The sequence below is a fragment of the Barbus barbus genome, assembly GCF_936440315.1.
Source record: "Barbus barbus genome assembly, chromosome: 7".
NCBI classification, from domain to species: Eukaryota; Metazoa; Chordata; class Actinopteri; order Cypriniformes; family Cyprinidae; genus Barbus; species Barbus barbus.
The window spans coordinates 37,096,094-37,210,390 of record NC_136735.1 but is presented as its reverse complement, the minus strand read 5'-3'; the positions used below and the strand labels follow the sequence as shown (position 1 = coordinate 37,210,390).

The window sequence follows — 114,297 nt, the reverse complement described above, 5'->3', positions numbered from 1 at the left end:
TCACTAATATAATATAATATAATATAATATAATATAATATAATATAATATAATATATGAGTGTGTACTGTGTTTATTTATTATGTATATATAATTACAAACACAATCATGTATTTATTTAAGAAAAATGTTATGTTTATATATTAAATATATTTAGAATGTAAAATACAATAATATAAATGTACATACATGTAAATATTTTCTAAATATATACTGAATGTGTGTGTATTTATATATAATAAATAAACACAGTACACATAAATATATTATATAAACAAAAACTTTTATTTTGGATATAATTAATGGTTTGACAGCACTAAATATAATATAATATAACATAATATACAGAGGTGGACAGTATTGAAGTACATTTACTTGGGTTTCTTTACATCTTTCACTTGTAATGGAGTAATATTTGACCTGCAGTATCTGTACTTTCACTCAAGTTCTGGAGTTGTGTGCTTTGTCCGCCTCTGATAATATAATATAATATAATATAATATGTTTATTTATTTAATCAGTAGGTTTGAAGTATTTTCCAGTGTTGTTTTTGTTTTTAATGCAAGCCAGCAAAACTTCCTCTGTCACCCTTGTCTTTCAATATATCAGCATCTAGATTAATGAGAGGATGTCAGGATTAATTGGCTGCTATTCATCATCTGCATCAGTGATTAATGAGGATGTGAGGTGTCAGAGCTGAATATGGTGGGTATGGATGATTGTTGCAGGTTCTGGCTCTTCAGATCGATCCTGATGACACGCGTGATGGATGACCGCCTGACCCTGACATCTTTATAATAATATAGAGATTAGACTTGGTTTTTGAAGAATATATTTACATGGAAACACAAAATTAGCTTTGCTCAAGAAGCCAAAACCTGTGATCAAAAGTCAGTAAGAACGCGATCATTTCTGATATAATAATCTGGATTCATTTTAAAGCTCTATATGTAAATAAATATGTATTTCAAAACAAAAATGTAACTTTTTTTGACGATTATTTCAACTGTTGCAAAGTAAAGGGACAGTCGGTGAAATTTTTCAACTGACAATAGTTTATTATTATATTTATAAGTTATTACTTCATTTTAAATACCTAAAATTGCTCTTAGATGCCCTTTCTTCATTTTTTGTACTTTTTATAGCTGTTTTATATTGTTTCCCAAAACGTACATTTGGAAATTAATTAATTAAATAAATATTGTTAAATGATTGTCAAAAAATATAAAATTAATCAACTAATTAATTACCCCCCCCCCCCCCCCCCCCAAAAAAAAATGCATAAATGTTTTTGTAATTATTTTAATGTATAAGGCCTATAGCATTACTCGTTTGCAAAGTTATTTTGTTTCTGTCGGCTACCTGAATGGAATAATAAACAGAAATGAACTGATATTGTTTTCTGATTGTTTTAAGCATCTGATAACTGAAGCAACATTCATATAAATATTTTTTTAATTATTAAAATATACCACATGTAACCATAATCATTAGAGTACAATAACTATGGATATTATGAATATTTGTTATTAATTTATTGAATTATAGTGTGTTTGCAAAGTCGTTTTGTGATCTAGAGGGTTGTTTTTGTTCGTTGGACTTTCTTTCCAAAGTAATCGAGTAGAAGCCAAGCAAAGAAAGCATCAGGCAGACTCTGATTACTAGAAATAGGCCCACTTTCCAGCATTCAGCCCAGTATTTCTCTCTCTGTCAGACAGACGGCCGGCGGTGTGTGTTTCTGTCATGTTGCTCTCTCACCCTCAGCTCTTTTTAAGACGGCGATTTGATTTTATAGGCCTTGGCCCGACTCCTAGACCACAATTATAGCTGAGGGCCAGCCGGCAGTGTCCTGGGACAGGTCTGCCTTTATTTAGCCCCTGCGTCTCCTGCAGGTCTGTGTGTGTTTAATTCTGGACAGAAAGAGGGAAGTACAAATAGAGGTTGTAAACGAGAGCAGTTTATCAGTCGTATCTGCAGGCCGCGGGCAGGTCGAGGCTCGTCTCTGTGTAAATTCTTCCTGGGTTGAGAATAGTACACAGATGCATGAGTATTAAACACGGGCACATGCTCACTAGACCAACAGATCCTGTCAGATCAGCACCGGACGACACCGTTGGAAAAAACACATGCTCAAGTCAACATCAAAAGCCACTTTACTGTCAATCAAACCAAAAATTGTTCAGACACCAGATATCATTTTTGATATATTATTTTACAAGTGGGTGCAGGACACTATAGTTCATTTATGTGTGGGTACAGTAAACTGTGACATATTAAATCCAAAAATTCTTCACACAGTGGACTACCAGTAAAATTTGGGATCAAATAATATTCATACACTTTGATCTGAGCATGTTTTGCTGAAGAGTTTTTTCTTTAATTGCTAATGTGACCTTTTTCCACCACAGACTGAACAAAATGAAGCATTGCTTGGTGAGTTCTTCTCATATTTTATTACCATTTTCTGAACTCTAGTGAATAAACTGTGATAATTTGAGAAATGTTGAAGGTGTCGGAATAAATTTTGGTTTGACTGTATTTCTAGTGAAAGTGGATGTTAAATGAGAATTAATGTAGTAAAGGGCTTGATTTCATCCATCAGGAACTAACGTTCTCTGAATGTTCTGGCAAGGTTCTCTTAAAGTTATAAACAAACAATGTTAACAGAACTTTAATTTGAAGTGATCTGGTTGAATGTTCTTAAAACATTATTTATTGTTCATGGAATGCTCGTCTAAATGTTTTTTACTTAATGTTACTTCTTGTTTCAGGGAACATTCTAAAACAGTAACTTTCACATAATGTTTGCAAAGTGATACAATGGAATGTTCCCTTAACGTTGTAACGGTTGCAAACTGCATGTTTTGAAAGGTCAGAGAATATTCAGAAATAACGTTTTGGTAACTTAATCGGTGCAAAATATTCTTAAAAAATATTTTAAAAAAATGTGTACCTTTTAAAATGTTCTCAAAATGTTAGCACAAAAACATTTCTACATCTTTCATTATATGTTTTTCCCCTGAAACACTTCAGTTGGACGTTCATCTAGCATCTTTTGAATGTTACATGTTTTAAAATGTTCAGAAAACATTCAAAAGTAACATTCCACGTTTGCAAAATTAATGTTCTTTAAATCAAGAAAAAAAAAAAAAAGATTTTAATTTTTTTTTTTTTAAAGAATGTTCAGAAATAATGTTTTCATAACATAATGGAAATGTTAGTTAAACATGTTTTGAACATATTTTTGTTTGTTGGTTACAATTCTCTGTACGTTTAACTGCTTGTTACTCATTAACAATATATAGTAATATTCAATAATATTACTGATTTAACTGCACTGTTGCCACCAGATGAGACTCACGGGGTTATTATAATTAACTACAACTACAACTAAATATAAAACCACAAAATAGTTTTTGTTAAAACTACTAAAATAAAATATAAAACATTTAAAATTTCTCAAACATTTCTAATTTTCATTTATTTTAGTTTAGTTATCTTGTCCCCGGTTTCACAGGCAAGGCTTAAGCCTAGTCCTAGACTAAAGTGTAAGTCTGAGCTGTTTCAACTGAAAGAAACTTGCACTAACTGATATTAAAACATGTCAGTGCCTTTGTTTTGTCTTAAGATGCACACCTGTAATGTTTTTTCTAAGGCATGTTAATAAAAAATTACTTCAATGTCCTAATTGAACTATGGCTGTGAAACCGGGCCTTGATGTAATAAAACTACAAAAAAAATTAAACATTAAAAAAGCTACTAAAAATGAAACACAATTTCTAAAATTGTATTTAAAATATAATATAACAATTAAAACAAAATCAAAAAATCAATCTCATTGATACTAAAATAACAGTTGGTTTATTACCATATTACGGCTGTATTTTGCCATTATTATTACTTTTCATTATGTTTCTTATGTCCATCTTATTTTAACATTTTTACCTATTTATACTTGATGCACAGTCGAAGCCGCTGACCAGGTTTTACTGTGTATGTGCCGAATAAAAATCTGGACTCTTGATGCGTGGTCAAAACTCCAAAGGATAATGTGCATCGATCAGTCGTTCACAGTAAGGTGTATACAATTTGAGCCAGTTTTGATTTCATGTTGGCCTTAAAACAATAGTTTTGAGTGCTTCAGAGTGTTGCTCGCCTGTGCAAAAAACTGTCTGCAATTGCAATGGTCTCTTTAAGATGAAAAAAGTACTATTGTATTACATTTTTTGGACCAGGTGCTATGGTAACTAGTACATGCACTTTGGAGCGTGTATTTGAGGTCCATGTTATGTGAATGTAATAATGATACCATCAGGGTAGATTACTGCAAACGCTGAACACACCACTAATAAGAAAGAAACACAGCACACATGATATAGAAATAAGCAGTTTCTTCACAACAAAGTGTTATATTCTCCAAAGAAATGTCGAAAAGGGACAAAAGGAAAAAATGAAGCTGCATTTTAAAAGGTTTTGCTCGTTTCACAATTGTGGAAGTTGAGAATCGTGTCGAGTCTTTTACAATCTATTTACACAAAAATCAGGTCCATGATTCTCCCATCTCCCATGCATCCAGCAAACCGTGAGTCGGAAAGCTTGAATTCACTGAACGAGCATGAAAGGCAGTGACCGGGCGAAGTCTCGTAAACCTGGAAATATAAAGAGTCTGAAGTCTGCTGAAGCTCTTAAGAGCGAGGCTTCGCTTTCTTCACTTCCAACGCAAGGAACCACAATGAAACTTACTGAGCATCTGTCGACCCATTCACACCATTCAATCGTGAACGGATCGCATTTGGATTCTTCATTGCAGATCAGTTTAAAAGTATTAGACCTGAAACAGACTCTACACAAGTTCAACACAAACAAGATCCATTTCATGCATCGTTACACTCAGAAATGTGTCTGAATGCAATGCACGATATTGTAGACGGACATTATAGTAAATCATCTTCTTATATGGTCAGAAGAGGACTGAGCAACTTAAAGTTAGCCGACTTTTGTTTATATCATATTCTGAATGGAATACTAACTCTGCCAATATTTGAATTATTTTTTTATATTTTATTTAATAATGTTTGAATATTTATTTCTTATTATCAAAAAGCAGCAAAAAGAACGAGTAATCACTAGACTACAAAATGCATTGTGATATTTTTTTTTTTTTTTGCATATAGCATTATATTTTGCATATAAGGTATTTTGCATGTTCATATCAGTTACCTGAATGTAATACTACATAGATTTCAACTGATATTTATTATTTTTATTAACTGACAACTAAATCAATATTTATTATTTAAATATTATACTATTATTGTCAAAAAGCAGTAATAAAACAACCAGACTACAATAAAAATAAAACAATAAAATACTGATAATGCATTTTATTTACAGCATATAGCATTGAATTTATGTAAAGCTGTTTTGCATGTTTATATCAGTCATCAGAATTAAATACTAAGTAGAAATCAACTGATATTGTTTTCTGATATTAATTATTTTTAAGTACCTGAAAACTGAAGCAATATTTTATTATTCAAATATGAAAACTGTCTTAAGCAATCCTTAAACTACGACAAACAAAACAAAACATAAAATGCATTATTTTAATTTATGGCATTATATTTATGCAATGAGAATTTGCAACTGTTGCCTTTTTTTATATTAATTATTTTATGAAATAATTTAAATATTAAATTATTGTCAGAATAACAAAAGCAGAAATATATCATAGTAATCATTACAGTACAATAAAAAAACATAAAATGCATTATTAATATTTTATTTTATTATACCATATTTATGCAAAGTCTAGATAGTTGCAAATATATGTTAATTTTCTTGCATCATGTCGGCTAGGCGTTTGAGTACTTGCATAGAATCTGTTTCCGGCCTTGAGGTTTTGTTTGACATTAAACATATCTGGCACTGATGAACAAAGTTGTACAGCGACGACGAGACAAACAACATAATAATAATAATAACAATAACAATAATATTAATAATAACAATACAAACTATCCACAACTTTAAAAAACAAACGAGTCTCATGCTGCGCTGTGAAAAACAAAAGTCCGTCTGTCAAGTCCAATCAGAATCCACCTCGTTCAGCTGCCCTCCTCCCAGGGCCGGATTTACCTCTTATCGGGACATAGGCAATACAGATTTTTGGGCCCTTCCCTATTAATATAATATTATCACCCCAGCGAACCAAAAAAAATATTTATGATCAGTAGAAACCGTTACAGGGTTTTTTATTGCAATAAGCGCTTGCATTGAGTCAATAAAGATCGAATGTAGTTCTTAATTTGTTTGAGAACGGAGAAAAGCCATTCCATTAGGCTCCAGCGTCGTGGCTACATTACCACTTAGGAAGTGCATTATTTCTCTAATTTCTCTTTTAATGGCCTAGAGTCACAACCACACCTCAAGACATTGTTCAGATGATTTGTTCAAGACATTTGTCATGTTTCCGTCCTGAACTAATTTCTTACGCACTTCATCCCAAACCTTCCATTGCAAATTCCAAAATGTAATTTTAGAGCTAATAACAGAGGCTTGAGCCATTGATAAGCAGTCCAATGCCATTATTAGAGAGAGAGAGAGAATAAGCACGTGTGAATACCTGCATCTATGCATCTCTCAGCAATGTTCAGCAGCAACGTTTACTAACAGCGAATCTGTAAGTTTAACTGCTTCAAGAACTTTGCTACTGAGAAATGTCATGTAGCTTTTCAGCTGCTGAACTATTCAGAAATTCACGGGGCATCGCTGACAACAAGTTTCTGTTCATGTATCTGCGTGTGAGTGCGAGTGTGTGTCTGTACTGTGACAGTGTGATTTCCGTACAATAAAAAAGGTGGAAAACATGGAAATAGTTAGTCATTTTTACCCTATTGTTTGTTATTTATTTGCTCAGTGTCTTCTGGGGTTTTGGCTCTTTTACTGTTGTAGATAGCCCATAGTATAACAAAAATATTACATGTGACCCAAAACTGAGCACAAAACCAGTCATGAGTAGTACGAGTATATTTGTAGCAATAGCCAACAATACATTGTATGGGTCAAAATGACAGATTTTTCTTTTATGCCAAAAATCATTAGGATATTAAGTAAAGATCATGTTCCTTGAAGATATTTTGTAAATTTCCTACCATAAATATATCAAAACTTAATTTTTGATTAGTACTTAATTTGGACAACTTTAAAGGTGATTTTCTCAATATTTAGATTTTTTTGCACCCTCAGATTCCAGATTTTGTAATAGTTGTATCTCAGCCAAATATTGTCCTATCATAACAAACCATACATCAATGAAAAGCTTTTATTTCAGCTTTCGAATAGACCTTTATGACTGGTTTTGTGGTCCAGGGTCACATTCGTCTTCTGGGGTTTTGGTTCTATTACTGTTGTTGATAGCCCATCGTATAACAAAAATATTATATATCTCTTCATTGTGTTTTGGCCCCCCTGGACAAGTGAGCATAGGCCCATGCCTAGACTGCCTATGTGTAAATCCGGCCCTGCCTCCTCCTATTGGTCAAGCGAGCATCAATACGGCCTCCAGACGGCTTCCACCGACAGGCTGGTTGGCGAACTGCTGTGGCTTCCCTCGGCCTCCACCAGCACCTCGCTCTGATTGGGCAGCGAGGGGTGCAGGAGGGCGGAGCCTGTGGAGGCGTTGGTGCAGGGTGGTAAGATGCGGGGGGGGCGAGCGCTCTCCTCCTCCTCCTCCTCCTGCCGGCATCATGGAGAACTGGTAGGATCCGGCGGCGCTGCTGTAGTACAGGTGATACGGGGACGAGCCGGGCTGGAAGGGGCCGGCCTGAGCCTGCGAGGAGCCCGCGGGGTACGCCGGGGGTAAGTACGTGTGATAGCGGCCCGCCGGGCTGCTCATGGCCGACATGCCGATCCCGATGGCGCTGGTGACGGGCGTGTGTGTGTACGTGAATGCTCCGGAGGGGTACGGCACACGCGGGTCTGAGAAACGGCCGTCTGGGAGCGAGGGCAGCGACGGGAAGGAACGCTCCAGACCCACGCGAGGGTCAGTGAACGCCGTCAGATCTGGACCTGCAGGAACACAAAACACTTGCTTGCTTATATAGTTAAAAAAAAACTCCTTTAGACAATTAAAGCATTAGTTCAAAAATAAAAATTTAGTCATTAATTACTCACCCTCACGTCTTTCCAAACCTGGAAGACCTTCGTTCATCTTCAGAACACAAATTAAGATATTTTTGATGAAATCCGAGAGCTATCTGACCCTGTATAGACAGCAACGCAACTGAAATGTTCCCAGGTCCAGAAACGTAGCAAGGACATCGGTAAAATAGACCATGTGACATCAGCGGTTCAACCGTTATGAACTACGAGATGACTTTTTCTGAGCAAAGAAAACAAAAATAATGACTTTGATCAACAATTCTTCTCCTCCTCAGGGCTGGATTATCCAATGGACATGATGGGCACGGGCCCAGGGGCCCATGTGCAATTGGGGTCCAAAAAAAAAAAGTTTGGAGTGTCTTTATATTAAGTGCAAATAGCGAGCGTGTTGGCAAACGCTTACAGAAGCTCCGCCCACCAAGCTCGGGTTGACACTCAATATTTAAAAAAGCCGCATTCAACTTCAAGGCTTCAGTGGTGCAGGTAGCAGAGCATCAGGCTCACAGAATGATCTTTTGACGCGATCGACCCGGGTTCGAGTCCGCCACTCTAGGGGCCTCATTCATGAAACACGAGAAGAACTAATTTTTGTGCAAATCACTCATAAAGCCATTCTGACATAAACTTTCAAATTCACGAAAACGTGTGTATTTTTAAAATGTTAGTTGGTATGAAAGAAATGCTCATGTGTTAATGGTACATAAAACGTTCTTTTTGAAAAACTGATGACACTGCGTTTTGATGCACTGCCATCATAATATTTTATAAGTTCATTTGCTCTGGGTTTTTTTTTTTTCTTTTGGAGCTGAGACAAAAACTATAGAAATAGTTGATAGCTGTTCAACTTTGGGTAAAACTCAGCACTCGTCACTTAAGCCGTCCAATCAATGGAGGAGGGGCAGGACAAATGCTGCACTGACCAACCATCCTGTGCAACAACTGAACAACAATCGAGAAGTCAATATTACTGGTTACTGCATTTTTATATTCAGCAATAGTCCTATTCTTAAAAATGAGATACTAGTAATACGTTACTGCCGTGGATATTCCATATCATAGCAACCAAATCGTCAGCTGGAAAAACGCTGTGCCACCAAAGCGTTCACAAGCGCCACCAGCTGGACTTTTTCAGAAGAGCACCTGGCAAAAATGCTTTGATGGATATGTTCAGTTGAATGTTTATTGTTAGGCATATGGCCTATTAGTCTTTTTTTTGTGTGTGCATTTATTTCTGAAATATACTGGAGCCAAACCTGAGAAAGTAGTGCAGAATATTCCACAGCGTTCCTGGACACGTGACTTACGTAGTTGTCATTCATAGACGGGGATTGTGTTTTTAGTGAATGAGCGTGCACGCTCGCCCTATTTACGAATGATTGATATTCATTCACATACACGTTTAACTATCAAATCTGATGTTTACGAAGCGTTTGTGAATCTGGAGGAGAGTTTTCGGGAAGGTCTGTTTTACGGGCCAATTGCTTTGAATTTACTCACATATTTACGCAAGTTTCATGAATGAGTCCCTATGTTATTGCTGCATCCTGTTAATGTACAAAAATACTGAGGTGCAAATAGTATCTGCCAATATAAAGTACAGAGAAAGATTGCTGCTGGTCCAGTCTAGGAAAGCATTGTTGCAATCATGTATGTAAATCTTGTATGATACAGGATGCGCTCATAGGCTGTAACCTGTCTGTGTAAATCCTGTATAAGCTAGAGGTGTTTCCAACAAATAGTAACCCATCATTTAAAACCTTGATGCACGTGGGTGTGGGGGGAGACCAACAAGACATTGTGCCCAGGGGCCTCTGAATTCCTAATCCGGGCCTGCTCCTCCTCATCCCTTATGCTTGCTTCCTCTTCATGTGAGTGACATGTTAATAGCAGTCGTGATACTCTCTCCACAATGGTGGCGCGCCACAGCATAAAGGATGAGAAGAATTGTTGAACAAAGTCATTATTTTTGTTTTCGTTGCTCACAAAAAGTATTCGTAGCTTCATAACATTACGGTTGAACCCCTGATGTCACATGGACTATTTCATCGATGTCCTTGCTACGTTTCTGGACCTGGGAACCATATGCAGGGTCAGAGAGCTCTCGGATTTCACCAAAAATATTGTCATTTGTGTTCCGAAGACGAACGAAGGTCTTAAAGGTTTGGAACAACATGAGGGTGATTAATTAATGACTAAATTTTCATTTTTAGCTGAACTATCCCTTTAAAGACAGGCCCAAATGAGTCGTCATTTAGTAAGAGTTCAGAGCTGAAAATTATATAGCATATCATTTGATGAGAAATGTTCATATTGAGATCTCTGAGTTTGGTTTGAGACATCGTTGAGATCTGAAACTTTAGAGGAGATGCGTGTGAGATTACTGGGGTCTTTTTGTCAGCAGAAACATCTCAAAAAGACATCTCCATTAAAATCTAAATCTTTTTGTGCAAAACGGCTATATTTTATTTCTAATTTTAATTTAGTTTACGGTTTTACATATAATATTTCCATCTATATATATGTATAAAGTTGTGCTTGTTTGAACTTACTGAAATAAGTTTAAGTTGAAGCATAGAAATCAACACTAAAATTGAACATAAAATAATAAATAATTAAACTTAATAATATAAAAATTACAAAAGCACAAAATTACTAGTATTTAAAGTAAAAAAAAAAAAAAATGATATATATATATATATATACACACACACACACACACACAAAACTATTATAGCCTATAAACAATAGTAAAATAACACGGTTGCAAATTTTGGTCTCGAATGGAAATTTAATCTAATGGTGAACCTTTGATTTAGTTATATGTAATTATTAATTATGTTCATTTATGGCATATACTGTTCTTTTGCATGTTTATATCAGCTACCTGAATAGAATACTAATTAGAGATCAACTAATGTTGTTTTCTAATATTAATAATTTCATAATTTATTAATCAGACACTTAATTTTATTAAGAGTTTGATAATTGAAGCAATATTTAATTATTTAAATCTTATTGTCAAAAAAGAAGAAATAAAACACAATCATTGGAGTACGAGAAAAAAAACAATACATTATTATTTTTAAGTATTATTTTGATTTAACAAACCCCTCACAAAAAGTACTGAGTAAGTGTCCCTGCAGCACGGTTTAACTCACAGTGAATAGCGCTGCGGCTGGGGGAGATGGGTGTGGTGGGGTGAACCGCTGGGGTGGAGATGGGACCCAGGTAAGGGTACGACTGCTCATACGACCAGGACGGAGACGTCTGCATCTGCCTTGAATCTGAAACCAAACATTCATATTCAATAAATGACTTTATGACCGTTCCATTTCACTAGCAAATCCAAGAAATACACTCTCAAAAATACAGAAATATTATTAATGGCTACTGAGAACACACACACACACACACACACACACACACGTTTTATGCATTACAGTTTTTCCGTCCAGTAAACTCACGTTCACATCTCTTAAAAACAGTGCAGTGATGGTATCAGATGATAATATAATAAATGATTGCCATATTAATGCACTATGGCATTTCTGCTATTGTTCAAAAGTCCCTTCTGCTCACCAAGGCTGCATTTATTTCTTTATTTATCAAAAATACAGTAAAATTTAGAAATATTATTACTATTTAAAATAGCTGTTTTCTACGAGAATATATGTTACAAAATAATTTATTTCTGTGATCAAATCTGTATTTTCAGCATCATTACTCCAGTCTTCAGTGTCACATGATCTTCAGAAATCATAATAATATACTGATTTACTGCTCCAGAAACATTTCTGCTTATTATCAATGTTGGAAACAGTTGTGCTGCACAATATTTTTGTGGAAACCGTGATGCATTTTATTTTTCAGGATTCACAGATGAATAGAAAGTTCAAAAGAACAGTGTTTATTTGATATAGAAATCTTTTGTAGCATAATTAATGCCTTTACTGTCACTTTAATGCATCCTTGCATAATAAAAGTATTCATTTTTTAAAAAGCTTTTGAATGGCAGGGTACAGACCAATCAAAATCCGTAGAATATTAAAAAAAGGATCTCTAATAATGACATACACGAGGACACTGAATAATGGAGTGAGAGGAGCAGGAGGAGGAGAAGACATTCTCTCAGAATGAGTCTCGCTCTCTCTCCCCGTGGTCTAATAAACGCTCGCCGCTCGCCTGCAGACTTCCAGACAGAAGGGGAGGGAGAGCCATCAGAGAGGAAGCAAATTATGCACAGCGGCCAAAGAGTGTGCGGCCCGTTTCAAGTGCAGCCAGAGCGCGGCCCACTGCCAGGCCCCCCAGAAACCCCCTCTTTTCCTGCCTCCCTCCCCAGGTTCGGGGCTTGTGATCTGGAGCAGGAGTCACACATGGCTGGGTGGGTGGCTGGAGGCGGATTCGGCATCCGGTGCAAGCGGGACTCATTTTTTACTGGGCGCACACACACACACACACACGCACACACATGGCTACTAAAAATGGAGACGGGGAAATACACACCAAATATAAGCTACATACAGATCAGTGCTGTTATTGTTAACTAATACTAAAACTACTCAAATTAAAAGAATTGAAATTAAGCTTAAACAAAGCATAAATAAAGCTTTAAAAATGAAATAAAATAAAACTTTTTTTAAAAACAAATAAAAATTGGAAATATTGTCTTGGCACCTGAAATAAAATAGGTTTAAGTTGAAGTACTAAAATGACTAAAACTAAATAAATATAAAGTTATAAAAACAAATATATATTAGTGCTGGGCAGCAATTAATCGCGATTAATCTCATCCAAAATAAGTTTTTGTGTACATAATATATTTGTGTGTATTTTGTATATTTATTATGTATATATAAATAAACACTCATGCATTTATATACATTTAAGAAAATATGTTATGTTTATATATTAAATATGTTTATATATAATATAAATTATATGAATATAAATATATACATGTAAATATTTTCAAAATATATACTATATGTATGTCTTTATATATACATAATAAATATACACAGTACACACACACACACACACACACACACTTCATTTTGGATGTGATTAATCATTGCCCAGCAGTAATACATATAAATATATATAAAACATTAAAATGCTAAAACTTAAAATAAAATGAAAACTAAAAATATAAAAATTAAATCTCATCAAAACATTAATGAAGCTAAAACAATTAAATAATAAAATAAAAATATTACATATTAAAAATATTTACATTTTGAAAAAAAAAAAAAATTGAAAAATGACAAAAGCCCATTAAAATAAGAACAAACTAAAATTAAAATTAAAATTCATGAGAATATAAATAAATAATATAAAAGGCATGTAAATAGTACTAAAATAAAAGGAACCTGTCCGTATGAATACGCTATATTCCAGTTTTACAATAGGTTTGTGTGAAAAACAGGCTGATATTTAAATCTCCCTAACCTCTTTATTATATATTTAAATTTGTTACTTTAAAGATGTATTAAGCAGATTTGATCATTAAACTGATCATTGCCAATCGGAACAGCTCTACTAAATGCTTTCTGTCATCCATGGAAATATGAACAGCATATGGGTTAAGAAAATAATAATATCTAGGTGGGAAGTGAGAAGAGTTGACTTGGGAATGTGTTCCTGTAATGCCTGGAAACATCTTTTAGAAGTGGCTTTGAAATCATTTTCCTGAGAAGAATTCATTGCGATCCTCAGAGATTGTGGGAACGATCAAAGTCGTGAATGTTGTAACTAAAGTCTGAGTTATCAGACAGCATACTTTCCAGTTTCCAAAAACCCCTTCAGCCAGTTCCATTCGCTCCGATCCATCTACTTTCGGAAAACTACTGGGAAAAATCAAAGCATCTGAAGGCATTCAAGAAGTTTGGCTGTGAGTTTGTTAATGTCACACTGTTTTAGAAATCTGAGACCAAAAAAAATACAGCAGTGGCCATTACACCAAAAGTTTCCCTGGAGCACAAAAGCAGTCATAAGTAGCACAGGTACAGTATAAATACTAAAACCAGAAAAAGAAACAAAAATAAAAGAAACAAATACAACAAAAGCACATAAAAATACTAAAAATTAAACAAAAATGTCCAACTTTCCTAATCTAAGCACACTAAGTCGACCCTGAAACCTCCACCAACAAGAGCTACAAAAGCAGATGCACATTTAAATAAATGCACATCCTCAAATCTGTAGATCTCGTCCGAACACACCGGCACACTAACAAACACGGACACATCGGGCCCATGCGAGCAGCTGCTTCTGATTTTCATGGCATGAAAAGAGAAGTAGCAAAGAAGGAGAGAGAAAGAGAGCTCTTGAATGACTTAATAACGGTTTCCGCTGGCCGTAATCCCACTGCTATTTCTGGCCGGCGGATCAGAGGGAAGCACGAGGCAGGAAACATGCAGTCCGGCCCGGTTCAGGCCTTTCATCACTCCATCATCAGTTCGTCTGACGTTTCTTAGAAAATTCCTTTGCAGAAATCAAAACGGTCTCCAATGAGTCACTAGTTGTTATGCAGAACTGTAAAATTATTTTTTAAACGACTTCTAAATGCAGACTTTGGTGCTTTAGGAAGACTGATAAACAGCCCACCATCTAGACCAGCACTAACATCAGTTTGTTTCATTTAATGCCCTTATTTCCATGAAAAAAAATCAAACAGCGCTAGATTTGGTTGCGCTTTGAATGAGGGATTTTCACACAAGCCTGCTTCCTGTCAAACACGTCTCACTTCCTCTTTTCTGCGTTCTGCTTCCTCCTCGTTACGCATTTGCAAGGTGCTCGTCTTTCTGTCTTTCTCTCTCACACACACACCTTTCTCCCATCTGCACCCATGAAGGGGAAGAGAAACTGAGAGGATCCGAGTGTTTCAGAGCGGGAGGTCTGTGTTTACAGATTGGGAAATGTTTTAAACAACGCATGAAAAGCAGAAGTGCTGCTGAGGCCAAACTTAGAGCTGTAATCAGTCGATTTCTCAGAAGATGGCCTGAATATATACACTACTGTTCTGAAGACTGAAAGGAATTCTTGCTTTTATTTAACGAGGATGCATTAAACTGATTAAAAGTGACAGTAAAGACATTTACTGCCGTACATTCTATTCATCTGTGAATCCTGAGAAATACATTGTATCATGCTTTCCACAAAAATATTGTGCAGCACAACTGTTTTCAACATTGATAATAATCAGAAATGTTTCTTGAGCAGTAAATCAGTATATTATAATGATTTCTGAAGATCATGTGACACTGAAGACTGGAGTAATGATGCTGAAAATACAGCTGCAGATCACAGAAATAAATTACATTTTAACACATATTCACATAGAAAACAGCTGTTTGAAATCACAATAATATTTACTATTTATCCTGTGTTTTTGATCAAATAAAATGCAGCCTTAGTGAGCCGAAGTAACTTCTTTCAAAAACGCTGCACTCCATCTAGCTGTTTTCAATGCAAAATACTCATTCTGTGTGAATGCCGCTTATTCATAACTGAAAGCATAATCAAATTACCCCAAATATTTAATAAATGAATATGCTTCACACAAGGCATCACAGATGTGAATGGTATAAATCTGCAGGAATAATGCATATGCTGTAATGCTCCAGTGTTCAGACTGTGTGAAATATCACTGCACTGCTTTAATGGAAGCAAATGTGTCATTCAAACAAATGCACAAATGTTTAAGTCTGGCTTCTCTGTAGGATGAAACAAAAGAAACGATGAAAGAGCAAAAACACATTTGTGGCCCCCACGAGGCTTTTGCTGATTGTAAACTTTCCCTTCCACTGCATGTGTGTGTGTGTGTGTGTGTGTGGTGGCATGCTCTGGCATGCTTGTCTAAGCTCCAATCAAAGGAGGCCTTGTTCACTGTATTTGTTATGTCTGAACGTCCGATGATGTGTGATGTGTCCCCACTTCCCCCCGTCACCTGCCAGGAACAAGCAGAACCAAAAACAACGTGCCGCACACACACACACACACATATGCGCACACGCACACACGCGCACACACACTTCCTTTCACTAACCCTGAACTATTATACACTAATGCAAAAGCACAACACGAGCATTTGCAAGTAATTCTAATTGATTTTCTGATTGATAGAATAGAACAGAATAGAACAGAATAGAATAGAATAGAATAGAATAGAATAGAATAGAATAGAATAGAATAGTTTTGTTTCCAAAACTGGGGTTTGTGAGGGAACTATAGAAAGTTTTCTATTTTCTATTCGTTTTCTTTTTCTATTTTTGATTTATGTTCATTTCTAATTTATATTCTCACTGTTTAGATTTGAGTAAATAAAGTAAATAAAATAAATAAATTAAGAAATAAAACTTACCCAGAAAAAAATAAAAAAATGGAATCCATGGAATAGAAATAAATAGAACTGAAGATGATAATTAAACAGAAAATAATGGACTGTATCTTTAATAATGATTCTAATGGGTCTTTAGTAAAATCCTCTACAATAGAATAGAATATAATAGAATATAATAGAGTAGCCTGCCCTCAGTAGAACAGTAGAACACAGAATAGAGTAAGCAAAAAAAAAAAAAAAACCCAACAGCAATAACTGAATAGGAACTGAATAGAACTAACAAACAGGTCTGCCCACAGGGGAAGAGTAGAATATAGAACAGAATAAGAAAAAACTGAAGGGAATAGGATGGAATTGAATAGAACTGAATAGAATTGACAAACATGTCTGCCCTCATTAGAAGAGTAGAACAGAACAGAGTAGAAGACAGACAGAACAGCAGAACAGAATTGAATAGAATGGAATGGAACTAACAAACGGCTCAGCCCACAGCAGAAGAGTAGAATATAGAATAGAACAGAACTACAAAACAGAATGGAATAGAATGGAACTGAATACAATTAACAATCAGCTCTGCCCTCAGTAGAAAAGTAGAATATAGAATAGAATAGGACAGAACAGAAGGGAACTGAATAGAATAGAATAGAACTGAACAGAATCGAGTTGCTCTATGATGTAAATGTGCGTGAGGTACAGAGTTTTTGCCGTCTAACTCACCGGAAATCTGGCTGTGGGCGGGGCTGCTGAAGGGGTGTGTGTTGAGGGCGGGGCGGGGGTTGGGGGCGGGGCCATGGTGTGGACTGCACCGCATGGCACTTCGCCGCAACTGTTCAGAGAAAGCTAACGCGCCTGGCTTTACTGCTTCATCCGGCTTCTGTCGGTGGCCTGGACACACACACACACACACACACACACACACACAGAGAACGGAGATGAGAGAGAACGATTTAGTTACTGACTGTCCATCAACACAATCAAAGCCACTTAAACACACACGCACACACACAACATATACACCATGATCTGACCACACACACACTTCTGTACATCTCACATGCTACTAATGATGCTGATTGAGCGCGTCATTGCTCCAGTAAGGGGCTCTGTGGTGTCTGATGTGTGTGTGTGTGTGTGTCGCTCTGACCTCACACATAGAGCACGGTGGGATTAATGATCACAGGCGATGAGAGAAAATAGCAAACGGAAAAGACACGGCCACAGCTGTGTGAAACCATCAGCCGCACTCATCCGTGCAGTCGTCTGCGCACGCGAGGAGAGGAAGTCCTGCTGAAATCAGAGAGCGCGTCTGAGCGCTTTGAAGATGAGGCCAGAGCAGACAGACCCAGAATATGTGGGGTGGCGCCGTCCGACGGATTCCCGACCGGAATAACGGACCAACGGGGAATAGAGCCACCACGGCCACCAACACGAGAGCACAGCGTGATACGCACTCATATAAAGACATGCTATTAAAACACACACACACACACACACACACACACACACACACACAGACACACAGTACACTAATCTGACCAATATGATTCAGAGACATTCCGATATAAATAGTGTGGTATACCAATACAAATAATCTGTGGAAAGATTCTGGTACTTTAATAAAAATACACTTAATAATGATAATAATAATAATAATGCACAATTTTATGCATATCTATTTTTTTATTAAAGTAATTGTTATAATTATTAAATTATTATTATTAAAAATTATATTACTAATAAAACCACTGAAAAATTAAGTACTACTACTTCTACTAATAATGTAATATACTAAAGTAGTTAAAATAAATTATAAATAATAATAATAAAAATTATTATAACAATGAAAATCTTAAGACACAATACATATTATAAATTATTATCAAAACTTAAAAATAATATAATTAAAAATTATGCAAAAACATTTTTCACTGTTTTCACTGTCAATATTAAAATCATTCATGTCTTTTTTCCTTTTTCATTTGTCATTTATTTGAAATAAAAACATTCCACTAACAAAAATTAACACGAGTTTTCTTTACCATACCTAGAATAACATCTAATACATATGGTAAAAACATTTAGTACCGTAGTATTTACATCAGATACCATCACTATACTATGTACTGGCTTACTAATCATACTCAAATCTCAGCCGTTACTTGTCAAACTGACTGAAATCACAGAAGAGACAAAACGAAACCCATCCGGCCACCAACAGCCAAACCACATCAAACTCAAACACGTCCACAGCTTTAATTCACTGTTTTACACTGATCATATGACGCTGATAACGAACATAACAATAAAAACACAAGTTGGCAGTACATATATTACATGTACCACCTCAAAAAGAGTGTGTGTATGTATGTGTGTGTGTGTGTGTGTGTGTGTGTATGTATGCATGTATGTATGCATGCATGTGTATATATATATATATATATATATATATATATATATATATATATGATATACCATTTTTTAAATTAGATTTCATATGTTTGTGGTCACTCACGTCGTGGTTCTCGGGGTCCGTCCACAGTGATCTTTATGGCTCTCTGATACGTGGCCACCTGAGGAGGGTTTGTGAAGACGGTGATGGTGAGAGTGAAACTCTTGCCTGAAAAACACAGACAAACTGATCAGAAATTTGGCATTTGCAGAATATATTTAGCATGTATTCACAGGATATATTTTTTAGTAGCTACATGCGAGATGTACATATTTAAAGGAGTGTGACACTGTAAAACACAGTAAGCGAGACGAGACTGAGTGGATAAAGACCATCCATCTGCCCAAGACCAAGATCCATCTGATGGACAGCTGTCATCATAAGTGCTCGTGTCACAATAAAAATCCCACGATCAGACACAGAAGGGAATTTAAAGTCGCCTTTGTTGTGTCCTTAAACAGAGACAGAGTTCAGACAGTAAAGCAGAGACACGGGCCAAACAGCGCGTCATGTGACCGTGTCCCCAAATAAACAGAGGACACATGGACGATCTCGAAGAGAGAGAGAGTCAGAAATAATACAGTGAGATATCGAGAGGAGCTGCGGCACAAAGATGGACCGATTTCACATGCACTGAGACAACAATATACATGCTTACAAATAAAAACAACCACAAAAAAGGTGAAAGTCATCAAATCAGCCAAGATTGCATTTCACCCCAAAGTCATTTTTAGGACATCCTGGATTGTTTGCAATTGACTTTATTTTCAGGACAGTTAAACACATTTCACAGCAAAATTCTCAAAAGTCTTAAACTGTATAGTGTAATACTAAAAAAAACATGCCAAACAAATTCAAAATAAAATATAAAATAACCAAGCATACACATTATTGGGTGTAATTATTAAGTACCACTTTGATTTAGAATAATTGTATTTAAATCATTGTATTTGAGTAATGACATTACAAGCATAATGAAAATTACATATATTGTAATATGCGGATTTGCTGCTCAAGAAATATTTCTGTTTATTATAAATGTTGAAAACAGTTGTGCTGCACAATATTTTTGTGGAAACCGTGATGCATTTTATTTTTTCAGGATTCTTTGATGAATAGAAAGTTATTTTGTAACATTATAAATGTCTTTACTGTCACTTTTTGATCAATTGAATGCGTCTTTGTGGAATAAAGGTCTTAATTTCCTATAAAAACAAGGCTGAAAAAGGGTGTGTATCACAAACACATTTGAGTTGAGATTTTAACGTTTCTGGGTAATTATCATTTAGTTGTCACTGTTGCCAAATTTTGTGAAACAAATCCTCAACATTCTGCTACAAAAGCATTCTTGAAAAATAAAATTGCTTTAAAAACACTGACTCCCTAAATGTCAGTGTTTGTATTAATTCACTCTGGCTGCTCTTGCTATGACTCAAACTCATTCAAACGGTAATGAGAAGCATGATTTTAGTTTCATAATGAGCTTTTTTCTCATATTTTGACTGACATTATGAGGCGAGACGTGCACATGTGCCAAACGACACAAACCGGATTTGACTATGAGGATTATGGGAGCTGGGGTCTGTACCCACAATTCCTGATGCCTTCACCTGTCACTCATCGCTATGACGATGAGATGGACCCCAGGGAGGCGAACGCTTGCGTGCCAACAGCAGGTTTGAGTTACACGGCGCTAAACGGGCCCAAGCTCGCCAGCCAAAGTAAGGTACGGTTACACGCACACGCGCTGCTCGCTATTCAGCCAGAAAAATAGAGCTGGGAAAAACTCCAAGCTGTTCCCCAAAATCTGACAGACTACAAGGCCTGACCACACACATATGCACAGATGTGCGGTACACACACAAACAAGGGCCGCGCCAAGGATCAGCGCTCGAGTGCGAAGCCAGGTGCTATTCTGAGCGCAGTCGCTGTGACAACACTGATTCACTTCTGTCTGCCATGATCTCACACACAAACATCACATCACATCCAGGAAAACACACTTATAATGCTGTAATATGGAGCTAACACTCTGCCTTTTACAACTAAACATTTGGAATAATCAGTTTATAGAAAAGTACCATGATATTTTGCATGTAAAAACTATGTGGTCATTCAGTACCATGTTATGTGTCAAATTATGGCATAACTATGCATTTGGACACAGTAATATGATAATTACAGCAATATGTTTTTGGACATACTGTATGGTATTCTTTGAGGTACCTTCGAGAATCGCATAAATACCATAGTAAACAGCCACTGCTGTAGGTGTACTATGGTAGGTGGTAATATTATTTACACAGTACTTAATGGTACTTTACCATGGCATTTCTATGGAACTCCAAAGTACTAACATGGACACATCCAAAAAAATCATGGCAGTACCATGGCACTTTTTTGTAAGTGTAAGAGTATAGCCTAATATATCATCAGTACCATGATATGTGTAGTAAAGTACCATGGTTTTACCTTGATTTTAAAAACATGGCACCACATTAATAACTCACTTACTGCACAAAAAAGAAAAGAAAAGCACCATGATAATACCATGCTTTTGTATATGGTAAATATCACATCATGATTTATGAATACGGTAATCATTTAGTACCATGGTATGTGTTAAATAACAGCTATACTGTTTTTTAAGTATGAAATATAGTGATTTATACTAAAATTCATGAACTTTTGCAAGTGAACATGGAAACACAGTAATACATCACGTGCAAAACATACTAACATGTTTTTTTGGACATGGTATTTACCAACAAAGTACCAACTATCTGATACCATGGTACTGCCACAAAATCATTTAAATACCATAGTAATCGCATTAAAAATAACTTGTGTTTTTGGAAATGGTGCCATGGTACTTCTTTGAAGTTTATTTGAGTCCCATGATAATACCATGGTATTTGGACCCAGTACCATGATAATACCATGTTTTTGGACATGCAGCATGGTATTAGCATGGTGTTATTTTGAGTACCATGTCAATATCATCTGATACCATGGTACTGCCACATGTATATGACTGGTTAATAATTTGATAGTACTATTTTGTAGATGAATTCTCAAGAAATATAAATGCAAAACACTGACTCATCTGTTCCTGTCTAACACACTCATTACAAAACCTTCTGCACTAACACACACACACACACACACGGACTGTGGTTCAGTGGTTTAGTGTCTGGATGGGAGACGTTCTGTCTGAGGCTCAATGCCCAAACAGGGAGGAAGTGCAGAGTGTTTCTCAAGGGGATATCCATACATAGTGTGTGTGGGCATGTGTGATGTGGGGAAATTTGTTTATCATTTGTTTACATGTGTCTATTTTGTAGAGCACTGTACGGTGTGTTAGTGTGCATGGGCAAGTCAAACTCACAAAGCAAGACACTTTATAAATGTGTGCATATAAATGTGCCTGAAGACATCAAGTGACTCACGATGCTGCGAAAAAAAAGATGGATGGACAAAAAGCCACACAGATACAGTCTTTGTTGTCTTATCTACTCGTCTGCATAAAACAGAGTAGCAAGAGTGTGTGTAGATATGCATAGTTTACATTTCTTCTTTACTTAACATGCTCTTGCAGTTTTTTCTCGACCCGCACTCTTTTCCGGCACTAAACCTAATCACTTCCATCGCAGCAGAGAGCAGCTGCTCTTGGTGCTCTCAAACATTGCGTTGTTCAGATAAACAACAGTCTGTGAGGATGTGCATGTCTGAAATGCACTGAAAAACAAGACTTTCATGCAGTAAAATGGACAAATATGTTTTGTTTAACAATCCCGACAAAACATTTATCCTTTTCTTTGTACACAAACTCAGTTTCCATTTTCAATGCATGCATTTTGTGCTCAAACCATGCAAGCACACCTGCTGCAAACATCGACTTTGTTGCCTCTATTATGCTGTGTTCAAATGATGACGCAGACAAAAGAGAGCAGGACAAAGGAGTGTGTATGCATCCGTATATGTATCGCAGGCCTGGACATGTAGGTTAAAAGCAGTGGTGTTAGCGTTGAGGGCTATATCAGCAAAATCACATCGGGCCTTGAATAGAGCCCTGCGGGACCCCTCGTTTTCCCAGAAGCCAGTCATTCTGTTGACTAACTACTCTGTCATTACGGAAGCTGGACGATTCATACATCACAAATACAGTAAGAAGTCACTGCTCATTTTTACACAAGTCACATTTTGGCTGCTTTAAATATCTAAAATAAAAGCCACAAAAATTGCTCTGCCACCACAGCAGCTCAACAATCAGAAGGTGGTACAAAGGGCTGGATGACTAGCAAGTGTACATAAAGCATTGTGATTTAAATAGATAAGATCTGCAGTATTTGACTGCACTAGCCACGTGCCACAGGAAGTGAAAGCGACAGGTAACGGTCTTTGCAGACGTGTGTGAGTTATATATCAAAACACACAGGAACACACACATTTAACCAAACATGTACACACTGCCATTAAAATATCTCCGTCACGGCTCAGTGGTGAGTCTACATCAACTGTTTCCTTCTAAAAACATGTGTATGTCTAGGTGAGGAGCAAATATGTTATTTTTTTAAACGTTATATGCATTTTACCTCGTCCGCTACGGCCAACGAAACGCAGGTCATTAAAACGAGCCACTTGATTCTTGATGGCGGCTGTGGCATTGCGGAGTTCGGCAGAGTAATTCTCATCATTGCCGGCCATCACGGTGACCAAAGTGCCATCAGGGATGTCACCAAGGGCAACCACCTGTCAACCAATGAATAAAGATGATATGTTAGATACATTTAAACCGTTGTCAAAAATGCATTTTAAAAACAGATCAATTATCACACTATGCCACAATGATAAAAGTTGGATGAATAATGAAGAAGACAAAAACAAAAAACCATAATATTAAGAATATGATAAAAACCATTGATTTAATATATATTCAAGATTTATTTTTATTTTTTTTTAAGAAGTTTTATACTCACCAACACTACATTTATTTGCTCAGTTATACAAAGGTTTAAAAACAATTACTGTTTCTATGTAACTATATTGTAAAATGTACACTGCCCTCCAAAAGTTTGGAAACACCCCAAACTTCCTATAACTTCCAACAAGACAATGACCCCAAGCACACTTCCAAGCTGTGCAAATCCTATTTGGAGAGGAAACAGTCAGCTGGCATCATGTCTGACATGGAATGGCCTCCCCAATCACCCGACCTCAACCCAATTGAGCTACTATGGGAGGAACTGGACCGTGATGTCTGTAATAAGTGTCCAACCAGTGTGAATCATCTTTGGGCAATCCTTCAGGAGGCTTGGAGTAATATACAGTATCAAGTTAATGTTTGAATAAACAACATTATGCAGAGCTGTAGTAGCTGCTAATACTGGATATTTTGCTGAATCGAAAATGTAAGTTTTTTCTATGTATAAACTGTTTATGTAATAAAATATGTTTTTGTAGTTTGTGTTGTCCCTTATCAGTGCAAAATTATCTCAAATTAAAAAGGATTCATTCCAATATTGTCCAAAACCCCACTTTTCTACGGCGTTTCCAAACTTTTAGAGGGCAGTGTAATTTATTGCTCTGATCAAAGCTAAATTTTCAGCATCATTACTTCAACTACTCTTTTTATTTATGTATCTATGTGTTTATTTGTTTATTTTGACTAGTGTGCATATACTATTATTAGGCTTAACAAAAGATCTTATTTAATTACTTTATTACTAAGGAAAAACATTGGGCAGAGGGAGAAAACGAAAACCAAACAACATTCAAATCCTCTTTACTGTCCTGTGTCACGTCTACTTGTGCAATATCTCCACATCTAAACTAAATGAGCAGGTTATTTGCATATTAACTGTAAATGTCAGCACATTCTTCAGCTCTTTGTTATAGAGCACACACACATGCCTCACAGCACTACGTTCTGGTTTTGGCAAGACTGGGTGGTTTGCATTTTTACCGTCATTTGCCAAATGCGGAAGATGATGATGATGAAAGTTGTTGCGGTCACCCGTGACAACAGGAGATTAACAACAATTACTGACGCTTCCCTCCAAATCATTAGCTTAATTAAGGATGTGCATTACAAAAAGGGCAATGTGAGATTGTAAGATTTTAAAACATCCTCGAGTCTGAGAAAAAAAAATGTATGCATAGTTCTTCCTATTGCACAATATTATTAAACCATAAGATGTCATTCACAGATACCAGCGGTCTGCGGTTAGGTACCTTGAAGGCGATGGGCAGCGTCTTGTTGCAGCGCCAGTGTGTTGGCAGGACAGAGCAGAGGAAGTTGGGGCTGTCGGTGCGCACCAGCTCTCCTGGGTGGTCGGAAAGCACCTCCACCATGCTCCGGTCAGCCATGCGCAGTTTGCCCACCAGGGCGGCACCGCTGCTCTCCTGTGCCCCCAGGGGCAACCCCTCATTCATCTTCCCCGAGCTCAGAGTGGTCGAGGGAGGCGTGAAGCGTCGCCCAGGCGCAGGTTCTGAAACACAAACGTGCATTAGGCCTTTCACTCAACTCAACAGAATATGTAAAAAGTTTACAATTTTGCAAAAAGTAAATCTGAGATGTTTCAAAAAGGTGTAAAATGAGATTAAATAAGCAACATTTGACACTATTGATCATAGAGCCTACCTAGGGCCCACACTTGTGACCAAACATCTATATTAAGTGTTGCTTTGCTTAACACTGTATTACTATGCAAAATAATTTATAGTAAAATGAATCATTATTTATTAAATATCACTACTTTACTGTACAATATGTCATCTTCTGCAGCTGTGCTCAGTGTACTGTAAGCTTCTGTCTTTTAGTTTTTGTCATGCACAAAGTACTACATTTTTAAAAACGCTTTTCCAAGCAACTTCTGGTGCCGCTACCCCGGTTGACTTCTGTGCCGGAGCCCGAGCAGCAGCAGCAGTGCCTTACAGGCGTATGAAAGCATTAAAACCATCAGACAGCGTCACGGCCTGCGGTCATTCGGCCAACCACAATCGTTGCCACATGAGTGCAGTTACACACGTTACAGCACTGCGCACAGAGAGCCACAGCACTCTCTCCAAACCCACCGCCCAATATAAACACAGACTCAGCCGCTACATCAGGCTAAAACTGGAGTTTGATGATGGGTGTTTGGGGTGAGTGAGATGAGGTGTAGAAAACACAGATATGCATTTGCAGACAGAATGGACAAAACAGCACACATTCCGGAAGCCATACACATAGTCCAGACATGGGAGAATTAAAAAACAATGACAATGCAAAGACTTATTCTTAAGGAACAGTACGAAAACTAGACTTTTAAATAATCTCTTCTTTTGTTCTAAAAACACATCAAGCTCTTAAAAATATAAACTTTATATTCAAATTGGTTTCATACATTTTCTATTTTCATACATTGGACAATGAGGGTCTATGCAGGTCATCTCTATTTGTTGTTTTTTTTTTTGCCTCACATTTGACAACATAATGATTTCCGTCTGATTCACTTGGCATTTAAAAAAAAAACATTGATAACATATTTTCATTTTTGGGACAGTTAACACTACTTAATCTCTTATAAATATCAAAATGACATTTAAAAACAAGTTCATCATGAAAGACTTATGAAACAATTAAGTCATTTTTATATACTTATTTAATGCATTTCTAGATCATATACTTCGATTTGCCTCTCATATTTAGTCTTATTTTGAATCTCTTTCCTTTTTATAACTCATATTTAATTAATTATTCAGAAAATTGACTTCTAAATTTAATGCAATGCTATTTTGTTTGAAAATACTACTTGCTTAATCCTTTTGCATTCTTATATTATTTTACACTGCTTTAGCAATATAACTATAGTTTCAGTCGTGCCAAATAAAGCAAAGTGAACTGAAGTTGAGAGAGAGAGAATCTGCAGTGTTTTTGACACATTAACATCACGATTTCGCTTAAGGTTAAAGGTTTCGGTGATTATTAACAGCTATGAACATTCAGACACGATGAAACGTGACGCGTAAAAATAGACTCGCGAAACCGCCGTTACGCAGAGCTGAGAAACGCTCTTACCGTATTTGGCGTCCCAAAGAAAAACCATTTGGTATCTTTTGAACACCCTCTCAGTCAGGATCAGGATCCAGGGCTCCAGACGAGCAGCTGATCAGACGGACCAAGGGTACGAGCTCAAGCGCGAAGTGGAAAGTTTGCGCGTCTTACTATCCGTTTGGTGAGGTGCAAACCGTGCCGTTCAGTCTGAACCGAACTCAAGTCAGTTTATGATGGAGACGTTGTTGCTCTTTCAGCAGGTGCCATCAGAGAGGATGATCTCGCGCTCGCGTATCCTTTAGAAAGTGTGCGTAAAGTTGCGCACCTTGCAAACCGCGCACATGACGCCAGCGCTTTCGCTTTCAGTCTTAAACTGTATAAAAATTACATGCACTCAGTTCTATAACACGGTATAAAACTGTATAAAAAGAAAGCGTTCTTCCAAAATCCAGGACGCCGCTCGCAGTGGAAAGGATGATGCGTTGTGAATGAATCTCTCGGCAGCGACGCGCTTTTACTGGCAATGGGCAGCTCAGGCACGCCAGCCAGGAGAGCTCATTTGCATAGGCCTCCCCCCCGAGCGTTCTCATTGGTCAGCGATGACAGACCTCGATAGGCTCGACCAATCAGAAGACGGTCCGAACCGGGGGGAAAAAGTGGATCTGAGCAGTCAATGGAATTCCTCGCGCGCTCGCGTCAAATGGTTCACTGTTGAATTGTTTGGATTTAAGTTTCTTATCAAATGGCAGCTAAAATGTAGCCTAAACTAAAGCAAAAACAGTTTGTTTAATTAGATTATAATCTAATCTATTATTTTAAGAAATCATATAAACAATAAAAAAAGGTATAAGGAACGCATATATTAGATGGTAAAAAAAAGTTTGTTTTGTACCAGCAGATGTTGTTTTTATTTTTTCAGAAGGAACATGATATCAGCAGAACACCACTAAAACTCCAAAGCACCATGCTGTTCGCCAGGAAACTAATGTGATGCTAGTAAATCATGCAAACAAAAATTTCATTACAGCAACATAAAAAATAAAATAAAATTGCTGACAACTTCAGTAAAAAAAAAAACAAAAAAACAAATGTCAATAACAAAATGCAAGAAATATGAATTCTAGTCAAAATAGTCGGGGGAAAAAACTAACTGAAAATCTAGAGTATTTTTTTTTTCCAAAAGAGACTGAAAAAAGACACAAAAAGAGGATAAGTAAAAGAAATAATGTCTGCCTGATCGAAACCGAGTAATTTGGTAATGATCTAATCTGTGTTTTGTAGCCAAAAGGGGGCAGCAGACGATCTGCATGCGCCATATGGAGTCTGTTAGATCCTCGTCCTGAATGCATGAACTGGAAATGGCAAGCAACACAGAAATATGTCGTCATCTTTCAGTAAAATGAACAGAATGTGAATTCATCTGAAAGCGCATGCCTTCACAAAACACTGCCAATACTTTAAAGAAAGTGCAGTACTGAAATGAGCATAATATTTCATTATAAATAATAATAGCTTGACACCTTGTTTTAAGAAATGCACTTTTCCAGTTCAGAATAGTTCATGCTCAGACTAAACGCTTGATGGGAAGTCTGGCTAATTACAGGAAATGTAAATACTGCAGTCAATAGGGCATTGTCAAGAATCACATTTGAGGCCAAATCCTCTTTTAACATCTATCATTTTCAGTAGATGTGCCTGTTCTTTATGAATGTTGAATTTAAATAAAGAGCAACATCTGATGCACTCTTCAAAAGTTATAATAAAAAACTAAATTATTTAACCATGTTTGAGATTCATTTGGATGAGGACTGTAAAGCTGCAAATGTTGCAAATTCCCAAGATAATGTTGCATTAGTCATATCAAACTGTGCAGAGTCATTCATAACAATATCACAGGGAACTAAGAGATCTTGTTCTGCTCCGGTTACAGGGCCTGATTCATTTGTTAAAATGAAAAGAGCTGCATTGTGAGATGCGTGTTATTCACGTCTCATCTTCCTTGTTGCCTTTACTGAACATGAAACACAAAACAAAATGCAAATCCTGATATCGGTCACACTAATGAAAACAGCCTCTGTACAAATCATCCTGTTTATTACACAAAGTATACTTGAGTCAGTCTTTTTATTTCAGCTCTGAAATGGATCTTATTGTAAACAAATATGATGCATTTCTATTAATATGAAAATAAAGTGGCTTCTTGTGGGTTTAAATGTCAAAACATCTACGTAGATTGATTTTTAGTTAAGAACAAGAAAGATGCGTTCATAAAAACATTCATTTTCAGTTAAACTCTTCAATCTAATCATGTTTGGAACTAAGTAATAAAGAACATTTATAATCATTTTGGCTATATGATATAAAAATATAGTAGTCTGAAAACTCAATTTTGAAAAATTGACCCTTATGACTGGTTTTGTGCTCCAGCGTCACATATATATGCTGCAGTGTCTGAATACAATTATTATAAATAATAATTTTGGCTCAGTATGGTCAGAAGATATAACGGTTGAATCTGAAAGCAAAGATCAATTCCAGGGAAAATAATATATCATGCACGCCAATCATAAATGATTTTCTAGCACAAAGGCACCACAGGTCTTGGATGTGCAGGATCTCGGTCTTGTGTTTTACTGATTTGGAGTAATCTGATCTCTGAAAGTTGAGGAATCAATAGCGCTTGTAGTCGGCTATAAAATATATTGACAAGCGTTGCAGGGTTACAAACATCTGATCATGTTCGGTCGAGCCATGGAGGAAGCACACGCTGAATAAAATATAACTCTACACAAACACAGCAAACCTAGTTTCTTCCTTCACAAATATTTCCTCTAAACTTAATGCAGTTATTATAATTAAAAACATTTCCACAAGGGAACTGCTGTGGAGCAGCAAAATGTTTTAATACACGCTAAACTTGATATTATATCATGTGTCAAATGATATATTTCAGACTGTCAGCATACTGCCACTAGTATTTGGTTAACAGTAATAATAAGTGTTAACCAAATGAAAGAATATAAAATGATCTTGAAAAACAAAGGCCTGATGGTGCACGCACGCACACACACACACACACACACACACACACACATAATGAAGGTAAATTAAGTTGTTGTTCCCTATTTCAACAGTTCCTCTTTCACATTCTAAAGCGATAAAACCAGAGAAACTACAGAGCACAAAAAAAACAATGGATGATATGATTCATGGAGAACGAAAGTGTGACAAATACGATGGGAACGACGAACCACAACAGTTTTGTCTTTACCAAACAGTGCGTTGCTGTTTCGGCCCTTCCTCATGAAGTACATGGCCCACGAGAGCGGTCCGGACGCTTTGAAGGGGCCCGGATTCATTTTGAGCCGTTCTGATTCAATCCAGGATTGGAAATACGGATTCCCTCCTTCACCCCGCTGCATTTATAGCCTCACGTCTCCTCCTGCTCCATATTACACAAAACACAGATTGAGAGAAGAGGCGACGGAGGAAAAGTTGACATGCAGTCATGACTAATGTATCCCATCAGTAAGCATGGCCTCAGGAGACAGGCCCGTCTCACTGCCCCGGGGCACTTCTAACCTGCTAATTTCATTTAGCCACTGATTTCCCCCGTCTCTTGCTTTCTCCATCTCCATGCAGCGAAAACGGTGAAATCACGCATGAGGGAGCAGATGAAGTGTGCAAAGTAGAGCTCGGGAAAAATGAAGGCAAAACACACAAAAAGGCAAAACAGATGAATTTTTGTGGATGTTACACTCTTAAAAATAAAGGTGCTTCACGATGCCATAGAAGAACCTTTTTGTCTAAATGGTTCCATAAAGAACCTTTAACATCTGAAGAACCTTTCTGTTTCACAAAACGCTCTTTGTGGCAAATAAGGTTCTTCAGATTATAAAAAGGTAAGAAAGAGATGGTTCTTTGACTGAATGGGTCTGTGTGGAACCAAAAATGGTTCTTCTATGGCATCGCTTGAAGAACCTTTTGAAGCACCTTTATTTTTAAGACTGTACATTATAGGTTCTTCTGATCAGTATTGTGGTTTCTGGGTTCTAACTAGAGAACTCAAAAAAGTAAAAAAAAAATAAAAATAATAATTTTATTCAGTAAAGATGCGTTAAATTGATTAAAAGTGACAGTAAAGACAATGATAATGTTACAAAAGATGTCAGATGAATGCTGCTCTTTTAAACTTTCTAATTATCAAAGAATGCTGAAAAATAAAATGTATCACAGTTTCCACAAAAATATTTTCAACATTGATAATAATCAGAAATGTTTCTTGAGCAGCAAATCAGCATATTATTATGATTTCTGAAGATCACGTGACACTGAAGACTGGAGTAATGATGATGAAAATTCAGCTGCGTATCACAGAAATAAATTATATTTTAACAGATATTCACATAGAAAACAGATTTTTAAATTGTAATAATATTTCACAATTTTCACTGAAAATTATTGACTATTTTATCCAGTATCTGTGTTGTGTATCTTATGCTTATTGGAGTATCATGCCATTAGCTTATACGTATCTAATAAAAGTCTTTTCAAATCAGTCACAAAGTTGTTTACATTTACAGTGTGCATTTACATTTATGAACAATGCCAAAGTCATGGGTTTTTGATTCCCAGTGACTTCATGAACTGATACAATGTATATTCGGAATGACATAAGTCAAATGGATAAATTGCATATAATCGAAGGTGCACATTTGATCAGTTTATGCATTACCTGTGAACCAAACTCATGACTTGTGCATAAATGTAAATGTATGACCCATGACCTTGCTGCCTATGTAGTGAACGGTGGATCTGCCAGTGACCGTAGCGGTTGTTGATTGGTGTCTATGTCTATTTTGGTCTCCACATGAAAGATTTCAAACTCACACTGGCAAAGACGCAATTCAGACCACAGATCGCGTTTCAAAGGGTTCGGAGGACTTCGGCTGTCTGGGTGGGGAGCAGGAAAAGGTTGGTAAGCCACAGTAGGTTGTCCCGGCCGTAACATCAGAACTGGGGTGTGTTTGACAGGCTGTCACTGCCGATACCACATAGATGTGGAAAGACACAACAGATTCAACATGGCTGTCTAGAGAACTATCGAAAACTACACATCTCTACAGTCTTAGCCTTTTCATTTTTACATGCACACTAACGGCACAGATTTAGTTCAGGATTGTCATTTTCCCCACTGCCCGCAGGCAGTCTGTCCCCTACGGGCCCCCAGAGACGGGCCACCCCGGGGCCAGCACTGCTGGGCACACAGGATCAATAATCGCTTCCTGGGGCCCACAATCAATGCTGACAAATCTACCGAGCAAACCCATCAGAAGCTGAATACACTGCAATGCATGATTTACTGAAGGCTATTTCATTTAAGAGGAAAAAGAAAACGTTTGAACAGTAAATTCACTGGAAAAAATGTGCAAATTATCTTCAAACGTTCAACATATACCGTAAGCCATGTTAATAGGATATAATAACATAGATTTATATCATATTATTCAGTGAATAAAATGAGACGTTAAACTAAATTCGTATTATATACAAACATATCAAATAGTATAAAGTGTTTGATAAAAACAAAATTATTTGGTTTAATGTGTAATTTTTCCCAAAATGTTATATAATCATAATAATATAGATTTCATATTATTCATTTAGTGAATAAAATGTGGCATTAAACAAAATTATGATTATATACAAATATAGCAAACTGATATTGTTTGATAAAAAACAGATAAAATCAACTGGATTAATGTCAATTTTTTTAAATAAATGTGATATAATAATAACAACAATAATATATATTTATATAATAATACTGGCTTTAATTAAATCAAATTAGGATTAAATATAAACATAGCAAATAGTATAAAGTGTATGATGAATACAAATAATAAAATAATTAGGTTTAATGTCTATTTTTAAAATAGATTAGATATAATAATAATAATTATTATTATTATTAAAATATGAACTTATATAATATTACTCACTGAATAAAATGAGTCATCAATTCTATACACAGTATCTAGTGTTCAATAAAAACTAACTAAATAATATTAAATAATGTAATAACAATAATAATAATGTGTGTATTGCCAAAGATGAAAATTGCTTAGAGGAATTAATGGAGGTCTCAGTTAAGAATTAAATTTGTTTATCCTTAAATTCCTTTGGAGAAACAAAAACACTTTTCTCACTAGTTGTCACCCAGAGCTCATATTGAGATCTCACTTTTATTGCAAACCTCTTTACCACATAGAAATGTTCTAAAAACCACTCAGAACACCTTAGCAACTGCATAGCAACATCAGAACATGTTCTACATTCTTCAAATGTATCAATCTGTTTCTTCTTTTGCCCTCCCGCCTTGTTTGATCAACCATTCTCTCTATAACCTCCTTTCATTCTGTCTGTTTGTCTCTGTCGTTTCTCTTCTGTACTGTACGGGAGGTTAGTTAAGGGAGAGAGAGGGGAAAATAACTCCGCTTTCGTGCTCTTTAATAATTCATGCGGCTGTATTGTGTGGATGCCGTTAACTGCTGCTTAAAAGTAATTAATTGATTTTCTGACATATCGTTTAGCAGCACAGCCAAGTGACAGAGCAAAGCACTTTGCCCTCACACACACACACACACACACACACACAACCTAGTGAGCTGCCTAACTAGACAACATTATAGGGCATCATAGGTAACAATCATGACACAAAAGCTGTTCCTAAAAGTACAGCACCAACAATATGCTGCCTTTTAATATAAGTAGTATGCAAGTAGTATGGCTGAAGGCTAAAGCAATCCACTGTAAAAATTCATTCATTTATTCAAAGTTCAATGTATAGTAATTCAATTCAATTAATATCACCATGTATCACAAATACTCATTTATGTTATATATTAAAACAAATAATTACAGAGTATTTATGATACAAATGCACATGCACACACACACAAATAAATTTGATATACAAAATATATTATTATATGATAATATTATGTATTTTTAGTATTTATGATGTGATATATATACAGTAGAGTCTATATATAAATATGAACTATTTTACTAAATAAATATCAATTTAATCAATTGGTAGTGTGTTCTACTTACAAGGTTCCATGACAGACAGAATGTTGCATTACAAGGCCGCTGCCTATGTAGACAGCAGACAGGTCACTGTGTTTTGGAACAGCCAAACCAAACTCAAAGTACAGAGACTAGCACGGGAGTATTGAACATTGTGATGCACTTACACTATAACACTATATGTGTGTGAGGATGTGGACGGGACAGGCACAGATGTCCTCTGCTCAGGGCCACACACACACTAGCTTCATCCAGCTGTATTGACATTGCTGCTGATCAGAGCGTTCCCGTATAGAGATGCACTCGGTCTGACGTCACCGCAGTCGAAGGCGCTGCTTTTCCCATGGTCCTCTAGTCTGGTCCATGAGCACTACTGAGTTGATTCTTTGCCAGCGAACACCTGCCTCAGAACAGTTGTGTTTGCAGCGTAGCTTTAAGCTAAAATGCTGTAAGTGCTCACAGAGGGGCCGTCTCGCCCCTTAAGAGGAAACAACAGCACATGGAACGATCCCGCTGTGAGTTTCAATCTACCTCCATCACGGCTCCCAGAGGCCTCGTATACTGTAATGAGAGATCCGACTGCTGCACATTCTACACACAAGAAACTGCACACAATCAACAATATTTTTAAACCCCTCTAATGCTAATAAATGTTTAATATATAATAAATGCTCCAAAAGTTTGTGCTATAGGCACAAATACTATTTCAACTCAAAATATTGTGTATTGTGAAAAGTGTGCTTTTAGAACGCAATATAACAGTGAAGGTAGGATCAGTGACTCATTTTATTTGAGACAGTAAGATACTGTAATACCTAGCAACCAGCCAGAACCGCCCAGTAAACACGACAACCACCCAGCACCACATTAGTAACAACTGAGCAGAACACCCTAGCAACCACTCATAATACCCTACTAACTACATGGCAACCAGACAAAACACCTAGCAACCACTTAGCCAGAGCACCATAGCAACCAGCCAAAACACCAAGGCATCCACCCAAAACACTCTAGTAACTACCTAGCAACCACCTGATACACCCTAATAAACACCTAGCAACCAGAAAGAACACCCTACCAAAAAAACACCTAGCAACCACCAAAACACCCCAGCAACCACCCAGAACACCTTAATAAACACCTAGTAACCACTTAGCCAGAACACTGTAGCAACCACCCAGGACACCCTTGCATCCAACCAGAACACCCCAGCAACCACCCAGAACACCCTAGTAACTACCTAGCAACCACCTAGAATACCCTAATTAACACCTAGCAACCAGAATGAGCACTCTACCAAAAACAACCTAGCCAGAACACCCTAGCAACAACCCAGGACACCCTAGTAACACCCTAGCATCCAGTCACAACACCCGAGCAACCACCCAGAATATCCTAATTAACAACTAGCAACCAGCAAGGATACCCTATTTAGCACCTACCAACTATGCAGAACACGCAGGCAACCACCTAGCAACCAGACAGAACACTCTACCAAAAAAATTAAAAACACTTAACCACCAGAACACCCTAGCAGCCAGTCAGAATATCCTAACACCCTGTGGCCTGTGGTGTTTTAGTCTGGATCAGGACATGTCAGTGCACTTTGGCCCAGGCTGGAGGGTCATGAGTTGAAGTGAATTATTCAGAAGCCCCTTAGTTCAGGATTGTCGTACGAAGAGCACTTCCTCTGAAACGTGCTGATTGATTTTCTGACACACGGGATGAGGGTGTGGCAGCAGAAAGCGCTAGAAGATAAAGAGAAAAAAGGCTGAATATTTCAGTCTTTTTACACTAAAGCGCAGATTTATGCTCTCAGTTCAGACATTTACTAGACTAGACAGCTGCAGCAGATATTAGCAGAGGAAAATCTCACACTAGATAACCAGAAGAGGCTTCAAACTTCCCCTTGAAGCTCCTCTGAAGGCAGACGTTCAGACTCTGGCCTCTGGTGGTTTGGAGTGTCCTGCAACAGTCTCATGTATAGGTGTGCGTTCGGCCCGGTTTGGCCTGCCGCTGCCTGCAGCGCTGTGTGTGGGAGGAGACGACTAGAGATCCGCCTCGGGCACTATTTAGTGCAGTTTGAATGGATGAGTAGATATAGTGCAGCTGAAGATGAAGCACACACACACTATCGCACATAAATGTCGCTGCGAGTTATGCTGACTTTCACATGCGTCAACGTTTGATAGCAACTTCTACAGTTGAGAATCTATTCATCTCATGCAACGAAAAATTCTTGTTAGCTGCAGATCATCTATTATAAAGAAATTTCAAAGTTTCTGTCATACATAAAGCAGTAAAGTGATACATATTCAGTTGGAATCAGTGATATAAATTAAAATAAAATATATTAATATTCCCTAAAATGACCTCAATTCCAGAAATACATGTACATCCCAGCATTTTTGATGTTTAATAATTGTGAGGTACCCAGAACACCCTGGTAACCACTGAGCAACCACCCAGCAACCACTCAGGTCGGAATCCAAAGGTTGAATGTCCAGCGCTCTCTCCACCCTCAATACCACGAACCCCCAACTGCTCCCCGGGCGCCGCAGCATAAATGGCTGCCCACTGCTCCGAGTGTGTGTTCACGGTGTGTGTGTGTTCACTGCTCCGGGTGTGTGTTCACGGTGTGTGTGTGTGTTCACTGCTGTGTGTGTGCACATTGGATGGGTTAAATGCAGAGCACGAATTCCGATAATGGGTCACCATACTTGGCAGTATGTCACTTCACTTCATGTCACTTCACTATTGATGTTCATAATTCTGAGGTTTCCTGTAAAAATGGATTTCACATGGACACGCTGACTTAATGTTTCAATATCTGAGAAACACACCATGCAATGATGTTCCGATACAGCGTTATTAACCATGAATTCAATCCAATCCACAGACAGACGGTTTGGCTCGGCCGACTGCTTTATGCTCAATGAGAAGGACATATAACAAGATTTACAAGACACTGTTGAAGTAAATATGCAAGGAAACTGAATTAACAGAGCTCCGTGGAGGAAAGTTTTGGACTGGATCTTCCAGCAGAGCGTATCTGTGACGAGCCGCTGCCTTTGGCGCAGGAACGTGAGGATGTGGCAGGACTGAGAGCCGGAGATGCGTAAGGAAATGAGAAGCAGGAGTTTGATAACAAGAGACGGGACACTCAAAGACTGCTCACCATCCCGTTACAGCCTGAAGAGGAACGAATACAAGCTTCTTAAGAGATACTTTTTATAGAAATGTATATAATGTGTATATATAAATTACATATCATAAAATATTATTTTTATATGATATTTTGTAATATATATTAAATATATCATATAATAATATATTGTATATATACAAATATTATATATTTGTTGTCAATTTTGGGTTCAGTAAGAATAAAAATGAATACTTAGGATGCATTACATTGCAGTGACATTAAAAGCTTTGAATAAATGGAAACAGACAATATTCGCTGATGCAACGCTCACATTCTTACTCATAGTTGAGAAATGCATGTAATGATGTGACATCTGTCTCCATATGAATCATGCAGACACAACTTTAACTCTGTGAAAACTGCTATTGTTCAGCACAACACAGCCTCTAATTAAACCTGACTGATTCAGACTCAAAGCGCCTCATTCATTCATGCATCAGTCTATCCATCGAGTGTTTCACTGCAGACGTTTCCTTGTTTACTCTCTTAAACCGTAGTCTGAATCCAGGCCCTGGGATTCACCAACAAATGGTGAGCTCAGAGACAGACAGCCGTGTCACTCAGTGTTGTTGTGAGCCGGTGATTGTGTAGCGTGGACCGCAGAGCCGCAGTCGCAAACAAAACAGCTTTGTGTGAGCAGACGGGTGGCCGGACCAGCGCTGGCGGTTAATGCTGGATGAGCTGTGGTCAGCAGAGGCAGATGGGCTCTTTCAGAGCTCAGACCTCAAACACTCGCCGGCCACCAGCAGCACTCAAACACACACGACACTGGACAGAAGACACGACACAGAGCTCCTGTTAACCTGACCGAATGCTAAAATAAAACATATTTAGCTCAAATTCACCAGCTGAGCAACTCACTAAACTTTGCATGCTTGAAGGGGCAATGGCTAATTGTAATCTGTGTAAATTTGGGATGGATTGAATGCATGGTAGAGTAGCAATTAATTTATGATTAAATTTTCATGCAACAAAAGATAAACTATAAGCAACCAAAAAAAAAAAAAACCTGTAAAAAAGAAAGAAAAGAAAAAAAATTACTACATTATATATTATATATCTATACACACATATATATCTATATATATAAATAGAGATTTTTTGTTTTTTTTGCATCCTGAGAATCCAGTATTTATATGATTAAAAATACAGTAATATTATTGCAATTTAAAATAGCTATTGTTATGTGAATTTATGTAAAATGTGACAATTTTGTTTTTATTTCTGTGATGTAAAGCTGTATTTTCAGCATCATTACTCCAGTCTTCAGTGTCACATGATCTTCAGAAACCATTCTAATACTAGTTATAATTCTAAAATATAAATTATATATTATTTAAAATTAAATACATACAATATTATAATTAAAATTAAAAATTTATATTGTATGATTTTGTAAGTGTATTTTCATTTATCTTCAGTTTACAGCAGTGTATACTATATATATATATATAAAATGTTGCAAATGTTCCCTTTTGATAAACAATGTGGCTTTTATATTCTCCATTAACTTTTTAGTCACTACAAATTAAAACAAATCCTCTTAATTTTTTTTAAAATGTTCATTCAGAGTGTCTCCCTGTCGCGTGTGGGACGGTAACCAGCGCTCTGTTCAGAAAGCCGTCCTCCATATCTAGGCCACAGAGTTTGGTGCGGTCAGTTCGGCTTTTCTCCCTCCAGGAGCGTGAGGAAACTGCTCAATAAAAAAGTCATTAGTCACCCACAAAATCAATTAATAACTCAGAAAGTCCTGGGACAAAAGTCACTTCCAGCCCTCCTCCGGCAGCCCCGTCCATCGCTCTCTCCTCCACTCAGACTATTATGCGGATGAGGGCCTACCAAATTAGCCAGAAGAAGATTCCAACAAATGGGATCGTCGAGAAGAAATCCACAGATTAATAAATTAGCAACGGACACACGGAAAGCTCCTAAACGAGGAGGAGGAAGTCGTTAACCACATGGCAGAAGTACGGTGGAGGTCCACTCGGGGACGGATCCCATCGGGCCCGGCGGAGCTCCGGATGGTCCATTATCAAAGTCTAGGAGGCTTTCTGTGGTTTGGAGAAGCGGCTCTATCTCCATGCTGCTCCATGCCAGTATCGACCGTTATATTGGCATTTCCTGTTGCGGTCTCACAGCTTTGGGACAGCGGTGACGGGACGGAGTGGCATGAAGCGGCCGGGTGCATTTCGAGCGACCGCATGCTTCTGAAACGTCGTTCAGCATCACCGTCAGCACTTAATTGCTGCAAAAGTAATCAAACAGAGTAGGCCAGATGTGACAGATGATTTCTTACTAGCATACACACTTAAATCAGACAGGAGAGATGAGAAAGCACCTGTTGTTAGGCCACATCTTCAGCATGACAAAGAAACTAGATTAAGAAAGCTTCTCAATTCATTGCAATTCTGACTTTTTCTATGCGAATTCTGACTTTCTATCTCCTAATTCTGCTTTTTTGTTTCCACCACTAAATACAAAATAAAAATTGCAACTGTTTATCTAACAATTTTGACTTTTTTCCTCAGAATTCTGAGTTTAAATCTTGCAATTCTGATAAAAATAATTGTGATATAAAAATTTTTATTTTTCTGTTCCGTGGTAGAAATACACTTCTACAATATACAGTGTTGCTTCTTGAATAAATGTATCTTGCATGGATTTTCACTGGCGAACAAGTAAAAACAGACTAATTAAAACGCATTGTTTAACCATTTAACATTCTGGAAATGCATTCTGTTGTTAACAAAGGACATTTCTCCATGAAGAGGGTTGTAGTTTCCCTCGGTGAAGCTTGTGGCATTGGATCAGGGGATTGTGGGAAGTCCCCAAACACTAACTTGCCGTGTTTGCATGTGGCCTCCCTCACCGCCGGACGTCCATCAGAAACTCACCAGCAGATGCTGAGACAGGAAAAAGCACTGACCGCGCTCAGGCAAAGACGCAGGTGGAGAGACAGGTTTAGAAAGAGAAAGAAAAGCGGAGAAAGTGCTACTTCCTCCTGACCGTGTGGCCTCAGGCTACTGATGTCAAAGGCTGATGACAGTGAACAGTCAACTATTGTCCTAGCACATCCAGCCTAAACATCTCAGCAGCCAGTCAGATCATTTGTGTCTATAAAACATCAGACAAAGCGCTCGTCAAGGAGCGATTAGCGCTCTCAGTTACAGTCTTCAAAGGAACAAAGAGGCTCCTGTCAAGAGCTATGTTGCAATCAATGGCAACACCCTCCGATCCTCAGCCAGTCTATTCATGCTTTATGGGACACTGATCAATATTTCTAGGCTGCCGCTTTCAGTTTCTGGCCCGGCGTCTCTGCTGGATCACTGAGGAGTGTATCAGTGCATTGGCTGAATAGATCTACAGCACGACTGACTCATTATTGACTGCTCTGGTGAAGTTGAGGCCTTGTACATACAAACATACGACACGGCTCAGGTCACACCAAGTCAACATGAAAGAATTATGCAACCTGGTGGATTTTAGGATATTCAATGAGGAGAAAAAAGTAGAGTGGGATTTGATTTTGTGATAGTGAGAAGTGACGTTACATTTCAGAATGGAGCCAGATGGATAGAAAATGGATTCGAGATGTCAGGCAAAATGGAACAAGAAACAAAAAAATCAAGGGTTAAAATTTATATAGGGCCTATAAAAAAATCAGCACATATTTTTCCTTCTGAAAAAAGTTTATTTATTTATTAAAAACAGTATATTACTAAAATAAATATATATATATTTCAAATTATTTTTTTTAATAAATAAATAATTTTGTGATAGAAAATTATTTTTATTACTGATTTTTTAAAACTTTATTAAAATTTTAAAAGAAGTGAGAAGAGATGCTGTCTTAGGCTGAGGAAGGAACATTTATAAAAATGTATAAAAGATTACAAAGAAACACTTTTCCTTTGGAATAATGATCATCGCATACATTTCAACATTTAATGCCTTTTCCTGGTCTTACTGTGTACTTCATCAGTACATATTTTTTCACTTGAATTTTTTTCATAAACTAAAAATAAATTATTAAATAAAAAAATTAAATGAAAATATATATATATTTATATATTAAATAAACTATTTTATAAAAAGAAAACATTTATAAATTTATGAAAAATATTTGTATTAAATATTTGTAAATTTTTTATTTAAATTTAAATCAAATTTAAATTTGATTGGAAATGTAAACGCAAAAAAAAAAAAAGAGATATTGGGAAATCTAAACAAACTAGGAAAGGAACAAATTGTTTACACCTGTTAGTGTTGTGGTATGACATGTAGGCATGTGGTCATGGATATCCAGGTTTGAGTTTGGCAGGCAATGCATCAAACTCATTCCCTATTTTCCATATATCTCATAAAATAAAAAAACAAAACAAAGCCACTTTAACTGGTTTTAGTTGGGCAATGCTGGTCTGTTAAAATGTTTATTGTTACAGTTTATAGCAATGCTAAAACCAGTATGAATGTGTCCAAAATGGGTGAATCTCACAAAAACCGTGTCCAGGTTCAACTGGACACCAGCTGATCCAGTTTAGCAGTCTAGGCTGTTTTTTTTTTTAACAAGGAAAGAGATTGTAGAGAAGTGAAAATAAAAGGAAATGAAGAGGCTTTATTAGAGATCCTCTTCCTGTGCTGCGGATGTTGTGCGGAGCGGTGCAGAGCGCAGATCAAACGGGCCGGCGGGACTCTCAGATCCTGGGCCAGCTCGCCACATGGTCCAGGCTCCCCCGGGGCGTGGGCGGGGTCATGAGGAGATGGGGGCGGGGCCTCAGAGGCCAGTCTGTAATTCACTCCCATAGATTACAGAGACTGCGAGGACAGCGTGGGATCATACAGACAAGATTTACCAGGATACCGAAGTCTGCAATCAAAAGATGACTCCGGTTTCAAAATGAACCCAAAAATTATCTTAATTATCAGTTTTTTATTATTAAATAATAATAATAATAATAAGTAGTAGTAGTAGTAGAATAAAAAATAATACAATTAATTAAAAAAAATAAAGGCTATAATTTTTACAGCATCAAATATCATCTTCATTCAAAACATGCATTTTTGCCACTTCATCAGAGGAATAATAAGTCTGGAAGTCTTAGTTCATTAAAATAATTAAATGCAACAGTTTATTGAATCCCACATAGGCTATCTGTAATTAGAAGCACTGGAATAAAATTTAATTTCATTCACTTGTGTTTCATAAACGCATAAACCTTTTTGGATTACAATCCGCCATCAAAATGATAAGTTTAATTATTGTGTGAGAAAAGGCTATAAATGATCGGCCACCTGCAGGATCTTCACATGTGGTATAGCCTACAAGCCAGGACAACTTCTTTATGTTTACAGACGTGACGTAATGACACAGCAGCATGCTCGAAGTTCCCACGAATTCCTACCAGTACCACTCAAATTAGAAAACATTATTTTTAAGATTACCGTTGTGAATCGGGCTAAGGTCAGGAGATAGTTTTGAGCACTGGCTGGTTATGTACTTGCTCAAAAATTCATTTCGGATCATTTTTAACCAAAAAAGTGACAGACTGCAGCGTTAACAGATGTTAGTTAGGTAAGAAAATTATTCAAATGAAAAATAATTTATATAAACTATCTAAAATACATTGTATATTTGTAGTCATTTATCTTTTTAGGCTGTCTCTCTCTATTTTCTCTGTCCTTTCTTATGTTCCTCTCAGTGCTCATGTCTACAAACACACAGAAACACACACAGAGTTCATGTTAGTCCATTTCATCGCAGCCGTGTTTAAGTATTAGCGCTAAACGGAGCGAGACACGGTGGCTAGACACGACTACAGCTTTCTTCCTCGGCCAGACGGCGACCAGAGGAGAGTCTGACCGGCTGTGTGCTGTATCACTGATGCTGCTGTGACTAAACATAGACAACTGTTCAGCCGCTCGCTGCTTCTCCTCTGACTAAGCATAGCTCACCATGAGCACACACACACACACACACACACACACACACACACACACGGGCGCCTGGGCGACTGCGCTAGAAACAGGTGATGCGAACTGCGCCAAGAGCCGCTGAGTCACACGGACATAATTACTGCAGCAGATGAGCATTGTAAAGTTGGTGGATGGCATTCTCGCAGAAGCACACGCAGACGGATGCATGCGAGCTTTAAAAGGAGACGCGAAAGATGGAACTATTTGTGTATGTGTGATGAGAGTGAGTCGTCTGTCTGAAGAAGAGATGTCATCGGTGCAAAAGAAAGACAGATGGACGGAGATGAGAGAGAATATGCAAATAAATATGATAAGGGTCGAAGATTGAGATGATAGCAGTCAAATAGTGTCGAGGAATCTACTGTACAGGCCAAAGAAGAAGAGGAGGCAGAAACATGAGAATATATGTAAATTAGCTCTGCGTAGAATATGTAAATTAACTATGAATTAAGAACTAATGTTCTGTTCGTAAAAAAATTTACATAGTATAGATTTTGTATATTTTACAGCATGCATATGTACACACACAAACATATAATGTAATATCAACATTCACAATAGTGTGAAATAAAAAATGAATACCATGCATTATACCATGGTAAAGCTATGGTATCAGATGGTAATACAATGGTTTTATACAGCACTCCAAGGTACTTTCAAGAACCCCATAGTCGTACCATGTCACATGTCCAAAAACCATAGTAGTACCATGGTAAGTAAAAAAAACAACAAAAAACATAGTAGTATGATAGAGTCAGTTATAAACACCAAGGGTTCACACAAAACAAGGGGAGTCCGTTTTTAGCTATTATGTGACCCGCAGTTGGAACCAGCTTCCAGAAGAGATCAGATGTGCTAAAACATTAGCCACATTTAAATCAAGACTCAAAACTCATCTGTTTAGCTGTGCATTTGTTGAATGAGCACTGTCCGAACCGACTGCACTTTATGTGCAATACTTTTTTATCCTTAACTGTTTTAAATTAATTTTAAATCAGTTTTTAAAAGTTTAAACAGAAGGTTAAAGTAAGTGTTGTGATGGTAAAGAGAATGTGGGCAAAGAAAGGAAGTGTGTTGGTTAATCAGTTGAGAGTAGGACCTCTGAGTTCTATTTGTATGGTTTATGAAGGTCAAAGTAATTAGGGGCTGAAGTAGTGGAATAGTTGGGTGTTTTGGAAGGTTCTTTCACTTAGTGCGGAAGAGATTCCTTGTTTATATTGTTGTGATTATTATAATTATTTTTAATTCCTGTGGTTATTTTATTGCTGTGATTATTATTTTTAATGACTATTTCACTTTTTAATGACTTACTTTCACCTTTTATGTAAAATTTGAATTACCACTGTGTATGAAATGTGCTATATAAATAAACTTGCCTTGCCTTGATATTACATGTAGAAAAAGAACAGTAGTATCAAGGTGCATGTCCAGAAACGATATTGACACCATGGTACTTGCCAAAAACAAAGCAGTACCATGATACATGTCCAAAAACCACAGTAGAACCATGATACATTTCCAAAGGTCACAGTATTACCATAATACATGCATAAAAACCACAGTAAAACCATGGTACATGTCCAAAAAACCATAGTAGAACCATAATACATGTAAAACAAAATGAAGTAGAACCACAACACATATCCAAAAACCGCAGCCGAACCATTATACATATCCAAAAACCATAGTATTACCATGGTACATGTCCAAAAGTCATAGTATTACCATGGTACATGTCCAAAAAAACAGAGTAGAACCATATTACATGTCCTAAAACCATAACAGAACCACATTACATATCAAAAACAATATTAGCACCACAGTACTTATAAAAGTACCATTTTACAGCAATCTGACACCATCACTATACTATGCTACCTCCACAGGTTTTGTAAGGGTTGGTTTCTATAGTTTTTTTTTTAATATTTAGACTTAATATTGCGACTGAGTAAAACACTGAATAACAGCTTCCTGTGAAGCAGATACTGCAGAGGAAGGAAGCTGCAGCTGTACGGCCACCGTTAGGAACTCTCAGCCTGTCTAACTGAAAGGGTCTTTGTGACATCTAATGACACACACAGACACACACACACACACACACACACAGGCCCAATAACTGATGCTGCAAAGGATGTGCCATCAGGAAGTCACCCCCATCCAATGACTGGCCTGTCAATCATTTAACAGAAAAAGAGAAGCGTGCATGTGAACCCTGTCGTTTCAGACTCAGAATGTCACTGGTTGCTACAACTTTAACCACTGAAATGAGTTTTGTGGTCTTTTTTAATTTGGGTCACGACTTGATTGAGATCAACTAGTCTTACAGTTAGACTTAGGAAGATTGTCATCAAGCTAGATACAGAAATGATTGCTCTTTCGAAAGATTTTAGTAAGAGTCTAAAAATCGAACTAATTCAAAATAGACCACATGACCAGATGTTTGTGTGTGAATATTTTTTAAAATTCCATTTCAGTTCCTGAATATGAATTGAAGTAACATATAGGATGCAGAATTTCTATGTAAAAAATAACTGATATAATAAATGTTAGTAAATGTAATTTTGAACTACATTTTTAACTACCCAACTAACTCACAACTACCCAACTAACTCACTAACTTTTTTTAATGTGTTTAAAAGTCATAAATGTTGGGAAAAACATTTTTAAAGTAATGTTATGGAATGTTCTTATAACGTCATTCATATTTATTATATGTTCTCATAATGTTGTGATAAAAACTTAGATCAACCTTCTCAAAATGACGTTGATGTTTTTTGTACTTGATAAATATTCGAAGAAACGTTTTTGTAAGATTTAAATAACGTTATAATCAGCAAGAAAATTTAAATTTTAACGTTCTTAGAATATTAAAAACCGTTCAAACAACATTATATTTTGGATAAAAATAAAATTAGTAGAATGTTTCGGAAACATTTTTATAACCTTTAAATAACGTTATAATCACAACAAAGAAACTGGACATTTTAACATTCTTAGAATATGAACTAAACGTTCAAATAACATAATATTATTTCGGATCAAGCTTCCCCGGACACTGAAGGTATTTGGAAAGTCTATATGCTTTCCGGGTTCAAAATTAATTGGGATAAATCATATTTGCTTCCACTTAATTGCATGGCTAAAAACATAAGACAACCATGTAATGTTCCCGTACAAACTCCCATTCGTTACTTTGTTACATTGCTGTTCAATCATCCCTGCAGGCTATTCCAGATGCCAACTATCGAGGGTGGAGCAAGTTTCTCCAAAGATGGACCTCGATGCCCTTATCATGCCAGAACAGCGAGTGTTAAAATGAATGTTTTGCCGCAAATCAATTTTCTTAGTTCTATGATTCCATTACCTGCTCCTAAAAAGTTTTGGCACAAACTCCAATTCGTAAATTCATTTGTAATGTTAAGCAACCTAGATTGAAATGTGAAACTCTGCAGAAGACAATGGGGGATTAGCTCTTCTGAACTTTGAATTATATCATAGGGACTTTCAAATAAAATGCATCAAGGTTGGAGAGAGATTGAAATGAGCTTAGTAGATAAATATAGGTTACAAGATATACTGTTCTCTGAGCTAAACTACAAACAATGTATGTGAAGCTTTTGGTCCAATTATTGCCAATGCAATAGTACATTTTAAACTGATGGAAAAATGCATTCAACGTTCACATAATTGGCACAACCATACACCTATTTGGTGTAATAATGATATTCGTCCTGGTGGTGCACCATTTTTCTCAAGAGATTGGATGCAGAAAGGCATTTATAGACTGAAAGTTATTTCTGGTTCTAATTGCATGTTAAGTTTTCAAGAACTGTGTGAGCGGTATGGAATTGAACCCTCTTCTCTGTTTTTATATTTGCCCCTAAGGTCAGCCATGAAGGCCTACGGGGTTCCCTGCTGGGGGGGGGGGGGGGGGGGGGGTCTTCCCATGTCTTCCCATGCATCCAATCATTACTTGGTTTGATCTGTCCTCTTCTAACCATTTCCCCTCATGGATGGCCTTAGAGGTTACAGCAAAACGCTTAGCTATACAGTGCACTTGGGAAACAACATCTTTACTTCATCTAAAAATCCCATTCACCAGCTGATTCATTATCATTTTTATCACAGAACTTAATGGACCCCACTCAACCCTTCTGTGATAAATGTCCTGACCAACAATATTATGTGGGAATGTGAAAAAGTAAAAAATGAGAAATTTGAATTGATATGTTATATCATGTTGTTACTCCAGTTTGTATAAAAAAAATAAAAATAAATCAAGGAGAAAGTTCCATTTTATTATGTTACAAACATTGTGTTAATGTTACTTTTAACACCTTTAACAAGCATTCCATAAACAATGTATAAATGTTTTGTTCTGTTTCGAGAACATTATATATATATATATTAATGTTCTATTAACATTACTGGAAGAATGTTTGCTCATAACCCTGAAAGAATCTCGCAAGAACGTTAGCCAAAGTTCTGAGACTGTTCTCTGTTAGCTGGGTCTGTAGGCAGTAGATGGTGAGCCCATGACTAGTGTAGTTCTGTTTTTACTGACTGTCTTTGCCTGAATGAGATCTCTGGTTAGGCTACTTTGCATGTGGGTACGGAAGTGCGGCTAGCCAGGTAGCCACAGTCACCGCTGCGTTACCACAGACAGGCTTCTGTTATTGATTCCACACACATACAAACGCTCAAAGAAACTTCAGGAACAAACAAGCCCACGACGCTTCTAATGAAATGAACAGTTGCTACTAAAAGTGGTGAAGCTACAAATTGAACCACAGTTTTTCAGTAGCATGAGAGTCACTCAGGTGTTTACAAATGTTTTTCATCACACATTTGCATGCAGCTGAATATGCTCCCCTAAAATCTTCTTCATCTTCTATGGATATTTTCATAATAAGTTCATTTTAAATAACTGGTTCATAAATAAATAAATCTTATTTTTAAAGCTGTTAATTTTTCAATTACAATTACAAGGTTCAATATAAATAAATACATTTATTTAAATATTTCTATTCATATTTGAAATGAAAATGAATAGTTAAATTAAATTAACAAGTTAAATTAAAATGAATAAAATAATTTTTAACCTATTGAATTCAATTAAATTAAGAGGTTCAATAAATAAATCAATAATAAATATGCATTTTATTTTTAAGCTGTTTATTTTATTAGTCTGTCTACATGAAAGTTTAAAAATTAACAATGAAGTTTTAAAATTAACAAGTTCAACAAGTAAATAAATAAAAATATATATTTTTTTGGAATATTTGAACTCATTGAATAAAAATTTTAGTTTCAGTTTAAGTTAACAAGTTCAGTTAAAATAAACAAATAAATAAAGAAACAAACAAATATAAAATATTTGGTCTAAGTAAATTAGCAAGCAAAAAAAAAAAAAAAAGATTTTGTTAATAATAATGTTAATTTTATTAAACCGTCTGAATAAAATATTCAGTTCTATTAAATTAACAGGTTCAATAAATTATAAAAAAGGAACACGGATTATTTTTATTAGCAGCTTATGGTGTTGTTATCTTGACTGCAGTTCAACTACTTTCAATTACGAGCAGCTTGAAGCTTCACAAGGTTGAAAGCAGCTTCACAGGCTCTGGATATTAAAGCCACACGATGAGGATATTTGCAGTTCAGAGCTGCACTAGGCTTTTGCACATATCCTGTGCACACCAAACAGACGGAGAGAGAGGGACGCGCACCTTGCAAAAGCTGCTTCTTCCTGTCAGAGCCCTGAACGGAGCCTTATTCCGCTTTCTCAAACGCAGGGCTTTAGGTGCTAAAACAGAGACTGGGGCTCTCAGCGATACGGTTATTTTCAACAGCACGTCTCCCTCGTAGCGAGAATCTGTCGACTGACAGGAAAAGTGGGTGAGGGGAGGCCAGTAGTGAAGGAGAAGTGAAGAACGCAGAGTTCCCGACCTCTTATCTGCGCTCACAAAACCTCTCTGTGGTTTCTGAACATACGCAGTGAGGCCGAGGACGCTGCTTTCTTTTCCCTTCACATGTGTGTTATGAAACATCAGGCCCTCTCGTATTATTTGACATGTGCTTGGGCTCCAAAAGTGATTCTGATCATGAAATCTTCATTATGACAAACAGAACGGCTGCGATTCAATATGAGGCTCCAGCAGATCGATGGCTGACCAATCAGCGGTTGATTTAATATGATGTGGTCAGCGAATCAATGTCTGCCCTCAAAATAATTATTGAAATGAAACTGGTGTGTGTTCGCAGCAAAACAAACCTCCCTGGAGAAATACACATCTGAATTTTTCTAATTAATGTTAAAAATTGCAAGATATTACGGCAAGCATCATCCGGTGCAGCAGTGAAACGAACATTGCTCTCGCTTTACAGAGACACTACAGGCAAACTGACCCATCAAATCTCAATTTACAGTCAATTTTCTTCCATAACTTGACCTCTTTACTGATAAAAATGCCCAATTTGCCTTTAATCACCATTTTCTCAAAATCAAAATAGACAGATTTTTTTACAATCAACATACACGAACCAAACTTTGCATATTTTCAACGGACATGAAAAATATTACAGAAAAAAATTGTCTATACAGTATTTACCACTGCTTTCCCTCATAATTAGTGTAATCATTTAGAATTAATTTTACTGTTCAGTAATGCCTAAAACTTGAACTGAAATTAAATTGAAAACAGAAACTATAAGAACTAAATCTAATTCAAAATATTAACAACAAGTATATTAGTATATCGATGATACTAAAATAACAACGATATACGCACAGACACATACATCAATAAAATGAAAAATATCGGGAAATATTTCTATAAAAATAAAATTAAATAAACATGTTGTTTACTATATTCATAGTTTTTCTAACATTAATGCAAATTAAAAATTAACAATCATGATGTGTATAATTTGCATATTTTTTTGTCTTGTCTATATGTCTTTTATGTATATTTAATGTTTTGGGGGTAATGTTTTTGTCTAATATTATGGAAAATATCTGATGTAAAAAATAGCAACTTTCATTAAAACATAAATATTTAATAAACGTAACTAATAGAACATTTTTCTTATTTAACACAAATTAAAATGGAAATACTTTTATTAAAAAAAAAAAAAATGTTTGCAATATTCACAATTTTTCAACAGCATTTCCCACAGACATTCAGGAAATAAAGTGCACCAGTGGCTTGGTTGTGTTCATTTCATTCCCCCATCTCAAACAGCACCATTGGCTCAGTCCCTCCACCGGTTTCAAGCATCTTTATCTCCTTTCCTGGAGCTGTGCATTGACGACGCCACTCAATACATTCCCATCGTGGTTCTGTCCGACGCTGGGCTCAATAGCGGCCGGCCGGCCTGCCTGTCTAGCAGACACTGGGCTCAATATTACCAGGGCCAAACTCTCCAGCAGCTGCTCCATGTAAAGAGAGCAGGGTCAGAAAATCCATTTCAGCACAGCGACACACCGGGGGGACGAAACTCAATATAAGCCAATGAGAGACGACTCCTCACGCGAGATACTGATGTTATTGAGACATCAGCATTTCATATCAGAGCAGGGCTCTTTAATACATATCAGGTATTATGGAGAGTAAGAATCTCCACCGAAAAAAATTAATTAATTAAAAAAGGCACCACTTTTATTTCTGTTTAAGACAACTGATGTACTAAATAATTAAAACTAACTAAATAAAAATGAATAAATAATATAGAAATATGAAAATAATAAAAAATGAAAAAACAACACGTAACAATTACTTGAACAAAACATATTATACTAGTATCAATAATACTAAAAGAAATAAAAAATACACAGACAAAAATATTTTTCTTGACTATATTCAGTTTTACAACATTAATGCAAATGACAAATTAGCGCAAAATTAATGATGTGCATATATTTCATATAATAATAACTTTTATTAAAAGTTTTAAGTTTTATATTATAATTAATAATTAATTATAATATAATTAATACAAAATAATAAAAGTATTTTTAATTTCATACAATTTAAATATATGGAAATATGTCTAATAAATAAATAAAGTAAACATTTTGTTCACTATATTCATAATTTTAAACAACATTTTCTAGAGACAGAATTTCATTAAATGTCCAACATTTCTGTTAACAATTTCATCCAGCTGCCTCAAACAGGAAAAAGGCCCATAAAAAGCCTTTGGGAAGGTGCAGGGAAAGGGCCGCGCTTCTCCAATCGGATGCCGTGCCGATGCACTGTTCCCTTCCGCCTGTTATTGCAGAGGTAAAACATGAGTTTACTTTGTGGTGGTTGGTGTGGTAAAGCAGCTAATTTATTGCAGGTGACCACATTCCCACAGCTCTGATACGGCCATCGCTCACATCCACACCTTCTAGTTCCGCTAAACCCCAGTGACCAAAGGGCCACATGGGAGCGGGCAGCAGGAATTTATGACCCTATGCATGTCCCTCTGTGAATCTGCATGGACCAGGCGAAGCGGCATCCTTCTCAGGTGCCTGTGGATGTAGATAACCAGAATCAGCGGAGGCCAGGCAGGAGGCCGCTGGAACGACTGCAGGTCCACAGGACCGCGACGAGCCCCGAGAACCACCATAAATCCATCTCTGTCCACACTCTCACCTCAGGAGGACAAAAGCAACCTTGTAAAACTTTCAGCTACTGTTAAATAAGCCGAGAGATATATGGAAAGAAACGGTGCCCAGTGTGCCAGACGGCATGGAGCGCGATCGGGAGAAGGAAACAGGCAATAAGGGTGAAAGTGGCTTGATTTGAAGATAAAGAAGTGAAGAAACATGCAGTTTTATAAACAGTTCCTCATCACCCTCCACACAGACATTGCACAGTCTACTATAGTTAACCATACAACCTCCATGCAGTTATTCAGATACAATGCCTCAGTTTTCTAAGTCACGCACCAATGCACATTAAGGTGCATGCATTGCCTACCAAAGCAAGACAAACTTCAATCAAATTGCAATAAATCTGTCTAAACATTTTTTTTCTGTTGACGTAAGAAAAGAAAAAGTAAATTAAATAAAGATTATTGGAGTAAATTTTTCAAAAAGAAAAAAAAAACCTATTTCAGTGTATTTACTTTATTTTTTTTTTATGTTTATTCCAAGTTGCTATGTGCCATTTCTTTGTAATATTTAGGTGTTTGTAACATTTACTGTCAATTTCTGAGTGAAATTCTACACCATTTTTTTTTTGTCATAACTAAAAGTACTAAATAAAAGTACCTTCAAATAATGGTATACCAAGACTACGTTTTTTGTTTTTTTTAATGTTATATTAATTTACATTCTTTTATCACGGGCCAAAATAAGACAATCCTTGAACAAAAGCTTCTAAACTATCTTCATTTTATTCATTAGAAGTCTGATTAATTAAAAAAAAAAAAAGAGTTAATTTTAATGAACTAGTTAAAATAAGAAAATAAATAAATATTTAATTCACCAAATGCTGCTCTGATTGCAAAAATAAATTCTACAATACTTAAAAACATACTGGTCCTGTTAAATAGCTTAACGTTTTGTTAGTAGCTTGTAATAATATAAATATTGTATAAATATTGTTTATTAAACAGGTAATTTGACTGACGCTTCAAATGATGCTTTAACTTTAAATCGAGTATCTTGTAGCTTGACAAGTTGCAGTTTCAAAGCAGCTTTCCCAACACTGCTAATGATGACGTCAAGCCAGAGTCTAAAAGCAAACTTCCCTTATTATTTACAAAAAAACCCCAAAAAACCCTTTCTGAGCAGAAGGAACTTTGTTTGAGAACCGTGAGCATGTGCTTGAATAGCAATTCCAATAGAGAGGGTGTGTGCGTATTAGATTTACACACAAACCATCTGATAAACCGATACCACAGAGAGATACGGGGTAAATCCTCACACGCGTCTGTCAGTTTGTGCGCTGATAGTAAAGAAGAGAAATGTGACTGCTAGATATGAAAGATGCGCAAGGTCAAAAAGCCTACATATGTGACTGCATGTGCATGCTTACATATGCTGGCATGCACTTCAGCTTTGCATATGCATAGTTTTTCCTTGATAAAGGAAAATGCAAATGAGCTGTATGCAACAAACATTCTCATTTGATATATAAATGTATATGCAAATGTACATCAGCAAACATGACACGTGCACAAAGACATGCTAACAATGTGACGATATTCAGACAGACTGTCCAGTTCAGAAAATTACGTGTGGGGCAGGGTATGTACCGCGCATCAGAAGAAATGTGATTTTTGCTTTACATTGATGTAAAGTTGACTACCAATGATATTGTAGTGAGAACTACTAAAATACAGTGCAGGATGTGTTCAAAATAAGTCACGATGAGAAAGAACTTGTTACTAAGGGGTAAAAGCAGAGTATGTATAGTTGCCAAGCAACAGTGCAAGTTACTGCATTCCAAACAAGTTCTAAATAAAAAGAGAAAATACATTTCATTGGTAAAACAGAGTGAAAACCGTTAATATGTTTCTTCATCAGAACAGATTTGGCGAAATGGATGCTCTGCAGTGAATGGGTGCCGTCAGAATGAGAATCCAAACCGCTGATAAAAACATCACAATAATCCAGTCCATCAACTGAAGTGAAACAAAAACTTTTTGTAAGAAACAAATCCATCGTTAAGATGTTTTTAACTAAATCCATAATCCATAATAACGCTTCCTCCAGTGAAAAAGTGCATCTCCTGTTGTCTCTCACATCAAAATCCAGCCACAAATTTGTTTAGAGTTCATTTAGCTTGTAAACGGTGCTTGATCTGTGCAGATTTCACTCCTGATTCAGACCAGACCACCTTTTCACTGGAGGAAACATTACTATGGATTATGGACTTGTATTTTAGTTAAAAACGTTTTAATGATGGATTTGTTTCAGCTTTTGGCTTCTCAAGATGTAAACTGATGGATTGGAGTGGTGTGGATTATTTTGGACTCTGACGGCACCCATTCACTGCAGAGGATCCGTTGCTGAGCAAGTGATGCAACGCAACATTTCTCAGAGAAACAAACTAATCTACATCTTGGATGGCCTGAGGGTAAGTACATCTTCTGCCAGTTTTCATTTTTGGGTGAACTATTCCTTTAAAATGAGCTAAAGCTACTGGCATCACATTTTAAAACAACTTACACGTTGAGCGGCACAAACAGACACCTTCAGTTCAGCAACCCTGCATCATTAATAGAATAAAGGTAGTTTATTTAGTTTCATGTGGTCCTCGCCTCGTCTTCGAGAGGTTACATCGAGGCTGTTCACATATGCTCAAGAACAAACATGCGTCGGGTGCGACTGATAAACTTCCTGTGTTAACTGAAAGCGCTCGTATGCATGTACACGTATGTGTGCATGAGAAAGAGACAGTCAGGAAACTGAAATGAGACTTTCTCAAGAAGCAACTGAGAAAAAAAGCAACCAGACCTCATAACCTCATTAACATCACCTTTAGAAACGATCCCACAGCATGATCCACAATAACAATGAGCATTTAAAATGCATGTTTAAACAGTTAGAAGTGACTTATAAAGAGCCAATTACTTCAGCAGAATGTATGTGTGATGATCCACTCAGAGCTGCTAAATGAGTCAGTTTAACCATTACAGGGTGATTTCCATTCACCCTTCACTCACAGTCATTTCAGCATGAGAAAAAAACTAAAGCATCATCTTTGGGCCTCAGCTGTGAACTCACACACCCGCAGACATCAAAAACAGCACTTGAGAAACTACACAGGCTTTAATGAGGAGGGAAAGTCCAGAAATGTAAGGACGTGTCACTGCTGCTTAAAAATGAAGCCATTTCTCTCTATCTGTCATAAAAATAATAATAATAAAAAAAACTGAACTGAGATTTAGGTCAAGAGTTGACTTCTTTATCATATAATGAAGAAGCTCTAAATTTGTTAACACTAATTATTTTATTATTTTAGTTCAGGTTTCATCATTTAATTTGACCTCTTGAAATATTAAAGTGATAATCTGAAACTTTAGCAACAGCCCAGCTGTTAGTTTCACACTGCACGACTTGCCATAGAAGACATGCAAAGATGACTCAAAGTTTGGCACAATGCAAGTTTTCAAACTCATAATGCATTCAACAAAACTCTCGTGTGGTTTCCTTTCTCTAGCCTTTTCAATAAGTAAACATCCAAAAAGACATTCAATACGACCTTTTAAACTATTAAAGTAATTCTGAAAGTTAGGCAACAGGCTAGTTTCACTGTACGGGACTCGCGTAAAAAACCAAACAATCTAACTCTAAAACTCAAACTTTGCATAATGCAAGAACCAAAAAAGGTTTCGAACTCGCACTGCATGCAATAAAACTCTCATGCAGTTTCATTGCTAGCTTTTTCAAAAAGGAAACATCTAAAAAGTAATTCAAAACGACCTCTTAAACTATTAAAGCCTTATTATGCAGGTTAAGCAACAGGTTTGTTTCACTATGCAGTAAACGAACAATAAAACTGAAAGAACTGAAAAGTTTTCAAACTCACACCGCATGCGATAAAATTCATGCAGTTTCCTTTCTCTAGCTTTTTTTTCAACAAGGAAACATCCAAAAGACCATTAAAACCTATTATGCAAGTTAAGCAACAGTTTCATTTCACTGTGCAGCACTGTGCATCAAACTATAAAACCTCAATTTTGGCACAATGCAAGAACCGAAAGGTAGCTTTCTGTAGCTTCGTCAATAAGGTAACGTCCAAAACAGCATGTTGGAGTCCACCATGCATCGGCTGGTTGAATGAGGTTAACCAGTGAAGTGCTCACTAACCCACAGACCTGTGGTTTTCAGATTCAGTCACAAGATTTCAGTACTCCACTGACACTGCAAACCAGCACCTCGGTGTCGTCACTTTGCTCAAACACCACATCGATGTGCCTTTGGAAGGAGATGAGAGATGGTTTGCGCGAAAACGCAGACAATCGCCTTGGATACTCACCCCTGGAGAAGCACGACTGGTAGGACGGGAAGTTCTCGAAGATGCTGTTGGAGGCCATGGCGAGTGATGGTGGCAGCGGTGGCGGCGGCGGCTGCTTCTCCTCGTCTTCGTCCGAATCCAGCTCTTCCAACTTGATCTGCCTCCGAATTTTGAAGGGCTCCCGGCTCAGCCCTGCAAAGAGCAAAAAATACGCCCATGACGACATGCAAGAGGCTTTGCTCAAATGCCCTCCACGTTCCAGCCCCTAAATCGGACCCCAAAAACACACCCTGAAACCCATGGTCGCCCTGCGCCGGTCCAGCGAGGCGGTTCTGTCCTTGGATTCTGTGCATGGTTCACAGACACGGCAGATTGCGATCGGAGGTCAGACTGTGGTTGACTGATGCTTACCCTTGTGCAAAAGAGCCGGAGCACAAACGCGGCGCTGTGGTTTTTTTCGGCGATTTGGCTGATTCACACGTTGACATCAACACGTATTCTCCCTCCCCCTCTCGCTCTCGGGTCCCTCTTGTCTATCTTTATCTCACTGTTTTCTAGTGCCTAGAGAGCCGTGACCGGTCGCAGACTTGGTTTGTGGTTGTGGCGGCCCACAGAAAGCTTCTCCCTTAGTCAGACAACAAGTTTAACCGTTCCCCACAATTAGGAAAAAAAAAAAAAAAGCATCCAAGCACCATTGGGCCGTTCAGGTCACATGTTCTAGCAAATTTAATTCTTGTGCTTTTTTCTGCACAGGTTATCTGGCATTCGGGCTGGTCTAGCAAACCTCCACCTGCCCACATTTGCTTGAAAAGGAGGAAATAGATGTGGTCTGTTTCAATTGTTAAGAGCATGCGAGTGGAACAGAGGGGGGTTGAGAGTGAGTAGGTGAGAACACAGCAGAGTTTAACAGTCGATGTGTGTGTGTGTGTGTCAGAGTTCGTGTACGAGAGCGATGCAAGTCATGCTGCATAAGTTAAAGCATGCAAATCCGTCTCAACAGAGGACACAATTACTCCTGTGTTTCAGACGCCATAGAGGTGCTGCAGATCGTCAAAATTTACATGGTGCCTTTCGTATCGGTCTCATCCGCTGATTCTGCAAGACAAATAGAAAATAAAATACAGCATTTACTTGCACATTCTGATCATATCTGGTGTAAAAAATTCAGTATCCAATCAGATTTAAGTCATCATAAATGGCATTGCATTAAAAAAAATCTAAATATTCTGAGAAAATATCAATAACATTTCTATACTTTTAAGTGTAATTCCAGTGTCAAATCATTTTAGGGGTTAAGTATTCTTACTTTTTAGCATCTGACATGGAAAAGTTGAAATCAAGTATCATATTTGATGTTTTTCATGTTACATTGTGCCTCACCGATCATTTCAACCTGTTGATTCTCCAAGACAAACAGTGTGTTTACTGACAACAAACTGGCAAGTTGTGACCACTTGGTCTAATTTTTTTTTTTTTTTTTTTTCTGAATTACGGATAAGAATATCACATACTATATAAAAAGACATTTAAGCCACAATAAATGTCAATGCATTAAACTAAATATTCAGAGAAAACACTTTTTTTTTGTAGAGAAATGAAGTAAAAAAAAAATTAAATGGCATGTTTGATTTTTTTTCCTGTTACTTGGTGCCTTACAGATAATTTCAACCTGTTGATTCTGCAAGATAAACAGAAAATAAAATACAGTGTATTTACTGACAACACACTCACACTTGTTGGGTGTAAAAAAATCAGGATCCAATCATAATTATGTTTAAAGAAATCACAATGCAAAATAATTTTAGAAGCTAAATATATTTACTTTTTACATCTGACATGCAATTAAAGTGAAAATTAAATATATTTGATACATATTGACAAATACTTCTCATATTTTCCATTAGTAAAACAAGATGTCTCATCAAGCTATGAATGATTATATTTTAATGATTGCACCTGCTTCAATATTAGACTTAATTATGTGTTTTTTTCATTCAGTGGAAACACATAAAAGCCAAAAATACATAAAAACATTGCTTTATAAAACAAAATATCCAACCAAATGACTCCAAAAATATCTACTTTGCAGATGTATTCTACTTTGTTGATATTCTAATGCAATGACATTTCTATATTTTTAAGTGGAACTCAAGTAATTACTTTTAGCAACACACATGCAGTTAAAGTGAAAATTAAATGGAATATGTAATGACACACACATTATTTGCATAAAAATTTTCCGTTTGCAAAACACGATGCATCATCACGCTGTGAATGATTGCATTACCTGCTTCAAATCGTAGACTTCATTATGCATTTTGCACGTTGCACGGTACCTTTCTTGACATTTTAATTCTGCATGAGAGACAATACAAGAGTGTTTATCAACAATTAACTGCATAACATCAAAAATAACACCAAAATATTTTCCTTATACAAACCGTCTGAATCAAATCATCATGCCGGGTGTCGACATAATTGCAGGCCTCATTACCGTCTCACCTGCCCTTAATGAAGGCATTGCATTACACGTCCAAGTGCATCATGATATCACACAAGCCTCCTGCCCATCACGCACCTGATTAGGACGTTTCATTTTGTCTAAAGAACTCATATGACGCAAAACGCCCCCTGCATCCCCTCAAGCCCCTATTATCTGCTCGCGACACACCTGCGTCCACCTCCAGCTTAGATGGCCCCAAATTGGCACATGTGCACCTGCACCATGCCTCCAGCACATGCCAAACACACCCACACCTGTGTCCTGGCTCTCCGCTCGACCGTTTGGACGGGAGGTTTGGGAACGGTGGGCGGAGTGCTTTAGGTGGTCTCGGCGTTTCTCGAGCAGATGCTGTCCCTCCTGACCCGGAGTCAGATTTCAGAACGGCACGCAGACACGCTTCCACAGATGTCAGTGCTGTAGAATGCCTGCTTGATAATGCTGACACCGTCAAGGGATTTCAGTTTGAATTTAGAATTTTGGAAGACAAAAACGAAAGGTTCCAAAAAAGCTTTGAATTGCAGTGTTAACGTTGCAATTTGGTGTGATATTTGTTATATGGCAAGAGTGGATTTCATTTAGGAACATTTTAAGTTCCATGATTGCAGACCTTGAACTAATACAATGTTCAAGGTCAGAAGAACCTGTCATATGACATCAAAAACTGGAATTGGTTCTCGATAAGGGGTCGGGTTTATGAACATCTTCTTGAGAAAGAAGTTAAGTTTGTAAAAAAATGTCCAATTCTTGAAAAAATTAAGAAGTTCACAAAATCTTTTTTTCTTAAGGTTAATCAGGTAATACATACCACCATACTTAGTTTTCTGGAAAGTTATTTAAATATACGAATGATGCATTATCAAAATAAATATACATTGTTGCACAAAATCACAACAATTCTTGTTTTATTAAAGGTTTTTACAGAAGGAGTTTTGGATTTCTCTTTTTATCACTTCATGAATCAGAAAATACGGCCAACAGACAGAAAACAAACCCACTTTCACCATGATTTTAGGAATAAAACGTATAAAATCAAAACAAAACCTTCATAATAGAGCAAAACTGTAAAGTTTGTAAAGTGGTGCATGTAAATGCTGCTGAAGAAGAGAAAAACATTGAGAAAACGTCTTAGGTTACGTATGTAACCCCAGTTCCTCGAGGGAATGAGACGCTGCGTCTGGAGACGCTTTGGGGAACGCCTTCAGCGTAACCGGCTCTGAATATCTGTCCAAAGGATGGGCGAGACATCACGGGCAAGGTGACGTAATGACCAGCTGGTATAAAAGCACGTGCGGTGAAACCGGCGTCAGCTTCTAGAATGAAGCAAGTGCTGGCAGGGATGCTGGAAGTGTGGCCTGGAGACGCAGCGTCTCATTCCCTCAAGGAACTGGGGTTATATACGTAACTTAAGACGTTCCTCTTCAGGAACTCGAGCTGCATCTGGAGACGCTTTGGGGAACGAGATATCCATGCTGCCAGACTTACCAATCCCTGCCCCATGTGTAGGGCAAGAGGACGGAAGAGCCTGGAGTGGCCCGCATATCCAGGCTGTAGAACCTGACAAAGGTCAGGGGCGTAGACCATCCCGCAGTGTTGCAGATGTCCTGTATTGGGACACCTGCGAGGAAGGCCTTGGAGGCCGCCACACTCCTAGTGGAATGAGCCTTGACTCCCATCGGCGAGGGGAGGTCAGAGGACTCGTAGGCAATGTGAATGGCATCAACAATCCACCGACTGAGGGTCTGCTTTGAAGCAGGAAGACCTCTCTTAGGGGGACCATAGCAAATCAGCAGTTGGTCCGCCCTTCTCCACAGGGCAGCTGCTCGCACTGGACACATACAGTTAAGCCTTTGCTGGTCAGGTTCCCGAAAGGGAGGAGGACTGAAGGCCTGCAGTACGACAGGCTGTGGCATGACGGAAGGAACTTTGGGGATGTACCCTGCACGAGGGTACAAAAAGGCTTTGGCCATGCCGGGCGCAAAGTCCAAGTGAGTAGGGGCCACTGACAGGGCCTGCAGATCCCCAACTCTCTTTAGAGAAGAAATCGCCAGAAGAAACACAGTCTTCAGGGTGAGATGGCGATCCAAGATCTGCTCAATAGGCTTGAAGGGAGGCCTACAGAGAGCATCCAGGACCACAGCCAGGTCCCAAGGAGGAATCCGGGACCGTACTGGAGGCCTTAGCCTCAGTGCACCACGGAGGAAACGTGTAACTAGGGGGTGTCTACCCACTGACTGTCCACCAAGAGAGGCGTGGTAGGCCGAAATCGCCACCACAAAGACCTTCAAGGTAGAGTGGGTTAACCCTGCGGAGAGTCGAGCCTGCACTGGGCAGTTAACTGGGTCGAGCTAGCCATCTCCGTACTCCGTAGCGTCTCCACTTCAGGGCATACAGTTTCTTTGTTGAGGGAGCTCTGGATTGGAGGATGGTCTCAACAACCTCGGTTGAGAGACCGGAAGCTATGAGCCGTGCCCCCTCAGGGGCCACACCCACAACCTCCATAACTCCGGGCGGGGGTGCACAAGGGTGCCTCCTGCCTGTGAGAGAAGATCCCTCCTGACGGGAATCTCCCATGGAGTGCCGTCGAGGAGGGAAATCAGGTCCGAGAACCACACTCGGCCGGGCCAGAACGGGGCTACTAGCAGCAGCCGGAGCCTGTCCCAGCGCACTCTCTCCAGAACTCCGGGGAGCAGAGCAATCGGGGGGAAGGCGTACAGACGAAGCCTCGGACAAATCAGCGGTTTTGCGGAGTTCACGAATGTCCTCCGCACTAAATCCCTCGCCCTAATCCAACTCCTTGAGCAGGTCAGCCTGGTAAGCCTGCAACACCGCCATGGTGTGCAGACATGAGCCAGCCTGACCTGCCGCCGCGTACCCCTTGCCCACCAGCGCTGACGATGTGCGCAGCGGCTTGGTGGGCAGGGTCGGAGCCTTCAGAGACGACGCAGCGTCAGGGGACAGATAGCTCGCAAGCGTCTGTTCCACACGCGGCATCGCTCTGTAACCGCGCTCACTCGTCCCCATCACATTACCATAGTAATCCGATGAGGGGACAAAGAGGAGGGCCGAGAAAGGTTTCCCCCACAACCTCGACACCTCAGGGGAAAAAAGGCAGGCTCCGATGTGGAGGTGGAGTCTTAAATCACAGAAAGCACTCATCGAATTTGCCTCTCTGCGGTTCGACAGCACACTCGGCTGGCCAGTCGAGACTCAACTTGGCCGCGGCACGAGTGACCACCTCCAAAAGCTCCTCATATTGGGGTGAAAGAGGGGGCGCAACGTACTCGACGTTCTCCGTGTCAACCTCCTTGGAGGAAGACCGGAGAAACGCCGTGGCCGCTGCCCGAGGGGAAGTATCCGTCTGGCGGGCTTCCGATCTCGGGGAGCGGTCATGGGATGTGACAGGTGAGAACGGAGATAGACACTCGCTCGTCTCCGTTCCCTCCATCAGATCCCATTGTGAACCCCACGGGCGCCGCTGTCGCTGCGCCTCGGCGGAAGCGGGGCCAGTGCCGCGGTGAACGCTAATGAAAGAACCCTCGCTGGAGAAGAGGGCCTTTCGGGAGCGAAGCACACGCAGAGGGAGGCTCTCGCAGTGCGGGCAGTCAGCCCCTTCAAGAGCTGCCTCCGCATGCCTCGTTCCCAAGCAAACCACACACAAGCTGTGTGTATCACCTGCACACAAATAGCGTTTGCAGGGAGGAACACTGCTGGTACTGCTTTAATTTGCTCTTGCTTTTTGGCATGTTTTTTTATTGACAGACAGACAACACTAAATAAGACTCACAGAGACACAGAGCGCTAGCTGAATGACAGAAAGCTGACAGAAAGCACGTGCTTATACCAGCTGGTCATTACGTCACCTCGCCCATGATGTCTCGCCCATCCTTTGGACAGATTTCACTTGTATTCAGAGCCGGTTACGCTGAAGGCGTTCCCCAAAGTGTCTCCAGATGCAGCTCGAGTTCCTGAAGAGGAACTGCTTTTCAAAATATGAATTGTAATTGAAATCTAAAAAAAGTGCAATAAAATAAACACTTGTGTATTCAAAGTATATTTTGAATGTTTGCTTTCCACTAATCTGAAATAACACATGAAAAGCTAATAGGCCAAAATCTCAAAAACAATGTGTTAAGCAGAAAATGAAACATTGTTACTTAAATTTCAAAATTAACAAAAAGTTTAATAACCATTAAAGATCACTGGTGTGCACGTATACCTTGCAGTAGTATTATATACTACGTGTTATGCTGAAATAATTTTATTCTTAAATTCACTACAACTATTTAAGCAGTGTAAAACTCAGAGCCCCAACTATTATCAAAGTACAGTAGTGACAACTGCAACCATGCATGAAAGCATAAAACGTTTAGTATGTAATGTACCATTTAAAACTCATTTACTCTTTCAGATTCTCTCTTTCTGTGTTTTGGGAACTCTTTTGATGGACATCCAGGAGTTCAGTCGATGGAGCGAGGAGTGTTTTTCTCAGGGATGAGGATATGCGCTTCCAGGATGCGTCACGATGTGTTGCCGTGGGAACACAGCAGGAGACGTGTGTGTAGGACATCTGTGCGTCCCAGACATCAAATACAATAAATAAATAACAGATCGACAGCCCTCCTACTCACCCCTCACAGTTCTGCTAGACATCGTCAAGACACAAATGTTTCTACCACCATATTTAAATAGCAGAACCCTGGACTTTAGTTTCCATGAAGAACCATTTCAGGTTCTTTAGGTTGATATGGTTCTAAATTGAACAATTAAGAAAGTTTAGAAACTGCTTCTCTTATTTTCTCTTTTAGAGTTCTAAAATGCAGCCCACAACTTACTGCGTCAAAATCTAGGAAGTCCAACACATACATCCCATGATTTAAGAGTTCAGGTACAAACATTCATTTCTAAACTTTTACAGTAACTCTGATACACAGCTGGTTTACACATCACTCTTCAAAATAAAGGTTCTTCTGAGGTTTAGACTGAACAAAGAATCCTCTTCTGGGACCATATTCACGAAACGTACTTAAGCTAACTTATAGCACTTGCATATCATTGCTCTTTTGTCGATTTTGATTACTTCCATTGTCCTCATTTGTAAGTCGCTTTGGATAAAAGCTTCTGCTAAATGACTAAATGTAATTGTAAAACAAAGAGTACTGGAGTATGTTTTACAAGAAAATAATGTTTAATTTAATGTGTTACTTGTCATTTCTTTGTAATTAATTATGAAATTTACTAAATTTCAGAGTGAAAATTGTTCATTTTTTGTTAAAGTTTAAAATTTGACTAATTTTTACTAAATCAAACCACTTTTTGGGCACATTACAGTAAAGAGAAAATCATGCATTTAATAGTTCTTTATAATTTCTCTACAAAAACAAGTTTCCAACAGATTTTTCTCAAAACTCCTTTTTTTGCCTGTGGTTGAAGTGAAGAGATAAAAACAGGGACTTTCCTTGCATATTTGGTTCTGTAGATCGTCTCGGTGGATAAAGACTGTAGTCATGATGAATATACAGTAATTATTAAACCCTGAGTCACTGCATGCCGGGAGTTCAGCAGCTAGAGGAGTGGCGTTTGCATGTGCGAAAGCCTATATAGATGGCAGAGAAAATAGCAGGACATTTCAGCAAACGTGTCCATTTGCTCTCCAGTTCATATCAATGCCATCTAGGAGATATTAAAGAGATTTGTCTGTGCTGCGGGGGAGGGAACGAGGCGGAGAGCTATGCATGTATGGAGAGATCCTCCAAACACCTGCTGACATTCCCACTGCTGCAGGAGGATGAGTCAGGACTCAAGCAGCATCCCAGACAGACAGAACAGCAAACTGTGAGAGTTCCCCTCCCAGACGACCTCTGTTCCTGTCAGTCCAACACCCTCTGCTCTTTCACATGACAGCGACTAACAATCTGCCTCTTGTACAGAACTGACAATAAACCACTGATCACCATCCAGGCTGGATAATTCACCAGAATTAGAAAACAATCGGCTGCACAGCAATTACACTACAAAAAAAAAATATTAGAAAAAAATATTTATCATTTCAGAGGAAATATTCTCACTGTCATCATTTTAAGCCCTACCTCTCCTCCGCTAGAGGTTTGATTTAATCACTAACTGCAAATATAAATATTTTTACTGGAATCAAGTAATACATTTGCGCTCAAAAGTTTGGGGTTGGTAAGATAAAAAATACAGTAAAAATTGTGAAATATTTTTACAATTTCAAATAGCTGTTTTCTATGTGAATATCTGTTAAAATGCAATTTATTCCTGTGATGCAGCGCTGAATTTTCAGCATCATTACTCCAGTCTTCAGTGTGATATGATCCTTCAGAAATCATTCTAATATGCTGATTTACTGCTCAACAAACATTTCTGATTCTTATCAATGTTGAAAACAGTTGTGCTGCCCAATATTTTTGTGGAAACCGTGATACATTTTTTTTTTTCAGGATCTTTGATAAAAGTATTCATTTCATTAAAAACAATCCTGACGGTAATGCATATGTGTTAAAAATAGTCAAGATATCTCATGCAATTACTAAACACAAACAGATATTCTTGAAACACAGCTGGTTATGAGAGAAAAAACTATGGCATTTAACCATGACCTTAATATAGAGTGATAAAAATCTGTTTATTTTGGGATTTTATCTTCAATGCTGCTGAACACGCTAAAAAAAAGCAAATTGAGGCATTGGAATTGTTACACACACACACACACACACACACACACATACGCACACACACACACACACACACACACACACACACACACACACACACACACACACACAGTGTGAGAGTTAAACGTAATGGGGAAAACATCCCAGCACTGCTTTGGCAGACAGTAACTGACTGTGATGTGGTTGAACAGAGCATGAAAGGAATCTTCAGTTAATAAAACATGAAGCCTTAAATAGTATTTGAACACTTAAAAGTGTTTTAAATGTCATTTTTTCACAGTATCTTTGAATCAGCTGGTGTTTTAGTGATTTTTAGTGGATGCATGTAGTTCTCCTCAAGTTCACATCATTATAACATGATCCAATAACCATCAACAAACATGTTACTGACTATCTTCATCCTCAACACATCTATTGTTTTAGCATTTAAACCCAGCAAACTTTATGAATTGTTTTGATAGTAAAGTGTGTTTGTGAATCTTTCTGTACAATAAATGACACTTGATTTGATCATTTATATCTAATAAAATGACATTCAGAGATAAATAACTATGACTTAAGTGTTTAATACTCTTTTATATGGAAGCTTGATTCTGTCACAGAATGAAAAAAATAAAAGGGTATAAATGCATGTTTTTGAGACAATACACTTGCAATTCAGAGAAAAAAAAAGCCTGAATTCTGAGGTTAAGAGTCACAATTTCCTTTTTTATTTTTCATTTCATTGTGTAAAAAAAAAAAGAAACTGAATTGCGACAAACTCAGGATTCTGAGAAAAAAGTGCACATTTCGAGACAAACTCAGAATTGCAATATTTAAATGCACATTTGTGAACTCGCAGTTCTGAGAAGAGAAGTCTGATTTGTGAGATAAAAAAGTTGCAATTACCTTGCAATTAAGATTCAATTTTTAATTTTGTGGTAAAAAAAAAAAAAGAACTGTAACAAACTCAGAATTCAGAGAAAAAAGCCTGAATTGTGAGAAAAAAATGTGAGATTAAAAAGTTGAAATTAATTTTTTAAATTTTTTTTTTATTTAAAAAAACTAAAATTCTGAACAACTTCTGAGAAAAAAATCCAGAATTGCAAGATATATAAACAGTATTGTTAGATAATGAACACGCAATTCTGATTTGTGAAAATAAATAAATAAATTGGTGTAAACTTGAAGTCACAATGACCTTTTTTATTCCATGGCATATGGTTTCCATGCTTTCGGGCCGCTGTAATTCTGTAGAGCAGCAGGAGGTCGATGCTGTGACCGATTACCTAGAATAGCTTAACAAGATGAGCAACAAGTGAGTGAGTGAGTGTGTGTGTGTGTGAGAGAGAGAGAGAGCAAACATGACAATGAAAGAATAAAAGATTAAAGAGAGAGTAACAGCACATATCTTTCTGTATGTAAGTACTACGGTAATGTTCATAACTGTCATTGTTTGGCATTCGGCCCAGCAGCCAGTGAAACATGACACCAGGTGAAGCAACATGAGGAGAAAGCAGAAAGCCTACGCTTTGTGTTCGTAACAAAGACAACGGCAGCGCTTTGATCCTCTAACACCCATGAGTCACTGAGACCCCCGGGACACGACAGCATTTCTGACCACTGACCCATCAACATATAATCACCAAACACACACACACGTCTCTCACCCACACAGTGCGCTTCATTCCTGAAAGGAAGAATGATATGATTACATGTGAGGCGTTTAACCCAGACAGGCTGGTGAAGTCAGGTATTCCCTGCTACAAAAACACAATACATCAAAACACTCCTAATGAATGAAGTGTTCTTTTGTTTCAGACAGAGCATGTGGGTGAATCATTAAACCTGTCGAGAACATGTCCAGGCCATCTTTCAAGCTAAATTAATAACTTTTTTTTAAAATTGAAAAATATTTTTTTAAATATTTAGTTAATTTATTCAATTTTAGTCTTAGTATTTTTAAAACATCTTTAAGAGAAACTGAATTAAAAAATAAAATAAAAAAAAATTATATATATATATATATATATATATATATATATATATATATATATATATATATATATATATGTATATATATATATATATATTTTTTTTTTTTTTTGCAATTTACCTAAACGTTTTTACAGTGATTTAAAGCAGCTGCAAAGCAATTCAGTTGAACCATATATGCATGCACAGAAATTACTTACTGGCATGAAAAAATGCTAACAAATTATTATGGAAAACAATCACTCGATACTGTAAAGCAAAAACAAACTGGATGGAAAATATAATAATTACTTATTTAAAAACATATGATCAAATATCAGATCAAAGATCAATCATCAAATAGTGCCAAATATCAGCCATCAAAAGTAGAATAAAATGGGACGACAGCCAATTGAATGAAGTTCTATTGTTGAAATTTCTTTAGATTTTGTCAATTTATTAGTTATTTACCAACTGCAAACAAATCATTAATTGTGAAAAAGTTTATTTCAATGATTCAACTGAACTGTTGTGCTATAAAGGGGAACTTACAAGAAAATGAACAAAAAGCAGTAGCTGATAAATACAACTCATTTAAATAAAAACTGTATATATATATACAGTGCCCTCCATAAGTATTGGAACAGTAAAGTCAAAATATCTCTGTTGGCTGTGGAGTCAAGACATTTACAAATACGATTAAAAGATGAATATGAGACAAAACTACAGAATGTCACATTTTATTATTAGCTGCTTCAACACATAGATGTTTTACCAGCTAAGAAGTCCTGGGTGTTTTAGATGAGGGAGACAGTGCTGGGGTGCTTCAGCACAGTTTTTAAAACCATTTCAGAGACATGTTCTTAAATGTGACGCATATATAACATATTGCATGCATGCACACAGTTTTAAGGCAGCTTTAATCAACGGCATAACTAGGACAACCTTAACTGACGACATAAGGACATTGCATTCACGTAGTTTCTTTCGCTGTTTGATATGAAATGATACACACATACACACACACACGTTTGATTTTGTGAAAAGTGGGAACATCCCGTAGGCGTAATGGTTTTTATACTGTACAAACTGTATGTGTCATTGCCCTACACCAACCCTACACCTAAATTTAGCCCTCACAGGAGACTTTGTGCATTTCTACTTTCCCCAAAAAACTCACTCTGTATGATTTATAAGTGTTTTGAAAAGTGGGGACATGGGGCAATGTCCTGAAAAGTCACCTTCACCTTGTAATACCTGTCATACCTGTGTCATTATACAAATGTCCTCATTTGTCACAAAAACGCGCACACACACACACACCACAGTAATTGCAATAAAATAAACATTCTGTGAAATCAGTTTCATTTAAAGATGAAGTTTAAAAAATATTAAGACTAAAACTGAAATAAAATGTAATGAAAACTAAATAGATGTATTAAAAAACTAATAAAAAGCACAACAAAATGATTTTTAAATTAAGATGAAAATAGAAAATTAAATATACTATAATTTAACCTGTTGAATTAATATTTGACTGTATTTACTTGTTCTGGATTTATTTGAACTGTATTTATACACGTTCCTAGTCTCATTCTGAATGACTCATCAGTGAATGTTATACTAAAGAAAAGTGTTTGGCTTCATCATGTTTCATCAAAATGAATCTTCCTCCACATCTGAAGCAACTTTCAGTCATATCAGCAATCAAACGTACATATTAAGTCCAATTGTCACTATATTTTCTTTTCAAATACGCAGTTTCTGTCCAAAACATGTAATGTTCTGTGCAAAACACCTCACATTTCATCATAATAGAGCTTTTTACGAAAGAAGGCCACCCGGAAATGACACACACACACACACAAATAGCTCCTCTACTCTGTCATGCTTGCCATGACAAACACGCACAGACGTTGTGTGTGTGATATGCGTCGTATCTGTCTAACTGCTGCTGGATGATGTGGTGATGAGCGATCACTGAGCCACGCTGGAGCAGATGTGTGTGATGAGACACCGGCTGACAGGACTGGCTTCTGGCTTACAGAGAGACGAATCTCTGAAACCATCCACTGGTGCTTTGAAACAGAATCAAGGCCTTGAAAACACAGATGATTGTGCTGTGTGTGTGTTCGTCACAGAGGGTGTTTTGACTGTAAGAATGTTGTTTAATGTCTGTTTGATGGTGTCTGTGTGTGTGTGTGTGTGTGTGTGTGTTAGAGCAGCAGTTGCGCATATGCTCGAATTTTCCTGAGTGTATGTGAGGGACGACACTAAATCGAGACGCTCACAGACAGATGTGAATGTTTTCACCCACATTTCTCATCATTCCAGTAAATGTATTTAGCAGACGACTCACCACACACTCCCTACAAAACACATACACACACACATACTGGAAACATTCACTCAGCCTTCAGTATGGGAGAGACTGGAACACCTGGTCTGATTTAGTCCAAAAAAAGTACCAAAGAGTACCGTGGAATTACCATGATTTTATGAACATGCAGCACAGTAACACAAGGATGCAAGTACAATTTTAAGAATAATTAAACACAAAAAACAACTACTTCTGATTAAATTACAGATTGGGGTCGGTAAGATTTGTTCATGTTTTGAAAGAAGTCTCACCTGCATTTATCTGATCAAAAATACAGTGAAATACTTTTACAATTGAAAAGAACTAACTGCGTAATATTTGAATATATTTATTTTTCTGTCACTTTTGATCAATTTAATGCATCCTTTCTGAATAAAAGCATTATTATTTTTTGTTAAACTTGTAGTGTATACTGTAGTGTATATTAAAAACAAAATTCATATTTATGCATCAGATTCATATTTATAGATTTATAAAAACACATTTGGTTGTTATGGAAGCTTGTTTTCCTCCATGGGATGAAAAAAAAAAAAATGTAATTACGACTTTTTTTTTTCCTCACAGTTCTGCCTTGCAAGGTATAAACTCGGAATAGAGAGATGAAAACTCAGAATTGCGAGGGAAAAAAGTCAGACTTCTGAATTTGTATAATCGCAAATCGGAGATAAAAACTAGATACAAACTCAATTAAACAGAGAAAAAAGTCAGAATTGCGACAAGATATAAACAATTCTGTGCAGAAAAGCCGTAAACTTAGAATTGTGAGAAGTAAACTCGAAATCTTGTAGGTCTGTTTTTTTTTCTGCCATGGAATAAAAAATAAAAAGGTAATTGTGACTTAAGTAACTGATTTTAACATTCCTAAAAAAATAAAATAAAAAAAAAATAGGAAAGGAAATATGCAAAACTTGCTAATGATGCTACAATGCTTTGTTTGGTTGCAAAGGTTTTCTGAGCTGTTTTTAATGAAGTGAAGTGACATGTGGCCAAGTTTGGTGACCCATACTCGGAATTTGTGCTCTGCATTTTACCGATCTAAGTGTACACACAGTAGTGAACACACACACACCGTGAACACACACCCGGAGCAGTGGGCAGCCAATGCTGCGGCGCCCGGGGAGCAGTTGGGGGTTCGGTGCCTTGCTCAAGGGTCTCACCTCAGTCGTGGTATTGAGAGAGCACTGGACATTCACTCCCGCCACCTACAATCACTGCCGGACCTGAGACTCAAACCCACGACCTTCGGGTTACAAGTCCAACTCTCTATCCATTAGGCCATGGATTTTTTTTATGCGTTACTATGTGGTTGCTAGGGTGTCCTAGGTTGCTGCTTACCTGAAACAATAGAGTCAAGTCTCTAAAGCCCGGCTCACACTGTGCGATTTTGGCCACGATTTGGTCGTCTGAGACAAATTTTGAAAATCCTAAAATCCTAAAAGATTCCTATAATCCTAGGCTAAAATCGGTTGTCTAGATCGCTGGTTTGACATGTTCACCGACAGCCGATTAATGGCCGTTGCGATAAATTTTTTCCTCCAATTAAATTCTGGCAGTGTAAGAAGATTTCAGACACTTTCCTGCAGTGTGACATCTCCTACGACGACCGTCAAACCAAGAACCAATAGGAGCACTGAACTTGATGACGCAATTAGCGCGACAACTTCAAACCATTCATTATTTGTAAAAACAATATATGTACAACGTAAAGTTTACTTAAAGTTTATTTATTAAGGGGCAGGATGTTTAAACTCGAGTAACAAAATTACCTCAAGATCGCTCTGTAGAACTGAAAGTCCATAAAGTCCTCTTTTGCCCAGCCATGACTTGCTCCACACACGTCGTCTTTTTCGTTTGTTTTTTTTTTTAACATCAAGGCATGTAATTAATAAAACTAACGCTACACGTTGCTGTTGTTTGCTAGCTACCATTATAGCGAGAGAACGCGGGTCACGTATTGATGACGTAAAACTCCGGACAAGTCTTCTTGAGTACGTCCGTTTTTATCGCGTCTTGACTGTCGTACAGTCTGACATTAAGACAACTGAGATCCTACAGTCTGACATGGGGATCATGTTCGTACAGTGTGACAAGTAGCAATCGCAAAAGATTATTAAAAATCGCACAGTGTGAGCCCGGCTTAAGACATCAAGCATGAGGTTCGGAGGGACACCTCGTCCTATTCACCCTCTTTCAACACTCTTTCAACAGTCTTAAAAATAAAGGAGCTTAAAAGGTTCTTCACAGCGATGCCATAGAAGAACCATTTTTGGTTCCACAACGAACCATTCAGTCAACGAACCATCTCTTTCTTACATTTTTATAATCTGAAGAACCTTCAAAAGATGCTTTTGTGAAACAGAAATGTTCTTCAGATATTAAAGGTTCTTTATAGAACCATTTAGACAAAAAGGTTCTTCTATGGCATCGTGAAGCACCTATATTTATATTCATTCCCCAAAAAATAAATGCAAAAATTCCCCAATTCACTCACAACATACAGCTAATAAGCCCAACAATCTCTGATCATTACAAAGGCCTTTGAGAAACGCATTGTGCTTCTATCTCAATTAAACTGAATCTATCTTCATGATCAATTCACACACCCCCACCCCATCCTCTGCTCATCGCTGCATACAGCTCCACAACAGCCGGCAGTAATTAATGGACTGAGTGTTATCGATGGCGTTTAATCTGCTAATTAGTCGAGTATACGAGGCAAATGGTGTGACAGAGGGTTCTGACCCCTCTTCTGTATGTCAGCCCATCAGAGCCTTAAAATCACACAACCATGCATGAACTACTGCAAGAGCACACAGCGCTGACACACGGTAATTAAAAGATGCTAAAGAAATAAGAAAGCTAACAAATACCAAGAAGATGAGAAGTACAGGAAACTTTCAAAATGTTAACAAGTTACAAAAAATAACAAGTTCACTAAGAAAAACGTTTTATTGCTCAAAAGTTGCTCATTTAACCATCATGCTGTGTTCGCATTTCACTTGGATCCAGAGAGGATTTTAGTTTTTCCTGAAAATGCTAGTTATTGCATTGGACTAAAGCTTACTAAAAATCAAAAACTGTCAACTTGTTTTCTTTCAATTAGCACAGGTTTTGTGTTTCTTTGGAACCGACTGATCGTAGGCCTCGTTGATCTGAGCTTCAGTTTTTGAGCCAAAATTATTAACAAATAATGCTTTTTTCACTTTGCTGTTGTGAGAACTTGTAAATTATTTAAATGTATTGATTACATTTTTTATTCATCTGTTTAACTTAAAGCTTGTTTTGTTATTTATTAATTTACTCATTTTATTTATTTATTAAATCTAAAAAAACCGAATCTGAGAACCAAAACTTTCAATTTGCTCTCTATTTAACTTCATTGCTGTCTAGAAGAATTAATTAGGCTATTAGAAATATCGGTAACACTTTAAGGTGTCATTCGTTAACATTAGTTACTGTATTAACTAACATGAACAAACAATGAACAAAGCATTTATTACACTATTTATTCATCTTTGTTAATGTTAATGAAAATACAGTTGTTCATTGTTTACTCATGTTAGTTCACAGTGTATTAACTAATGTTAACAAACACAACTTGTGATTTGAATAATGCATCAGTAAATGCTGTAGAAGTATTGTTCATTCTTAGTTCATGTTTACTAATGTTGTTAACTAATGGACCTTATAGTGAAATATCTTATTTGACTTAATTAGCTCATTTTACTTATTAGCTTTAGTTATTTACAATGCTCTGTCAGCTGTTTCTCATCTGTTGTGAAAAGGAAAGAACAGCATTTTTGCCTCCATTTTTAATGGACTTCCTAACGCATCTTCCTCCCCTAATAAACACTGTAAATCGCCCATTAATGATTGTATAATAACGAGTCAGACGGACATTTTTACTGCGGTGGGTGGGTGTGTTGATAACGCTGTTCAGCAGGTGATTGGTTTAAAGCCTAACGCTGATGAAGATGATGGATTTGATACTTTCTGGACGCAGTGGGCAGATCCATCGGGGGCCGTCTGATCATTAACTCCCCGTTAGGAGGAAACGTTAGCGACCCCTAAGAGTCCCACTGCAGCACGTGTAAAAACAGAGAGGATCTGAACGGCCCCCCCTGTGCCGCTAATAAAACACTAGTGCTTAGTTTATATATTATAAACATGAAACCATTCTTGTTTTCTGTTTTTCAGCAGATGATCATGCATTGGTTATCAGGAGATGCTTATAGTATTATTAAACATATTTCTAATAAATAAAAAAATGCATTTATTTGATCAATTATTTTATATATTTTTTCTTACAGTGACTTTGTTGAATGCAATATGTGAGAAATTTCGATTTTTGGCAATTAAAATAAATTTGTTGATTTTTTTTTCTTATTTTTTAATATGAATCAATGAACTGAACATGAATTCAAGAGATCTCGTTACTGAATATGATTGCAATGATTATGACACTGCTATATGATTTACATTTTTGGCAAGATCTCCTTAGTTGTGGGACAGGCCAAAACCACAGCTAAGTTCGAATCTAATCTAAAATAAAATAAAATGGGTTCTCACACCAACAAAAACAAACAAATAAGGTAAATCAATAAATCAAATTATATTTCTTTACAACATTTAAATGTAATTACATTACATTTACAAAAAAATGAGCATAGTGAGCAAATAAACAAATGATCAAATAAAATAACTAAAAAATTACATTTAAAACAAAAACATAATTAAACAAACAAATAAAAACAAACTCATAAGTAAATAAAATTATATTTAAAAGTTCTCAAATACATGATCATTAGGTTAAACTTGGTTAAAAAATAAAATAATAAAATTTAATAAAATTAATTAATTTAATAAAAATTATTTTAATAATTTAAAATATGTAAAAAATAAAATTACATAATTTTTTTTCTTTCTTTTTTAAATGATGAGACACCAAAGTGTGCCCTATTTGCAGACAATGCCACCTCTTTTCATAAAACAAATGCGTTAAAGAAAAAGCGATGTAAGAAAATTCTTAGGAAAAGTGTGTAAGAGTCTTATGGGTTTTTTCTAGCTCTTGGGCTGATCCACAAGGGGCCAATTATCTGCTTTCCCCTCGTCAAAGCCTGTGACCCCACACACGCACCCAGAGCAACAAACAAACACTCTCCACATGCTGTCATCACCTTAATAAGCACTTATGCTTATTTATATTCCTCTTAAAGTAAGTTTGTTCGTTTACATTTCAGGCCAAAACGGGCAAGTTCATATTAGCGTTAGTCACAGCTTCAATGCTAATCAACTGAAGATGTGTTTGCATGTGTGTGTTTAAGTTTATCTAAATTTAGACGCACCGCAAGTTACAACAATCGCACCCCTCGACCTCCAGTCATTAGAGCCGCGGTTCAGTGGTTTATAGATGGGGTCAAAGGTCGCTGCCCTTGACATCGGAGCCTCTGGCCTGGTTGTAGCTGGTAAAGACCCCCCACACAAGACATCTTAAAGTAAAACCACCACAATATTAACAAGCGCTGGGTTTTTCCTCATAAACACAGTTAGAGGTCACGTCTGTGTCAAGATTGTTGTTGAGTTGTGAAACGAGAAGTTATCACAACTGAATGACCACAGCTTCAGAGGTCATTCTGAGTTCCTGAGCTCTCATATCTGACTGTTGCATGAAGTTTAAGGGTCTTTTGTGGACTGTCAACATCATATTCACCATCACTCTCAGAAAAAAAGGCACAAAAGTTATCATTGGGCAGGCACTTTTTCAAAAGGTACACTTTTGTACCTTATTTACCCCAAAAGAGTGCATATTAGTACCTAAATGGTACATATTAGTAGCTTTTAATCACCCCAGCAGTCTCGCGTAGCCAGACCTTCAGACTGACGGCTGAAGATCTGGAATAGATGGCAGCTTTCATTGGCCAAGGCCCGCCCATGATGGAGCACCTTTTACAAAAAAAAAAAATTATTCTACTTCAAAATTTCACATTTAATTCTAAGTGCTACTTTTCATTTCTTTGTTTCAGTTGTTTGTGAAATTTACTAGCATTTGTTTTTACACCAAATTATTTTCAGTGTACAGATGGAATGCATTTGTACTAAATGTAGTATTTTATTGTACATGTTTTTATTATTTTTTATTAAATGTACAAAAAATGCATTTAAGGTCAGAGTTCATTTAACTGTACAATAATTTGAATTCCAACTAACCCAATGATGATCTTGATATAATAGTAAACGTGTGCGGGTGTGTATTAGTGCGGTAAAAAGTCATCGTTTGCTCTTCTTGAGCCACCTGTTTTATCTCTCGCCTACTTTCTCCTACTCTAATACTCGCTCTCTTTCTCTCTAGTAGATCAAAGATGTTAATTACTGAGCGGCCTCGCTCTAACACACACACACACACTCGCAGTGAACACTCGCATGACACTTGATCATGCACATGGTAATTACAGCACGCCTCAAACTACTGACACATGATCACCACGCTGTCAAAGGCGGCCTAATTACAGCTCACGCTCACACACACGCTCACAGACAATCGCACAAACGCCAGCTACAGGTTAATTACAGACAGACGTGCCTCCAAGCACACTGTAATGCGAGCTAATGAAGGAGTTAGCAGGTGTGCGGGATCATGTTTGAGGAGACGGATGCTGACATCACTGAGACCTGCTCTTAAAGCAAGGAACAAGTATGCTCAGAATGTAATATAGGGACGATGCTTCAGCTATAGGAGTTTATTTCAAGCAGATTTTCAATTCAAACCTTCTTCTAATCTTAAATCTATCATTATATCAAACTTTGTTCAAGTTTCAATCTTAAAATCTGAAATCCATCATAAATTAGACTTTCAAGTTCCTAGATGTTAAAATGAAATTGTCACGGATCTGTCATCTCTCCACCAGTCACGATGCACTCACGCACCTGGTTTCACTTAGCAATTGATTGAGCACACCTGCTCATCTGTTCACTCATCAACACGGCTACAAATGCACACACCTCATAGCACCCCCGGGGGTCTCGTTACTACGTTACAACCTTACAACCTACTACGTGAACCGTTCCTACGAAGAGGACTACTATAGCTATCATATCTCTATGCTTGATACTTACCTGCTGTGCTTCATCCCAAGTGTGTCTTCCAGCGATCCCGAGTCTCGTCCTGGTCCACTGTGTTGGTGAGGTGTGTGGTTAACTCCTGTTCCGTGTCTCCTGTTTAAAGAGGATTTCCAAGTTTCCATTCCTCCTGATCACCGAAGAATCCGAGAATCATCGCTCACCTGTCTCATATCCTCAAGTCTGTCAATAAAAACCTGTTCAAATCACGTCACACCGTCTGTGTCCCTATTCTATACAGAAATTCAGCACAAATGTTTTAGAATTTTTCAAGTTTCAATAGTTTTTATGAAATTCATCATAAATTCAAACTTTTTCCCTCAAGAGTTTCAATCTTAAAATATGAAATCCATCATAAATGTACACTTTTTTTCCTCTAGAGTCACTGTGTTAAAATATGTAATTCATCCTAATATTTAAAGTTTTTCAAGAGTTTCAATCTAAAATAATTCAATTAATCATAAATTCTAACTTTTTCAAGAGTAGCAATGTTACAATTTGAAATACATAATAATTTCAAACTTCCAAAAATGTCCATCTTAAAATACAAAATCCATAAATTTACAAGTGTTCCCATGTTAAAATATGAAATCCATCATAAATTTACTTTTTCAAGATTTTAATCTTAAAATATGAAAACAATCATACAGGAAAAAGGGGGGAAAACAATTAGTTTCTAAAGTAGAACATAAAATTTAAAAATAAATAAATAAATAAATTCAAACATTTTCCAAAAAAAAAGAACTCTATCATAAATTGCAACTTTTTTCCAAGTGTTTCAATCTTAAAATATGAAATCCACAATTAAACTTTCACATAAGCGTTGAATTATCAAAAAATATGAAATCTACCACAAACTAAATGTTTTCAAATATGAAATACATAATAAACTATTTATAACCTAAATAAAGAGTGAAATGCACATACAGAGTATCAAGTCAATTTGAACAAAGATTGAGTTTGTGCTTTAGACAGAATGTCTATATTATTTGACATAGGATTATAAAACAGTGTGCATCGTCCAACATGAAACAGTAGCATGCTACACTGTTAAATTACGTTGCATGTTTAACGGCCTGTTTCACACATCTAGCATCAGCAGTGTGCAGACAACACGTTTCCCGCTCATATTAACAGGTTGCAGCATTCACACCACATGCGTAAGCAACGCACGGCTATTTTCACTGCTCCTCACATGCTCAACCATGCTATTATAAACTCTTACTTTGCATTTGCAATCCCGTTTTAGGTAAATCAAATTCCACCTAAGAACACAGTCTATTTCAGAAACTTCAGTCTAAATTCACTTCCATCAACTTTAATAATAAAGCTGGTCTGAAAAATAAAAGGCTGTTGGAAGAAAGAGAGATAAAAGACACTGAATAAAAAAAGGAGTCAAAGAGAAGCACATTAATTTGAATGCTAACTTGGACAGAAAAGACGCTTTGTGCCGCCCAACAGACAGAGCGATGATTTCCATAACAGAAAGAACGGCCTGTGGACTGATGGGTTTACTGGCACCGTGAATTACCCAGGAATCATCAGGGTCACGACACACATGCCTTTATTTGGATGTGGATGTGGATGTGAGAAGACAGTGTGGAGTGGAGAGAGCAGTGTGTGTTTTTCCTCTCCGCTTTGCTTCATAATTGATAAGTAAAGTTAGTGCCTTATCTAGGGTAAGCCATGACTTCACATACGAACTGACCGTGAGGCTGAAGAGAGGACGGCTGATCTCAGATCGGATGTTGAACTGGAAGAGGAGGCGTTTGGGACGGTCGATATGATCTGAGATCATCCGGCGGTGTGTTGGAAAGCAGCGGCTTGTGGTGGAAGCGGTTGCCCATGATGGCAAAGAGGACAAAGGCGAACAATGTCTGTGGCTGTTTTACTATGATGAAACCCACGATTTCACAACACACACAGAGCTCCTGACCACAAGTTCCCATGAAGCTCAGCCACAGACAGATATTATATCTTTCAAATATCAATCAATGTGAAACAAATCATAACAACCACACTATTACATATTAGCTTTAACTGCCTAGTGAACTGCCTGCTGTCACGGTCTACATAGGCAGCTGGGCAGCATACTAACTCAAATATAATATCATAAGAGACTGATTTGAAGCGCAGCAGTAAAGCATATCTATGCACTCCAACTTAAAAACTTCAGTACATTTGCTGCTTTAAATTTTTTATTGTAATAAATTTGGCTGCACAAGTCATTTCAATTTAAATTATATTGAAGTGATTGTAAAAACTGAGTAGAATCTCGTTTAACTTAAAAATTAAGTTGGAATTGGTAAAAAAAAAAATATATATATATATACTGTATAAAGCAAGAAAATACATTGCAAATAAATTTTGCATAAAATATTGGATCAAGTTTTAATTACATTTAACATTTTATTATCACTACAGTTCTGCATGAAATCCCTGCTGAAGAAAAAACTACATTGATTCTCTTGCCTTGAATGTCGACACAGAGCATTCTGGGATTTCTTATCATTTCTGTGCCTCTGGCATCACCATTGTCATTAATCACTTACCCCCATGTCGTTCCAAACCCGTTAAAGCTTCATTCGTCTTCAGAACCCAATTTAAGATATTCTGGATGAAAACTGGGAGGCTTGTGTCTGTCCCCAGGGTTTCTGCAGGAATTCAAGCTCAAATATAAGACTTTTTAAGACCATATGATCGGCGTAGGGCAATGTCTACAGTACCATATTAAACTGTAAAATGACTGTAAAAAGCATAATTTACAATTCAGATACAAGTTTTCACAAAAACTTTTATAAAATGATCAATTTTACATTTCAGCCTTTAAACCATTTTTAAGAAAATGGATGTCAAAAGTTATTATATTGATTTAAACAATTATTATCGATAAACTTATCATATCTTGATTTTTTTTCTGGGATTTTATCGATAACGATAATTAGACGGGATTTTGCTGAGTGCGTTATTGTGCTGGTATCGTAAAGATTACCGTGGACAGCTGACTCCGGACTTTTTTTGATATTCTTCATATTCTGTGTGGTCAGTTCACAGCAGTGATAGAAATTAATATTTTCGATAAGTTTTATGGGTATTTTTTTACCTTCAAGCCATTTTTTCTAAAAGTGTGCATCATGTTTTGAGTCCAAATGTATCTTTGCAATGCATCTGAAGTGGCATTTAGATGCAGCTCAGAGGGACATAGAATGCTAACCTGCAGTTACAAATGCATAAATAATGTTTTGATATTTGAAACATAAAACGTTGAAAACTGATGTTTGAAATTATTTTTAAAAATTAAGATACTTTAAATTAAAATTAAAACCGCCAGCAGGTGGCAGCAAGTCAGTGTTAATAAGTGAATCATTGTGACTGAACCAAATCATTTAAACGGTTGATTCATTCAGGAACAAAACACCGTCATGTTGCTCAGAGAAGCAAAACAGTACTGTGGCTGTGTTTGGAATGGGTTTTTTTTGGCGAAATAGAGCAAAAGCAGGAAATATGGTGTCTAAAATGTAAGTCTCCTAATATTAACTTTATTGAACTATTGCATAAAAGCAATATCACATTTGTAATCATGCTGACTTTTGGAGAAAAACAGCACTCTTCTGTGATATTAACTCTTTCCCTGCCAGCGTTTTTAAAAAAAGTTGCCAGCCACCGCCAGCATTTTTGATGATTTTCACCTAAATTTGATGGCCCTCGGAATGTTTTCTGCTATAAATATGTGAACATATCATATACTATAACATATTTTGTACAAAAAACTGAGAAAAATGCATTTTTATCAAAGTAGTGCATTTTCAAGCAAAATACATTCAAACGTCATTCTTTCACCTGTAAATAATTATATGAATAACTGAAATTGCATTCAATAAACAGAACAGACAGACACAGACACAGACACACACACATTTATACACAAACACACACACACATATAGGCTACATACATACGTACACACACACACGCACACATGCACATACACACACACTCACACACACTCACACACACTCAGATTGACGGGTTATCGGTCCATACACAACTAGAGATGTTTCTGTGTCTGTAAAGGCATCTCTCTCACTGACTACTACTTCCCAATCAGATTCAAAATGGTCAAATCATGATCTACATATATATGGCCTACATTTTCTCTGATCCTTCCATTAATGCCGATCGTCTTGTATTTGGACCCGTAAGACCCGTAACTCATTCAGGACATGCGCTAGGGCTTTCCTTACCATAATATACCTAGAACAAGGATTGCCGTAAAAACTTGTCAATGGCGGGGAAAGAGTTAACTATATGAAATTATATAAATATAGCCTATGCATTTTCTGCCCCCATATCTTAAATTATGTGATCATTCTAAATGCATTTTAATAGAATCGTGCAAATATAAATATAACAAATATAACTGTTTTCCCGGTAAGGGCAGTAAGCGCAGCAACGGACTTTGAACTTTCAAAGCTTTCATGAAATCGTAGCCTTTTGAAGTTTAATCATTACATTCAGCCATATCGCAATTCTGGTCTTTCCATCTCCAAATTTAAGACCTCTTGAAATCATAATTAAGATATTCTTGTACAATTGAAGACTTTTTAAGACCCTGCAGAAAACCTGGTCCCATTGACTGCCAAGTAAATAACACTGTCATGGCCCAGAAAAGTATGAAAGACAGCTGCACCACACATTTTCTACGTTTCGCTTTGATTTGAATGAAAACAGCGTATCCGCGTGGTGCGGCTGACACAGAACAGTGTACGCAGTTTGTGTTCAGTGGATACTCTCCAAAATGGCGCTATGGTGAAGAGACGAATTGTTGAATAAAGTCGTAATTTTCATTTATTTGCATACAAAAAGTATTTTCGTTGCTTCATAAAATGCAGATTGAACCACTGACTAGATGGACTAGTTTGATGATGTCATTCATACTTCTCTGGGCCTTGACAGTGGTATTTACTTGGCAGTCAATGGGTTCCTGGTTTTCATACAAAATATTTTAAATTGTGTTCCGAAGATGAACAGAGCTTTTATGGGCTTGGAATGACATGGGGGTAAAGTGATTAATGACAAAATTTTCATTTTGGGATGGAGTAACCCTTTACCATGAATAAGCTAATAAACTTCATATGATGCATATATTCATGCATAAATGAAGCGAGTTTTTGAACCATAATAATATAGTTTTCTTTACAGAGTACCATGTTAAACGTGGTAAATAAATTTGGTAATTGAACATTATAACCACTAACCATTATTACTCATTGCTGTGGTCTGTTATCACTAGCAATTGAAGCCTTGTGAAAGCCATTTTCTTCTTGTATCACATGACTTCAGCAGACTGACCTCAGCTCAGTTTTAGGGCAGATTTCCTGTAGATGTTCCGCAGCAGACTGACCTGAGATCAGCTGCAGGGTGTGTGATGCAGCACGCGGGTGTTTTGCATAGGAGTGGCTTCTGATATGAGACTGCTGGAAAGAGGAACTCAGCTATTTCACCGCAACTGAAAGGAGAAGTTAGCAGAGAAATAGATTTTTTTTTTTAAAGTATGACGACAACAACATACGTTAAAGGTGAAGAATGTTAAATACTTCCTGTATCAAACCAGTTTAATATGCAGAGCCAACTGTAAGCCAATGCTGAAATAAAAACATGGCTTCTGTTTGTTGGAGCATCTTGATGAGGGAAAATGTAGGGATAAATTTAAGATTTATGTATTTGAATTGAACAGTTTTAACATAACATCACCTGACAGAATTTAGCCCTTTTGGAGCCTTGGTGTGCCGACATTTGTTTTCTTTTATATTATCTTTTTTTGTTGAGCACCCAACTTTTGCCAGTGATGCGCATACGTTTGTTTTGTTTTTGCATAGTTTTAACAAGCTAATACACTTGTGATGCATATTTGTCAGTAAAAATAAATAAATCATAGCATGGTTTCTTTTTATTTGATTTAAATAATCATATTTACAAATTACATTTAATTAAATTGCTTAGAATCAGCATAAATCTATTCATTGTGAAAACAATTACATTTATTTAGTTAAAAGTCTAGCATAGAAACAAGCATTATTCGGTGAGTTCAAATGTAAGAGAGCCATTTAAAAAAAATATATATATATATATATATATATATAACTAAACCTTACGATTTTTGAATATGGGACTTGATTCGGTTTGAGCCAATGATTCAGAGGAAAAAAGAATTTTCCTTTTGTGGCTTACCGTTCAAAAGTTATTAGCATTTCAAAATTGAATTTTTGGACAAGTGGTGGCGCTAGAGAGTTTGCGTTAGAGACTCCAATTTTGGTGTGGTTACTATTGACACTATCATCTATCAGTGTGCCAAATTTTACAACTTTCCCGCAATCGGTTCTATGGGCTGCCATTGACTTTCGGCGGAAGAAACGGAAGAAGAAGAATAATAGGAACGCTAACGATTACAACAAGTGCCTACGTACCTTCGGTGCTTGGCCCCTAATAATGGTTGGTTATGTTTATGGCCACGGCCATCTCTATAGCACACAAACTCAGATGGAATTTTTATTTCTGCTAAATCAGCATAAAATAACCACAATGAATTTATGAGCTTCCCATAAACCAAAACAGCTACAGTACATTTACACATCAGCTTTGTCTAGAGTTGTAACAGAGCTAATCTTTCAGTTAACTTGTTCTCTTAAGAAACTGCTTCACAAAGTTTGTCATAATGAACTAATCTAATTGTGTTTAACTAGTTATCTGGGAAATAGTGACAATGTTACAGAATAAGGACCAAAAGTTGTATTATAATAATCTGTACAAAACATTTGGAAATAACAGTTCTAAATGAGTGCACCTTGAAAAGACTTTAATGTTAATGAGATTTCTGTCACTGAGCTGCGTTTCTGGAAAGTTCTGATTCACTGTGGAAATTAAAACATCCCCATAACCTGTTACTCGTGTAGGGGGCATACACAGAATATAACAGCATCATCAACACTCAGGAAATGAACCTATAAATCCAGTTGGAAGTCATTGCTCATAAAATACGAACCAAAGTCTTACTCACTTAAGCAATCCACTGTTTTAATGCCCACAGGATGAATTACAGCTTTATATGATATAATGAGCTCTGGAAAATATCAAAAAGTCCCTGGAATCTGGATCATATCAGTCTGGAGTTTTGGTTTTTCTCAAGATTATAGATTTCATCTGCTTAGACTACAGACTCACAGCTGAGGAGGAACAAGAACCTTCTGGGTTTGGAGCGCCATCTATGGGCATTACATCAAACAACAGAGTGACCTCGTGTTAAAATGGCATCAACTCAAGCTTTATATGTACCATGGTAGCATTTAAATAACATATTCATTTACTATACAGTGGAAAGAAAGCATGGCATTACCACTATGGTCCAAAAACATGTTACTAGTAGAAATAGTGTTACTATAGTACTATACCCAAAAATCCATCATAATCCCATGGAAATTACACACACACACACATATATATATATATTACCATATTACCAAAATATTTTATTACCATGCTTATATATTCATAATTTATGTAAAGATTTAAAACAATTTAAATACTTCAATAAAAATATTTAATATTTAGATTATTATAAATACTATAACAATGTATATAATTATATATATATATGATTAATACTATATGAATATAATTATATATAAATAATGTGCATTTTTAAGTAAGCAATTAAGTACAGTGCCCTCCATAAGTATTGGAACAGTAAAGACAAAATTGCTCTGTTGGCTGTGGAGTCAAGACATGTACAAATATGATTAAAGGATGAAAATGAAACTACAGAATGTCACATTTTATTATTGGGTGATTCAACACATAGATGTTTTAGCAGCTAAGAAGTTCAGCACTTTTATAGTTTGATCCCTCTATCTGATGTGAGCAGAAGTATTGGAGCAGTTTGCTCACAGGTCTTTCTAAGAGATCAGCTGTGTCCTGTTGCATTCATTCTTCAGATATTAAAAGCAGGGAATGTGTCGTATCAGTTATATCCATTACTTCTGTATTCTGAACACATCAATGGGAAGCTTATTTATTCAGGTTTCTGATGATGTATAAATCTTAATTTTTTTTTATCGGCATATCATTTCTATGTAAAGGTTTAAAACCAATTTTGAATTACTTAAGTACTATAAATACCATATATATATATATATATATATATATACACATACATACAATTTACATAAATATTACTTATATTACCTAATTATATACTTATTAATATATACATGTATTAAACATATACCATTTGTTTATGTAAAGGTTTAAAACCAAAGAGCATCTGAAAGAACATAAATACTGGGTAACAACTTTAAAAAGAACTATTTTAAAGTTGTATGTTACGGGAAACTGCTGTGCTGTACGTGCTGATGAAATCTGTGCTAAATGAGTGAGTGTGTAGACCGTGAGTCACTTTACACTCAGCAAGCTGAATGGATGCAATTTGTTCCCTTTCACCAGAAAACAACAGGTTGTAAAATCCATGAGGAAAAAACAAATGCAATAATTACTGCTGCGGTTTGACATCAAATTAAGAGCAGAGGCTTTAAAAAAACACTAGCGCTCGTTTGCATAACACAATGGAGTCTGTTCTCAGTGCAACTACTCGCATCAGTCTAAACCTGCTGTTGATTAGTTGTTTAAGCTGCTGGTAACCGTCCTATGAGTCACACAATGCTATTAGTTCCTCTGGTTTGGAGAAATCACATGGTGTCCACCTCATCTGCTGTAAACAACCATACAGAAACACACAGGGAATATCAGAGCGTTTGTGTGCCTGGACAAAAGAAAAATCACCGGTGACGTCTCCTGTTCATCCTAAACATCAACAAGACTGAAGGGAAAACAAAGGGAGACTCTCCAGAGAAAATACAACCCTAGTAACCTCACATGTGTCTCCTCTATAGTACTCTATAGTCTCAAACTGCGCTCAGAACTGCTCAAAATACTGAAGTCTGCAATTAAACGTCAGCGATCTCAAACATTTCTCATCAAATAATCAGATTTATTTGATACACTTACGGCATGACAACTAGTGACTCATTGGTCCGGTTTATATGAAGAAATAAAGTTGATATTAAATGCAACATAATTCAGATCTACCTCAAGGTTTTAAAGGAGCAACAACTGAGAAATATCTCTGTCAAGAAAGACAAATAAAGAAAGAAATTGTGAAAGAAGAAAACAAGAAAGAAAGAAAGAAAGAAAATGCGAGACAAAAAAAAAAAAAAAGAGTAAAAAATTAAAACAGAAAGAAAAGAAATGGAGAAAGTAACAGAGAAGCTCCATTGGCTCACACACAGGGGACTTCATTAATGACTCTCCTGGCATTCAGTCGTCTCTTTGTTTATTACACCATTTACCGTTACCGTTAAACTACAGGAAGCGTGTTTGTGTGTGTGTGAGAGAGAGAGAGCTAGAGAGAGTGAGTGTGTGTGTGTGTGTGTGAGAGAGAGAGAGAGCTAGAGAGAGTGAGTGAGTGTGTGTGTGTGTGTGTGTGTGTGTGAGAGAGAGAGAGCTAGAGAGAGTGAGTGTGTGTGTGTGTGTGTGTGTGTGTGAGAGAGAGAGAGAGAGTGTGTGTGTGTGTGTGTGTGTGTGTGTGTGAGCGAGAGAGAGAAAGTGTGTGTGTGCGTGTGAAAGTGAGAGAGAGAGCGAGAGAGAGAGAGAAAGTGTGTGTGTGTGTGTGAGCGAGAGAGAGAGAGAGAGAGAGAGAAAGTGTGTGTGTGTGTGTGTGTGCGTGCGCGTGTGAGAGAGAGAGTGTGTGTGTGTGTGTGTGAGTGAGAGAGAGTGTGTGTGAGAGCGAGAGTGTGTGTGTGTGTGTGTGTGTGTGTGTGTGAGAGAGAGAGTGTGTGTGTGTGAGTGTGTGTGTGTGTGTGTGCGTGTGAGAGCGAGAGAGTGTGTGTGTGTGTTTGTGTACTGAGGAATGACTATTTGTTTAATTGCTCAGGTAATTGCTTTTCCTCACAAAGCTCAGCGATGATTCTGAGCGTTCAGCTTTTGTTTGCGGAACTGAACCAAATTCATAAACAATAAACCAACCCAACCTTCAACACAAAACAAACACAAACACATACTGTATCGTCTCCAAGGAAACACAGAGCTCTTCTGTTTACTGGGATTGTTTTAGGAAACATGACAGTGCAGGAACATGCAGCCAAAGAGTAATGCAGAAGATCTCAACTACGTCTCAAATATTTCTCCTAAAATGCCTGTGGAGAAATAAGAATCACTAGTTGTCAAAAGTTATAAAAAGAATGTATAGCAGCTCAGCTCATTTGACATGTTCACATTGAGATCTTCTGCTGAGAAATCTGAGCTCAATTTCTTTACTGTAGAAGAGACACACGTGAGATTACTGGGTTTTTTCTCTCATGAGAAGCTCTGCATTTAATCTCATTATTTAGGAGAAACATATGAGGCATTAATACAATCTCATCTGTGATTCTACTTTGCGATGGAGCAAACAGAGTGAGATTTTTCCCTCAACTGTGGCTTCCTTTGACTTGCGGTGACCATCAGAATAGATTGGAGTTGTGGTTTGGTCAAAGACTCTGGCTCAGTGTCAAACTCAAAACAACAGAAATGTTAAAACCTCAAACTGTTCCACACTTCTCATTTCACTTCCACATTTCTGCACCTTTGTTCAAGCCTGACACACACAATCGCAAAACCACAAGGTTGAGCAAGGGACTCTGCTCGTCCCCTTTTTGTCCTGTCAGGACTAGAGGTCATAATTAAAGAGGAACCATGACACCAGACACCAGACATTATGCAAATACAACACCCTGAGCAGAGCCGTTAGTGCGGATATTACAGAAGGAGAAAACGTTAGAGAAATATTCTCACATACTGCATTTGCTCACTTATAAATGTGTGAACATCACGGCAAAATATCAAAACAAGTGGCATCTGCACTCAAGTGTTTTTGCTTGTTTTACAGTAAAAATATTAATATCCTTTAAACACAAGATAAATATCATTACCTATTTTATTTATTTTGTGGTGTAATTATGACTTAAGTAAAAATGATTAAATATTAAGATATAATTATGACAAGTAAAATTGTATCACTTTTTATTATAATTATAACTTTTTTATATATATGTTTTTTGTCATAATTTTGACTTGTCATAATGACTTTTTAATCTCATAATTTGGACTTTATGCCAATTATAATTTTATGAAACAACTTATGGCAGTTACGTTTTTGGCATAATTTTTCCTTATGTCTCAATTTGAACTTTTTGGCATAATTATGAGTTTTTAATCTCATAATTTGGACTTTGACATGATTTGGACTTTGACTTCTCAAAGATTTTTTCGACGTATAATTCAATTCTTTCCGTCATTTTCAACTTTTTGTAATAATTATGACAAAATGTTATAATGTTGACTTTTTATGACATAACTCTAACATAATTAGGAATTACCATGACTTTTTGCTCTTATTTGGCAGAAGTGGGCATTCATAAGAAAGTAAGTCATGCCGGTTTGGAACAACACAAGCGTGAGTAAACTATGGTGGAATTGTTATTTTTGGCTGAACTATCCCTTAACACTACAAGTCTTTCACCTTCTAAAGTTGTAAAGAGCATTAGCAGAGATTTAGTCCCGCAGCATAGAGGAGGGAGAAGGTGCTGAAACAGATGAGAGGAGACGAGAGGGACACATGATCTGCTGCAGGGATGCTGGGCCTCTGTGTTTACACTTTCAGCATATGCCGTATCTTTGATGCCGGGGTGAAAGGGCTCAAATGGAAAGCACGTGTTCCTCGTTCTCGCTGCTCGACTCGACTGGGAGCTTCTGGGAAACATGAGGATTTCGAGATAATATTTGCTTGCCTTCTGGCTCCTCAGTGGCTTGCAGGCACAAAGCTGCATCCAGCCTCTGAGACCTCACAATTTCATAAAATTTAATGCAATCTATAACCATTATCGACACATAAACCTCAACTTTTCAAATCAAAATAAAGAAATTATTACTGGAAATCATCTCAAAGGCCTACCCGCATCAAATGAGCATGTTCTGTGAATCTTGGCTAGATTCGTCAGACATTTATGCAATTATGGTCTGTCTCTTCATATGCCAAATATTTGCCGTTGAATCAAAAAGTAACATTATATGCACATGAACCATGCAAACGTGCCTATATGAGCAGACGTGTGTGACTGACAAGAAGCTTGTTGGCTTTCTGCAACAGACATCTGTCAGAAAATCTCTTTCTCAAGCTAAAACACTAAGTTAACATGTTATGTCAGCAGAAACGAAGGACATTTTCAGGAAATTCAAATGAGTATTGACTACTGCTTTTTGGTAATTTTTATGGAGCTTAACAATGTCTGTTCGATAATGTCTGCTTTATTTGTATGGAGAAGGGAAGCGTGAACATTTTCCAAAATTTCTCATTCCTTTCCAAAAGAAAATGCTTTTGTAAAAAATTAAATAAAATTTAATTATAATAATGACACAAAAATCATAATTATGAGATAAAAAGTAGAAATTTTTAGATTTTTGATCAAAAGTAATACAATTTTGACGCATTTTGTAATAATTATGGCATTTTTATTACTTTTTAATGTCATAATTATAACAGTATCATAATTTCAGCTTTTTTTCATAACTTCATAATTTTATCTCATAATTTAGACTTTATTTCATAATCGTTTTATCATAATTATGACTTTGTATCCCAAAATGTTTACTTAAGTTGAAATTATAAGATACAAAGTCATTAGATAAAAAGTCAAAATTATGAGATACTAAGTCATAATTATGACATAAAAAGTAATAAAACTCCACAGTCTAGAAGATTCTGCTTTCTATGAGATAAAGAGGAAATATCAGCTTGAACAAACAACTTTACAGCAACATAGAAAAATCCCACATAAGTACACTGACTATTATAATGATGCTCTTGCTTATTAGCTGGAGGTGACAATCTTGAAGTCTAATCAGTTAGAAAAAAAACCCCTAAGTAACCTTGAACCTAACAATAAAATCTACTGTAAATAATGGACTTGAATGAATTACAAAAACAAGTGATTACAAAAAATGATTGACAGCCAAAGCATCACTAGCAGGTTTTCTTCTCTTTTTTTTTGGCCATTATCAAAGTCTGAATGATCTTTACGTGGCATTTAAGAGCATTAAAATCACAAACGTCCCAATGCTACTATTGTAAATAATACTTAAATCATTCATAATTACTCTAAGACGTGTGTATTAGAACTCAGAATGCGGCTGGTAAGTCCAATCTATTCAAATGGATCTGCATGGAGAAATTTAAAAACTTTGGCTGATGTCAGAGAGGTTATGCGGGACGGTGTGGCCTGATAATGAGGGGCCTGAAGGAGGAACTGTTGAAAGTGAGGGGCCGGCAAAGGACTGATCTTCCCTATTTGTGAATCATGAAGTGGAATAAACTAAGACTGGAATTCACAGCCAAATTAATAATTAATTAATACAAATATAACCTTTTAGCCTCACAAAAACTGTGCCTAGTCCACAAACATATACTGTATATAGAACATGTGTCATATTTCACTACAAAATCAAAAGAAATTACATTTTAAAATGAAAATAAAAATTATATATATATATATATATATATATATATATAATTATTAAGACTTCTTTGTATTGACATTATTGTAAAATTACTGTGTGTGTGTGTATATATATATATATATATATATATATATATAAATTGTAAAGCGTTTATAGATAATTGAATTTGTTTGTACTAAATGAGTAATTTTGTTTCAGATTTAATGATAGTAAAGCATTAAACTATTAAAGTAATGCGAATCTAAATCATTAATATTTTTTTATATTGTGAGATTATGCTTATCAGATCTCATTATTGTAAAGTGAAAAGTAATATTAGTATTTTATTTTTTCTTTTGAACTACATGAGTTAATTTATGCTGATTTAAATAATAAAAAAAACCTGCAACCTGTACAACAATTACAGAAATGTGAATATAAAATAGTATTGATTGATTTTCATTATCAAGCTAAATGTAACCTGGACTTTTTGTGTGTGTATATGTGTCAACAAAAGGTCAACTTAGACCAGAAATGAATTTCCATAGTTTATGCTGGTTAGTGCTGTACACCAGCTGAACTGATCTACCAGAGCTGGTCAACTAGCATGACCAAGCACGTCTTACTGCTTGAGCTACAGTAGTTAACACATGTGTTTCAGACAGCAGCACACCAGCATCCAAAACCCAACATGAGCTGGTCTGAGCAGGTATATTATTACCAGAGGCTGTAAACGAGAGGACGCTCTGACAACGAGCCAAACCTCCACCAAATCACCCTCATTCCCTCTTAACGTCCTTGTCACCAGAGACAGTCCAGAGTGTCGTTACTCACAGACACTTGAGCGAGACGCCCCTGCTGGAGACCCTAATTAAAGCCAAACTCCTCAAAGAGATATGACTGGAAACCCAAGGCTGAAATATGTATCTGAAGCATATTTAATAAATTATGCATCCCTTATTTACTAATGGGCTATCGACTGCCGAGCCGCTGAGCCTGATAGGATGTCAGCGAGCCGAGAGAAGGATGAAGGGCTGGAAGACAGGAGGAAGAGAGAGACAGCACTTAAAAGGGTCTCACTTCTCCCCCGGGGACGAGCGAAGAGAGACATTGTTTCACTCCAGCTCGCTCTCAGTTGATCTTTGGGTTTCAGCTTGTTTGAAATGGAAAATGAGATTTTGTTTAAAACCAGATCATTTTCGTTCTGCTCTAAACAACTTTTTAAACGTGACATCAGGTTTTTAAATTGTCAGATTGTGTTTGGCCATCACGGCTGCAACATTTTGAACATCAAATATTACAAAACGCTGCACGTTACTCAAAACTCTCAGTTATGTGCAACTTTGTTCCAAAGAACACAGAAATACAAATATGCTGATATTAGCTCAGAATTAGCTCAGGATCGCTGACTTTTGATTACATACTCTACTCTTGCTATATCTGAGCACAGTTTGAGAAATGTGATTTTAAGAGAAACATCTGAGATGCATTCAATGCCATTGCTCTCTAGGAGAGACAAATGAGATGAAGACGGCATCTGATTTGTGGTTTTCTTTCCTTTTGTTTGCCACAAATGAGATGCAATTACTGCAATTGATTATTTACAGAAAACTAGTGCAAGGCAAGCAAACCATCTGTTGTTCTGCATTAAACTTTCATACTTATAAACATTATACACATTTTATAAACATCACTTTTTAAATGTTTTTGAGACTATTTTCTTTGATCAACAATACAGCAAAATTGTGAAATATTTTTGTTGTTTAAAATAACTTTTCTATGTGAATGTGTTAAAATGTAATTTATTTCTGTGATCAAAGCTGTATTTTCAGCATCATTACTCCAGTCTTCAGTGTCACATGATCCTTCAGAAATCATTCTAATATGCTGATATTTACAGCTCAATAAATATTTCTGATTATCATCAGTGTTGAAAACTGTTGTGCTGCCCAATATTTTTGTGGAAACCATGATATATTTAATTTTTCTGGATGCTTTAATGAATAGAAATCTGAAAAGAACATCAAACATCTTTCGTAACATCATAAATGTCTTTACTGTCACTTTTGTTCAATTTAATCCATCCTTGCTGAATAAAAGTAGTCATCTCTTAAAAAAAAAAATTAAAAATCATACAGACCCCAAACTCATACACATATCGGAGTAAAAATCATTCAAATGAATCGTACTGGGAGTTGAAGTATCTGATGGTTTGAGGTCATCTCTAATGCTAAAACAATGATGATTCCCATCTGGGATTGCTGTTTAGCTGATCCCGGAACAGTGGATAATAAGAAACTGATGCCAGTGTGTCAGCGCAGTGTATCATGTGACACTGCAACACCCTCTGCAGGTGCTTATGGGTAACTTCATACGGCTGAAAATACACTGACAGATAAACCTGCTTGTGTTTCCACAAGATATCACGCTATATCATATTATCACGGATATAAGGACTAAAACTCTGAAATGACATCTTTACAGTAGACGCAAATAAAGAAATAAATAGCTTCGCATGTAATCATTCGGACTGAGATACAGCGGCTGTCATAGCAGGACAGACTAGGGGCCGACAGAGAGACGGCGTTTCCATCCGCTTTCTTCTTATCTGGCGCGGGCCGTCCAGCCTGTGCTGGGAAATCAATGGTACCCTGAGCCGGAGCCTGGACCGGATCGGCACCAAGGGCCTGCAGGAACGGGGTAGCATTACACCCAAGAACTGAATGGACTTCTGCAACGGGACAGTGGCTCTGTGAGGCCGTTCATATGCATGACAGAAAAATTAGCGCTTTGACGTAGAGTGTATATACTCTGTATACACATCTTAAACAATTACACAAACTGGAACATACAACATCAACAAGAACATCCTGTTTGAAAAGATTGCAAAATCTTGATGGCATCAATTAAAATGATGCATTCACTTGTACATTCAAAGAGGATGAAATCATAAGACAAAGACTTTTTTTGCGCTCATTGAACGCAAAATACGCTGTAGAAAAACAACTAAACATGAATAAAATGTAAAGCCAACTAGATTTTTAATAAACTCTCCACCGTAACACCTGACTGCTCAGACGTTGCTCTGAAAAGTTTTTAGCACGTTGCTATGCGGTTGCTAGGTGGATGCTTATTGGCCCAAGTCAAAAGAGTTCACACTTAAAGGAACAGTTCACCCATTTTTCCATCATTTAATCACCTTCATGTCATTCTAAAATTTGACTTTCTTTTTTTCTATGGTACATGCTCAAATATATTTTGAAGAAAGACTAAATTTGACCCCGATGACATTCATTTTGCAAAATATCTTGGAAATGATGACAATGCTTGTTTTTTGGGTGAACAAAGGGTGGACTCTTTGACTTGGGCCAGTGAGCAACCACTTAGCGTGCCATAGCAATGTAAATGCTGACTGAATTTTCATTTTTGGGTGAACTATCCCATGTATGCCATCTCTTGTGATCTTCTAGTCAAGTCAAGTCACATTTATTTATATACAGAATTGTATACAATAAAAAAAAGCAGCATCACATTAATAAACAGGAAAATAGTGTTGATGAAACTAATACAATTTTAGCTGTAAATTTACTTTAATGTAGTGTCAATTACTTTCAATAACTCTGTCAATGTTCATGAATTCAGACATAAGAAGACAATCTCATTATTTTGGTCTCAACTCAAGATGTGGCTGTAAATCTATGGGATTTTACAGTCCATTACATGAAAATATGAACTCCAGTCACTTAATATAACGATGTAATTCCAGTAACAGCATAAATCTCATTACTATCCACTAATTACAGTTTGTCTCTTTCACAAAGTTTCCATCAGTAATGCACATCATGACAATACATTTTGTGAGTTAGAAGAGCATTGCAAAGGTGAAGTACAACTCTAGAAGATGCCTTGTAGGAGACTAAATGTACCGTCTGATGTCTGCAAGATGCCGCAATCTAATCCAGTGTCTTCAACAATATTCTCCTCACTCGTTGCGTGAGATTTTAATAATATGTAATGACACCCTAGGAAAATCAATCTGCAATCTGCCATTGGCGCGGGAACGCTTGCATATTCACTTCAGCTGACATCATTAAAAAGCCATCCATCCACATCAGATGCACCAACTTTGTTTAATTAGTTTCTACAAAGATATCGAGCAAACCTCTGACCAGAATAATGCTGATTCTGTGCGATTATCGTAAAAAAAAAAAAAACACAAAACTGTGAACGATGTAGAAAAGTTTTTCCATGCATAGGCTGGAGCCTCCTGGGAAAGAGGAAAGGTTATTGAGAGAGAACGTGTGCGCTATAATGGTTCTTTTGGAAAAATGGCACAAAAACGTAACGCTAATGGAAGAATCTTTTCCATCACCTGCGATTCCAACTTCCTAATGCTGTTAGCATCTAATGCACAAATCGGAAAGGTGTTTACTGATGTGTACATTCTCTGCAATGGCTGAGGATATGAATTGTGGAAGATGTCAATGATGGCCATATCCTTCGCTGGGCTGCATCTCATGTGTCTCATTGAGCTCCCCCCGCCACAGCCACAATGCATCCTGGGAACCATTAGGGAAACCCGAGAACACCGCAAGCAGACAAGAAACACACAAACACAATCAAGAGGAGAGCATGGCTGACCAACACCCACGGGCAAAGCTCTGAAGAGGTGATGGTGCAGATTTATCGACCATTCCAATTTCAGACAAAAAGCATCACTTTCGGGCCATAAAGTTGTCAAGAGCAGGGGAAACTTTCCAGTATAAATTCAATTCAAGTATAAACAGAGGACTAACAGCATTAAATTTAAGGTTAACCAATGACCTTGTCGTTATTTGAACCCGTTGAGCTACAGGAGCATGACCATGCAATAAAGTAAATGTAAGAAAAAGAGTGCGTTTCGATATATTGCTGTATAACAGAAATGAGTTTTGTAGTAGATACTTTTATTTCAATTTACAATACAACAATACAAACTCCAAGGTGGCAACAGGGCAGAATTATCCATTTCAGTCCATAAAGTTGACAAGAGTTAAAGGTGGAGTAAGCAATTTCTGGTAGCCAATGTTGACATTTGAAATCACCAAAACAAACACGCCCCTACCCCAAAAGGGTATCGCTCCTATTTTGATAGCTCCGTCCCACACATATGTACGGCAACGATTAGTTCTGTGAAACAAAGCAAAACTAATGATACTCACCTATTGAGAGGAAACAAAGGTCTTGCCGCTCCTTGAGTTCTCTCCAGTGCTGGAAAAAAGCTGATCCGATATTTACACGGGTCCTCCTTCTTGCCTTATCGTAACACCATGTCTACACCAGACGCTAATGAATGCTCTCTCCTCGCATCATGAGTAGACATGCCCCTTACTGCAGATTGGTAACAGGTTTGTTTGGTATTGGCCCGACTCAGTTTTCTAAAGCTTTTTTTGAAAAAATGCATACCCCACCTTTAAGAAACATTCAAATATAAATTCTGTCATCAATTCAAGTAGAAACAGGGAATCAAGAGCATTCATTTACTAGCATCAGTTAACCTACAGGAACAGATCTAACCTTTAACATACCAGACCACACCATCACTTTCTGTCCTAAAAGTTGGCAATAGTTGGGAAACTTTCAAGTACATATTTTGGCATAAATTCAAGCATAAAGAGGAGATCAAGAGCATTAATTTAAAGGTAAATCAAGGACCTTGTCGTTACTGGAACCAGACGAGCTACAGGAACGCGTACAAATTTAATAAAGCGGACCAAATTAGTGGTCAGGCCATGCAATAAATACAACTAATTCAAGAAAAGCTTACATAAAGTGATTGTTTTTCAATATATTTCACATATAATGATGGCAAACACTAAGTAGTTATTTAATAGATGTTTCCATAAAATCAACTTACAGTACAAACTCTGAAGAGGCGATGATGCAGATTTACCTTCCACTCAAATTTCAGACAAAAAGCATCACTTTCTGTCCAAAAAGTTGTCAATCGTTGGAAACTTTCAAGAGTGAATTCAGGCATCATTTCAAGTTTAAATCGGACCAACTGCATTAATTTCAAGATAAACTCAAGATCTTGCTGTAACTAGAACCATCTGAGCTACAGAGACCTGTCCAACCTTTAAAATTTGGAGTCAAAATTGCAGTATATTTTAGCCCTTTCACATGCCAGTTTTACTTGCCCACCTTGGCCAGACGCCTTGGCATAGCGGACCAAATTAGTGGTCAGGCCATGCCGGTTAGGCGGTCAGCGGTTTGGGGATCCTGTGGTCAGCGTGCAATGGGAGCCGGAGCGACTACAGATCGCTGACCACAGCTTGTCATTGATCCCACACTCAATCGGATTATTGCGGGCCCAAAACAGCCGCGCCTGCAGAATCCGCCGGGCCTGCCAGAGAAAGGAGGGGTAGTGTCAGTCTCCGACGGACGGAGGGAGAGGGGTGGAGATGGATGTGAAAACGAGCGAGCGGAGTGACAGCCCAGGGACCGATTGATCTTCTCATCATTTCCCATCCCTCTCTCCTCCTCTCCGGTCTCCTGTCGCTCCCTCTACCCAACCTCGGCCATAGACTCGTAGAAGATAAATTCTGTTGAGCTCCACTGTATTGGATTTATGAGTTAATGGAGATGTCAAGACATAACAGATTGGGAAATAAGAAAGAGAATAGGAGGTGGCGGAGACTTCTGTTCGCACTACCTCTTTCTTTAATGTGACGGGCGTTTGGAACAAGTCGGTCTAAGTTACACAGAATTTCAGAAGCAATGCTCAGCATGTTCAGTGTCAATGCTCTTTTACAAAGGCTTCTATAGCTTTGAAGCTTCAACGGGATGTAGAGATTTGAAATAACAGTCAACAGTCCCATCAAACAATCTTGGGTACTTTAGTTTCACCTTTCCATGCTATGGTTACACAATAACATGGCACTCAAAGGCTTTCACACAATGCAAAAGGATCTTGGAAGCAGTGTTTAGGGGGCTGGATTACACAAAATGTGTCTGTAGACTTTCTTGTGTCCAATCCATGGATATTTTTCACTTTAAATTGTGATGCACAGAATTTTTGCAACCAAAAATATTCAGCTGAAACCATTAGTTCATTCTCCGATGGTGTGTTTTCGTGGATATGTGATAAGTAAACTCATTTCATCATAAGCAAAAAAGATGCTAGATTAGCTACAAATCAATAAGGCAGCTCATTGCCGAAGTATTTTAGTGAACTCAATTATCCAAAACTGAATTACGGAAACTATTTTCGAATAAATAAAAACTTTTTTTTTTTCCTGTAAAAAAATTTCTTTCAGGTACATCACTAATTTTATGCAATATTTGTGAGCACATCCATTTGGATTAACACTATTACAGTACATGCCCATCATGACTGTTCTCCCTGCAAAGTCATACATTTTTAATATTTAGTCTGGGCTGATTCTCTTGTCATCAACAACTTCAATGAGCAATAAATTGATGGACTGAACCAACAATCTTAATCCACTTCATTAAATTTTACATTTGAATTTGTAAAATTTCTAACTTTCTTGGAATGGTACAAAAAGTCACTTTTATCAAAATTATCAAAATAAAAATAGTGAACGTGATTAGGCCAAATGGTCTTCAAAAATGATCACACCTGTGATGTCAAAATTTACCACCATAGGAAATGAATGGGAAATATGAAAATACAGAGCAATTTTTGGGGGTAAAATCAATAAATCTCTAAAACCGGTCTTTTAAAAAGTCCAAATATATATTATTCCTTTTTGTATTATTTCAGTCTGTTTTGACCACTGAGGATCCCTAAGTGAGGGATACCACAAATTTTAAGTTTGTATCTCTTTGGACAAGACCCCTGAAGTCCACATAAATGTGACTTTAGTGTGGATTTGGCTCTCAAACAAAGTCTTGGTCTGATACAGGCTCTCTATTATGGTCTCAGACAAGACTGCAGTCTATTTTAACTTCAGCATTTTCTCAGTTTCAGCCTAATTCTTAGGACGTCTAATCTTGACTTTGACATTTTGAAAGCACCAGAACTTTCTGGGCACAAGAGGTCCATGGTGAGCTAGAACAGACACTCTGTAATGCAAAAAGCTGAGCTACGATAAAACTTACTGACCTCCAGTAAGACCATTAAGAGGACGATGGAGTGTCTGTCTGATCGTCTTGCAGTTTCTCTGGGATTGATGTCAGGTTTTGCGTCGTATCGATTCCCTATCGGCTTGGCATTGGCCGCTGCCGCCCAACTTGTCACTGGGCACTAGGCGGCGGCTCTGCTTTCTTCTCCACATTGATTGGCTCACAGAGAGGGCTTGTGGTTGTGGTCGAGCTGCCCACAGTACCACACATTTGATCCATTCCTTAGACAATAACGGCAATAAAACTGTTGTAGCTTGTAGTAGTAATATGGTTAAAAAGAACAGGTCAAATGCATCAAAGAGATGTACACTAATACACAACAAACATGATCAGGTAAGTTGGTGCCGTGGGTCGTAAAAGTGATCTTGGGAACATGAGTTCAAATCTGGCTTGCAACGATCTTCTCTTTCCACCACTTTCCAGCGTCTTACCAATCTACTGTGAATTTAAAGGCAAAAAGGCCTCTATCAATAAACGATACACATTAAAATTGATCAAAAGTAAGGCAGAATTCAGGATTGGCAGAATCAGGTTTTATGTTTTCAAACATTGCCCATTAAAGCCAGTTTAATGTTATTTAGTGTTATTAATGATTAGGGGTCACAAGGTTACTTTCAGAGAGAAACCAGTTCCACTCAGCCATCTATTTGGTTATGGAGTAGACGGACTCTTAAAAGTATTGAAAGCTGCAGGAGTGGCCTGCAAACCATTGATAGTTCATCCAAAATTAGAAAAACGTAATTTTTAGCAGCACTAAACAATTTTCAAAAATGTTTAACTCAAACTACCTTTCAAAAATCTGGGATCAATTAGTAATAGTTAGTTATACATACTATCAAAATAAAATGTTTAATGAGCAAGGATGCATTAAATAATTGCATGTTAAAAATGTTACATATAAATGCTGTTCTTTTGAGCTTTTTATTCATCAGAGAATAAAAAGAATATTCACCTAAAAATAAAATGCATCACGGTTTCCACTAAAATATTGTGCAGCACAGCTGTTTTCAACATTGATAATAACCAGAAATGTTTCTTGAGCTGCAAATCAGCATATTAGAATGATTTCTGAAGATCATGTGACACTGACGGTGTGCTTCACGAATTGTAAATTTTTGTCTAATTTTCAACATAACCTGAACTATTTATCCCTGTAGTCCATTAGCTCAGGTAAAGGTGATTCACTGATATGGTTTGTATTATTAAGAGGTGTGTTTGTTTAGAAACATATGCAATACATGTTAAATGTGACTTGCAAAAAAAAAAAAAAATTGAAGGGATTGTGTACTGTTTAATCCATACCGGTTCAATTATACGTATAAGTGCTGTCTTGAGGATTTTATGGCTGTGTAAACATGATCTTGATCTTGAGCACCAGTATCACCTTGAATCTGTGCTTGAGTTTTTATCTTAATGCACATCACTTAAATCCACCATTGACCTCTACGGCCTCTGTCCAACATTTATACGTCTCAAAAATTCCCCTCTCATCTCGCGGTCAATGGCGTTTTTTTGGAAGGAAAATTAAAAATGCAAATCTAATCTGGCCGGCTTGTAATGTGATCAGTATGACGGCCGATCAATGCGTACCGTCATGCAAACAGGAGGCAGTGATGTATGTGAGAGAGGAGGGGTGAGGGGGGCTGACTGCTCTCGCTTTATCACTACACTCTGTGTGTGTGTGTGTGTGTGTGTGTGTTTTCACAGGGCCGTCCACCAGAGATAATATCCTCTATGCCTTCTTATCTACTGCCCTCAAATGTATTTTTCACCTCGAGGAGTGAACTGTGGTCACTGGTGGGCCAAACAAGCAAACCAGGGATTTTCTTGTTAATTGATGACTTCATTTAATGATTTTTAAAAGAGGTTAAAGACAATACTCGGTTCAAAATTTCTGGTCAGTAAGAATTTTTAAAAATGGTTTTGAAGTCTCTTCTTCTCACCATGGATGCAATTATTTGATTAAAAATGCAGTAAAATCTGTAATATTTTGAAAAATTATTACAACCTAAAAGAACAGTTTTCTATGTGAATATCTGTTCAAATGTAATTTATTTCTGTGATCTTTCTTCAGTGTCACATGATCCTTCAGAAATCAGTCTAATATGCTGATTTGTTGCTCAAAAAACATTTCTGATTATTATCAATGTTAAACAGCTGTAAGTTCAAAAAGAATCTTTTGTAACATTATAAATGTCTTTACTAAATTTTACTTAATTTTGATCAATTTAATGCACCCTTCCTGAATAAAAGTATTAATTTCTTTAAAAAAGAAATCTTACTGTCTTCCAACTTTGGAAAGGGATACAGAAGTAAAAACTCACAAGTTTATATTTCTCTTATATAACCTGAAAGCTTTCAAATGATTTTACCATCTGGTAAAATCACTGTAATGCAAAGCAAAAACAGATATATTAATAAAAAATAAAAAAAAATAAAAAATTCAATACATGAATTATCAAGTGCTGATAATATAAATAAAGGAATTTGGTGCATTAATACAAAATTAACAGGCGTGTGTATATTATATTTTGCACAACGGCTTATCCAATTCAATCTGACTTAGAAATAAAATGTAACTTTCATATTTCATAGAAAATTTCATAGAAAACTTTTGCAATTAACAGCGCAATCATTTACATTTCACATAACTCCAGTTCTGCCACTAAACTCGTAATCAAGCTTAAAGTAATCCCGTTTCACATTAGACCGTCAGCAGTTTTGGCCGTCGTCTGCATCTGCTAAAGATCACAAATGTGATTTAATACTAGTTTAACAGTCTGGATTCGTGAACTCACACACCCTGCCGCACATACATTTACACACAAAGCAACACCTAAAGGGGGGAGATTATAGGGGTCTGTGTTGACCGCCCGGCTGACCGCAGTGGTGGGTGGGAGATTTATTTAAGATCAAACAGCGAGCTCTGAAAGCCACACAGGCCACAAAAACGGCAGCCCGGTACATCTTCATTAACAAGAAACATTTCTATTGATTTCATTTTTCCAGCGTTTCAAGTTACACATAAGAAATATGTATGGTGGGGTTAAATGAGTTATCCTGACCCGATTTGTATCGAGCACACTCTTTATGATATTATCTATGGGATCGGTTAGTCAGTGGGTGTCAAAACTATTTGGCTGTAATGGGATAATGCACAGCTGCAGTCCTGATGGGCCGCAGGAGCAGGAGAGACGGCAATTCAATTGTATCCTGCGAGACAATGGGCCAACTGAAAGGAGGTGTAGGAATAAAAGCAGACCGTCTGATAAAACGCAGTGGGAAAACAAGAAAAAAGATGGGAGAATTCTCTTTCTAGATTTGTTTTTTTAGATTTGTTTCATGACATTCTCATTACATTCTGATGTTTTATATTTGAGGATTTTATGTCATTTACACTGAACACATATCTGAACTAACACTTTAGTGCAATTCTTTTTTTTTTATGGGGGAGAGTTTAAGGGAAAATATGGTTACATTTCATGTAAATCGTTTCTTCTGCTCACGAAGGCTACATTTATTTGATCAAAAAATGCAGTAAATCAGCAAAAAAAAAAATATTATTACAATTATTATTTTTTAAGTGTTTTTAAAAGAAGTCTTTATTGCTCACTAAGGCTGTATTTTTTTATTTATAATAAAACAGTACAATTGTTCAAGTTCTGGATCAAGTTCAATTGTGAAATATTTTCTCAAATCTGTTTTCTATATGAATTTAATGTTAAGTGTAGTTTATTCCTGTGATCAAATCTGTATTTTCAGCATCATTACTCCAGTCGTCAGAGTCACATGATCCTTCAGAAATCATTCTAATATGCTGATTTGCTGCTCAAGAAACTTATGATTAAATTTATGATTATTATATTTTTTCAGGATTTACTGATGAATAGAAAGTTCAAAAGAACAGCGTTTATTTGAAATATAAATTGTGACATTATAAATGTTTTTACTTGAATTTTGGATTAATTTAATGCATCCTTGCTGAATAAAATTATGATTTTTTTTTCCCAAAAATATAGAAAAGGTGACAAAAAAACTGCAATGAAATGAATAAAATAAATTTTTAAAGAACACCAAATCATCACAACCTTAATGGTCCTAAAAGCTTTATAAGAATTATTATTTTTTTTATTTTAGGGTGCAATATAGCAGAGATATAGAGTCATCCCTTGTTGCATTCATAGGCCTGAATCATAACCTAATCTGTCAAATTACCTATTAATTAAAGACAAAAAGCCCAAAACATATCTACAGCTAGCTAAAGTTAATTAAATGGATCAAATAAATCTGGTGTGGCGCTGAAAAGACGAGTATCCAGCTGTGTTTAACAATCCATCAGATTAGGGTCATTAGCACGTCAGCAACAACACTGAGCCATTGCACTAGATAATAACATGGTGTTAACTAACCAAGCAAACAGAATTAAACTCTAAGAACAGGTAGTCGTAGATGTTTTTGTTTATCCGAAGTGACCTACAGTACACTAATTACAGGGACGACGTCCTGGAGCCACGGGGTGTTTGGTGCTCAAGGGCATAATGCTGATTGATCACGGCTCATTCCTTGAAAGATTCGAACCAACAACCTTCCACTTAGAGACCGTGAGCTTTAGCCAAGATGCCACAGCAGCCTTCAGATGTTGTAAAAACCCAAAACAATCCAATCCTTACCTTGCCAGTCCACTCGACTCGAGGTTTCGTCTTCAGTCGCCTGACTGGCTTTCCTCGCTCGTCCTTCTGCAGGCCTTCAGAGGGCATATTGATCAGTCTTTATATCCAATAGCTACTCTGCGCTTACCGCAGTAAGAGTGTGCTGTAATTCATGTCATTATTTCTGGAGTGCCGCTGCTTTTCATTTATCAGCGGAATGTTTTTGGGAAGATGTTGCCATCTTTCAGAGGTCCGCAAATGGAAAATTAATCTCGCTCTTGTAATTTAAATAACAGGGACAGACGCTGAAGGTCTCTTTGCATTACCATAGCTCTTCTTCTCCGTCGTTCTCCTCATCTAGGTCATGCTACACCACCTGAAATGGAAAAACAACACAAGACTCTTTTACCGGACCAGGGCTGTCGCCAAACATGACATTAATTTTTACAAAGTTTTGGAGAAAGATACTCTAAAACCTCTGCAAAAGCTTGGAGACATCTGTTGTTTTCCTCAAGCAAATTAGTCCTATAAGATTTATGTTTTTTTATATAGTGCATGCCGTATGAATGATGATAAATAATCACTCAAATATACACTACTTTTTCAGATTCAAAGTAAGATTTTTTCAAGTTTTTCTAAGTTCTTCTCACCAAGGCTGCGTTTACCTTAACAAAAAAACAGTAAAAAAATATATATATATATATATTTTAAAATATAATTATTTCTGGGATCAAAGCTGTATTTTCAGCATCATTACTCCTGTCTTCAGTGTCACATGATCTTCAGAAATCATTCTAATATACTGATTTGCTGCTCAAGAAACATTTCTGATTATTATCAATGTTGAAACCATTATTTTTGTTGAAACTGTGATACATTTTATTTTCAGGATTCTTTAATGAACAGGAAGTTCAAAAGAGCAGCATTTATTTGAAATAGAAATCTTTTCTAATATCATAAATGTCTTTACTGTCACTTTTGTTTAATTTAATGCATCCAAGCTGAATAAAAGTATTTATTTCTTAAAATAAAAAAAGACTAAAATATACACTTTTACATTTACTTACAAACTTACTCTTTCAACTAAGCCAGATGTACACGGTATATTTATTTATTTATTTTTTATTTTATGATTGTTGCTTATCAGACTGTTTGATATGAGTCTGGCGCAATCTTGCATAAAACCTTCATAAAATCTTGCAACATCAGATTTTTATGTCAGATTGCATGATATATAAATTAGCTAAGACTTCGTTCAGGATTGACAGCATTGAAAGGCCATTTTACGTTAATAGTGACATCCTCTTTGACACAAAATTGAAGCAAGTCCTGGTGATGATGTTGGAAATGCTAGAAACAAGATATTTATGTTGCATATCATATAGACCAGTGTTAATTTAGTATCATTAATATACTATATAGGTTTGCGTTTATATTTTGATCCCCCCCCCCCCCCCCCCCCCCCATCTTTTCTGCTTTCATTATAATTTTATTTAAAGTTTTGGACATTTTGTTCTCTGGTTTTATCATTTTTATTAGGTTTTTATTATGTGTATATATAGTTTGAAGTTATTTTAATACATTAAGTTAAAATAAATGAAAATGAGAAATGTTGCCCTGAATTTTAGTACTTCAACTAATTTATTTCAATTTATTACAACATTTTTGTTAGTTTTATATTTCCCATTTTCATGTTATTTTTTTTTACTAGTAATTAGCCATTTTGTTGTGTGTTTTTTGTAATTTATATGAGTTTTTTTTAACAGTTTTGTTAATTTTATTTCAGTTATAGTTATTTCAGTACATCAAGCTGAACTAATTGAAAATGAGAAATGTTGCATTGGCAACTAGCTGAAATAAAACATTTTATTTTATTTCATTTCAGTGAATGCTTTGTTAAGCTCAATTAACAAAACATGTTTTTCTGGTTTTAGTTAATAAAAACCCTGTAACTGTTATTTTAAATATGCCCATATAGTTATAGTTTACATTTTAGTTTATTTAATTTACTTATTCAAAATGAGACATGGTGCCTTAAAATAAATCTTGAAATAAAATAAGTTTACGTTATTTTATTTTATTTCAAGTAATGAAAATGTTTTTTATGCTTTATATTTTTTTTATTTAATGATAAAAACCCTGGTAGAGTATAGTCACGCTCGTATCACAAAACCAGGATCACATAACAATAAATTAACGTTTCTCAATCTCTCTCACACATAAATCTAAACAACTGTCCTTCTACTGGCTGTTCATTACACAAACATCGCAGTCACACTCACAAGCATTTAACTGGGTGTCGATGAGCACGTTTGCTATAATTTGTCTCCAAAACTAGAATGCCACCAAGCTTCAAACAATCAAAGCCTGCTTCAGAAATGCTGAGATATGGCACAAGACCCCAAAAGCAGCGGATGATGCTGTAGGCCACTCCTGTGAAAGATGAGATGACGGATTCTAACTCTGATGGATGGACACAGCAGTCATTGTACGCATCCATCTCTTCTGGCAGTGTGTCAAAGCCCACACACCGCTCTCGGTCCGTCCGAAACAATAAACCTTCACATCCAGCTTCATTGGGCCCGAGCTAAAATCAAAGCGGCCCTGACATGTCTTCTAAATCCAATCATAGGTCAATAGCTGGAATGATTGATTGGCTTCAAATCCAATTGCATCTTCCCAGGCCTGTGCTTTGGGCCCTATTAGAGATTGGCATTGGCAGGGCCCGTCTTGGGAGTCCCGGCATCGTGGGAAGTGTCTGTCTGCCAGCTCTCTTTAATTGCCTTATTATAGCAGCCAAGAGGTTCTGGATTGGCCGTTGCTTATTAGACTGATTGAGGTTGGGAACAGAGTGAGATCGAGCTCATCTTGTGCTGCTTTGCAATATGAAGCACAGCAGAAATTTTAAAACAGCAGGTTTTAAATGAGCTTGTTTGTTGAGTCACTTTGCTGAGGACAGCTTGTTCTGGTCCATTTTTTATCTTTACAAATATAACTGATTATCAATCGGACTTTTGAACTTTTCGCAGATTACAGAGAAAACCGTGGCAGAGGTTGTGCACGAACGTTTGATTTAATTACATCATGCCTTTGAATCTGATCAACACGTTTGCTAATAATTGCCTTTGCTTGTTGGATGTTGTAAAGGTTTGGCATGCAAATTGATAAGAACTGAATATCACATCATAAACTTGTAGAATTGCCTTTCTATGCAGGCTATGGTTGTTTTTAAAGACACTGAGACTTTTGATGCATAGAGAGATGTGAAGTTGCTGCTTTGTTTACATTGCAGCGAAATATTAATGATATCACTTCATTTTGTTCGTAACAATGTGTGCCAAATAAGACATGATAAATGCATTGTGGTTTAAAACGCTACATTAGGAACTCACTGGGATGAAAAAGGGTGCAAGTTGGGGTGTTAATGGTTAACACGGGCCGGTCTATCACTGGGATCCTCGGCCAGTATTAGCAGCTGTAAAGATAAGCGGCGTTCAGAGTTTGGAGTCCAGAGGCTGTGGCTGCCATTGAAGACGAGGATGATTCCAGCAGGTTCTCAGTTGCTTTGGTCGGAGCCCTAAAGAAGAGCAGAAGTTAAGAAAGATCTCTGCTGTACATCCGAGGGTAAGAAAGGCCTCTAATGGGGCTTTAATATGGGTAATTCATAAGGGAGTCTAAGAAAATAGCCTTTTATACAAAATTATTTAAGCTATAACAGATGCATTTATAATATATTGAGTCACAATCGGTAAATCATCTGCCATTAGGTTAACTGAAGCTGTTTTAGAAATAAATACAGACGTGTTTAACATTTTAAAACTTATGATTTAACAGTGTTTTTACAGGTAGCTATACTAAACTAAAATAAAAAATAAAAAATCATACTTGAAATAACATCAACTAAAATAAAATAAAATGACAATACAACTGTTTTCTTTCAGTTAGTTGCCAAAGCAACATTTCACATTTTTATTTAGTTCAACTTGATGTACTAAAATAATGAAATTAATGAACTATTAAAAAACTAAATATAATAAAGTAAATGAAAAAGAAAAGAAAAACTTTAGAAAAAATAAAAAGTAATATATATATATATATATATATATATATATATATATATATATATTTAAACTGTATATTAGAATTGTTGGCCTGGCAACTAACTAAAATAAACTTAAGCTGAAGAACTAAAATCAAAAGCAACATTTTAATTTAGTTGAACTTGTACTAAAATAACTAAAACTGAAATAAAAATTAATAAACTATATAGGCATTTAAGAACTAATAAAAATAACAAAATGCACAACAGAAAACAGAAACAAACAAAATTAAACAAAAAATGACTTGAAAAAAAAAAAAGTAAAATTTATATAATTTTTTTTTTTTTTTAGAAATTGAAATAATCTTAAATTGAAGTATTAAATAATTTAGTTTTTTTACATTCATAAAAATTAGATGCACTTAAAATGAAAACAGAAAATATAAAACCATTAAAAATATATATTTTAAAAACTATAGTGGTATACTAAAAATAACACTTCTGTGCTTTGGGTGTAATCTAACAACATTACTACGTCAGAAAATGCTGTGAATCTGTTGATTTGAATGGAATGTGTTTAGCACAGATGTCGAAGAAAACACAATCTGTTACCGTCAACCCTTCGAGCGTACGTGACATCAGATCAGCTCAGCTCGTCTGGGTGCTGCAGACGCAACAGTTGTCCAGACAGGCAAGTGCATCACGACAGAGGAAGTGCATGTGGAACGGCTGACAGCACATTAGAGCAGCTCTCAGAGCGTTAGACGGGCACATGAGCCAAATCCAATAGAGTCTGAGCTCCAGCAGACAGCCTAAAAGGTTTGTAGCAGCGCTGTGAAATGAACAGATCAACAGAAGCACTGTAATTACCGAGCAATTAACAAGCCAGATCTCAGAAACATGATACAGACGCTCTGAGTACACAAACAGTGAGAGAGGGATCAGAGTAGATAAAGGTGTAAAGACAGAATTACAGACAAGATGACAAGAACCGAGAGACCGTGTGTGTCAAGTTAGACCACACCAGCGAAGAAAACGAGCAGGAGAAAGTCTTTGAAAACCCAGACAAATTATACTTGAGACCTCAATAGTTAATTTCATACAGCAACCAGATTAAATTGAGAGCAAATGGAGACTATGAAAAAATTATAAAATGAATTTGGACATTATAGATAATTTGCTTAAATAGAGTATTACAAAGTTGAGTTTTCTTCTGAAACTCTACAGAAAACAACACTTTAGGCAAAAGATGAGATGCACTTTAGCAGGCTCCATTTAATGCATTGCTGTTTAGGATCAGAATGTTAATGAATAACTATTAAAAATAATTCTTAGTAATTGAAATAAAGCGGAAATATAGCAAAATATTAAAAACTTTCTATGAAAAATTTAAACCTAAAAAACAAATGAAAATTAGATTTGTTGCCTTGGCAACTAACTAAAATAAAATATGTTTAAGCTGAAGTACTAAAACTTAAAACAAAAACGATAAAAGCTAAATAAAAATATAAAACAAAAATAATGAAAATAACAAAATAACATCAAAAACTAAACTGAATCTTAAAATCAAAACTGAAAATAAAAACTCAAAAAAGGAAGACAACATTTTAGACAAAAGATGCACTTTGGCAAAAGTCCAAAAAAGCATTTAATCTCTTTGCTTTAATAGTTGAAATAATGCTTAAAATAAAGTAAAATATGAAAAAAAAAACTTAAAAAAAAAAAGAAAGAAAATGTAGAAATGTTGTCTTGGCAACTACATAAAATAAATTAAGTTTAAGCTGAAGTACTAAAATTAATTATTTACACAAAAAAAATTACTTTTAGCCAACAATATATAGAAATAATAATAAAAAAAAATGACCAAAGAACATAAATACTAAAAATAAAATTAAAATAGTAACTGAAATTAGAAAAATAAAATTAATTAAAAATAAAATAGTATATAAATAATGCTACAACAATAATACAGAGTTGAGATATTTAAAAAGATCCCATTTGTGAATTTCCTTTCCAATGGCCAAAGAACCACCCTAAAACAGGAAGAGTTCTCCAACTAAAAGGTGAAAATGGCAACAAAAGTAAGTGATGGGCTTTTTTTCTCGGTTCTAGAGGTGCTATCTCAGTCTCAAGCGGGAGCAATCACTCCTCCGACACATTAATAATTAATCCCAGGGAGTAGTTAATTATTTATGTTAATTGCTGATTTAAGTTTCCTTCCCCAAACACAAAAACACAGGGGGACGGGAGAACAACAGGAGTTAAGGTCAAACAATCAATCTGTTTAACCCTGCTTTGTTAGCCGCCATCGACTGTGTCACAAGGGAACGCCGGAGAACCGCCACATACCAACACAGACGCTTTAATCATGCACCTTTATCCTGTTTATACTCAAGAGTATTTACCAATGGAATGAGTCAAACCTGTATTTCTTGTGTTGTTTTCAGAACGGCTGTGAACAACTCTTCAGATGTCCAGGAGAAAATCTGACCTCTTACTCTCAGTAACAAGGATTCATCCTGTTGTGGAACACAAATCCAACAGGGAATCTCTGTTACTGGGGTCAAGGTTCAGCATTTCACTTCTTGGAGGTCAGAGGACGCCGGAGACACCTTGAACTTAAGGCTAATGACATGAAAAATGATAAATAAACTGTATTAACATGCATTGATTGTAATAATGGCTTTTGCATAAAATTATCAGTACAGGAAATATTTTCCCATTCGTTTTTGAGAGAATAAGAGAATGTACAAATATTAAATGCTTGACAGCTGGTCTTGAATTAATAATCCGCAAATTATGAGATAACTTTCTATCTGTTAACACACACTATATGCTTTATTGCGTAATATATATATTAAATGTATATATTGGACACTTGTGGTATTATTATTATGATTTTTTTTATGTACAATGAAAATTTAAAGTTATTAAAAAGACTTTAACCAAAATATAAGATATATAAATAAAATAAATATATTTTATTTAAAAGAAGAAAATAAATGAGTTTATGTGGTTTATAAAAAAGAAAAACACTGGGGAAAAAACGTTTAGAAAACTGTAATTTCTATCATCATCATTTATTATTACTTTTTATTTTATATATTTATTTAACCAAATGTATATAATGGACACTCTCTTTATGTTATTTTATTTTTGTATTATTATTATTATTGTCTTTTGTGCGCAATTGAAACCTGTTCTATAGAGACTGGATTTCTTTGAAGGTACAACTAAAATTATAATAAAAAGACTTTAACCAAAATATTAGATATATTATTTAAGAAGGAAAAAAACACAGATTATGTGTTTTAAAAAACATACACAGTCTGTTTACCAGGTTCCACAGAATTTCCCTTTCAACTCCACATTTAAAACATCCCAACGCCCCTTTCTTAGTTTCAGCCCACTAGTTCCTGGACAGGGTCAGCCCGAGAGAGGAGGGACCGTTGTTGTTTACCTGTCATGGCCTGCCTGGCCTCCGCTCTTCACTGCTTCTCCCCTGGGCTCTTCCAATCTCCTCCGTTGTTCTCGAGAGAACAATCCCATTTCACTTGGTTCTGCTCAAACTAGCCGGGGTCTCAGGAGGCTCTCAATTAACTAGCTAGTCAACGCTCTACACGAGATGCCAGAGCAATGCTGCGGAAAGGAACAGAAGTAGGATATCAAACAGACTGCAAAACAGCCCCCAAAGGGTGATAATGGGAAATAAATATTCACAGTTTAGTTTTATGAAGCTTCTAAAACCCATGTTTTCTTATTTTCATTTTAAAGTTGCTATGCTTTATTTCACCACCATTAATGGAACTGCACTGCCTCAGGTTTCTCAAACACTTATCTTTCTGCTAATTGCTCAGTCAAACAAGTAGCCCCGTCCCTAACATTTTTCAGCAACATAAAAAACAGAAATATTTAATTATCACATTTTTTGTTTTGCATTTTAGCATATTAGTGCCAAAAAATAAATAGTTTCTATTATGTTTAAAATGTATTTGAAAATTTTCTATTATTTTTAATACATATAAAACACTTTAATTAGCATTTAAAGCGAAAAGGTTAAAAGTTTAACCATCCTGATAATGTAATGAAGAAAAAATAAAATCATTCTCATCAAAAATATGGAAATGTATTTATGATATAAGACAAATGCAAAGACAATGACACTGTTGTAATATCCAACAAGTAAACATTTTAGCAACATAATGCAAAAACATTTTCCTCTAGACGTCTTGAAAACACATTGTTTGCTAAATTACATTTTATTTTATAATGTATACAAAAAAGGTTTGAGCCAAAAAGTTAAAGGTGGTTAAACCATCCTAAGAATGTAATGAGAAAAAAATAAATTTTTAAACAAATGTGAAATTATGCAAAACATTTTCCTCTGCATTTTTCAATGTTTGCTAAATTATTTACACTCTTTAATATATATTTTATTAAAATGTCCATTTTTTCAATGACATCGTATCTCTGTCAGGTTCTAGACTGCATATTGTTTCTGGAAATGGACTTATGGTACGTTCTGATGTCACATTGACCCCCCTTCCTGCTTCAAATCAAGCCATAAATCACGGTGGCGACATTGCTGTCTTTAAAAAGATTTCAAAGTGCATTCTTGAAAGAAAATGAAAGCATGACCTAGAAGTCTTATTGTAAGAGAGAATGATAGAGTGATACTCAAGTAAACCTTTCTGCATGAAACAGTGTTTGAAGGTTGCAGCATGAGCTTCATTTGTTCAATGGAAAGGAAAATTAATGGATTTGAATGACATAATTAAGCAGTTAATTGACTCCAAAAACATCAATAGTTTTGGAATGCCTCTCAAATTATGTACTTTTAAAGCAATTGATCCATGTAACAATGCAACATTTATTTCAGCGCATTTCAGGGTAAAAATATCTGAAAGTAAGATAATATGCTCTGGCTATTATTATTACATCTGTATTGTTGTGGCCATAAGTATTAATATCTAACTCTTACAGCAAAGAGATCACACCAATGGTGTCATTTTACTGTGAAGTAACTAAATATTTTTGCTGATTTCTACAAAGTCTACAGTATTGCAGTCGCGGTGTTGTTTTGGCCTACTGTTAATAATCCATATTAAGACTTTTAGGTCAAGAGGAGGTCAAAAGTCAAAGACGTGATACAAAACACAATGAATCTGAATTCCCCTCCCTATGATGAACATGTTTTTAAATCAAAATTCATTTTTTTTGTCAGGTTTAAAGCAAATTAAATGTGATTTAAGCATCCAGAGGATGTAATGAAGCAAAAATATAATTTTCATGAAAAGCATTAAACTCCTGGAGGGAAAAATCAGTGACTCAGTAAACCCCCTAAAATATCAGATCATTTGTACTTTTCATGTCAAATGTGAAATGGTATAATGCCAAAAATACATGATGTGCATGATTCAAATACTTTTTACCTTATTTATTAAAATATTGCCTAATGATTGCAGCTGTTTGCACAATTACAAGACAACACGATGGAAATAAAAAGATGAAGGACTGATGGTTAGTTTACCAACTTTAAGGTAATTTGCTATATTTTCTTTTCTACAGTATTTGAAAATGTTGATATGATAAAACAGATTGAAGTCATTAATCAAACACTAGGGGTGCAAAGTTTTACAGTAACACACCAACTAACACATCACAGAATCCATCAAACCCACAGTTGCTACTTACTAATGCTTGAGCTGCTGTTTTCCCTCTAAAATGATGTCACTTCCTGGAGAATATGGTCTTCCTCTTAGTTAAAAGGATATCACAAATGGTTTGGTTTTGTTAGCCCCTGCTGGTAGATGTTGTAACTACACCTTCCAACTGCAAAACAGCAACTTTCTCCATGAAAAGTTGTGTGTGTGTGTGTGTATATATATATATATATATATATATATATATATATATATATATTTAGTGCTGTCAAATGATAAATAGGCTGCTATTTAAATACCCTGTACAACTTTTTTGCACATTCTTTTGCACATTCCTCGTATATTACTATTTAAGTCAACAACATACTGACCTGCATTTTTTATCTTTTATTTTATTCTTTTATTTTTTCTACTTTTCTTTTTCTTAATATTGTATACTATATAATTGCACTGTCCTTGGAGCGGACCTGACCTACATTTCACTGCTGGTTATACTCTGTATCTTGAATCTTGAATTAATCGCATCCAAAATAAAAGTTTTTGTTTACATAATATATGTGTGTGTGCTGTGTATATTTATTTTGTATATATAGATACACTCACATACTGCATATATTTTGGAAATATTTACATGCATATACATTTAAATATTTATATTCTTATATTTTATATTATATATAAATATATAAACATAACATATTTTTCTTAAATATATATATACATGCATGTGCTTGTATTTACATATACATATATATGTGTGTGTGTGTGTGTGTGTGTGTGTAAATGTATATATATATATAAGTCAATATATAAGTCACAAATATTGAATTAAAGTTGTCAAACAATTAAAATGATTTCCATCTTTACCAAACTTGAGTGTAATATTTTATTCAGTATTATTCAGTATATCAGCTATATACTGCATGATGATGACATGAAAATATATAAAATACATAAATGAAAATACCATCACTGCATTCTTTCAGACACTTGCAGCAATGCTTCTAGCCGTTGCTTCACCCTCTCCTCACCCAGAATGCACACGTCAGAATCTGTCTTCATCTACATCGCTTGTGTCCCAGCTGCCCCATCTGTCAAAGCCGGATCTCATCCTCTGTGCCAACCCGGAGAAATGGAGGAGGAGCCAAGGAACTAGCTGAAAGACAGAGAGAAGGTAAGAAAGAGATGGCAGTAATTTCATTCTGCATCTTTCTGCTTCTCCATGTTGACTTTTATTAGAGGATCAATATTGTGGGAGTTGCAGGCAGATCCATGAGATGGAAAAGTCCTGTAATCACAGATGAAGTGTATCGGCTGTCACTGTCAAAACCCTCCCCAGAGTTTGACTCACGCAGCCGGACTGACC

The 114,297-nt window shown here is 36.6% G+C and overlaps 1 pseudogene across 1 annotated transcript; it reads right to left on the bottom strand.

Moving 5' to 3' along the window:
* Positions 1-4,375: 4,375 nt before the first annotated feature.
* On the bottom strand, positions 4,376-56,641 carry LOC306872158 (runt-related transcription factor 1-like; annotated as a pseudogene). The gene is made up of 8 exons (XR_013785835.1): positions 56,512-56,641; positions 56,244-56,414; positions 25,187-25,443; positions 23,548-23,704; positions 19,016-19,120; positions 17,221-17,388; positions 11,321-11,446; positions 4,376-8,069 (listed from the first exon to the last, which is right to left on the bottom strand). The product of XR_013785835.1 is annotated as a runt-related transcription factor 1-like (transcript).
* Between the last annotated feature and the right edge of the window lie 57,656 nt (positions 56,642-114,297).